The following is a 144179-nucleotide window of genomic DNA, read 5'->3' on the forward strand; positions in this document are numbered from 1 at the left end:
AAAAACTATTCCTGGCAATTTGAGTGTGATATTTCAATTCCTTTATTTCCATTTCTTTCATACTTCGTAATCCTCTTTGGAAACTCAGGAGGTTCGGCATGACCCCAACAACCCTCACCAACTTCTTCTGATGTGCCATAGAAAGCATTTTATCGGAATGCATCACAGCAACTGCTCCATCCAAGACCGCAAGAAATGATTCAATTGTACTTTATTGTCACATCTACCCAAGTACAGTGAAATTCTTTGCATGAAGCCCAGACCTTCACGCAAACCAACTTCTCTTCCATTGACTCCATCTATACTTCACACTGCCTCAGCAAGGCCACCAGCATAATCAAGGACCAGACCTCACCCCGGTCACTCCCTCTTCTTCCATCCCATCAGGCAAGAGAAACAGAAGTTTGAAATCACATACCTCCAGATTCAGGAACAGCTAAAGTGCGGTCCTGACCTCCCATCTACCTCATTGGAGATCTTTGAACTATCTTTAATTGGACTTCATCGGCATTCATCTTGCACTAAATGGTGCACCCTTTTATACTTTACCTGTACACTGTGGATGACTTGATTGTAATCATGTAGAGACTTTTCTCTGACTGAATATTACGCAAACAAAAGCTTTTCACTATACCTCGATACATGTGGCAATAATAAATGAAACTGAACTAATCTAAACTTTGTGTACACAGAGACACCGAAATTAGAATTTCCCAAATGCCATTTATACCAAGGGCCACATGAAAAAATGAGGGCCAAAATTAAAAAAAATAATTTATTATAATTTTTGTGTAATCATTAGCGTTTTAAAACTTTTTGAAACTTGCTACTTTCTTCTGTAAAAAATGGATTTAAAGTAGTGTTTTTGTACTCCAATGACTTGAACTGAATTACAGATATAGAAACTGATGAGTGGAGAATAACAATAAAAAAAGGGAAGAAAAACTGCAGAGTTTGAAAATTCAACTCCCTTTTAAAACAAGTAACCAAATTTATCAGCCGAAAATGTATCAATTTTGGTACCAATTGGATTACAGTATCAAGATCTTCTAGAATATCATGATAGATAGAATTGAGAGCTAACAGCATGACTACAAAATAAATAATAATAGTAATAATATTGCAGCTGTACATGTTCATAGTAAAAAAGTTCACAAAAATTGAGATTTCTCAATTTTCTGAAGTTTGCTCATGCTTAAGCCTATGAATACAATCTGATTCTCTTAATATTTTTAAAGCTGTCACCACATGATGATATTTAAGAGACATATTTGAAATAAATTATGTAATGTTGAGAGATGAGGAAATTACTGTTTTAACTTTTTGTAAATGTGCAGTAACTTTCCAATCGGCAGGAAGCAGCAGTATTTAAAACCAGTGTTTGATTAATGTTCCCGGAGAAGTGATAACTAGCTTCCAGCTGCCACTCTGTTAATATGCCCTTCATTTGTAGGAACAGAGACAGCAGAACATTCAAACTTGAAAGTTGCTGCTGGTTAAAATTAAAACATTGGTGAGGGGGACACGGCAAATGCTGGTTTACCAAGGAAAGACACAAGGTACTGGAGTAACTCAACATTTCAAGATGCCACATCGGGATGCAGTAGATGAGGTTGGAGGAGGTGTGCGTAAACCTGGAAGGATTGGATGGAGGTGAGGGAGGAGGTATAGGGACAGGTGTTGCATAGTCTATAGCTATGTTACAGAGCCCTGTTGTGCACGATATCCATGCCAACCATGATGATGATAATGATTAATGACAAGGGCACTTCTCAGTTGGGCACTGTCACTCCAATAAGGGTTTTAAAAATGCAACTTTCTCGGCAACATTATAATTTTAAGGGAAACTGGCCTGAGCTGGCTTTTAGTTTTTTGTTTCAATCTGATAAGGGTCCTGACCTGAAACGCATAGGTTCATTCCCTCCACAGATGCCGCCTAAGCTGCTGAGTTCTTCCAGCTCTTTATGTTTTTGCCCCTTTTAATTAATTTATTTACCTGCTCCCTATGGCTCTGAATCACCCAGTTACAACCTGTTCCTGCCCCTCCTTTCACCAATTATCCGCTTGATCCCATAGGACTCCATCTCACAATTTGTCCCTTGACAGATGTCCTCCCTCCCTCTCGCGACCACCAGCCTACATCCTACAAAATTCCCTCCCCACCTCTGATCTCCAGCTAACTCCACAATCCCAAAAGCTTGTCTCAGTGACCACCCACCCCTTGCCCAGCTCGCCAATTTTCCCCCATTTCCCAAATGGTGAATAACCCAACTTAATGAGTTCCATCTAGGGTTGATGATCATAAGTCTCACCACGGCATACTGCTGCCAGCCAGCCCTCACCCAGGTCCCAAACAATGTCCTTGTGATTAGATTTTGAAATCCTCTGTCTTTTAATTGGAGTAAAGGGAGAGTTGGCCCACCAGATGGTGCCGCTTGGAAGAAGTCATAGAATTATAAAATTGGGGTATTCTGACTTTGAAAGAGCCTTACAGTGGTTTATTTCTCTTTAATATGTTGAAACACAATATGCAGTTGCATTAACTCATGACAACAATGTCCTTGGAAATGTATAGTAACTTTTCCTCATGGCAAAGGTGTCTAAGACCAGAGGGCTGAGATTGAAGGTGCGGAATAATAGGGACCTAAGGAAAATAGTTTTCCACCCAAAAGAAGGCTGAAATCTGGAAATAGTGGATGCATTATGTTTCCTCTTTAAAATAATTATGGAACAGTTCTTGCAGATTGGAGGGTGGCAAATATAACTCACTATTTAAGAGGAGATAGAAAGAGGTAACATTGAACCATGGAACAGCTAGTTGACAGAAAGAAAGTGAGACCTAGATTTATGAAAGGAAAATTTTATATGTCTTACCTACTCTATTTTTTGAGGATGTAACTCATAGAATAGGGCGGTCACGCTGGCGCAGCTACAGAAAGCAAGTAGGTAGACACTCATCCTCCACCTTTATTGGCTGGCGATGAGGTACACTATTAATAATTTACAGGAAACTAGTGAGACCATACATGTGCAGCATTGGTCTCCTTACTTAATTACACTGGGTTTTAAATTTCCAAAATTCCTTTGATGTGGGGAAGATTCCATTACAGTGGAAGGTTGTAAATGGAGTTCACATATATGCAGAAAGGGAGTGACAGAAGGCAGGAAGTTATAGTCAGCTAACTTAATATTGGCATTGATAAATGTTGAAAGCTGTAATTTATCCTGTCGTAGCTAAACACTTTGAAAAGTTCGAAATAATCAAACAAAGTCGACATGCATTTATGAAAAGGTAATCACATTTGACCAATTTATTTTAGAGATCTTTGGAGAAGTAACACATGCTGTGGTTATGAGGAACTGGTGTATTTATGGAAGGAATTGAAAAAGGTGCTGTGTCAATAGTTATTGCAGAAAATAAAAGTGTGTTATGTCAGAGCTAGCGTAATGCTGTGGTTAGTAGATTAAATGGCTAACAAGAATCAGGGGTAGGCATAAATTGACCATTTTCTGGTTAGCAAGATGTAACGAGTGTTGTGCCATAGGTATCAATGTTGGGGCCTCAACATCTATAATGGAAAGGAAAATCTTGTTTGATTAATCTACTGAAGCTTTTTTTGAGGATTCGATGAGTAAAATAACTAACAGGAAACCAGTGGATATAGTCAACTTGGATCGTTGGATATCCTGCAAGAGGTTAGTCAACAAGGTTGAAGCACATGGAATTGGAGGTGATACTCCGGCTGAGATATAGGATTGGTTATGTCCATAACCGTTGAGTTTGTGGAGGTTATGGACAGGATGAGTGTTGATAGTAGATGGAATATAATGTGTAAAAATGTGAGTAATCCACTTTGGTGAACAAAACAGAAAAGTTAACGTCAAAATTGGATGTTCAAAGAGAACTGTGTGTGTTTTGACTAAGATGACTGTGTGTGTTTTGACTAAGTAAAATAGTTTTTCACTCAGGAAATAATGAACCTTCGGAATTCCTCACCTCAGAAAGCTGTGGAGACTCAGCTATTATGTCATTCAAAACTGAACTCAATGTTAGAGAAACCAGGGAATTGATGGAGTTGGTAAATGAAGCTGAGGCCATGATCTTGATGGATGATAGAGCAGACTTGAGGAGCTGGTTGGTTTAATCTTACTGTGATTTTTTGCTTGTGTTCTTGTGTTACTGAATTCTTAAAACAGTATTGCACAACAGTATAGATAGAAGGAATCAAGCATCATAGGTAAGACAGGTAGAGTAATGGTAGATGGAATGTACATGCGTGGTGTTACACTTTGATAAGGCTAATAATGATAGGACAGATACAATTAATTGTAGGTCCTGAGGCATATTGAGGAACAGAGAGATATATACAAGTATCCTTCATGGTGGGTGAACAGGTCGACAAAGTGGTGAGGAAGATATACAGGAAACTTACCATCAATACCTTGGACATAAAATATAAGAGTAGGAAAGTTATGGTACAATTTTGTAAAACATTGGTTAGGCTACAGGTGGAGTAGCTAAGTACAATTCTACTTGCCGTATTATATCAGAAGGTGCAAATCCAGAGCCAACAAGGTCATGGGGGACCCCTTCCACCCCAGCAACAGACTGTTCCAGCTGCTACGGTCAGGCAAACACCTCCTTTGCCATGCTGTGAAAACAGAGAGGATGAGAAGGAGTTTCTTCCCAGAGACCATTAGGACTGTAAACTCCTATCTCACCAGGGACTAACTTACTGTACCAATTTACTGTTGTGTGGTGTCTTTTTAATTTTCTCCCACAAATATTTAATTCTGATTATGTTCCATTCTGTTTTGTAGTTTTTTTGCACAATCTGCAAGCATTGCCACTTTTCATTTTACTGCACATCTCGTATGCGTATGTGATGAATAAACTTGACTTGACTTATCTATAGGAACAAGATCATTACATTGGAGAGGCTGCAGAGGAGATTCATCAGGATGTTGGCTAGAATGGAGATAGACTGGATAAGCGAGGTTGGTTTTCCTTAAAGTAGAAGAGGCTGATTGTAATTTGGTAGAGGTGTACAAAACCATCAGACATAAATAGATAGAGTAGACGGACAGCTATGAATATAGACGGTTGGCATGAACATGGATAGGCTGAGGCCTGTTTTTGTGCAGTATGGCTCTGGAGCCATAATTATGAACTCTATGAGTTATACAGCACAGAAACAGGCCCTTAGGCCCAACTCATGCCAAGTTGCCTAACCAAGCTAGTATTACTTGCCTGATCCATATCTCTCCAAACCTTTTTAACCCATGTACCTCGCTAAGTGTCTTTTAAATGTAGTAATTGTCCCCATCTCCATCACTTCTTATGGCAGCTCATTCCAGGTACATACCATTTACTGTATGAAAAAGTTACCTCTCATGTCCCTTTTAAATCTCTGTCCAATTGCTGTTTGTGGTGTTTTTGATGTTCTTTTTATTTCCCATGTCTTTTCCTACTTCTGATTGTTATTTGGGGAAAATACTGTGTGTGTACAGCACTTTGTTGCAGCTATGTTTGTTTTTAAAGTGCTCTATAAATAAAATTATTATTATTATTATTATTATTATTATTATCATTATTATTATTATTATGTGTGTGTGTATTATATAAATATATATATATATATACATATATAAAAATAAATATGGGACCCGTTATGTCCCATGTTCCCCTGGGCTGGTCCCCCAACGCAATATCCCACCTCTCCACCAATTCCAATATTGGTGGCCAGTGGGGGGGGAGGCTTTCTGGAGGGCTGGTATGGATGTTGTGGGCTGAAGGGACTGGTTTCCAGAGGGTTAGTATGGACATTGTGGGCCAACTGTATTCTTGCAGTAGCAGCTCAGTCACTCAAGCTTGATGTGCTGGCAGCTCACTCACGGCTGGTGGGCTGGCAGTTGACTCACGGCTATTCCTTGAAATTCCATTTCAAGCATGGTGCAAGGCCACCAAATTCAGGTGCAGTTTCCTACCACTTCATTTAAGGTGCAAGGCCACCGAATTCAAGTGCAGTTTCTGACCACTTCAAGCAGGGTGCAAGGCCATCAAATTCAAGTGCAGTTTCAAACCACTTCAAGCAGGGTGCAAGGCCACCAAATTAAAATGCAGTTTCATACCATTTCATGCAGGGTGCAAGGCCACCACATTCAAATGCAGTTTCATACCATTTCATGCAGGGTGCAAGGCCACCACATTAAAGGCAGTTTCATACAATTTCAAGCAGGGTGAAACCACCATAAAACCACACAAAACACCACACTCACAGTTCAGTAGACATTCAGTGTGTTCAGTTGATTCACAATTCAGACAGAGTCATGACCTCTCCCTCCTCCATCTTGCAGAGACTGCCACACCCACACTTCCGGGTTTTATAATCCCTCCCCCCTCCCACCGGAAAAGGTGTGGCCTTCATGGCATGATTGACTGGAGAGAGATTTTCAAAAATTTTTAAACACTAATAACACTTTTATTTTTCATTGATGGGAAGAATCCTTTGCACCTGATGAATGGAGGGGGACTGAGTAAGATGGCCAAAAATCACAGCCGTAAGTGGTAGCGTTTTATCTAAAACCAATATACAGTGCAAACAGGAAGTTGTCAAGTTTAGACCACCAACCATTTGCAGTGCTTTTACTTCAACCCAAACCTCCCACCAACCAATTGCAGTGCTTTTACTTCAACCCAAAACCCTCACCGACCATTTGCAGTGCTTTTACTTCAACCCACATTCCCTGCCAACCATTTGCAGTGCTTTTACTTCAACCCAAAACCCCCACCAACCATTTGCAGTGCTTTTACTTCAACCCAAAACCCCCACCAACCATTTGCAGTGCTTTTACTTCAACCCAAACCCCACCAACCATTTACTTTAAACCAACCACATTTTCATTTTCGAACCACATTAAGGGCACTCACAGTTTCGTAGACATTTGTTCAGTGTTATTCACAGCTCAGACTGAGAGACGTGACACTCACACTTCCCCCATCTTGCAGAGACTGACTGAGGCACAACACTTCCAGGTTTTATAGTCCCTCCCCCCTCCCACCAGCAGGGGCAGCAGAGAGAATGTCAACATTTTTAAAACATTAAGAACTCTTATGTTTCATCGATGGGAAAAATCCTCTTGTCCTGATTTTTTGAGGATATGACAAGTAAAAAGGATGAAGGTGAGCCGTTGGATGTAGTGTATCTGGACTTTCAGAAAGCCTTTGATAAGGTCCCACACAGGAGTTTAGTGGGCAAAATTGGAGCACATGGTATTGGGGGTAGTGTATTGACATGAATAGAGAATTGGTTGGCAGACAGGAAACTGAGTAGGAATAAACGGGTCCCTGTCAGAATGGCAGGCAGTGGCGAGTGGAGTGCTGCAAGGCTTGATACAGGGGCGCAAATATTTACAACATATATTAATGATTTAGATGATGGAATTAAAAGTAACACCAGCAAGTTTGCAGATGACACAAGCTGGGTGGCAGTGTGAACTGCGAAGAGGATGCTAGGAGGTTGCAGGGTGACTTGTACAGGTTGAGTGAGTGGGCAGATGCATGGCAGATGCAGTATAATGTAGATAAATGTGAGGTTATCCACTTTGACGTTACGAACAAGGAGGCAGATTATTATCTCAATGGTGTCAGATTAGGAAAAGGGGAAGTGCAACGAGACCTGGGTGTCCTTGTCACTATAAGTAAAAATGCAGGTACAGCAGGCAGTGGAGAAAGCTAATGGCATGTTGGCATTCATAACAAGAGGATTTGAGTATAGGAGTAAAGAGGTCCTTCTGCAGTTGTACAGGGCCCTGGTGACACCATATCTGGGTTTTGTGTGTAGCCAAAAGTGCTGGAGAAACTCAGCGGGTGCAGCAGCATCTATGGAGCGAAGGAAATAGGCAACGTTTCGGGCCAAAACCCTTCCTCAGATTGATTGTGTGTAGTTTTGGTCTCCTAATTTGAGGAAGAACATCCTTGCTATTGAGGCAATGCAGCGTAGGTTCACAAGGTTAATCATATGAGGAAAGATTGGAAAGACTTGGCTTGTATTCACTGGAATTTAGAAGGATGAGGGGGCATCTTATAGAAACATATAAAATGATTAAATAACTGAACAAGCTGGATGCAGGAAAAATGTTCCCAATATTGGGGGAGTCCAGAACCAGGGGCCACAGTCTAAGAAAAAAGGGGAGACCATTTAAAACTGAGATGCGAAGAAACTTCTTCACCCAGAGAGTTGTGAATTTGTGGAATTCTCTGCTACAGAAGGCAGTAGAGGCCAATTCACTGGATGAATTTAAAAGGGAGTTCGAGCTCTAGGTGCTAGCGGAATCAAGGGATGTGAGGGGAAGGCAGGAACGGGTTACTCAGGGCTCGAAATTAGCGGTTGCCCAGATGCCACTGAACACCCAAAGTGTCGCCGGGCAACCTAAACGGCGAGTAATTTTGCCCGGCATGGCACTGCAAATACTGGTTTATACTGAAGATGGACACAAAAAAACTGGAGTAACTCAGCGGGTCAGGCAGCATCTCTTGAGAAAAGGAACGTGATGTTTTGTGTCGGCGATGGCTGTAATGCGTGGGAAAGATGCTATGTTTGATGTGACGGAGGGTCGGTGCGAATGACGGGCCCCGCACAGCAGTGGCAGCGGCGGCGGTGGCTCCATCTTCTCCTCCTCCCACACCCCGCCCAGCCTGATAGCTGCCTCTGCCTGCCACTCCACCAATGGCGCTTTCAAAACAAACCCTCTCGCACGCCGAGGCCGGGAGGAGGGAGGGAGGGAGGGAGGCAGGGGGAGGCCCCCTTCCACCGTCTGAAGCATCTGCACCACTCGGCCCCGCACCTTCCTGTTGACCGGCGTAGGAGGGGAGGCGGTAGCGAGGAGATCCCAACTGCCTCCCCCTTTGGCAGCGACACTTGGCGATGGACAGGGACGGCCAAGGCAGTGATGATGCCGGTGTTGTCCGAGGAGCGCTGACCTTCATTCCCACCTCCTCTGCCCCTTCCTCTCTCTCTCTCTCTCTCTCCCTCTCTCTCTCTCTCTCTCTCTCTCTCTCTCTCTCTCTCTCTCTCTCTCTCTCTCTCTCTCTCTCTCTCTCTCTCTCTCTCTCTCTCTCTCTCTCTCTCTCTCTCTCTCTCTCTCTCTCTCTCTCTCTCTCTCTCTCTCTCGTACGCCCCCCTCCACCCCCCTTATCCAGAGACCCCTCCTCTCCATCCTGCGCTGATTCCCATTCCTACCTCTATTCAGTTCTTACTGACATCCCGTGTGCTCCCTTCCTCATCTACCCCCCCCCCCCATCTATTCATCCTACACTGATCTCCCTATCCACCTCGCATTAATTCTCCTGCCACTCCCCATCAATCCTACACTGGTTCCCCAATTCATCCTGTACTGACCCCCCTTCCCATCCACCCTGCACTGTTCCGCCCCTTCATCCCGCATGTTCCCCCATCCATCCTGCACAGATCCCCCCCATTCAACCCCACTGTCATCCCCTGCGCTCTCCCCTCACAATTTTACCTACTCCAACACGCACTAATTCCCCTGTCTCAATCCATCCATTCCGCACCGATTGCCTTCTCAACCCCCCCATAGCCATCTATCCATCCTGCACTGCTTCACACACAAGCACCCCTCCCGACCTTATTGTGCTGGAGATGTCTTCAGAGCAAACATTGACTATGTTTGATAACGGTATGCAATCAAATATGTTTTAAATCCCAATGTTATTATTTGTTTTAATCCAAAAGGATAGATTAATTAAATTGTGAACACGTGAAACATTAAAACCGCAGTGTTCGATTGTCACTGCTACCGATGACACGTTAATATAGAATTCATTTTAACGGCAAATCAATGCTCTTAATATGGAGTATCAGTACTGTTAATTTAATGAGCAACATTCACAACTACACGTTGGATTTATCCAGGTTTTACTTCTACGGTCAGTCATATACATCACAAATTTGGTCCGGAGATATTTCAGTTGAAATTTTAATGTTAATTCTGAAGTGGGAATGATGGAAAAAGCGTTTATCAACAATTATTTTTAAATTTGGTGCTTACAAACTGGGTATCTTCATTGCTGTTCACAACACATACATCTAATCTGAATGTCCGGTAATGTGGCGTTTTGACACCTTTAAACATATTACCAAAAGAACATTTGCTGGATTTATGTCCTTTGGCCGTCTCTTGTTAGTTAGTGTAATGTTTAACCTGTCAGATGGGTATAGTCAGTTTTAACAGCTATTATCATAAAATGCCTTTAGAAAATTCCTTGCAACCTGTATATTTTGTTGTGGATAAATTATGTGGGAAGCGAGAGTGTTTCTGTACCAATAGCAATAACGACCCATGCTAGGGCCATGTCATGATAATTTTCGGTCCTTCACAGAAAACATGCTTGCATCAATCTGTAGTGTGCATGGTTAAGCATATATGTTATCAAGGTCCAGGATTTATTGACACAAATTGATCATACGCTGAATAATCCAACCACATTTTAGTTTGGAAGTGGAAAGAAATAATAAAAATTACATTAATTGCAATGTGTAAAAAAGAGTTGTGATACTGTATTATAATTTTGCTGCATGTCATTGTGGTATATATCATCTTGATTGGTGAATATGTTTAGTTTGTGACTTTATTTCAAGCAGAAATAATATGTGAATGCTTCATTGAGTATAATTCCGACTGGTAATAACACACTTCGTTCGAGCACATTATCACACGTGTCATGCAAGCCATCTTAAATGATCATCTATACTGTCATTTGGCAACCTAAAAAGCTGCCAAGGTTGCCCGGCTGGCAACAGGGGAAAAAAAGTTAAGTGAGAGCCCTGTGATCAGCCCTTTGTGGATGATCAGCTATGATCACAATGAATGGCGGTGCTGGCTTGAAGGACCAAGTGGTCTCCTTCTGCACCTATTTTCTATGTTTCTAAGATCACCCCTCGACTTCCTACATTCCATGGAGATCAGATCCATACAATCTAGCCTCAGTAACTTAGTAACATCCTTGCAAATGTTTTTTGCATCCTATCCAATGACGTCTTTCCTGCAGGTGTCTAATTCCTGTTTTAGATAATAGACAATAGGTGCAGGAGTAGGCCATTTGGCCCTTTGAGTTCATCCTATCAAAATGTCACACCTCGCATTTATCTGACAAACTTTATTCCTTCACCTATTGGCCCAGTTAATCAAGATCCCATTGTAATCATAGATAACTTTCTTCACTGACCACCATACCACTAATATTAGTGTAATCTGCAAACTTACTAACCATGCCATGTTCATTCTTATCCAAATCATTAATGAAAATAACAAATAGATCCACAGAGGACGCTGTAGCCCCATCCCTCCATGCTGCACTGTCCCACCTGGAGCAGCGGGGGAGCTACGTGCGGATGCTCTTTGTGGACTACAGCTCTGCTTTTAACACCATCCTTCCCCACAAACTGGTGGACAAACTGGGGGACCTGGGACTTCCATACTCCACCTGCATGTGGATAAATAGCTTCCTGTCGGGTCGCAGCCAGAGAGTCAGAGTGGGCCATCACACATCCACGGCCCTCAGCCTCAGTACCGGCTCTCCACAGGGCTGCGTGCTGAGCCCCCTGCTCTACACCATCTACACACATGACTGCACCCCCGCCCACCACAGCAACACCATTGTCAAATTTGCGGATGACACCACGGTGGTGGCACTCATCTCTGGGGCGGATGAGTACGCCTACAGGGATGAGGTGGAACAGCTGACAGTGTGGTGTGGAGAGAATAACCGGCTCCTCAACACCTCAAAGACTAAGGAGCTCATAATAGACTACATGAAGAAGAAAATGGACATTACACCATTAATCATCAGAGGGGACTGTGTGGAGAGGGTGGCGGATTTCCGCTTCCTGGGAATCCATATTGAGGAGGACCTGACATGGAGCGTGAACACTTCTGCGCTGCTGAAAAAGGTCCAGCAGAGACTGCACTTCCTGAGGGTGCTCAGGAAGAACAACATCACCCAGAGACTGCTGCTGTCCTTTTATCGGTGCTCCATAGAGAGCATCCTAACATACTGTGTATGCGTGTGGTACACCAGCTGCTCAGTGGCTAAGAGGAAAGCGCTCCAGAGCGCTATTGACAACACCCAGAAGATTGTCGGCTGCCCTCTCCTCACCTTGGAGGACCTACACAGTTCCCACTGTCTCAAGAAATGCCAGAACATTATAAAGGACATTTCCCACCCCAGACACTCCCTGTTTGAACTGTTGCCATCAGGCAGACGGTACAGATCAATGAGGACAAGGACAAACAGACTCAAAAACAGTTTTTATCCCACAGCAATAACTACACTTAATATAGTCACCAAATGAGCGCAGGTGCGCTACATACCAAAGGGATTGTGAAATCGACAGAAGAATGGATGGTTGTGTGTTTATGCTTGGTTTTTTCATGTTATTTATTTTAGTTGTTTATTTCAGATATTTCTCTTTTACGTATCGTTAGCTTTTAGATAATGTGTGAATGGTGCACTGACTGGTTGGCATTTTTAATTTTGTTGTACATGTTTACATGTTATAATGACAATAAAGAACAATTTCAATTTCAATTTCAAATAACCGTATACACAACACTGATCCCTGTGGACCCAGCACCATTCCCCATCACCCACTGATCTCGGACAAATAAAAATAACAACATGGATCATTTTTATCTATTATAATTTGTGACGCATTTGGAAATTTCATAATTCATTTGCAAAATTCATTTAATATTTTGGCATGATTGCATTGTATTAGAAGGGTAACATTAAATATGATCTTAAGATGAGTGGCTGCATAGTTGAGCTTAAGAATGAATGTAGCACAAGACCTGAAGCGGATGTCATTGGAAAATGGAGTGGTTGGTTGAGATTAAAAGTTGTAGGTGATGTATTTTCATTTTTATGTATTCATATGAATAATGCATTACAAAATGTAAATCGTATTTCACTAGCACTTTTGTATTTTTATTTTACCCATAAACTTTTCTTCTCACTTTTGGTCTCTTTTAGATATCAATGTCTTAATGGTATACTGGTCCAATGATACCAATCAACATATGGTGCAATACTAACGTGACCATTCATCATGTGTAAACCAAGTAATTAAGATATTGAGATTTCAGACATATCTGGAGTGAATAAGCATAGAGAATTGTCATCAGAACCTGACCTTAGAATCCAAGGTCACTTCTGTGGGCAGAAAACATTTAACATTTTTAGCTTTTCACTAATTTGATCCTACACTTGGCAATAAGTACTTCATTTTGGCAGTTGCAGATATTCCAAGTAAGTATCAATCATTTTTCTTCCTGACTTTGGCTGCTGTCTTTGTGGCATTTACACATCTTTCTCATAAATGTATGGGTTTCCACCAGATGATCCTGTACCCTCCAACACTGCAAAAAAGTACTGGAAGGTTAATTGGCAATGTAAATCAGCGCATAGAGTAGTCGTGCCAAATGAATCAAAGGAGAAATGAACAATCACGATGCTTGTTCCCTCCAGATTTACCTGAAATTGACAGAAGATCATTGCATATTATCCCTTAATTCCCTTGGACATGTGAGAGAAAAAAAGTTACAGAGGTAAAGGGAAAGAAGAGGGGAATGTGATTTGTGTGTTCTTCCACTGGGACTGATGTCCAGCACACTGTGGATGTTCACGTCTGTATAATGCACTAATGTAACTGCACGATTATTTGAATATATGCAAAATAAAACTTGGAACATGCTGAAGGTATCAAAATCCAAAAAAAAAGTTTTCATAGGTAAGATTATTAACATAATGAGAGGATGAGCAATCCAGAGTGGTAAAGTTTAATACCTGATCCATGATGAATAATGTAATTACAACCAATATATTTAATATATTGTAGCAAGCAGGTAAATGATCTGTGTGCTAGAGATAATCCTAGTGAGAGTATTGGAAAATGTATTGCAATTAAGTGGACCTCAGAAAATGCATCAGGATGATGTTAAAGTTTGGCATATGTAAAGCCTACAATGCTAACATAACATCAGTTCACTCTCTTATGCTGTATCAAGTTATTTGGTCTTGTAAAAGTATTGTAGTTAAACTTGAACCTCTGTCAAGCTTCTCAAGCGGATGACACAACCCTGATTGGACTGATCCAGGATGGGGAGGAATCTGCCTAGAGACAGGAAGTGTCACAGCTGGCGTCCTGGTGCCATCACAACAACCTCGAGCTCAATGCTCTTAAGACAGTGGGATTTATTGTAGACTTTAGGAGAGCTCCCCCTTCTCTCACCCCACTCACCACCAACAACATCACAGTCACATCTGTGGAGTATTTTAAGTTAACCATATAACCATATACCATATAACAATTACAGCACGGAAACAGGCCATCTCGGCCCTACAAGTCCGTGCCGAACAACTTTTTCCCCTTAGTCCCACCTGCCTGCACTCATACCATAACCCTCCATTCCCTTCTCATCCATATGCCTATCCAAGTTCCTGGGAACCATCATCTCCAAGGACCTTAAGTGGGGGGGCTACCATCGACTCCACAGTCAAAAAGGTCAACAGAGGATGTACTTCCTGCGGCAGCTGAGGAGAAACAATCTGCCACAGGCAATGATGGTCCAATTCTACACGGCCATCGTAGAGTCTGTTCTCACCTTCTCCATCATGGTCTGGTTTGGCTCAGCCACCAAGCACGACACCTGGAGGCTGCAGCGAATCGTCCGATCAGCTGAGAAGGTTATTGGCTGCAACCTTCCCTCCATTGATGAACTGTACACTGCAAGGACCAGGAAGCGAGCGGGTAAGATCATCTCTGACCCCTCTCACCCTGGCCACAAACTCTTTGAATCACTTCCCTCTGGAAGACGACTCCAGACTGTCAAAGCTGCCACAGCCAGACATAAAAACAGTTTTTATCCATGAGTAGTTGCTCTACTCAACAGCCAAAAATCTGTAGCCTCCCTGTGATCTGGTATTTTGTTGGTTCACATGCTTGATCAATGGTGTTTTATCATTAATGTTTAATTATTATTAATGTTTAGTGTTTTCTGAGTCATTCGTAACTGTCATTGTATGTCATATTTTTACTTGTGGATGGAGCAACAAGGCAAATTCCTTGTATGTGAATACTTGGCCAATAAACTAACTTACTTACTTACTTACTTACTTACTTGATCTGGTCCTTATCTGCTGTTAACTTGTATGGATTTTTTAGAAAGGTCTGCTGATTAATGATTAGGAACACTGTGATGACTGGTTTTCCCTCACCTAATTTGAACATGTCTATCAATACATAGGTTGTAATCACCTTTTTCAGAATGGATCAAGTAGCAAACTTGATTTCCAAATTTTTGTCCTTCTTTCGTATATTTATTGACTCTCTCTCTGGGAATTGTTTTCAAACTTGGACAAGTCTTCTGAATGTGTGATCTTCTTCTGAATTGGGATAGCGGGAAGTACAGGGTTGACTCTCATAGAATCGCGTGATATCACTGGCAAAAATGAATAAAATGAACGGCTTTGACTAGTCCCCTCTCTTTGCATTCTAGATGGGAGTCTTGGTGGGCGATTTACTGGAGCAGTCCATAGAGAAGTCAGAGGCTGTGCTCTGGTTTTTGGCACTTCTGATCGAAGATTACCTACAATCAAAAGAAAGAATTGTCAACATTGATAAGAAACATATTTAAGTTCATTTTTCTAATTTAACAAAAGGCATTATTTGCCTAGCCAACACAATAATGCCCTCAGACCCAAGATATTGAGCCAGCTGCAGTAAGGTGTCTACATCCCACTTTAATATAGGGAGTAATAAGCTAATTTGCATGTATTTACCTTATTTGATACTTTTTCTGTAAGCAGATGACAATTACAATAATTGTATTGTTTTGTTGTGGTTACAATGAAGATGAGAAAGATGAATATTTAACAAACATATAATTCCCTGCAAAATGCTGATGCATTGTACATTGCTAGACTATCAAGCCATACAACGCAGAAACAAACCTTTCATCCTACCGTCCATGCTGCCATTTCTACCTATCCATATTATTTGATTTGCCCTCATAAGTTTCATAGTCTTCTCTGCCTTGCTGATTCAAGATCTGTCTTAAATAGTGAGATTATCTGCATTCACTATCTCTTCAGGCAACACATTCCAAACCAACAATCTCTGTATGGAAAAAAAATTCCTCTCCCATCCCCTTTAAGCCTCCTATATCTCACTTTAAACCTTGCTTTCTTGTCTGAGACACCCCATCATGAGAAATACATGTTTTACTATTCCCCTCATAATTATATATACCCTATCAGATCAGCCTTCAGCCTCCTCCACTCTAATGAAAACAAACCCAGTCTATCCAGTGACTTTTAACTGAAGTGCTTCAATCCAGGCAAGATCCTGGCTAATCTCTTCTGCGTGCTTTCCTGTGCTATCACCTCCTTTCGACAGTATGGTAATCGGAACTGCGCATAATATTCTATGTGTGATCTAACCAGTGTTTTATAAAGTTGTAACATGATGTCCCTTATATTCTATACCAGGGCCTGAACTGAATATCTACAAAATGAAAAAATATATGCCAAAGGTATTGGTTGGAAATACTGAATATGTAGATGTGAAAAAAACATTCAAGATTGATCAGACTTCGCTAAGATGGTTTGCATCGATATCTTAATAAATATTCACCTACATTTATGAACAGAGTCATCGACAATAGGCGCCAGGTAGGACCTTGCAGGTATTGAATCTTTTACTTTCATTTTCTCAAAGGGGGTTATATGTACATTTTCACCTGTAGACAAAAGATAAATTAAAATGAATAATAAGCAGAGTATATTTTCAACATTATGATTTCCATGAATATCTGTTTTTGAATCTGTTTCTGCTTTGATCTATATTCTATCATTAAAGATTATCTAATCAGCTTCATTATTGATTGTCTAATCTGGATGTGATCCAGTGAACAGTTTTGTAACTAACATGGCCAACCGTAGCTAAAGGTTCAAAGGTTGTGAATTCCAATTGTTGCGGTACTAAGTAACAACAATAGTATGTTTTGCAACATATGAGAAATTTAATTTGCCAAGTCATAGGTATGTTACAATACTTACCTTCAGCGGCGCTGCAATTCTGCCACTGGCCGTGTGTGCGATTTTGGCGCGTTTGAGGGGGGGGAGGGGGGGGGAGCGAGGTTAAAATTGGTTTTTTTCCCGACCTGGTCCTGAATTATATTTGTTCGAGTGCAAGATGTTGCTAAAGAATCGTTCCTACGGCCGTTCTGTGTGTTTTAAAAATAAATTCACCCGACAAGTTAATCGCTGGAGTCATTTTAAAACCAGATTCTGAAGCTGTCAATGCTGACAACTGGGATGGATTTTATGGAGGACCAGATTTTATTCCCCCCGAAGAACCGGCAGTGTATTTGCTGCCGATATGGGGGTATAAATTCACCACATTCTGAACGTTCCAAATGGTCCCGTTCCAGAAAATCCCACTCGCAAGCTGATTTAAATGGCAAGTAATTTACAGGTATTAAACATTAAATTCCTTCCATTCGGCCTATAAACCCATGACAATGAGATTTAAAAATTATGTTAAATTGTGAATTCTTGTGTGAATGTTATTTGGACACTTAGGCTATTTAAAAATGTTAATCTATTCTTAAGAAATGGATAGATGTTTAGATCTAGTAATTGAATTTTGTAATTAGCTGCAATTAGGTAACTAACTAATTTTATGCTTTAATTTCAAGTCATCTAAGTAAGATTGTTTCATATTTGTTTCAGAATGCTTCAATCTATAATAACTGAAAATTTCTTTCAGTTCTCTTAAATTTTAAGAAAGTTATCGGCTTTTAAATGTTCTCGATCACAGCTTTTGTGTTAAGTCAATGAAAAAGCAATAGGGAACAAGATGCCAATTTCCGAGTATGAAAATGGCCATAACTTTTTTAATACTGAAGATACTTGAGGTTTACACAAAAGGACACACAGTGGTGGAGTGACTTAGCAGGTAAGGCAGCATATCTAGAGAACAGAATTCCTATGGGGGAACCTGCAACTGGGTTTGGATTTGCATATGTCAGAGGGCTGGGGAAGTTTACAGAGTACAAATTAATGTGACCTCAGCTGTACAAGGATGGGATGATGATAATGATATCAGGCATGCATAGTCAGAGAGACAGAAGGAAATGCGAATGGTGGAATCTTGTGCTGGAGTAACTGAGGTATTCCATGAATGGTTAGATTCTGCTTTCAGGAGTTTGGGTAATACACATTGATAAAGCATTCATTACCCATTGGGAGAAAGATAATAATAAGCATACTAGGGCAGCAAAGTGGTCCAGCGGTAAAGTGGCTGGCTTACAGCGACAGAGACCCGGGTTAGATCCCGACTACGGGTGCTGTCTGTATGGAGTTTGTACATTCTCCCTGTGATCGCATGGGTTTCCCCCTGGTCTCGGTTACCTCTCACATTACAAAGACATGCAGATTAAGTGGCTTCTGTAAGGGTGATCGTTGGAAGGCACAGACTCAGTGGGCCTGTTTTAACTCTGTATCTCTGAACTAAACAAAATGTTCTTCAAATGGATCCGGAAGCCTGTTTGATAGAGATAATCTCAAAGTAACAGTTACAACTATTTACATAAACAGACTGTCTTTGAAAGATTTGTGAATACATATATCAAGAGGCTATCTGTCTCATGTAGGTAAAGTTGCTCTGTGAAAGCAGCATAATTTACAATAATTCGGAGGAACCAAAGAGATATGCTAAATGTATTATCAGTGGGCATAATTGGATCCTGGGAATAATCCTGGAGACAGTTCAGAATATATGTCTTCAGAATACAATATAATACAATAATAGTTAGACAATGTTTCTGCTTAAGTAGAAATAAAGTAATAGAAGGTAAATAACATATTTAGAGCAGACCTTTGTCAAGGAACATCTTTTAGAAAAAGCAATAGTCTAATAGTTTTGAAGGCAGCAGTATAAAATATAGGAAGCGTGCAACACAGGGTACAAGCTACAAATTCCTTTCTTCCAAATATATTTACTTAATATTCCGGGGTGGGAGTTTGCAACCTTCACGTGGTCCGTCCTGTTTCGACGAATGCAATCAACCAAATAGAACAAGTTGTCCTACAACTTTAGGCTGTGCACGCCATACGCAAGAAGAAGAAGAAGACTCAATATTCCAACTGACTCACCAAATCTAAATAGTTTAGAGGCCAGACAGATCCTGCAGATCCTCCAGACAGATTATTTCCTTTCCAAAGCAGATATCCTGACACTGACATTATTCAGCTAGATGGCATTACCCCTGACAAACTTGCCAGAAATATAAAATACAACAATGAAGAAGATTTACAAAATAAAGCCAAAGCAACTCACTTGTTTGGCAGCTTATCCATTACCCTACACATTCAAGTTATTCACCATTAACACATTGTGGTTGAAGTATGTATCGCCTGCAAAAGACCATGCAGTAAGCTATTCTGATAGGACCTTTCAATTGAATGATCTCTACCATCAAGAACAACAAGGGTAGCAGACACATGGAAATCTAGACTGGATGAAGGATTTCAACCCAAATGTCGACTGTCCATTTCCCTCCATTTGCTCCATGACTCACTTAGTTCCTCCAGTTGCTCTCCCGTTTTTGCCACAGATTCTCTTGTGCCTCTCTCCAATCTCACCTTTTGGTAATGGCCTCTATTCGAGGCAACATCCTGGTGAATCTCCCCTGCAATCTTTCTTACCCTAACACATCCTTTCTAGGGCGGGTGACAAACATACTAAAAAATATTATTACTGTGATGAGACAGTAAAATGTTGCAGAACAAAGGAAGTACTCCGAGTTCACATTGTGGTGGCACCTGGTGACAATCCAAGGTCACAACGAAACATCGGCTCTAGAGGGCGGCGTCTTGGTGTGTGAGGCACTAGTCACGGGGTCAGTACCTGATTTGGTATTTAAGGCCGGGCAACGCCCGTGTCCTTCGAAGAGTAGGGAACTGTATTAGAGAGATTAAACATGTCTAGTGCACACACTTGTGTCCGACTAGTTTTAGGCTGGACTCCTACGAGTCCCCGCTACAACATACAGATTCAGGAAGTAATCAGGAAGTTTAGTGAAACATTGGCCCTTATTGTAAGGAATATTAGACTAAGTGGGACGCATTGGGTCCCATGTTCACACGAGAGGTCTGGTCCCCTAACGCAATATTCCACCTCTCCACCAATTCCAATTTCTGGAGCGCTAGTATGGGTATTGTGGGCTGAAGGGACTGGTTTCGAGAGGGCTAGTATGGACATTGTGGGCCAAATGGATTCTTGGGGTGACAGCTCAGTTACTCAAGCCTGATGTGCTGGCAGCTCACTCACGGCTGGTGGGTGAGCAGTTGACTCACGGCTATTCCTTGAAATTCCATTTCAAGCCGGGTGCATGGCCACCAAATTCAGGTGCAGTTTCCTACCACTTCAAGCAGGGTGCAAGGCTACCAAATTCAAGTGCAGTTTCATACCACTTCAAGCAGGGTGCAGGGCCACCAAATTCAAGTGCTGTTTCATACCATTTCATGCAGGGTGCAAGGCCACCAAATTCAAATGCAGTTTCATACCATTTCATGCAGGGTGCAGGGCCACCAAACTCAAATGCAGTTTCGTGCCATTTCAAGCAGGGTGAAACCACCGTGAAACCACCATAAAACCACACAAAACACCACCTAAACACCACACTCACAGTTCAATAGACATTCAGTGTGTTGAGTTGATTCACAGCTCAGACAGAGTCGTGATCTCTCCCTCCCCCATCTTGCAGAGACTGAGCCACACCCACCCTTCTGGGTTTTATAATCCCTCCCCCTCCCACCGGAAAGGGTGTGGCTTTCATTGCGTGATTAACAGGAGAGAGATTCTCAACATTTTTTAAAACACTAATAACACTTTTATTTTTTTTATTAATGGGAAGAATCCTCTGCAGCTGATGAGTGGAGGGGGACTGAGTAAGGTGGCCAAAAATCACAGCCGTAAGTGGAACCATTTTATCTAAAATCAATATACAGTGCAAACAGGAAGTTGTCAAGTTACCACTATCACCAACAACTATTTGCAGTGCAACTTTTCAAAGCAGTTACCACCACTACTAACAACCATTTTCAGTGCAGCATTTCAAAGCAGTTACCGCCACCACCAACAACCACCACCAACAACCATTTGCAGTGCAGCATTTCAAAGCAGTTACCACCACCAACAACAACCATTTGCAGTGCAGCATTTCAAAGCAATTACCACCACCAACAACCATTTGCAGTGCAGCATTTCAAAGCAGTTACCGCCACCACCAACAACCATTTGAAGTGCAGCATTTCAAAGCAGTTACCGCCACCACCAACAACTGTTTGCAGTGCAGCTTTTCAAAGCAACCACATTTTCATTTTCAAACCACATTAAGGGCACTCATAGTTGAGTAGACATGTGTTCCGTGTTATTCAAAGCTCAGAGAGACGTGACCCTCTCGCTTCCTCCATCTTGCAGAGACTGAGTGAGGCACAACACTTCCGGGTTTTATAGCCCCTCCCCCCTCCCACCAGCAGGGGCAGCAGAGAGAATGTCAACATTTTTAAAACATTAATAACTCTTTTATTTTTCATCGATGGGAAAAATCCTCTTGTCCTACGCAGTGGAGGTGGACTCTGAGTAAGATGGCCAAAAATCACAGTCGTAAGTGGCAGTGTTATTTCAAAAATCATGAAACAGAAAAACAGGAAGTGGTCAAGATCTTACTTTTAGTAATATAGATGACTTTCTCTCAGGGGATCATTGATCTTTGGAATTCTTTATCCCAGGCAAATGTGGAATTGGGAATTAGTGAATATATTCAAGGCAGAGGTTTGAACCACCAGGAACAAAGTATTGAGGTTAAAATTAGAACAATCATGATTTTATTGAATGGCAGTCCGGACTGAAGGGTCTCATAGGTTTATTTGTGCTCCTGTTTTGTATGTTCTTATATTCTAAGTTTGGAAGGGAATCAACTATAGTACATTTTCCTTGGAGAAATGTATCCCTTGATTACCATGCGATGTAGTTAAGGCATAAAAATCGAGGAGGATGACAGTTACATCAAAGGAGTATTTACCATATGTTTATAACCACGTGTGTAATGCTAGATGAGGTTGTATAAAGCCATGTAGTGGCTTGTAGATATCAACAGCAAACATTTAAAATGTGTGGCAGGGTGGTTGTAAATAACAAATGTATACAGGACTGTAGATAGAGACAAAATGCTGGAGTGACTCAGTGGCTCAGGCAGCATCTCTGAAGAAAAGGAATAGGTGAGGTTTTGGGTCAAGTCCCTTCATCAGACTGAGAGTCAGGGAACCCTCTGTAACTCTCGGTCTGATGAAGGGTCTTGCTTTCAAACATCACCTGTTCCTTTTCTCCAGAGATGCTACCTGAACCCCTAGTTACTCCGGCAATTTGTATCTATCTTCGATGTAAACCAGCATCTGCAGTTCCTTTTTACACATATGTAGGGCTGTGCAATCTTGTAAGCTTTGCCTGATTCTTTTTAGCATGCTTTTCTTGTTATACCTATGAATTTGTTGAATAGTTGACTGTTTTGGTCATGCCTTTAAATATCCCCTTTGACAGCTTTTCTTGACCACCATAAACAGATCCTATCCCCTCTGAAATATCTGGGACAGTAGCATCTGTGCTGAAGACTGAGAAACGTTGGAACCATGTGCCATGCATCAGATCTCTCTTACATTGTGACAGCTGGCTTATTAAGCTGTAGCCCATGTTTCGAAAGCTGTTGCAGTACTATTACGACTACTTGTTACCAAACAAGTTGCAACCAAACTAAGACGATGATAATGCTGGAACCAGTTCCAGAATATCCAAATTACTCTGAATTTGGAAGTTTTGTCAGGTCCCTGCTACATGTGGGTGGAGATGTTACCCAAGCATGTTCCTTTATAACTCTTTACAATTTACAGTTCTTCAACAAATGAGGTAGGCCAGATGGGCTGATATATGTGGCAAGTAACATTGATGTTACAGAAATACAAGGCAATGAGCATCTCTGATAAGAGCGAGGTTATCTACCTATCATTGACATTCAATGATTTCACTATTGCCAAGTTCTCTAACCATCAATACCTTGTGGTCACCATTAAACCTCTCATCAGACAATGATGAGAAGGCCTACCGGGAGGAGGTGGCTGATCTAGCACTCTGGTGCCAGGAGAACAGCCTCCTCTTGAACATCAAAAAAACGAAGGAGCTGATCATGGACTTTAGGAGGGCACATCATCCGAGGACGTACACTCCATTGAGTATAAATGGGGATCCTGTGGATAGGGTGAACTGTTTTAAATATCTGGGGGTCAACATCTCTGAGGATATGACATGGTCATCACACGCCTCAGCACTGGTGAGTAAGGCAAGGCAGCGCCTTTACCACCTCAGGCAATTGAGGAAATTCAGAGTGTCTCCGAGGATCCTACAGTGCTTCTACGCAGCGGCGGTGGAAAGCATCTTGTCCGGGAACATTACCATCTGGTTCGGGAATTGCTCTGCCAAGGACAAGAAGGCTCTGCAGAGAGTAGTGCGTTCGGCCGAACGCACTATGGGAACTTCACTCACCCCTCTGCAGGAACTATGCAACAGGAGGTGCAACTCCAGAGCAAACAAAATCATGAGAGACCTCTTCCACCCCTGCAACGGACTGTTCCAGCCGCTACGGTCAGGCAAACGCCTCCGTTGCCATGCAGTGAGAATGGAGAGGTTGAGAAGGAGTTTCTTCCCAGAGGCAATTCGGACTGTAAACGCCTTTCTCACCAGGGACTAACTCTACAGAACGTTTTTCCTTCTATTATTTATTATGTAAAAGAATATGTGTGTTATGATTGTGTTTATAATTTGTTTGGTTGTTTTGTTGTTTGTCTTTTGCACAAAAGTCCGCGAGCATGGCCACTTTCATTTCACTGCACATCTCGTATGTGTATGTGACAAATAAACTTGACTTGACTTGACTAAACATAATCCCACCTGGACCAGTCACATAAATAACAAGGCTGCAATAACATTTCAGATGGTGGATATGCTATGGTAGGTGACTCATCTCTTGACACCCCAGGCTTTTTCACCATCTTTAAGACAAACAGGAGCATGACAGAAACAGAGCGTAACAGCGTAACTGAAAACTATTCACATGGAGGAATGCTGTGTCAACAACTTTCAGGACAAAGTAGCTTACTTGATTGATACTTTATAAATTTACCAACGCATTCATTCCATCAACCACCCGTGGCTGCAATGTGCACCATCTATAGGCACCCAATGCACTTTGGTGATTTAAATAGATGATTTTGTTTGCGAGTCAGGTACAGATGACCTTAGATGATTGCTCCAGCAGAATATGAATTCTAAACTAATGGTAAGTGCAGCATGACGTTTGTCGGTTAATATGTCTTTGTTGTGGATGCTCCAATGGTGGCTCCTCAGTGTGGCATAACCAGATGTAAAAGGAGAGAAACCCACCAGTAAGACAGACCTTGGTGAAGAACTCTGAAGCAGGAGGGAAAACGTGACAATATACTAAACTTAAACTGAACAAGAACAATTTCCCAGAAACCCAGGAAGAATGGCAAAGGAGGACTATGCCAGCCCTTCCCTACGTTGCTGTCAAAATACATCTCACAGACTGAAGATCCTCCTCAGCTCTACTCCCAGACCGTGGGAGTAGTTTAGGCAAATATACCACATGGCTTTAAGGATTCCACAGACAGTACATTATGGCAACACTCCAGTGTTAGGGTTAGGATGTTGCTTGCTTCAGCATCAGGTAGTGTTGATGTAATGTCCATTTGATTATCAAAGACATAACCAATGCCCAGACTTCACCTTTACTAGGCACTGACAGGTGGCAGGATACAGAACAATATTCTCTAATATTCTCTAACACCACTCTCTAATACTGCCAACCTGCCTTTCCATAAAAGATTATCATGTTTGAGATGCATTCCAAAAAATGAAGTATAATATCTGAAGTTTGCACCAACCACCAAGCATGCTGCTCACTCCAGTGAGAAAATTGATTGGAAATGCATTGCTAAGTGATACCCTCACCATGAAGAAGCTTAACATTAATACGCCTGCTTGAATGGATGCATTGTCATAAAGAAGACTGGCAAGTTTTTTCTGTACTTGTGTCTGTTACGGTGGTAGTGAGAGTTGAATATGTTGCATTCTGGAGTAGTTCCTGAGGATTGGAGGGTAGCTAATCTAACCCCACTTTTGAAAAAGGGAAGGAAAGAAAAAACGGGGAATTACAGACCAGTTAGTCTAACATCGGTAGTGGGGAAACTGCTAGAGTCAGTTATTGAAGATGGGATAGCAGCACATTTGGAAAGTGGTGAAATCATTGGACAAAGTCAGCATGGATTTACGAAAGGTAAATCATGTCTGACGAATCTTATAGAATTTTTAGAGGATGTAACTAGTAGAGTGGATAAGGGAGAACCAGTGGATGTGTTATATCTGGACTTTCAGAAGGCTTTCGACAAGGTCCCACATAAGAGATTAGTATACAAACTTAAAGCACACGGTATTGGGGGTTCAGTATTGATGTGGATAGAGAACTGGCTAGCAAACAGGAAGCAAAGAGTAGGAGTAAATGGGTCATTTTCAGAATGGCAGGGAGTGACTAGTGGGGTACCGCAAGGCTCAGTGCTGGGACCCCAGCTATTTATAATATATATTAATGATTTGGACGAGGGAATTGAATGCAACATCTCCAAGTTTGCGGATGACACGAAGCTGGGGGGCAGTGTTAGCTGTGAGGAGGATGCTAGGAGGCTGCAAGGTGACTTGGATAGGCTGGGTAAGTGGGCAAATGCATGGCAGATGCAGTAAAATGTGGATAAATATGAGGTTATCCACTTTGGTGGCAAAAACAGGAAAGTAGACTATTATCTAAATGGTGGCCGATTCGGAAAAGGGGAGATGCAATGAGACCTGGGTGTCATGGTATACCAGGCATTGAAAGTAGGCATGCAGGTGCAGCAGGCAGTGAAAAAAGTGAATGGTATGTTAGCATTCATAGCAAAAGGATTTGAGTATAGGAGGAGGAAGGTTCTACTGCAGTTGTACATGGTATTGGTGAGACCACACCTGGAATATTGAGTACAGTTTTGGTCTCCAAATCTGAGGAAAGACATTCTTGCCTTAGAGGGAGTACAGAGAAGGTTCACCAGACTGATTCCTGGGATGTCAGGACTTTCATATGAAGAAAGACTGGATAGACTCGGTTTGTACTCGCTAGAATTTAGAAGATTGAGGGGGGATCTTATAGAAACTTATAAAATTCTTAGGGGGTTGGACAGGCTAGATGCAGGAAGATTGTTCCCGATGTTGGGGAAGTCCAGGACAAGGGGTCATAGTTTAAGGATAAAGGGTAAATCCTTTAGGACCGAGATGAGAAAAACATTTTTCACACAGAGAGTGGTGAGTCTCTGGAACTCTCTGCCACAGAAGGTAGTTGAGGCCAGTTTATTGGCTATATTTAAGAGGGAGTTAGATGTGGCCCTTGTGGCTAAGGGGATCAGGGGGCATGGAGAGAAGGCAGGTACAGGAGACTGAGTTGGATGATCAGCCATGATCATATTGAATGGTGGTACAGGCTCGAAGGGCCAAATGGCCTACTCCTGCACCTATTTTCTATGTTTCTATGAGTTTTGTGATATATCTGAGGGTTAGGTCACTATCCTTGGCAATGAGTAAAAGCAAAGGCATTTTCTTTAGTATGGGGCCGTTCACAGTAAATCACTCCTGGCTCTAGAAATCTGTCAAATATTCTTGGTCACTCTTCAGCAATTGAAGATATCACACTGCAGTTCTTGGATGATTATCAGCATTGGTGCAAATGAGTAGTAAACATCCCTTTCAGAGCATTGATGTTAATTAGCATGGAATCAGTTTGTCAGATAGACTGGGAGATAAAGGTGTGGGCTCCTCGTGAAAAGTTGTGTTAGTGCACTTGTTGAAGTGCAGAGAGATTTTTCTAAACCTGTAGCGTTCATCTGTTAGTAACAGGTTTATCTACATTACATTGTACCATTTAAATGCATGAACAGTTTTGAGATATAGTGCTATTTGAAGTCAATAATTTTAATACAATATTTTAAGAATTACCTTTAGGATTGCTGTGTAAGTAGGGAAGGTGAGGATGCTGTGAGAGTTCCATATGTTTGGCCCTTTCTTGCAGAAAAACTTCCAACAACTTTGCTGAAGGAGGAGCAGTCCATGCTTTGTGAGGCAAAATATGATTGGTATCTTTAGCCCAAAGACCATCCAAAATTTGTTGAGCACTGGTTCGATTCACAAACAAGTCATGTTCACTGCGGCTCTTTTGAGATCTGTGCGCAAAATGATGTGTACTAGGTTTACTATCTGCGTCGTGAATCATACAAGGTGAATTTGAAAACAGAGGATAGTTACGCATTGGTGGTGGAAGGCTCTCTGTCTGTATAGGGGGAAGACTTTTATATATTTGGTTTTTGTTTGAAGGCCGGCATTTTCGAATTGTAAGCTCTGCAGTTGTTTTCCTCAGTCTATTCTCTTGTACCCGCTTTTCCAGGTCATCACAATTTTTGGGATCCAAAATGCAATCAAAAGTTGTTATGATCTCATCAACTTCAGAAGTTTCATCTCTCAGACATTTGTCCTTGTTTTTATCTTTCCGAGTGATTTTTTGCTCATCTTTTTTCTTCTTACAGGAGAATATCTGGTTCAAAACACTAAAACGTCCCTCCTTCTTCTTTGTGCTTTGAGCAGATTGCTGTCTTGTAGGGTCAGATCTGTGGTAAATAATAACATTTGCAAGAATTTTTAAATTGATTTTATTAAATTCTTAATTTGACTATTATTTAAAACATTAAGTAACCATTGATTTTATGGATTTTTTGTAATGTTTAGTTTCATACTATGTTATTGTTTGATCATTGGCGAGAGACATACATCATGTTTTTTATAGTTTTCTTCCCTGTATTTAGTTTGTTACTTTAAATGAATTATTTTTACATTTTTTATTACTATATATTTTGAAGCCTGTTCACAGTTACTGATTTGCTTATTTGATATAGTTACCGACCAAGTGCATTTTGTACCGGAAAATGCTCATGTGTGCTGATTTTATGTGAAGGGATTAATGTTACCATTAGTGTTCTGAGGGGCATGTTACTTTGTACATTTTATTCTTACTTGAGTTGTAAATTCAACTGGGCTAGCTTTCATTTGAGGACCAATTGTAGCTTTAGCCATTTAGTTCATTTTTCGGTGTTGGTTGCAAAAAACTTATCAGCCGGAATAATATGTTCTCCTATGTGAATAAAACCATATCATTCTCCAAAGATTCTCTATTTTTCACCAGGGATGATTTTAATTTGGACATTCAAAGGTGGTGGAAGAAACTTGTAACTTCTCAAGCTATTCAGCCATTACATTGGTGAGAACAAAGATAGATTAGACAATCGTTTTGCTGAACACTTGCATTCTGCTAACCATTTAAAATCTCCTTCCCTTTCCTATACCAATCTTTCTACCCATGGCTTCCTCCTTTGCCAGAGCGAGGCCCTGCGCTAACTGGAAGAACACACCTCATATTCCATTTGGGAAGCTTACAACCCAACGGTTTTAACATTGATTTCTCCAATTTCCCACTTGCTCTCTCTTTCCCTTAACCTTCATCCCAGGATACACAAATTGCACTTATTTCCACCACCCAAGTCATCCTGCTCCTTTCCCCTCGTCATCCTCCATCTCCAAGTCCCATAATTACCTTTTTATCTTCCCACTTTTCTCTCCCCACTTGTGCATGTCCACACATATTCCCCCCTTTGCATTCACATTTAACAATTTACTTATCTGTCGCTCTCTTGTTTCCTTTTCACATCTAGCCTTTGTTACATACTCCACCAATCTGCCATTCATCACTTGTATCTGCACCTGGAGTATCGTGTGTAATTTTGGTCTCCTAATTTGAGGAAGGACATTATTGCTATTGAGGGAGTGCAGCGTAGGTTCACCAGGTTAATTCTCGGGTTGGCGGGACTGACATATGATGTCAACTGGGCTTGTATTCGCTGGAATTTAGAAGGATGAGAGGATATCTTATAGAAACATATAAAATTCTTAGAGGATTGGACAGGGCAGATGCAGGAAAAATGTTCCCGATTGTGGGGGAGTCAAGAACCAGGGGTCACAGTTTAAGAATAAGGGGTAGGCCATTTAGGACTGAGATGAGGAAAATCCTTTTCACCCAGAGAGTTGTGAATCTGTGGAATTCTCTGCCACAGAAGGCAGTGGAGGCCAATTCACTCGATGTTTTCAAGAGGGAGATAGATTTAGCTCTTATGGCTAAGGGAATCAAGGGATATGGGGGAAAAAGCCAGAACGTGGTACAGATTTTGAATGATCAACAATGATCATATTGAATGGCGGTGCTGGCTTGAAGGGCCAAATGGCCCACTCCTGCACCTATTTTCTATGTTTCTATGTTATGTATCCATCTATCACTTGCCCCACCTCCACCCCACCTTATTCTCCCTTTCCTGCTTTCCGCCACCAGTTACATAGGGCTGATGAAGGATCCCAACCCAAAACGTCATCTGTCTATTCCCTCCACAGATGCTGCCTGACACGCTGAGTTCCTTCAGCCTTTTGTTGTTTGATGAAAGAATCATCCTATTCGCCTTGGAAGAGCATTGTTCACAATGTTTTGGCAGCTTTAGAGCACAGAATTCTTCCTGACATCCTGAATTTGACATTCTCTGCAAAATCAAACTGATTTGACCAATCAATTTAAATAATCCTTAGAGGTGGCAAAATAGGAAGTAAAAGAAGGAAATTTAAATTGTACTTAAACGTTATATAGAACGCAAGGTAATGATTGGGATATCTGCACGGGACTAATGCAGAAATTTAAACAGGAAGGCACTATTTTAACTTTAATTTTAAAAAATGGCAGAAATTAATTTTCTTGTTTTAAAATTAAATTTTCATTGTCTGTGAAGTGTTTCACTATGATTGTAACCTACTGTGATGCTATAAACTCAACTGAAAAATAAACTTAATTGTGTTTTATTTTTCTTGTTCAATTATGCAAGGCAATTAATTTATTTATGCCTTTATAGTGTTTTCATTCATGGTTACATTGTTGGAGACTTAAATAGTGCATCAATTGGAGGAGAAAGGAAACACAATACCATATACCATATCAACAATGCATGTTTGATCAGATGCTTCGACATGAGTATAGTGGGAAAGCTATGTGGTAAAAATTACAAAGAAGATTTAAGGGTAAGAATAGATTTCAAAGTGTAAATTTCTCACTGATTATACAGTGAAACCGCAACTCTGGGTTGAGAAGCAGAAAGAGATTCATGATGTTTGAACCTGGAGCTCTTTAAATTTGTTCAGTGGTTCAGGGTAGATAAGCAGAACTTATCTATAACCAGAACACTTCTGAGAACTTGCAAACTGTCAGATAAAATAATAGCAAGGATGTTTACTGCTATCTCACATGCACAGAATAGGAACGGTAGCAGTATAGTCATAGTCATAGAGCTATGTAGCACAGAAACAGACCCTTCAGCCCAGCCTATCAATGCTGGCCAAGTTGATAAACTAAATTAATCCTACTTTGTGCATTCCTTTGTATCCCTATCTAATTTCAGGTGCCAGAGGTTTTTAACCAGCAATAATGAGAAATATATCACAGCATGTTCTGGGCTATTATGAAATACATTTTGTTAAGCCTGAAGAAGGGTCTCAACCCGAAATGTCACCTATTCCTTTCCTCCAGAGATGCTGCCTGACCCGCTGAGTTACTCCAAGTTTTTTGTGTCTATCTTCGATAAGTTTCTTGGAGACATGTAAATTATGCTATTCTACCTGTTACTACTCAACTTGCCTAACTGTATTCTGGAAGAGGAAGGAGGAAGGGAAGTAGAAGGATAACCCATATTCAATAATATTTACAACTGACAAGTGAAGATGCTACTGACCAATCTACTTGTTGATTTATTTTAGGGTATTTTAATTATAGGGAGCATCCTGGTGTCCTAAAAATTCTATCTATGTATGCAATGATGTTTGTTTATGTTGTATCACTGCACAGGTTGTAGAACTTCTGCCTCACAGCGTCAGAGACCTGGGTTCAATCCTGACATTGGATGCTGTTGTTGTTGTGGAGTTTGCACGTTCTCCTGTGACCCCATGGGTTTTCTCCAGGTTTCGTTTTTTTTTTTAGTTTAGTGATACAGCTCGGAAACAGGCCCTTCGGCCCACCAGGACCACACCGACCGGCGATCCCCGCCCATTAACACTATCCTGCACACACTAGGGACAATTTTACACAAACACGAAGCCAATTAACCTACATACCTGTACATCTTTGGAGTGTGGGAATAAACTGAAGATCCCGGAGAAAACCCACGCAATCACAAGGATAACGTACAAACTCCGTACAGACAGCACCCATAGCTGGGTATCTGGCGCTGCAAGCGCTGTAAAGCACCAACTCTACCGCTGCGCCACCGAGGCCGGTTTCTTCCCACATCTCAAAGATGTGAGAGTTTGTAAGTTAATTTGTATCTATAAATTGACCCGAATGTGTAGGGAATGGATACAAAAGTGGGATAATATAGTGTGAATGGGTGATTGATTGTTGACATGGGTCACAGGGCCGGTTTCCATGCTGTATCTAGCAATCAATCAATTTAATTTAATTTAATTTATTTTTTAAGCTGGTATTATTACCACAGGATAACTAATTAACACATTTTCATAGTAACTTTATAATATAATTATTACTGGGAAAAAGTTAGCATTAGTCCTTGCAATTAGTGTCGCCTTTGTAGCATCATTTTTATTCTTCAGTTTATCTTGTATCCTGGTGGTTTGTCTTTTGAATAGAGTTATTTGCATGATGTTGAACATGACCTATCAGACTTTGTTTCCAACATTGCCCTAAAAGCTGTCCATAATTCTGCAATAATTAGCACAACACATGCAGTCTCATCTGAAAATAGTACGGCTTTTGAGAGAGATGAGCTAACCTGATCATTAGTTTGAATACTATCCTTTATTTAGCCTGATAGATTCACTTTTTGTGTTATACCGTAAGTTACTTAATTCAATTCACCAAAGCTAAAAAACGTTGAGTTGAAAAATACAGAAAAGCTGCAATCTTTCATTTGAACATATTTATACTGTAGCCAGGTGGTACTCTAGATCAGGGGCAATGTATTATTTATCCAACATGCTCTTCACACAAATAATTGATAGGTTTCTGTGCAACCCACCTATTCTCCTGTGAAAACAGCTTGACACATGCTGTGTGCCCACAGTACATTGCATATGTTAAAGGAGTGTTTTCATTGATATCTCTTGGACTGCTATCCACGCCTAGCTCTATCAAAGATCGCACACAGTCTGCCTTCCCAGCAGCAGCAGCCCAATGAAGTGGTGTCCTGGGGAAATGATAACACATATCAAAAAGGCAACATATTTTACCCCTTGTTAGTAAATACCATTGATTCTTAATACACATATCAACAATGCATGTTTGATCAGATGCTTCGACATGAGTATAGTGGGAAAGCTATGTGGTAAAAATTACAAAGAAGATTTAAGGGTAAGAATAGATTTCAAAGTGTAAATTTCTCACTGATTATACAGTGAAACTGCAACTCTGGGTTGAGAAGCAGAAAGAGATTCATGATGTTTGAACCTGGAGCTCTTTAAATTTGTTCAGAGGTTCAGGGTAGATAAGCAGAACTTATCTATAACCAGAACACTTCTGAGAACTTGCAAACTGTCAGATAAAATAATAGCAAGGATGTTTACTGCTATCTCACATGCACAGAATAGGAACGGTAGCAGTATAGTCATAGTCATAGAGTTATGTAGCACAGAAACAGACCCTTCAGCCCAGCCTATCAATGCTGGCCAAGTTGATAAACTAAATTAATCCTACTTGCCTGCACTTGGACCACCTTCTTTCAAATCTTTCTTATCGATCTACCACCCACTGTATGAAAAGGTTAACCCACGGGTCCTAATTAAAATTTCCCCCTCTCACTTTAAACCAATGTCCTTCAATTTTAGACTCTCCTACCCTGGGAACTGCATACATTTATTTAAAAAAGTAAGGTAATTTGGAATACATGTTCTAAGGTTACGAATGCACTATCACCAAATTTTCAATCTATAAATCATAATGTGCTTTAGTATAAAGCTGGCAAATGAAACTAAACGTTTTCAATGTTCCAAAAGAGCGATTATGCCTCTGCTATTTATGGAATCCTCTTCTGCACTAATTGATAGTAATGTCTAATGACATACAACAATAACCTAGAATGGAAATCATTAAATGCTAAAAGCTCTAGAATAGTCTGTAGACACGATAGAAAGCTATATTATTGCAACTTGTTTTTTTTGTTAAATTGTTATTTATTATTTTGCTGAAATGGGCAATAATGGTTATAATGCAGTCCAATTTGTTTGCTCATCATCTCTTTCTGTTTATGAAACAGAGATTATATGTTGCTTGACATCTGTATTTTGATCCCTTATGCTGATATAACCATTTACTAAGAAATGGGCAAAAACAGATTCCTTTGTCGTGTTTCATAACAGCCGATGTCTCAGGTTTTCTGCACAGCTGCCTGATGAATAAAAAGTATTCACAGTGAGGGTGATGCTTTTACTCTCATCCATAAACACTCTTCCTCTGATTTTTCCATTCTCACAGTATTACATAGAAAAATTAAGCTCTCTAACAAATGTATTTCAACATTAAGAAATGTTCCATCAGCCCATCACCATTAACGGCGAGACAGTGGAGGCTGTGCAGAATATCAGGTACCTCGGGGTCAACATCAGCCACGACCTGACCTGGACCGTCAACATTACGGCGAAGGCCAAGAAAGGACTTCAAAGGCTTCACTTCCTGAGGTGCTTGAAGAGGGCACGTCTCCCACAACAGCAGGGTGAGCTTCTCAGCCATCGAGTCAGTTCTCACATACTGCATCACAGTATGGTACTCTGGCTGCACCGCAGAGAACAGGAAAGCTCTCCAACGCGTCATTAAGACTGCTGAGAGGATCACTGGCACCCAGCTCCCCAGACTGGAGGACATCTACCGGACCCGCTACATCCGGAGGGTCAAGGCCATCATTAGAGACAGCACACACCCTGGACACTGCCTCTTCACCCCCCTGCCCTCAGGAAGACGATACAGGACACTGAGCGCCCGCATGACAAGACTAAAAAACAGCTTCTACCATAGAGCTGTGACACTACTGAAATCTATCCCCCTCCCACACTGATTCCCCCCCTCTCTCTCACACACCCGCCCATACTCCTATATGTTTATAGTCTAATTTTTTTAATAGTTCTTTTTTAAACGTATTTTATACTCATATTCCTGTGCAGCTGGAGGACTGCTCCAACAAAATTTCTGGGTTTTGTACAATGACAATAAAGATTATTATTATTAAGAGTATATATAATTAAAAAATTAAGCTGTTGTCCATCAAGTTAAAATACCAAATTTTATATACTACCTCGCAGGAAGTTCTGAAGTGCTTCTTAGTTAATGTCATTTCAAAAAAATATGGTCTCTGCTGAACTGTAAGATTTTCACTCTGTAATTCTTAATAGTAAACCTGATTTTGGAATGTTGGTTGTGAGATAACTATTAGATGGGACACAAAGAGAACTTCCCCAGCTCTTTATTCAATTAATGCAGTGGGATATTTTATGTTGGCATAAACGCATTGTAAGGACCACAGCAGAATCTTGCAAAGGAAGCCACCTCCAATGAGCAATGCTGAAAGTTGACTGGGTGTTTATGTCTTTGAGGTGAATCAAAGATGAAACTGTTATTACTAGGCAAAGCTTGACATTATGATCTCAGCTTTTATGAAGGAAAGGTGGATATGATGCATGCAAGCCTCAAACCAAAAGCCAACCTTAACTGGCAAAACTCTTTACACTAATTTGCACTGGAGTTTTAACTAAAGCTGGTCAACTCCATTACCTGGCTGGTGAGGAATTTGAGGAAGGACATTCTTGCTATTGAGGGAGTGCAGCGTAGGTTCACAAGGTTAATTCCTGGGATGGCGGGACTGGCATATGCTGAGAGAATGGAGCGGCTGGGCTTGTACACTCTGGAATTTAGAAGGATGAGAGGATATCTTATTGAAACATATAAGATTATTAAGGGTTTGGACATGCTAGAGGCAGGAAACATGTTCCCGAAGTTGGGGGAGTCCAGAACCAGGGTCCACAGTTTAAGAATAAGGGGTAAGCCATTTAGAACCGAGACGAGGAAACACTTTTTCACACGGAGAGTTGTGAATCTGTGGAATTCTCTGCCTCAGAGGGCGGTGGAGGCCGGTTCTCTGGATACTTTCAAGAGAGAGCTAGATAGGGCTCTTAAAGATAACGGAGTCAGGGGATATGGGGAGAAGGCAGGAACAGGGTACTGATTGTGGATGATTAGCCATGTTCACATTGAATGGCGGTGCTGGCTCGAAGAGCCGTATGGCCTACTCCTGCACCTATTGTCTATTGAGGGGAATAGAACATTACTGCAATTGCGGACCTGGGGTACTAGGTAAAGTTGACCAAGTGGTAAATGAAGGATGAATGGGAGCGAAGGTGATTTGGAGATGATTCAGCCAACCTTGAAATAAGAACCCCCAACCTTATTCCCTCAAAGACACTTCCTATAGGCATCCTATTCGCTCATTGATGCCTTCCTTTTTCACACAGAGAGTGGTGAATCTCTGGAACACTCTGCCACAGAAGGTTGTTGAGGCCAGTTCATTGGCTATATTTAAGAGGGAGTTAGATGTGGCCCTTGTGGCTAAAGGGATCAGGGGGTATGGAGAGAAGGCAGGTACGGGATATTGAGTTGGATGATCAGCCATGATCATATTGAATGGCGGTGCAGGCTCGAAGGGCCGAATGGCCTTCTCCTGCACCTATTTTCCATGTTTCTATGTTTCGTAAATGGACATACTAGGAAACCATCAACGATGAATTGTTTCTTTCATTTTCTCTCATATTATTTGTTCCCTTTTTAATTTCTGTAAGATTGGACATGTTGATATCAGGGCATCAACTTTAGTGATCAATTCTCTGATTTGCAAAAGTATGCCTTCGACTAAATAGCAACTGCATGACCCTATATTAGAAATTTTGCTCAAATAAAACCTTAAAGAAACTGAAAAAAGAGTACCTTCCATTCTGCTTTCTTTTTTGTTTAAATATAAATAACAAAATAAATGGATTTGTGCATGTGTGTTATTAATAAGGCATTTGGCAACACAATTTACTTTATACTGCCTAATAAAGGCAAAGGTGGTAGTAGTTCAGGAAATATTAGTATGTTTGATAGTCCTGGGATAGTTCTGGTTCATGTATCCTTAAATGCATAGTATGTAACTTTTGTGCTGATATAATTATATATGGATTTTCCTACAAATTACACAAACACAAGATATGACATCCCATGGAATAGTTATAGTTATAGTACCTGTCATCCACATCAAGTGATTGCAGATTGCACTCTGGTATTCTTGCAAGTTCATAGATGATATCACTGTACCCGGCTGCTGCTGCTATATGAACACTGGTCTTTCCATTTTCATCATCATAGTTTATTATAGATGGGGTCAGGTGATGATCCAAAATTATAGAAGTCATGATTCTATTCCCACTCTGGTGAAAAGGACAAAGGAAGAACATTGCAACATTCAACAGTGATGGTAGTCTTCCATTTTCTGATATTATGAGCTGGGGTAGAATCAACAAAGTAGAATTGATAAAAAATATATAGAAACATAGAAAATAGGTGCAGGAGTAGGCCTTCGAGCCTGCACCGCCATTCAATATGATCATGGCTGATCATCCAACTATATATCCCGTACCTGCCTTCTCTCCATATCCCCTGTTCCCTTTAACCACAAGGGCCACATCTAACTCCCTCTTAAATATAGCCAAGAACTGGCCTCAACTACCTTCTGTGGCAGAGAATTCGAGAGATTCACCACTCTCTCTGTGAAAAATGTTTTTCTCATCGCGGTCCTAAAATATTTCCCCCTTATCCTTAAACTGTGACCCCTTGTCCTGGACTTCCCCAACATCGAGAACAATCTTCCTGCATCTAGCCTGTCCAACCCCTTAAGAATTTTGTAAGTTTCTATAAGATCCCCCCAAATCCTCTAAATTCTAGTGAGTACAAACCGAGTCTATCCACTCTTGAGTGTATTGAGTGACATGTTAGACTGATATTATTCAGAAATGCTATTAGGTTATCTGCAAAGTCAATTATAATGCTTTCATTATTAAAAATACATTACAAATATTAACGTTTACACTCTCACCATGTCTTGTACCCAATAGTTGTTTGGCATAAAGCTTAGAGCTAAAAGAAAATCATAATATGCTACATTACAATTGCATCGCAACTTAGCACCAGAGGCTATTGGCTAATATTCAATTGGTTTTGAAGAGATTTTAGACAGTCTGAAAGTTATTCTTTTAAGACATAAAACAATTAATATGGATTATTGTGAATTATTAAGTTTGGCATGCAAAACAGAAAGGCAGAATATTACTTAAATGGTGATAAATTGAAAATAGTTGATGTCTTTGTACCCCTCTTACTGAAAGCAAACATGTAGAAACAAGGTACACAAAATTGCTGGTGAAACTCAGCGGGTGCAGCAGCATCTATGGAGCGAAGGAAATAGGCGACGTTTCGGGCCGAAACCCTTCTTCAGACCCCTGTAGAAACAAGGAATTGGTTTATAAAAAAAAGGACATAAAGTGCCGGATTAACTCAGCAGGTAAGACAGCATTTCTGGAATGCTGTTTTGGCTCGGAATTCTTCTTCTTAGAGCAAAAAGCAGGTGTAGAAAACAGTTAAGAAGCCAAATAACTATGTCGACCTTCATAATAACAGGATTTAAATACAGTGGCAAAGATTCTTCCAAAATTATGTGGGAACTTGGTGAGACCACATCAGGAGTATTATGTGTTCAACTTACTGAAGAAAGGATATGCATGTCCTGGAACGACTGCAATAACTGTTCACTAGATTAATTTCTGGGTTGACAGGGCTGGTACAAGAAGAGTGATTAGACCCATGTTCACTAGAATTTAGAATAATGAAAGTAGATAGAATGTAGCACAGGAGTAAGTCCTTTGCTGAGCAATGTCCATGTCAAACCTGATTCCATCCATTCCCTATATATCCATTTGCCTATGCAACAGTCAATCAATGAACTTAGGACCTGACCTTTTAGTTTCGTTCCAGATCATACCAGTTTATCCCTCCATATACTACTCGAGTGACCGGCTACTTAAGTAACTGAATATGATTTTAAAACATAATCTTACCTGCACTGCCCAGTGAAGGGCTGTTTTAAAGTCTTTATCAACCAAGGTTGGGTCAGCTCCTTTTTGTAATAAAGCCTGGACATGTTGTGGCCGGTTATGAAAAGCAGCCCAATGAAGTGGGGTCATACCCTGGAACATTAAGATATACGTGTTACAAACCAATAACAAGCTTTTTCATTGTCGTGTGTTGGGATTTTTTGGATGTGCCCCAAAATTATTATGATTGAGTTGTTATGAGTGTTTTTGCACAGTTTTAACATAATGAAGACTGCAATGTTATGAACTTGAAAATAAAGATCAAGTTTTCAAAGTTTTGCATGTTTATGTAACTTTTTTATAATTTTTTATTTTTCTCAAGCTAGTATATGCAGTTTAGGTTTTTCTGAAATGTAATCTTCAAGTGCTATTTTTCAGGCATCTATGATCATTCAGGCAGTAAGTCAAACAGTAAAGTATTGCACAAGACTTTGAGAGTCCATTGTTATTCGACTATGGACAGGCAAGGCCATCAGCAGAATCAAGGACCAGTTTCACCCGGGTCATTCCCTCTTCTCCCCTCTCCCATCAGGCAAGAGGTACAGAAGTTTGAAAACGCATACCTCCAGATTCAGGGATACTTTTATCAGGCAACTGAACCGTCTTCTCACCAGCTAGAGAGCAGTCCTGACCTCCCATCTACCTTATTGGGGACCTTCTAAGTATCTTTTATTGGACTTTATCTTGCACTAAATGTTAGACCCTTTATCCAGTATCTGCTCACTGTGGGAGGTTTACTTGTAATCATGCATAATCTTTTTGCTGACTGGATAGCTGACAACAAAAAGCTGTTCACTGTACCTTGGTGCATGTGGCAATAATAAACTAAACTAATCTTGTAGAATACTAACTGAATAAATTAAGCAAACTTCTTCCACATTTTAATTCCTTTGCTGCATAATTTTATATTATAGTATCTATATTACTAAATCTCTGATCTTGACCGCTTTTGGCCGACTGTGCTGCAATTTCCGACAGAACGCCGCCAACTACGGCCGTCATTTTTGTCCACCTCGCTCAGAGGTGGGCAAATCCTCCGCCGTATGAGTGCGGAGGATTTTTTCCGTCGATGAAAAATGAGAGATATATTAATGTTTTTACAAAATCCCCATTTCTCTCTGCCCCCCCCCCCCCCCCCCTGGTGGCAGGGGAGGGACTATAAAACCAGGAAGTGTCGTGCCTCACTCTGTCTCTGCCAGACCAGGAAGCGAGAAGGTCACGGCTCTCAGAGCAGCGAATAACACTGAACGCACGTCTACTCCGCGGTGAGTCCCCTTGATGCGGCTGTAAAGTGGCTGCAGCCCTTTTAAAAAAGTTTGTGTTCACAAAATGAATTTTTTTTGTCGGGTGTCTGCAGCCCAATTGTTTGCCTCGCCTTTTTGACAAGTTTGTGTTCAGAAGATGAATTTTGGTTGTCGGGTGTCTGCAGCCCAATTGTTTGTCTCGCCTTTTTTTTAACAAGTTTGTGTTCACAAAATGAATTTTGTTTGTCAGGTGTCTGCAGCCCAAGTGTTTGCCTCGCCTTTTTAACAAGTTTGTGTTCACAAAATGAATTTTGGTTGTCGGGTGTCTGCAGCCCAATTGTTTGCCTCGCCTTTTTTTTAACAAGTTTGTGTTCACAAAATGAATTTTGGTTGTCGGGTGGCTGCAGCCCAATTGTTTGCCTCGCCTTTTTTTTTAACAAGTTTGTGTTCACAAAATGAATTTTGGTTGTCGGATGGCTGCAGCCCAATTGTTTGCCTTGGCTTGGCTTTTAAAATCGTTGCAACAGTTGGATGCCTGCCCCAGCATCCATACGGCCCACAATGTCTATACTTGCCCTCTGGAAACCAGTACCTTCAGCCCGCAACACCCATACTAGCGCAATAGACAGCTCCCCCCCCCCCACTGGCGAGCAGTATTGGAATTGGTGGAGAGGTGGAATATTACGTTGGTGACCATCCCTCCCGTGTGATGCTGGGACCCAACGGGTCCCACTTAGTCTAGTTGAAAATACAAGTTGACATGGCAAAAAGCATTGGAGCTATAGGCTGAGTGGATCATTCAACTAGATTTGTTTTAGACGTTGGGTGAAGACGGGAGTGAATGCCCAGTTACCTGATTCAATTCCTGGCAATGTCATTTTAAGCCGACGAGGTATGTAGCAAATGAAGAAACAGGTGAGGTTTTTAACTGAAGTCGCAAATAATGTGCTTTTCAGTACCAGAATTTCTGAATGAATATAAATTGTTCTGTAAAACATGACTGTATGTCATGTTGTCACTTGTGGGCGGAGCACCAAGGCAAATTCCTTGTATGTGAATACTTGGCCAATAAACTCATTCATTCATTCATTCATGCATTCATTCATTTGCTAGTACAACTCGTCTGTTTTATATATTATTCAAAAAATGTAGCACATTTTCTGAATAGTGCCCCAATCTTTCTTTTGAATTTATATTGTTCCTTCTGGTCACCTGTCTGATTTTGGAGAACTACAGATGACAGGATTTTAACGTTGTTAACATGGTTCTTATACATTAATAATTCACAGGTATTTATTGGACCAATGTAAATAACGTTAAAAATAAATCACATTTACACTCACCTCATTGTCTTGGTGGTTTATTTCACACATAGTAGTTTGCTGCAACAGCAGACCTAAGAGTCTAGAGCAAATAAAATATAGTTTTTAAACAAATTATTACAACAGACAGTAATTTATGTGTTCATTTGTGGATTTCAAAGGCATCATTTCTTACAATTGGAAGAAGTAGAGTTAATGTGTAGGAAGGAACTGTAGCTGCTGGTTTATACCATAGATAGACACAAAATGCTGGAGTAAAGCAACGGGTCAGGCAACATATCTGGAGAAAAATAATTGGTGAAATTTCGGGTCTGAACCCTTTTCCAAGGATACTGCCTGACTGAGTTACTCCAGCAGTGTCTATTGTGTCTATCTTTGCAATTAGTGTATCTTATTTATAAAAAATGTTCCTACATATATATTTAAAACCTGGATACTAGTTACAATACTAGATTTTGCTGGAACAAGCATATTTGCCAGATATAAAACTGTTCTCCATTTTTTGTACAACATTGTTGAAGAAATTTGCACAAATATTGGATGTTCTGATTTAGTTGTGGGAAGAATCTTCTTGAGAGTGCTACACGGATGAAAGCTCAGATGTAGAAACAAGGAACTGCAGATGCTGCTTTACAAATAAAAACACAAAGTGCTGGAGTAGCTCAGCGGGTCAGGCAGCATAACAGGACACTAATTGCTGGAGTAACTCAGCGGGTAGGCAGCATCTGTGGAGAACATGGATAGCTGACATTTCGGGTTGGGACCTTTCTTCACACTGAAAGCTCCCTGCATATCGAATAAACCACAGTGACAATATGATCCCAGGGGAAAATCAAACCCTTTATGCTTATTTCAGACCAGATGTAGAAATAAAGATTCCACCCCATCTGTTGGATATTATAATTGAGGCAAGTTAATTGCAGCATTATTTTTGTCCATGGATCTTTCCTATATCCAAACATCAGAATCTACATTGGTTTTCTGGACTGTATAGACAATTGGATCTTGACAGCTAGGGTGCCTTTCCATGCCAAGATTATTCTGGAAATCGCATTCATTCATAGAATAGGAAAGCAGCAATGTATGCTGAAGATTTGCCAACAACTGTTCTGCATCTTTAGTTGCTGGGACATACGAGTTTCAAGCAGGCACAGTGTTTTCAATATCCAGAAGCACAGGGGAGCTCTCCATTGTGCCTTGAAACATGGCCACTGGGAGAGGATGCAAGTAGAAATTATGTGTGAGGGATTATGACCCTCCCTCTCCCTGGAATTTTCTTGACCAATGTACTATCCCTAGAAAATAGTGTTGGGTGACCTGAGGGCAAGACTGTTTTACCAAAGGGTCATGAGGGAATCTTGTACTCAGTTTTGCAGAAACGTGACTTACCCCCAGCTCTCCAGATTCGAGCCTTCAGCACAAATGTTTCTTGATCATTTGTATGGACTGGACGGCATAATCTACCGATTCTACTTCATGGTAAACTTTTCACGGTGCATGAACATGGTGGTCTTGTACAACTACTACTCTCGCCTCCAGGAACATCTAGAAGTGAAGCCATCCCTCTTCATTCCGTCTTCATGCCAACAGTCTACATCCTGCCACCGGCAGACGTTTGACAAGCACTAGAGGAGCTGCTCTACATGGTCAACAAACATCACATGATGCAACCCGATGCCTTCTCCATCATAGCCAACAAGTGGCTGAAAGAGGGTTGAGTTGGGAGCACAACATCCAAGGATACACATGCTATTGCAAAGACAGGCGGGCGAGCTGTTGTATTCGAGGGCTAAATAACTCACAAACTACACTTGGTGTACAGAACCCAAAGTGCATTTATTACAAGCCAAACATGACTACTGCTAAAACCCTGCAGATCTCCCAGGGACACTCCCTGAGGAAACCTTCATTACGAGACAGAGCCCTCTAGTGGTGACTCCAGGACACAACATGGGCAGAGGGGGTGGGGTGGTCCTGCTGGTAAGGAATGAACCTGGTTGCAATTGGCATGTAAGAAAGCCAATGTTACAGTGGTCATGGGGGAATTCAATATGCAAGTAGACTGGGAAAATCAGGTTGGTACTGGATCCCAAGAGAAAGAATTTGTAGAAATCATTCAATTTGTCTGCATTCTCCTTCTTCTTGCACATAGGCAGCAGTTGAAGAATGCATTAGAATTGGTCTTCATCAAACTAGGAATCTTTATTTTGTTATTTTGCATCATTGTGATAGAAATGGGGGAAGCTTCTGGACTTTTTTGTCACTGCACATCAACATGGTCCTAGGCATATATGTCTGTCTATCAATAATGGGGTATCTGTGTATTCAAGAAAGTCAGCCCTGACAACTGTTCCGTGTCAACTCCTGTATATCAGTGAGACCAAGCGCAGGCTCGGTGATTGTTTCGCTGAACACCTCCACTCAGTCTGCCTAAACCTACCTGATCTCCCGATAGGCTCAGCACCTTAACTCCTCCTCCCATTCCCAATCTTTCTGTCCTGGGCCTCCTCCAATGTCTCATATTTCGCTTGGGTAGTTTACACACTAGTGGTATGAACATTGACTTATCTAACTTCAAGTAGCCAAAAAAATACTTTCAACCCAAAACGTCACCCATTCCTTCTCCAGAGATGCTGCCTGTCCCGCTGTGTTACTCCAGCATTTTTAGGGTGCCTGGGCTCAATGTTAGACCATCGGAGTGTTCCCTAACTGGAAACCTTGGATGATAATAATAATAATAATAATAATAATAAGAAGAATAATATCTTTTATTGTAATTGCACATATGTGCAACGAGATTTGGTATGCAGCTTCCATCCAATGTCATAACTTAAACAACTAATTTTGGATTTAGATACCCCTAGAAACATGATTTATAAAAAGAACAGTAAAACAGTCAAACAGTCAAACCAGTCTAAAGTGCAAATGTGTCTGTGCCGGGTCGATGTGCTACGTGACCATCCGAGGGAGACAGTTCATGGGGGTGGGGGGCACTCAGCAGGGCCGGTTCATTGCAGCTATAGCTCTGGGGATGAAGCTGTTCCTGAGAGTGCAGGCGTAGAAGGCCTTGTAACATCTGAACCAGAATCCAGAATGTCCAGAATCTACTGAGGACCAGATAGACACAAAATGCCGGAGTAACAGCGGGACAGGCGACATCTCTGGATAGAACCAGACTACCGAGGACCAGATCTGCAGTATTCAAGTCAGGCGATACAGGGACATATAAGTCCAGGTGGGATCCCCAAAAGGCCATCAAGAACATGGAGACACGTTTGGTCTAAAGTGTAGGATCAGATGATGCTTGGCAACTGTGGTAGGGATTTCACATCATCACTTCTATTAACGAGAAACCAAGTAGTTCAAGTGACAGTGACAGTGACACATTTACCTATTTCATTCTATGGTTGCTTCAAAAAAGAGAATGAGGATGTACCTTCAAGAATCCTCAACAACACTGTGATAGACAATAGACAATATGCAATAGACAATAGTTGCAGGAGTAGGCCATTCGGCCCTTCGAGCCAGCACCGCCATTCAATGTGATCATGGCTGATCATCCCCAATCAGTACCCCGTTCCTGCCTTTGCCCCATATCCCCTGACTCCGCTATTTTTAAGAGCCCTATCAAGCTCTCTCTTGAAAGCATCCAGAGAACCTGCCTCCACTGCCCTCTGAGGCAGAGAATTCTAGAGACTCACCACTCTCTGTGAGAAAAAGTGTTTCCTCGTCACCGTTCTAAATGGCTTACTCCTTATTCTTAAACTGTGGCCCATGGTTCTGGACTCCGTCAACATCGGGAACATGTTTCCTGCCTCTTGCATGTCCAAGCCCTTAACAATCTTATATGTTTCAATGAGATTTCCTTTCATCCTTCTAAACTCCAGAGTTTACAAGCCTAGGTGCTCCATTCTCACAGCCTATGACAGTCCAGCCATCCCAGGAATTAACCTTGTAAACCGATGCTGCACTCCCTCAATAGCAAGAATGTCCTTCCTCAAATTAGGGGACCAAAACTGCACACAATACTCCAGGTGTGGTCTCACTAGGGCTTTGTACAACTGCAGAAGGACCTCTTTGGTCCTATATTCAACTCCTCTTGTTACGAAGGCCAACATGCCATTAGCTTTCTTCACTGCCTGCTGTACCTGCATGCTTACTTTCATTGACTTATGAACAAGGACCCCCAGATCCCACTGTACTTTCCCCTTTTCCCAACTTGACACCATTTAGATCAGGGATCGGCAACTTTGTTCTGCATATGGGCCGGGACGCATGTCTGTGAGCGGATGGCGGGCCACATTTATCACGTGTACACATGGATCCCACCCCGGATGACAGGCATCAAATCACGTGTTCACAGAAGGTAGATAAAAATGCTGGAGAAACTCAGCGGGTGAGGCAGCCTCATGCAATCCTTGCATGTCTCACCCGCTGAGTTTCTCCAGCATTTTTGTCTACCATTGATTTTTCCAGCATCTGCAGTTCTTTCTTAAACATGTTCACAGAAGGTGTGCGGCCGTGCCGGCGGCTTCGCGCTGGATGCGGTGCAGCCAGAGCTTGGCGCTCGTTTTTTCAACCGCGCTCGGTGGGCCGGATGATTACGGGAAAAAAAGTCCGCCTATGGGCTGGATGATTTCGGGGGCCTTAGGTTGCCGACCCCTGATTTAGATAACAATCTGCCTTCCTGTTTTTGCTACCAAAGTGGATAACCTCACATTTATCCACATTAAACTGCATTGCCATGCATCTGCCCACTCACCCAACCTGTCCAAGTCACCCTGCATCCTCATAGCATCCTCCTCACAGTTCACACTGTGTCATCTGCAAATTTGCTAATGTTACGTAATCCCTCCTTCTAAATCATTAATATATATTGTAAATAGCTGCGGTCCCAGCTCTGACCCTTGCGGTACCCCTCTAGTCACTGCCTGCCATTCTGAAAGGGACCCGTTAATCCCTACTCTTTGTTTCCTGTCTGCCAACCAATTTTCTCTCCATGTCAGCACTCTACCCCCAATACCATGTGCTCTCATTTTGCCCACTATTCTCCTATGTGGGACCTTATCAAATGCTTTCTGAAAATCCAGGTACACTACATCCACTGGCTCTTCCTTGTCCATTTTCCTAGTTACATCCTCAAAAAATTCCACAAGATTAGTCAAGCATGATTTCCCCTTCGTAAATCCATGCTGACTCGGACTGATCCTGTTACTGCTATCCTGTTACTGATCTCAGTCTCTGAGATTGAAGCTCTTTCATGAGTCGACCCCTCAGATCCCTGATGGTGTACCTGGCTACATTCTTAAAACCTTTGCAGACCAAATGGCTGGAGTTTTCATAACATCCACTCACTATGGTTCAAGATCCCCACCTGCTTTAAAAGGATAGTGCCCAAGATCTCAATAACTATGATCTAGTTGTACTCATTCATGTCCATGGTGATGAATGGCTTCGAGAGGTTGGTTATGACGTATATCAACTTTTGCATATATCAGATCCTAAAGGGCCTGTCCCACGAGCATATGACCTGCATTCGGCAAGCGCGACCAAACCGGGAGCGGGGGCTGCGCGGAGGTCGAGTGAGTGACGTGAAGTTCGTTCGAAGTCCGCGGGAAGTTCACGCGTGACGTACGGCATCAAGACACTGCGTACACCGTCGAGACGCTGCGCATGCCCGTCAAGGCGGTGCGTAGGCTGTTGAGGTGGCTGCGGGCCGGCAGGCTGTTGCCGCGCGGAATTTTTGAACACGGTCAGTTTTTCGGATCCCTATGCGATGTCGGGATCAGCTCCGCACAACTCCATACGGTTCCGGCGATCGAAGTGGGACCGGCCCCGCGAGGCCGTACGGTTCAAGCGACCACGTTAGGTCGCGCTTGCTGCATGCATGCTCGTGAGACAGGCCCTTAAGGATCTGGATGCAGTTCAATCCTAGTGTTTATCTCTCTTCCCACCACCTTCCTATGTGAGATAATGGCCTTTTGAACCCTGGCTTGAAAAGACTTCCCCGGAGGTATTAACCTCTTCCACATACTTATTCAGAGCAGCATCTTTGAAGATAAAATTCTGCTTTAGTCTCCAAATCAGATTCTGTTCAACTTTTAATTAACAATAAAGTAGTTGAATTGCAGCAGAAAGAGATGAGCAGACATGATTTACCTATTAATAGTGGAGGCTGAGGTGCTTTTCAGGATATGGGCTGTGGTCAATGATTCCAGCATTCTTGCTGTGAACGTTTATGACCAGGCAGTGTGGTGTTGTGGGGCAATTTGGCAGATGACCTTTGCCTTGCTGATATTGAGGTCAAGGCCCATTTTCTTCTATACTTCACTAAACAAGATGTTAAAGGCTTTGAGTTAGCCTCTAAGCACAGGTTTGCTATAACTCAACTGAGGCTCGGTAATCTGGGTTTTTGAAGATTCAAGGCAGTGCTCGATAACCTCTTGAGAAAAATGCAATGTCTCCAGCTACTCCTAGAAAAATCTGAGGGGATTTCATGCAAAGATGGGAAACGTTTATACAAATAAGATATGTAGGAGTTGTATTTGATGGCCAACATGGACTTGGTGGCTGAAGGCCTTTTTTGTTCTGCTGAAGGACTCTTGGATATTTGTGTCGTAGCTTTTGACAACTGGTTAGTAATATGGAAGCATAAGTACAAAAATTAGTTATGTTTCAGGCTGAGGCTGCCTGATACGGTTGGCTGCTAAAACGTTGCTCCCATTATGAACGCAAGCTGTTCTTCAGGGGATTTCATGCAAACATTAACCCAAGTTCCTGGAGCTGTCAATGGATATCCTTCGATTTCCGAGAAAATGTTGTGCAAGATAAATATTTGGATTGAGGAACATTTTAATTGTGTGTTGACTGTAGAGATCCTACCATATAATGTCCAATAGTAGCCCCTTCAAAATAGAAGACTAAAATAAGTAATTAATGAAGCAATTATTTTTCGGAAATTGTTGTCGACAGTTCATTGAAATGCTCAATTGTGTAATTTGCATCCAAAATTGAACTGGCTGGCAGGATCCATTTGCTTATTTGTACATTTAACTAAATGGAAAAATAATTTATGAAAAATAATTTATGAAATTCAGTTTGTAAAATCCAAAGTAAATCTAAAGCAAATGTGCTTTGAAGATCACAGTAAACCCTTGCAATTACAGACCTCAAAATAACAGAGTTTGGTTATCGTGGATGCGGTTGGCAGCCGGTGCACAGCACATTGGTATGGTGACGGTGGGAAGTGAGCAGTAACATACTCATGAAGAGCTTTGCATTGGTAACAGGTTTGCAGCGGCCGCCAAAACATGAGGTCCTACACCTGCGTCGCCCTGGCAACAGATGCCTCTGTCACCTGGTTTTGTCACCAGACTCCCGTTGCACCGCCTCCCACTTCCACCAGGTTACTCCATGAGCTGGTGCCACGTGCCATGTCTACGGTTGTGGGAGCCGAGAGAGCGAGCAGCATGAAGATGGCATGAGTGTGAAGCCCATCCCGATGCACTGCATGTGGGACTAGGGGCTCTGTGGCTTCCCGACCTGTGAATACCTGTTGGTTTAATCAACCCCCACCCTGTCTGCTCCCACTACGATGCCACATTTCTTTCCACCCGGCCTTGGGTTAAAAAATAATATTTACCCTTCATACCCGGATCTAGCGGTCAATGGCAATAACGGGCACCATGACCCCCCCCCCCCCCCCCCCCCCCCCCCCCCCCCCCCCCCCTCCCCCCGTGGTTCATTATTGTGAGTGTTCACTGTATATGGTTTGTTTTGACATTGCTGAGTTCCTGGAAATGGCATTAGCAATACACATGATCTGGCAGTGCTGCTGCTGCTGGAGGCTGTGCCAAGTGCTAATCTCTATTTGTTGCAAGCCTTTGGATACATTCCTGGTATAAATCCGATAGGAACCCAATCAAATCTGGTAATCAGAATGTGCTGCATCAGATCACTGGCTTACATAAAATATATTGTTGTGTCTTGTAAGGAAAAGAAAGAATAAGACTGGACTGAATAGGATGAGCGACATGGGAGTGTGTGGAGCCAGGTATGGATTTCCCAGCAGCCAAATCGTATAGTTCCAGAAAATTGATCGCAAGGGAGGCAACATGCTTATTCCATGCTGAAGCTTATTATCGGAATTTAGTTTTCAGACAAAGGTAAAACTACTCCTAATTGGCGAAGAGCCCAATATTATAATCTACCAGTCCCTGCTACATCTGGTTAGACTGCTTAAAATAATCTTGTAGCTCTTAAAAAGGAAGGGAATTTTGTCTGGAATGGGAACTGGCGATCATGTAAGAAGTGAATTTAATCTGGGTAAGAGTGTGGAATGTCACTGCAGGAGAGAGGACAGACTTCAAACTTGAGTAATTACTGCAGGACTTGTTAAAAGAGGTGGGAAAAAAACCCAATGATAACCATTATTCCTCATGTTTAGACAGAAGCTCTGAATGTGATGGGAACAGGTAGCCTGGAGATCGAGACAACGATTCAACCCCATGGATCTGGATGCAGAGCTGCAAGAAGTTTAATGGTCTCATGCATGGTCAAGGTTATGCAAAGGTCATATACTATCACCTGCACTATTAGCCGCAGACACTGCACAATTCACGACATCCCCATCACTCACCAACCAACCTATCAAGTAGTATTCAGACAGAATATTCATGTGATTCCTTTCACCCCACACACTAAGCCTCAAATTCCTGGGCGCGCACATCTCTGAAGATCTTTCCTGCAATTATCAAGAAAGCACATCAGCGCCTCTACTTCCTGAGAAGATTACAGAGAGTCGGTTTGTCAAGGAGGGCTCTCTCTAACTTCTACAGGTGCACAGTAGAGAGCATGCTGACCGGTTGCATCGTGGCTTGGTTCGGCAACTTGAGCACCCTGGAGAGGAAAAGATTACAAAAAGTAGTAAACACTGCCCAGTCCATCATCGGCTCTGACCTTTCTTCCATCGAGGGAATTTATCGCAGTCGCTGCCTCAGAAAGGCTGGCAGCATCATCAAAGACCCACACCATCCTGGTCACACACTCATCTCCCTGCTACCTTCAGGTAGAAGGTACAGGAGCCTGAAGACTGTAACAACCAGGTTCAGGAATAGCTGCTTCCCCACAGACATCAGGCTATTAAACCTGGCTCGGACAAAACTATGATCATTAATAACCCATTATCTGTTATTTGCACAATCAGTTTATTTATTCAGGTGTGTATAAATTTATATAATGGTGTATGGACACACTGATCTGTTTTGTAGTAAATGCCTACTATGCTCTATTGTACATTGTCCTATCTGGGACACATGACAATAAACTCACTTGAACTTGAACATGAACTTAGTGCAAGTGTCACATTCACTTCTCACACCCTGTATGCACTGTCAACTAAAGTATTTAGCCTGAGCAGATGCATCATCTAAATAGTACATTGTTCACTGAAACACTTGCCTTTCTCATGCAAGACAAGATGGTACACAAATGGAGATAGCAGCCGCTAAGTAATGGAGTACTGGCTTAGCTGCGTGATCTTATCCCAGAGAACAAATGGTGCTCACCATCATTATTGAGGCTTTTGCAAGGCTATAGTAGGGCTAAAATTATTTAATATTATGGTATTCACAGTTTAGTGGGACAAAGGTGAGCTCATACTCATACTCATCTAAACACACATTTTTCTCTCCTGTCTGCACCTTAAGATCCACAAGGCAGTGAAGAAAGCTAATGGCATGTTGGCCTTCATAACAAGGGGAGTTGAGAATAAGAGCTAAGAGGTCCTTCTGCAGTTGTACAGGGCCCTGGTGAGGCCACATCTGGAGTATTGTGCGCAGTTTTGGTCTCCAAATTTGAGGAAGAACATTCTTGCTATTGAGGGAGTGCAGCAGAGGTTCACAAGGTTAATTCCTGAGATGGCTGGACTGTTATATGTTGAAAGAATGGAGCAACCGGACTTGTATACACTGGAATTTAGGATGAGAGGGTATCTTATGGAAACATGTAAGATTACTAAGGGATTGGACATGTTAGAGGCAGAAAACATGTTCCCGATGTTGGGGGAGTGCAGAAGCAGGGGCCACAGTTTAAGAATAAGGGGTAGGCCATTTAGAACAGAGATGAGGAAAATCTTTTTCACCCAGAGAATCTGTGGAATTCTCTGCCTCGGAAGGCAGTGGAAGCTGATTCACAATAGACAATAGACAATAGGTGCAGGTACTGCGCAGTAGGCTATCGGCCCTTCGAGCCAGCACCGCCATTCAATGTGATCATGGCTGATCATCCCCAATCAGTACCCCGTCCCTGCCTTCTCCCCAAATCCCCTGACTCCGCTATCTTTAAGAGCCCTATTTAGCTCTCTCTTGAAAGTATCCAGAGAACCGGCCTCCACCACCGTCTGAGGTAGAGAATTCCAAAGACTCACAAGTCTCTGTGAGAAAAAGTGTTTCCTCGTCTCTGTTCTAAATTACTTACTCCTTATTCTTAAACTGTGGCCCCTGGTTCTGGACTCCCCCAACATCGGGAACATGTTTCCGGCCTCTAGCGTGTCCAAACCCTTAACAATGTTATATGTTTCAATAAGATCCCCTCTCATCCATCTAAACTCTAGAGAGTACAAGCCCAGCCGCTCCATTCTGTCAACATATGACAGTCCCGCCATCCCTGGAATTAACCTTTTAAACCTACGCTGCACTCCAGGTGTGGTCTGACTAGGGCTCTGTCCAACTGGTAACTCAAATTTAATTGTACCTTAATTGGTACATGTGAAAGAAACCTTGAAACTGCTAAATCAAAGTGCAGTTGTGGAAATCCACATGTATCCAGGTCGGGCTGTCCATTTGTAGATACATGGAGAAATCCTTGTTTTAATTACACTGTCCATTTTCTGATTTCGATTTCCTAATCATTGATGATGTATTGATGCTGCCTGTACAAGTTTCAAGAATTTCATTCTCTTTGATGCTGACTTTCACCCTGTTCTTACTTCCATATGGTCCATCTTTAATATGTTTCCCTATCTTTTTTTGACATCTGGCTCACTATCCTAAAGAACAGGTTAGCAGCTAGTATCTACGAAAAGTCCCCACAGAATCCCATTGCTATCTTGACTATGTTTATTCTCACTGCCTCCTCTGCCTCCCACTGCGTCCTCCAAGTTGACTGTTCCTGAACCCCTCAGTCGGTGGATCACCAGCTTCCTGACAGTTTCCAGGCTGGGAAAGCACATCTCAGACCCGCAGACCCTCAGGCAAGGCTGCGTACTCTCCCCTCTCATCTACTCTCCCTAGACCAATGACTGCACCTCCACTAACTCCTCTGTCAAGCTTCTCAAGTTTGCAGACAACACAACCCTGATATGACTGATACAAGATAGGGAGGAAGAGTGGCGGCGCTGCCTGTTAGCTGCGGCTCGCCTGCAGTCCGTCTGTCTTTTCTTTTTTTGTTGTTTTCTTATGTCCTGTTTTAGTTACATTTTAGTTTATTAGGTTGTGTATGTGGGGGGGGGGGAGGGAGGTGAAACATGGTTTTGGTCTCTTCCTTCGGGGGAATGCAACTTTTTCTTGTTGTATCCCCCTTCCCTGTCTCCGTCTGCGCTGAGGCCTAATGGTGGAGCTGGCGGCCTCCAACTGCGACTGACCTTGAGGCTCCAGGGGCAGAGTCAGCCAGGACTTACCAGCGCGAGGCTGGCAGATTTTGGGCTGTGGCGGCATTCCGGTGGTGGTGACCTGAATTCAGGGCTCGGCCGCGGGCCCAGTGTACAACATCGGCGGGAGCTCGCAGGTCACAGGTTGGTGACCTGTTTTTCCGGTGCTCCCGCAACAACAGCTTCGTCTGCTGGACTGGAGGGCGGCAGCTTTGACCACCCCGGGCCGCGGAGCTTGAACCGGCCCATTCGTGGAGCACAGTTGTGCCATGGGACGGACTTATTTACCATCACAACATCGGAGGCCTGGATCGCCTCAGTGCAGAGGGAGAACAAGGACTTTAAGACTTTTGCCTTCCATCACAGTGAGGAGGTGTCTGGTGAACTCACTGTGGTAGATGTTAATTTGTGTTTATTGTGTGTTTTTGTTATTTTATTATATGTATGACTGCAGGCACGAAATTCCGTTCAGACCGAAAGGTCTGAATGACAATAAAGGATATTCAATTCAATCTGCCTACAGGCAGGAAGTGACCTGGTGCCTTCGTAACAACCTGGAGCTCAATGCTCTTATGATAGTCAAATTGATTGTACACTTTAGGAGAGCTCCCCCTCCCCTTACCCCCCTCACCATCAACAACACCACAGTCGCACCTGTGGGGGCTTTTAAGTTCCTGGGAACCATCATCTCCAAGGACCTTAAATGGGGGGCCACCATCCATTCCCCAGTCAAAAAGGCACAACAGAGAATGTACGTCCTGCGGCAGCTGAGGAAGCACAATCTGCCACAGGCAATGATGGTCCCACTTGGTCAATGGACGATTACAAAAGTTATGAAGGTTTAAAAAATCGTGAGATCAGCAGATTGGTCTTCTCGCCTGTCAGTCACCATGAAGGTAACGTTGGAGAATAAAACCCTAGAGGCGGGGCTGAGTCCGTGAGCAGGTCCAGAAGCCGCCCATCTAGAAGCGCCCGTCCAGAAACCGCCCGTCCTGAAGCCCGCCGAGAATAAAGCTGAAGCCGCGGAGTGTGGGCTGTGTTTCTTGGGCGGGGGCGGGCTGTGTTCATGGGTGGGGCTGTGAGAGCGACAGGCGCTGGGGACGGGAGCTGCTGAGTGAGTCAGGAGCCAGGAGTGCGGTTGGAGCCGGGGTCGGGAACCGGTGAGTCCACATACCCCCCCCCCCACAACACCCCTCTCCCCTACACCCCCCTCAACTACACACACCACCTCCACCTCAACCCCCTCCTGCACACACACACCCCCCCTTACCCCCCTACCCCCCCAACATCCTCCTCCCCACACCCACAGCCCCCTCCCTCATACCCGCACCCACTTCCTCCACACCCTCCCCCCCCCACACTCCCCCCTAACGCCCACACCCCTCTCCCCCCCCACATACACCCCGTCCCCTACCCCCACAACTCCACAAATCCCCTCCCCACACTTACCCCCTCCCCCCCACACAATCCCCTCCCCCACCCACACGCCCTCACCCACACTCTCCCCTCCCCACACACGTCCTCTCCCCCACATCCCATAAGCCGTCCCCGTCCCCCCGCTATAGAATGCTCCTGCCGTTGCGTTGGGGGAACAGGCCAGTGGTGAAATATTGTATTGGGGAATGGGTTGTGTTGGTGGACGAGGCCTCCCGTGTGACAGGGATCCAACTGGTCCCACTTAGTCTAGTATATAACTAAAACACTCCATCTTATTATCTTCCGGTTTGCATTGTTTTCCTATTTGCGCAAAAACGGTACATGATAGCGCTACGATTTTTGTGCTGCAAGTGCAACAAGTTTTGGCCTGATCGATGTATATTTTAAAAGTTATTAAGGTTTAAAAATCTTTAAAACTGTGCATGCGCAGATTGATCTCCTCTTGGGTCAGTCACCGCCACGTAGATGGTCTTCTCTCCTGTCAGTCACCGCCACAGCTGTGACGGCGACGCCCTTTCCTGCACCATCGGCGCACTGATTGGAGGCATCCACTGTCAGTCACCGGCAGGGCCCACCTCACCGGTGTTGCCCAGCACCTCAGTCGGTCAGCAGCGGCCAGAGGGGATGGTCACAGTTGCCGGAGGGCACGACCACCACCACAGTCGCTGGAGGACGCAGCCTGCAGCGAGGAAAATATTCCAATGTAAAAGGGAAAGCTGAAGGAGCGGAGTGAATTAGTGTGGGTCAGCGTACTGGTTCATGATGTCTGATGATTTGGTTCATGATATACATGTGTAAGGGAGCATATTTAAAAGCACCACTGCTTGAGGTGGATAATTTGCGGGGGAATTTGTTAGCGTGGGTCAATGTGGCGGTACCGATGAGGTGGGCAATGGGCATGGATTTCCTGTCGCTTGCCGGGCAGCTTGGGCGGCTGCGTGTGATATTCGTGTGTGATCGGGAGACCGGGGCAGTGCAAGGGACATGATTAGATGTTGCCAGCGGGGCGCAATGGGCTTTCTGCCGGCCAGCTGCGGGTAATTAAACCGGGAGTCCGGGGGAGCGGTTGTTTGCAATGGGATGGATTTGCCGGTATCGACGGGGAATCAGGAGCATTCTGCCGGGTGACTGCGAGCGGTCTACCCGTGCGACCAAGAGACCGAGGGAGTGCAAGTGGATGAATATGCCCGTGTCCGTGGGGCGGCTGGGGCCTTCCTCCGTGCAGTCCGTGTGCCTGCCTTTCTCCGCTGATTAGTGATCCGTGTTGTATCGGGGAGGGGAGGTGCTGCATGCGCGGGCTTGGGCCCAGACCAATTGGGACCCATTGGGTCCCTGTCACACGGGATGCCTGGTCCCCCAAAGCAATATTGCACCAGTCACTCATAGCGCCCAACTGCGCTGACGTGGCAAAAACGTGTTAAATAATAAGATCAATGTGAACGCATCTCACTCTCCCACTTCAGTCCCCTATTCACCTTCTCCATTATCCTCACTCTCCCCACCCTCCACCACCCTCCTCTGCTTCCTCCCATCACCCCTTCCATCTCTTCCCCCTTACCTCCTCCATTACCTAGGCCGGTGGGGTGAGATGGCTCTGCTGGTAAGGAATAAAATTCAATCCTTGGCAAGGAATGATATAGGATCAGAAGGTATAGAATCAATGTCGGTAGTTAGGATAAAAATGACACAATGGGAGTTATATAGAGGCATATGAAGTAGCCATGATGTAGGGTAAGTGGGGGAGGTGAGGAGGGAGAGTGGGTGAAAAGGGGGGATAGAGGGAGAGGAGGGGGTAGGGTGGGGACAGGGGTTATGGAGGGAGGGAGGGAGTGATTGAGGGTAGGGGAAGGGAGAGGAAGGGAGAGGTGAGGGACGGAGTGGGGGAGGGGAGGAGGACAGAGGAAAGACGAGGAGGAGGAGGGATTGCTGAGGGATGAGGGGGAATGGAGGAGGATAGGAGTAGGAAGAGGGATGTTGAGGAAATGAAAATATTAAATGCAAAGTTATTAACTTTAACGTAACTTCTGCCGTTAGTGCGGGCCCACTAGTCGATAATGCACAGTTGGGGACTTTGGCTCAGTGGTGGAATATTGTGTTGGGGGACCAGGCCTTCCGTGTGACAGGGACCCAATGGGTCCCACTTAGTCTAGTTCCTGCTAATATTCCCATGTCTAGGCGGAATTAATTTGTACAGAATCCTTCAAGGCAGAAAACAGTCCTTCAACATTCCCTGTAGACTGTAGACTTTTACCACTATAGAAAATAACACTGTACACTTGCAAAATCTTATCAACATTCAGAAAATTAAATCAAACACCAACTAACCTCTGAGCAGTTGATATAATAAAAAGAGAAAATGCTGGAAACACTCAGCAGGTCAGGCAGCATCTGTGGACAGAAAAAGAAAGTGCTGACAAGGGCCTTCAATCGGAAATACTAAGTCTGTTTCTTTCCACAGATTCTTGTCTGAAGTGTTGAGTGTTTCCAACATTTTCTGTTTTTATTTCAGATTTCCATCATCTGGAATTGTTTAGATTTCTGAACAGCCGATGATCTGTGTAAATAGTGCTCGTTGGTTTGCTCTCTGCTGCTCAACAAATGTTCAGCTGTGCAATGCTGGGCAAATGCTGAAGTTATAGAGACATGCAGCATAGAAACAGATCCCTTGACCTAATGTCCATGCTAACCAAGATGCCCCATCTAAACTAGTTCCATTTGCCTGTGCTTGTCCCATATCTCTCTAAACTTTTCCTATCCAAACATCTGTAAATGTGTCTTTTCTATGTTCATATTGGACTTGCATCAAATAGTTACCCAAGCTGTTAGTTCTATATATATATATATATATATATATATATATATATATATACCACCCTCTGTGTTTAAAATTTGCCTCTTGGGTTCCTATTAATTCTTTCCCCTTCCACCTTAAATCTATACCCTCTAGATCTTCATTACCCTACTTCCAAAAAAATACTTTGTCCATTCCACACTATTTATTCCCCTCATGATTTTATACACCTTTATAAATCACCCCTCAGTCTTGTGCTCACCAAGGAACAAAGTCCTATCCTGCAGAATCTCTGTAGACCAGGCCCTCAGGTTCTAACACCATCCTCGTAGATCTACCCTGCACCCTATTCCGCTTAATGACATCTTTCCTATAGCAGGAATACCATACCTGGGCATGGTGTTGAGGTACAAAGAAGACCATTGGTCCTAAATCAGGATACCATTAGAATTACATCATGATCTGCCTGGAAAACAACAATTGTGCTTGTTATGATGTCCAACTTGATCTTTGACTAAAGTATGTGTCCACAACCAAACAGCATAGCAAGTTCCAAACACGGGTCAAGTTTAACTCCATCGTTAGGCCGCACATGAGTATACCTTGTATCCTCCATTTTGTAGAGCATCAATGAATTATCATTGACAATAATGCCAGTAATTGGCTTCATAAGTAGTGCATGACATCAAAGAACATCAAAGAGGAGGATGACTGAACTTTGGTGCCTTCCCCCACAGTGGGAAACTTTGAATCCGCTGTGTGGGGATGTTTATGTTAAAGACTATCGTGTTCTGTATTCTTTTTTATTCGTATGACTGTATGGTGACCCCAAATTTCACTGTACCAAACGGTGCATGTGACAGTAAATATCTCTTGTCTTGACATCACTATTAGTCTTCTGAAACAAACTGTTTTATGTGATTCCGATATACACCAATCTCATTTCAAGTCTTAATCAATAAATTGAAACACATGTTTCTGAGGAATCTGAGAAAGGACATTATTACCATAGAGGGAGTGCAGAGAAGGTTCACCAGACTGATTCCTGGGATGTCAGGACTGTCTTATGAAGAAAGACTGGATAGACTTGGTTTGTACTCTCTAGAATTTAGGAGATTGAGAGGGGATCTTATAGAAACTTACAAAATTCTTAAGGGGTTGGACAGGCTAGATGCAGGAAGATTGCTCCCGATGTTGGGGAAGTCCAGGACAAGGGGTCACAGCTTAAGGATAAAGGGGGAAATCCTTTAAAACCGAGATGAGAAGAACTTTTTTCACACAGAGAGTGGTGAATCTCTGGAACTCTCTGCTGCAGAGGGTAGTCGAGGCCAGTTCATTGGCTATATTTAAGAGGGAGTTAGATGTGGCCCTTGTGGCTAAGGGGATCAGAGGGTATGGAGAGGGCAGGTACGGGATACTGAGTTGGATGATCAGCCATGATCATATTGAATGGCGGTGCAGGCTCGAAGGGCCGAATGGCCTACTCCTGCACCTAATTTCTATGTTTCTATGTTTCTATGTGAAATTGAGTCTCCTTAGGCTGTCACAGAACAACATTATATGTAGACTCTAAAATAAATATTCATATAATTAGGAAAATATCCCCATCCTATTTCTTTCTATAAATAGGTGAAGATAACATAACAATGGCATTTCATTAGATAGGCATACCTTTTGTTTTATTTTAAATATATAAATAAATAGCTTTACCTGACATTATTTTCAGCAGTGCCTGCATGAAGGGGAAGTCTTCCATTTTTATCTGGGATATTTTGCTTGGCACCATTTCGGAGTAGTGTTACACAACCATCTAGCCAGCCCTGTAAATGAAAATTTTCGATGATTAATTTAAATTTTTTGTCGACTTAATTTTTAAATAATTAGTGAATGTTTAAAAAGGAATGATTGTAAAAGAGACAAACATTTTATTTGTATAAACATAATGTAATTCTGTCTGGATTTTCATTTACTGAGATTGGTAGGAGCCAAAAATGATTCAACACATAAAAACTATAAAATTGAGCAAGTGTGGGCCTCTGGTCACTGAAGCTTGCTTTGCCAGTGATTGATATCATGGCTGAATGTATACAGCAGCTGTACTATGCTGCTGTCTTTCCATGTCCCATTGACTCTATTAGTACTCCAAAATCTGTCAATCTCAGCTTTAAATATGCTCAATGACTGGGAACCCATGATTCCCTGAGCAAGTGAATTGAAAAGATTTGCAATCCACTTAATGAAAAATGTTCAAATGCCAGTCCTAATTTTCAACGTCTTAACCTGATAGTAGGGTTCCTGATTCTAGGACATATCCAATGGGGAAATTAGCATTTATCCTCTCAAGTCCTATAATAATTGCAGTCACAAAAAGCTCAAGTAACTCATTGGGTCAGGCAGCATCTTTGGAGAAAAGGAATAGGTGATCTTTCAGGTCAAGACCCTTCTTCAGACTTCCGATTATCTTTTAATACCTCTAGTTTCCCTTTCCCCTGAACCTCAGTCTGAAGAAGGGTAACGACCTGAAAGATCACCTATTTCGTTTATAGACAATAGACAATAGGTGCAGGAGTAGGCCATTCAGCCCTTCGAGCCAACACCGCCATTCAATGTGATCATGGCTGATCATCCCCAATCAGTACCCCGTTCCTGCCTTCTCCCCATATCCCCTGACTCCGCTATTTTTAAGAGCCCTATCTAGCTCTCTCTAGAAAGCATCCAGAGAATCTGCCTCCACCGCCCTCTGAGGCAGAGAATTCCACAGACTCAACACTCTCTGGGAGAAAAAGTGCTTCCTCATCTCTGTTCTAAATGGCTTACTCCTTATTCTTAAACTGTGGCCCCTGGTTCTGGACTTCCCCAACATCGGGAACATGTTTCCTGCCTCTAGCGTGTCCAAGCCCTTAACAATCTTATATGTTTCAATGAGATACCCTCTCATCCTTCTAAACTCCAGAGTGTACAAGCCCAGCTGCTCCATTCTCTCAGCATTTGACAGTCCCCCCATCCCGGGAATTAACCTTGTGAACCTACGCTGCACTCCCTCAATAGCAAGAATGTCCTTCCTCAAATTAGGGGACCAAAACTGCAAACAATACTCCAGCTGTGGTCTCACTAGGGCTCTGTACAACTGCAGAAGGACCTATTTGCTCCTATATTCGATTCTTTTCTGCCAAACCCAGATTGAGTTACTCCAGCTTTTTGTGTCTTTTGTCGGTGTAAACCAGCATCTGCAGTTCCTTCCGACAACCTTTAAGAATTTCAACCATCGATTTTTCCAGCATATGCAGTTCTTTCTTAAACATTGATTCAAATGAGATCTCTTCTAAGAAGGTCCAGGAAATGTAACTGTTTTCGGACAGCTGGGTCACTGCAGGAAGTTATTTACTTGAACCCTCAAGACGTCAATTATTACTTAAAACTTGGTAAAAACTTTGTAAAACTTGGTAAATACAATTCTCTGCTTGGAGTTAGGGCTGGTGAAAATTTCTTACATGAGCAATGCTGTGAAAATTGTGGATCTGCCCTGGAAATAGAATAAAATCTCATTCACTGGATTTCTCATACTCCACTTATTGTGCTTTGAGCAGGCTGGATCCTGGCAAGATTTTGAAATCAGTTAACATGAGTTGTGAATCTGAAGACCAAGTGCTGTTCCAGGCTTAAGTTATGATAAATTGATGCCATTTAAAATGAGCACTTTAGGAACAATTAGAAAATGACTGTTTTAGAATAATCTAATTTTACACATGTACTGCTTTGAAATGCTGCATTTGAAGGTTTTCTCAACAGATGCTCAACCTATGTCATACGATGCCAATAAGAGCAGTAAGCCTGAGGACTGAGTAAGAGTCAGAATTCAACAAAGGAAGACCAAGAAATTGATTAAAAAAGGAAAGTAGAATACAAAGGTAATCTAGTACAAACATAAAACTAGTAATGACAAGGTTGCACATTTGTTCCTCTTACAGACCACCATAGTTCCTGGAAAGTGGCATCACAGGTAGATAGTGTGGTCAAGAAGGCTTTCGGCACATTGGCCTTGATTAGTCAGGGTGTTGAGCATGGAAGTTGGAATGTTATGTTTCAGCTGTACAAGTTGTTGGTGAGGCCACATTTGGAGTATTATGTTCTGCTTTGATCTTTCTTTTGAAATTTCTTTTTCAACCCAGTCTGGAATGGCTGATTCCTTATTTTGAGACTGTCATCCTCTAATGTAGATCTTCTCCTCTCAATTCAAAGCACCATCCAGCTTTATACCAAGGTTCCCAATCAAAATCACTAAATTGGTTGTAGACAACGGGAAACCAGATGTTACATGTAATAAACATGTGCCAAAAGCCCTATCTACCTGTGACACCACTTTCATGGGACTATTTACTGCAACTTCTGGGTCCCTCTGGTCCATAACACTCCCCGTGTAATTTAAGATGATTCACAAAATATATATCAAATAGGTGAAAATAAAATACTTTGACTTTTCTTCCTTTCTAATCGGGACTGAACCACCATGAACATTTTCTGTCATTATTCACTTGATGCAACATAAGTTGCATCTTATTGGCATGTTCACCATCTGAATTCACTGTAGTGAAGTCAGGCGGTTCACTGTGGAGGTCCTGGCCTGGCTTGACTTCCTAAAATGCAACATCTACACTTATTTGAAGTAAACTTGATTCCTAATTCATTCCATTCCATTCACACAGACGTGCCCCAGAGTCTACCACTCTTCCAACTCTCTTTCCTCTCCTACAATCAGTCTAAAGAAGAATCCCAATCCGAAACATCACATATCTATGTTCTCCAGAGATGCTGCTTCACCCATTGAGTTACTCCAGCTCATTGTGCCCCTTTTAAAAAAAATAAACCAGCACTGCGCTTCTTGTTTCAATATCATTATATTGTATAATGAAACAGATGTTAAATGGGCTATTCCTGTTCGTATCTCTAATATTGTGTTCTGATTGTGTTTTTGGTCAACTATTTTATACCAATGTCTGTATTTTAAGAATAAGGGTTAGGCCATTTAGAAAGGAGATGAGGAAAAACTTTTTCACCCAGAGTTGTGAATCTGTGGAATTCTCTGTCTCAGATGGCAGTGGAGGCCAATTCTCTGGATGCTTTCGAGAGAGTTAGATAGAGCTCTTAAAGGCAGCCGAGTCAAGGAATATGGGGAGAAGGCAGGAACGGGGTACTGATTGTGGATTCTCTCAGCATATGACAATCCCGCCATCCCAGGAATTAACCTATGCTGCAATCCCTCAATAGCAAGAATGTCCTTCCTCAAATTTGGAGATCAAAATTGCACACAATACTCCAAGTGTGGTCTCACTAGGGCCCTTGACAATTGCAGAATGACCTCTTTGCTCCTATACTCACTCCACTTGTTATGAAGGCCAACATGCCATTCATTTTCTTCACTGCCTGCTGTACCTGCATGCTTACTTTCATTGACTGATGACAAGGACTCCCAGATCCCATTGCACTTCCCCTTTTCCCAACTTGACACCATTTAGATAATAATCTGCCTTCCTGTTTTTGCTACCAAAGTGGATAACCTCACATTTATCCACATTAAACTGCATCTGCCATGCATCTGCCCATTCACCCAACCTGTCCAAGTCACCCTGTATTCTCATAGCATCCTCCTCACAGTTCACACTGCCACCAAGCTTTGTGTCATCTGCAAATTTGCTAATGTTACTTGTAATCCCTTCAACTAAATCATTGATATATATATAGTAAACAGCTGCGTTCCCAGCACCGAGCCGTGCGGTCCCCCACTAGTCACTGCCTGCCATTGTGAAAGGGACTTGGTAACCCCTACTCTTTGTTTCCTGTCTGGAAAACCAATTTTCTAAACCAACTGCCACCCCAACTGCGCATGCGTGGAGACCGGGCCCACTGCGCACGCATGGGGAGACGGCGTCATTTTGCATCGCTACCGCGACCATTTCCAATTGTGGCACGGCTGACGGCCTCTCCCAACTGTGGTCTCCCTACAACTATGGTCGTAAATATATATTTTTTCACCAAATCGTCCCGCGGGCCGGATTGGACCCCTTCGCTGGCCGGATGCGGAAATTTCCCGAAATTATTTTATTTCCCTAAAATTACCCGAAGACAACCAGAATTTCCCGAATTTTAGCTAATGCCCTTCAAAGTGGAAACACAGTTCTCAGCCACTATTGGAATAGAAGACAGTCAAAGTACTTTATTTTCACCTCTTTGATATACATTTTGTGAGTCATCGTAAATTGCTGGATGATTTCACTGCTTCAGTTTTACATAAACACGTTTCACACTTAGCAAGTCATTTTGTTCATGAATTTGCTGCATTCAAACCCTAATTACCCAACAAACGTAAGTATAGTGATTAATAAAGAGCCTTCTCGACAATTTGCCTTCTGAAAATTGAGGTGTACTGGTTGTAAATATATATATTTTAGACTTTAATTTTTTATTTCATTTTCTTTCTTTTCTTTCTGCCTGTTTTGATGTCTTTCATTCCTTTTTATTGACGTTTTGTGTACCTGATTTGACATCACGCACTCTAATTCACTTTCATTTTCAGTCCTTTCTCATTATGCTTCTCAATCTTTAAATTGTATTGCTTAAGGAGATTTACAATTTGTTCATTTGTTGCCCTGTAACAGGTCCCTTACTGTTCACAGCTGGCACTCATTTTTAAAACAAAATCTTGAACTTGCTGCATACAAGGGAACAACATGATGCATTGATCTGTTGACTTCACAGACAATTATAGAGTCATACAGCATTGAAGCAGGCCCACCGGCCAACTTGCACATGCTGGCCAATAAACCCCATCTACACTAGTATCAACCACCTACATTTGGCCCAAATCCCTCTAAACCTATCCTATCCATGTTCCTGTTCAAATGTTTTTTAAACATTGTGAAAGTACCTGCCTCAACTACCTCCACTAGTAGCTTATTACATATATCTAACATGCTTTTTGTAAAAGGGTTGCCCCTCAGGTTCCTATTAAATATTTCTGCTTCACCTTAAACCTATGTCCTCAGGTTCTTGATTCCCCTACTCTGGGTAAAAATGTGCATTTACTCTGTCTATTAGAGAGTCATAGTCATAGTTGTGTGGAAACAGGTCTTTCGGCCTAACTTGCCCACACCGACCACCATGTCCCATCTACATTAGTTCCACCTGCCTGCATTTGGCCCATATCCCTCTAAACCTGTCCTGTCCATATATCTGTCCAAATGTTTCTTAAACGTTGCGATACTACCTGCCTCAACTACCACCTCCAGCAACTCATAGCTTGTTCCATATACCCACCACACTGGGTGAAAATGTTACCCTCAGATTCCTATTAAATCTTTCCCCCTTCACCTTAAACCAATGTCCTCCGGTTCTCGATTCCCTTACTCTGGGCAAGAGAGTCTGTGCGTCTACCCGATCTATTCTTCTCATGATTCGGTAGACATCAAAAAGATCACCCCCTTATCCTCCTGAGCTCCAAGAGATAGAGTCTTAGCCTAAACCTCTTCCTATAGATCAGGCCCTCCAGTCCTGGCAACACCCTTGCAAATCTTCTTTGCACCCTATCCAATTTGACAACATCTTTCCTATAACATGGTGCCCAGAACTGAATACAATACTCGAAATGTGGCCTCGCCAACGTCTTAGAAAACAGCAACATGACCTTCCAACTTCGATACTCAATACGCTGACTGACGAAGGCCAATGTGAACAGAGAACAGAGGGATCTGGGAATAACCTTGCATTGTTCCTTGAGGGTGGAATCTCATATAGATAGGGTGGTAAAGAAAGCTTTTGGTATGCTAGCCTTTATAAATCGGAGCTTTGAGTATAGAAGCTGGGATGTAATGTTAAAATTGTACAAGGCATTGGTGAGACCAAATCTGGAGTATGGTGTACAATTTTGGTCGCCAAATTATAGGAAGGATGTCAACAAAATAGAGAGAGTACAAAGGAGATTTACTAGAATGTTGCCTGGGTTTCAACAAGTAAGTTACAGAGATAGGTTGAATAAGTTAGGTCTTTATTCTCTGGAACGCAGAAGGTTAAGGGGGGACCTGATAGAGGTCTTTAAAATGATGAGAGGGATAGACAGAGTTGATGTGGACAAGCTTTTCCCTTTGAGAATAGGGAAGATTCAAACAAGAGGACATGACTTCAGAATTAAGGGACAGAAGTTTAGGGGTAATATGAGGGGGAACCTCTTTACGCAGAGAGTGGTGGCGGTGTGGAATGAGCTCCCAGTGGAAGTGGTGGAGGCAGGTTCATTGGTATCATTTAAAAATAAATTGGATAGGCATATGGATGAGAAGGGAATGGAGGGTTATGGTACGAGTGCAGGCAGGTGGGACTAAGGGGAACAAAATTTGTTCGGCATGGACTTGTAGGGCCGAGATGGCCTGTTTCCGTGCTGTAATTGTTATATGGTTATATGGTTATGTGCTGTAAATCTTTTTGACCACCTTATCTACCTGTGGTGCCACTTTTAACAAACTATTTACCTGCACTCCTAGATCCCTCTGCTCCCCAGAGCCCTACCATTCACTGTGTAGGTCCCGTCCAGGTTAGTCTTCCCAAAATGCAACACCTCACATTTCTCTGTATATTCCATCAAACATTCCTCAGCCTACCTGGCCAACCGATCAAAATCCTGCTGCAATTTTTGACAACCATCTTCACTAACTACAATACCACATTGTCCAGTACATTCTCATCCAAATCATTGATATAGATGACAAGATGATATAGATGGCACCGGTCTACACAGACATTTTCAACCAGTCCCTGCAAACATGTACTGTCCCTGCCTGCTTCAAAGTCTCCACTATTGTCCCTGTACCCAAAAAGGCAAGGATTACTAGTCTTAAAGACTACAGGCCTGTCACACTGACCTCTGTAGTCATGAACACCCTTGAAAGGCTTGTGCTGGCCAAGCTGAAAAATATTACAAACCCCCTGCTGGACCCTCTGCAGTTTGCATATTGGGCCAATAGATCTGTGGATGACGCAATCAACCTGGGCCTGCACTTTATCCTCCAACACCTAGACTGCCAGCGGATCTATGCAAGGATTTTGTTTGTTGATTTTAGCTTTGCATTTGACACCATTGTGCCAGAGCTACCACACTCCAAACTTTCCAAGTGACTGTGCCTGAACCCCTCTGTCGGTGGAACACCAACTTCCTGACAGACAGGAAGCAGCATCTGAGGCTGTGAAAGCACATCTCGGACCCGCAGACACTCAGCATAGGAGCATCGCAAGGCTGCGTACTCTCCCCTCTCCTCTACTCTCTCTACACCAATGACTGCACCTCCACTGACTCCTCTGTCAAACTTCTCAAGTTTGCGGACAACACAACCCTGATTGGACTGATCCAGGGTGGGGAGGAATCTGCCTACAGACAGTAAGAGTCACAGCTTGCGTCCTGGTGCCATCGCAACAACCTGGAGCTCAATGCTCTTAACACAGTAGAATTGATTGTAGACTTTAGGAGAGCTCCCCCTCCCCTCACCCCACTCATTCAACAACACCACAGTCACATCTGTGGAGTCTTTTACGTTCCTGGGAACCATCATCTCCAAGGACCTTAAGTGGGGGGCTACCATCGACTCCACAGTCAAAAAGGCACAACAGAGGATGTACTTCCTGCGGCAGCTGAGGAAGCACAATCTGCCACAGGTAATGATGGTCCAATTCTACACGGCCATCGTAGAGTCGGTCCTCACCTTCTCCATCATGGTCTGGTTTGGCTCAGCCACCAAGCACGACACCTGGAGGCTGCAGCAAATCGTCCGATCAGCAGAGAAGGTTATTGGCTGCAACCTTCCCTCCATTGATGAACTGTACACTGCAAGGGCCAGGAAGCGAGCGGGTAAGATCATCTCTGACCCCTCTCACCCTGGCCACAAATTCTTTGAATCATTTCCCTCTGGAAGGCGACTCCGGACTGTCAAAGCTGCCACAGCGAGACATAAAAACAGCTTTTTTTCCACGAGTAGTAGCTCTACTCAATAACCAATAATCTGTAGCCTCCTTTTGCTCTGGTATTTTGTTTAATTCACATGTTTAATCAATGATGTTTTATTGTTAATGTTTAATGCTTTATGTATCATTCTTAACTGTCACTGTATGTCATGTTGTCACTTGCGGGCATAGCACCAAGGCAAATTCCTTGTATGTGAATACTTGGCCAATAAAAGTATTCAATTCAATTCAATTCAATTCAAATTCCATCATGGAAACTTTCCAATCAAGTTTCAGGGCCCACCACAACACAGAATCTGCCGTTGAAGTTACACAACGACCTCCTTCTCGCCATCGACTCCGGCGACTGTGCTATCCTGCTCCTTCTCGACCTCAGCGCAGTGTTTGATACAGTGAACCACACCATCCTATTTGACCATCTCCGGTACGGGGTTGTTGTTGATAGCATTGCTCTGAGCTGGTTCATTTCCAACCTAAAAACTAGAAGTTTCTCTACCAACATAGGCAACTCTTTCTCTTCCCCAGCTAGCTTTTTCTGCGGGGTTCCACAAGGCTCCATCCTAGGCCCCATTCTCTTCTCTCTTTATATGCTCCCCCTCGGCCAAGTCATCCAAAGGCATGGCATTTCTTTCCACTGTTATGCAGATGATACACAGCTCTATCTCCCTCTGAAACCCAAAAAACGGCCTAATTTAAACAGAAAATAATTTAATCATGCACTGCCTCGATGACTTAAAATGTTGGAAGGCTCAGAACTTCCTCCAACTTAACGAGAGCAAGTCTGAGGTCATGCTCCTTGGCCCCTCTGACTCCATCAAAACGATAACAAAAAGACTAACCTCCTTAGTCAAACCGTGCGTCAAAAACCTTGGCATGATATTTGACTCCGCATTAAAGTTTGACAAGCAAGTCAACTCTGTGGTAAAAGCTGGTTTCTTCCAGCTTCGTACAATTGCTAAAATCAAATTATTCCTCAAATTCGACGACCTTGAAAAAATCATCCACGCATTCATCTTCTCCCGCCTTGACTACTGCAACTCCCTATACACTGGCATCAGCCAATCATCACTGTCCCACCTGCAATTGGTCCAAAACGCGCTGCAAGACTTCTGACGGGTACCCGTAAAAGGGACCACATCACCCTGATCCTGGCCTCTCTCCACTGGCTCCCAGTATGGTACAGAATCAACTTCAACTATACGTATAAGCTCCTCTTATACGTATACAAAGCCCTTAATGGGTTTGCCCCCCACCTATATCAAAAATCTTCTAACCCACCATTCTACCTCCAGATCCCTCAGGTCAGCCGACATGGGGCTACTGACCATCCCGTGGTCTATTTTTAAGCTCAGGGGTAACTGCGCTTTTGCGGTTCCAGCACCTAGACTGTGGAATAGCATCCCGCTCCTCATCAGAACTGCCCCCTCCATCGACTCCTTTAAGTCACAACTCAAAACTAGCCAGCTTGGCAGTAGGCAGAAGTAGTGCAAGAGTCCCCTGTGGTCATCTCCCTCCTAAACATGTATACCATTTTGGATACTGTTGGGGGAGATGGCTCATCAGGGGAAGGCAGCAGCAGCCAAGTTCATGGCACCATGGGTGGCTCTGCGGCACATGAGGGGGGGAGAAAAAAGAGTGGAAGGGCAATAGTAATAGGGGATTCAATTGTAAGGGGAATAGATAGGTGTTTCTGCAACCACAAACAAGACTCTAGGATGGTATGTTGCCTCCCTGGTGCAAGGGTCAGGGATGTCACTGAACGGCTGCAGAACATTCTGGAGGGGGAGGGTGAACAGCCAGTTGTCGTGGTGCATATTGGCACCAACGATTCAGGTAAAAAAAGGGATGAGGTCCTACAAGGTGAATTTAGGGAGCTAGGAGATAAACTTAAAAGTAGGACCTCAAAGGTAATAATCTCTGGATTACTACCAGTACCACGGGCCAGTCAGAGCAGAAATAGGAGGATATTGCAGATGAATACGTGGCTTGAAAAATGGTGCAAGGGGGAGGGATTCAAATTTTTAGGGCATTGGAACCAGTTCTGGGGGAGGTGGGACCAATACAAACAGGATGGTCTGCACCTGGGCTGGAATTGAACCAATGTCCTTGGGGGAGTGTTTGCTAGTGCTGTCGGGGAGGATTTAAACTAATGTGGCGGAGGGATGGGTGCAAGAGCAGAGAGACAGAGAGGTGTAAAGTGAGGGTAAAAGCAATAGGTAGCAAGGCGAAAAGTAAAAGTGGCAGGCAGACAAAACCAGAGCAAAAATCAAAAAGGGCCACTTTTCAACATAATTGTATAAGGGGTAAGAGTGTTGTAAAAACAAGCCTGTAGGCTTTGCATCTTAATTCAAGGAGCATTTGTAATAAGGTGGATGAGTTGAATGTGTAGATAGTTATTAATGAATATGATATAGTTGGGATCACGGAGACATGGCTCCAGGGTGACCAAGGCTGGGAGCTGAACATCCAGGGATATTCAATATTCAGGAGGGATAGACAGAAAGGAAAAGGAGGCGGGGTAGCGTTGCTGGGTAGAGAGGAGATTAACGCAATAGAAAGCAAGGACATTAGCTTGGAGGATGTGGAATTGATATGGGTACAGCTGCGAAACACTAAGAGGCAGAAAACGCGAGTGGGAGTTGTGTACAGGCCACCTAACAGTAGTAGTGGAGTTGGGGATGGCATCAAACAGGAAATTAGAAATGCGTGCAACAAAGGTAAAACAGTTATAATTGGTTAATTCAAAAACAAGCGTCCTGAACTTAAAGAAAGGTGACTTTGAGGGTATGAGACGTGAATTGGCCAAGATAGACTGGCAATTGATTCTTAAAGGGTTGACGGTGGATATGCAATGGAAGGCATTTAAAAAACTACATGGATGAACTACAACAATTGTTCATCCCAGTTTGGCAAAAGAATAAATCAGGGAAGGTAGTGTATCCGTTGATAACAAGGGAAATCAGGGATAGTATCAAAAACAAATGCGTACAAATTAGCCTGAAAAAGCAGCCTACCAGAGGACTGGGAGAAATTCAGAGTCCAGCAGAGGAGGACAAAAGGCTTAATTAGGAAAGGGAAAATAGATTATGAAAGAAAACTGGCAGGGAACATAAAAACTGACTGCAAAAGTTTTTATAGATATGTGAAAACCATATAACAATTACAGCACGGAAACAGGCCATCTCGGCCCTACAAGTCCGTGCCGAACAACTTTTTTTCCCTTAGTGCCACCTGCCTGCACTCATACCATAACCCTCCATTCCCTTCTCATCCATATGCCTATCCAATTTATTTTTAAATGATACCAACGAACCTGCCTCCACCACTTCCACTGGAAGCTCATTCCACACCGCTACCACTCTCTGAGTAAAGAAGTTCCCCCTCATGTTACGCCTAAACGTCTGTCCCTTAATTCTGAAGTCATGTCCTCTTGTTTGAATCTTCCCTATTCTCAAAGGGAAAAGCTTGTCCACATCAACTCTGTCTATCCCTCTCATCATTTTAAAGACCTCTATCAAGTCCCTCCTTAACCTTCTGCGCTCCAGAGAATAAAGACCTAACTTATTCAACCTATCTCTGTAACGTAGTTGTTGAAACCCAGGCAACATTCTAGTAAATCTCCTCTGTACTCTCTCTATTTTGTTGACATCCTTCCTATAATTGGGCGACCAAAATTGTACCCCATACTCCAGATTTGGTCTCACCAATGCCTTGTACAATTTTAACATTACATCCCAGCTTCTATACTCAAAGCTCCGATTTATAAAGGCTAGCATACCAAAAGCTTTCTTTACCACCCTATCTATATGAGATTCCACCCTCAAGGAACAATGCAAGGTTATTCCCAGATCCCTCTGTTCAACTGTATTCTTAAATTCCCTACCATTTACCATGTACGTCCTATTTTGATTTGTCCTGCCAAGGTGTAGCACCTCACATTTATCAGCATTAAACTCCATCTGCCATCTTTCAGCCCATTCTTCCAAATGGCCTAAATCACTCTGTAGACTTTGGAAATCCTCTTCATTATCCACAACACCCCCTATCTTGGTATCATCTGCATACTTACTAATCCAATTTACCACACCTTCATCCAGATCATTGATGTACATGACAAACAACAAAGGACCCAACACAGATCCCTGAGGCACCCCACTAGTCACCTGCCTCCAACCCGATAAACAGCCATCCACCATTACCCTCTGGCTTCTCCCATTCAGCCATTGTTGAATCCATCTTGCTATTCCTGCATTTATACCCAACAGTTGAACCTTCTTAACCAACCTTCCATGAGGAACCTTGTCAAAGGCCTTACTAAAGTCCATATAGACAACATCCACTGCTTTACCTTCGTCAATTTCCCTAGTAACCTCTTCAAAAAATTCAAGAAGATTAGTCAAATATGACCTTCCAGGCACAAATCCATGTTGACTGTCCCTAATCAGACCCTGTTTATCCAGATGCTTATATATATTATCTCTAAGTATCTTATCCATTAATTTGCCCACCACTGAAGTCAAACTAACAGGTCTATAATTGCTAGGTTTACTCTTAGAACCCTTTTTAAACAATGGAACAACATGCGCAGTACGCCAATCCTCGAGGACTATTCCCGTTTCTAATGACATTTGAAATATTTCTGTCATAGCCCCAGCTATTTCTACACTAACTTCCCTCAATGTCCTAGGGAATATCCTGTCAGGACCTGGAGACTTATCCACTTTTATATTTTTCAAAAGTGTCAGTACTTCTTTTACTTTGAACCTCATAGTATCCATAGCTACTCTACTAGTTTCCCTTACCTCACATAATTCAATATCCTTCTCCTTGGTGAATACCGAAGAAAAATAATTGTTCAATATCTCCCCCATCTCTTTTGGCTCTGCAGATAGCTGTCCACTCTGTCTCTCCAATGGACCAATTTTATCCCTCGTTATCCTTTTGCTATTAATATAGCTGTAGAAACCCTTTGGATTTACAAAACCCTTTGGATTTACTTTCACCTTACTTGCCAAAGCAACCTCATATCTTCTTTTAGCTTTTCTAATTTCTTTCTTAAGATTCTTTTTACATTCCTTATACTTCTCAAGCACCTCATTTACTTCATGCTGCCTATAATTATTGTAGATCTCCCTCTTTTTCCGAACAAGATGTCCAAATTCCCTTGAAAACCAGGGCTCTTTCCAATTTTTACTGTTTCCTTTCAACCGAACAGGAACATAAAGATTCTGTACTCTTAAAATTTCCCCTTTAAATGTCCTCCATTTCTCTTCTACATCTTTCCCATAAAACAAAATGTCCCAGTTCACTCCTTTTAAATCATAATTATATTGAAACTAATGGTATTGTGATCACTGGACCCGAAGTGCTCCCCAACGCATACCTCCACCACCTGTCCCGTCTCATTTCCTAACAGGAGGTCCAGCACTGCCCCTCCTCTAGTAGGTACCTCTATGTATTGCTGCAAAAAACTATCCTGCACACATTTTACAAACTCCAAACCATCCAGCCCATTTACAGAATGTGTTTCCCAGTCTACATGTGGAAAGTTGAAATCTCCCACAATCACTACTAATATCTGCTATCTCCTAACATATTTGCTCTTCCAATTCTCGTTCCCCATTTGGCGCTCTATAATACACCCCTATAAGTGTTGCTACACCTTTCCCGCTTCTCAGTTCCATCCAAATAGCCTCCCTAGACGAGCCCTCCAATCTATCCTGCCAAAGCACTGCTGTAATATCTTCCCTGACTAGTAATGCAACACTTCCACCTCTTGCCCCTCCAATTCTATCACACCTGAAGCAACGAAATCCTGGAATATTTAGTTTCCAATCACAGCCCTCCTGCAACCATGTTTCACTGATCGCCACAACATTATACTTCCAGGTGTCTGTCCAGACTCTAAGCTCATCCACCTTTCTTACAATGCTCCTAGCATTAAAATATGCACATTTAAGAAACCCCCCGTCTCTTCTTCTCTTTTTATTTCCTTTTTTTTCTTTCTCCTCTTGTGTCCGAGTGCTTCCTGTTTCTGCTTCCTGCCTCCCATTCTGTCTACTAGCTTTCTCTATTTGAGTCCCTCGCCCCAAACCATTGTAGTTTAAAGTCTCCCCAGTTGCCTTTGCAAATTTCCCCGCCAGGATATTGGTCCCCCTCGGGTTCAAGTACAACCCATCCTTTCTGTACAGGTCCCACCTTCCCCAAAAGAAGTCCCAATGAACCAGAAACTTGAATCCCTGCCCTCTGCACCAGTCTTTCAGCCACGCATTTATCCTTCATCTCGCTCCATTCCTACTCTCACTGTCGCGTGGCACAGGCAGTAATCCTGAGATTGTTACCTTTTTGGTCCTTTTTCTTAACTCTCCTCCCAACTCCCTAAATCCTCCCTTCAGGACCACTTCCATTTTTTTACCTATGTCATTTGTACCTATATGTACCACGACCTCAGGCTCCTCTCCCTCTGATTTCAGGATATCTTGGATGCGTTGAGACACGTCCGAGACCTTGGCACCAGGGAGGCAGACCATCATCCTGGTCTCCCGACTGCGTCCATAGAAACGCCTATCCGACCCCCTAACAATAGAGTCCCCAATTACTATTGCCCTCTTTTTTTTCCCTACCTTTCGGAGCAACAGGGCCAGTCTCTGTGCTGGAGGCCCGTCCGCTGTCGCTACCCCCGGGTAGGCTGTCACCCCCATCCGTACTCAAACAGGAGTACTTATTTGCAAGGTATACCGACATTGGAGTACTCACTCGTTCTTGCCTCTGCCCCTTGCCCTTCCTTAGCGTGACCCACATGTGTCCCTCCCGTGGTTTTGGAGTGACCACCTCCCTGTAACTCCCCTCTATGACCTCCTCACTCTCCCTGACCAGACAGAGGCCATCAAGCTGCTGCTCCAGGATCCTAATACGGTCTTAGGAGCCCCATCTCTCTGCACCTGGTGCAGATGTGGACGTCTGGAGGGCCATCCGACACCATGACCTCCCACATCTGACATCCAGAACAGTACACTGCTCTGACTGTCATTCTCCCGCCTTACCCTGGATCTGATACCAATATAATACAATAGAATCTGCTGGGAGAAATCAGCAGGTATCTGACTCACAACAGCTGCTCCCTCTTGCCCTTTAAACTGCACCTTTATTATATAAACAAAAAGCACTGTACCTTTAGCCCACTGTACCCTTAGCTCACTGTACCTTTACTAAAGCACTGTACCTTTACTAAAGCACAGTACCTTTAACCAGAAAGCAGAAATGCTAACCTGATGTTGCACCCAATCAGCAGCTTCCTCTATATATGTGTTACAACGGTCTGTCTACCGTTGTATGTATCAAATTTGTACCTGCACTGATGTGAAGCACTTTGGTCAACGTGAGTTGTTTTTAAATGTGCTATACAAATAAATGTATTATTATTATTAAATAGCAGTGGGTTCAACACTCAACTTTGAGGCACACCAGTAGTCACAAGCCTCCAGTCCAAAAATCCACCCTTTGTTTCCTTCCATGAAGCCAATTTTCTATCTATTTAACTATCTCTTCTTGGATTGCATGTGATCTAACCTTCTAGAGCAGCCTACCATGCGGAACTTGTCGAATGTATGATATTCTTCTCATGATCTTATACGCCTCATTCTTTATCCTCCTGTAATAAAGTCGTAGTCGCTCAACCGCTCCCTATCACTTAGGCCCTCAATTCCTGGCAACATCCTTGTAAATCTTCTCTGCGCCCTTTCCAGCTTAACAACATCTTTCTTATTACAAGGTGATCAAAACTGAATCCTATACTGTAAACGTGGCCTCACCAATGTCTTGTACAACTGTTAGATGATCTCCCAATGTCTACACTCATACTCTGACTGCAATGAGTTTTGGTGGCATATCACAATGAGCTGGGATAACTATCCAATAGGGATCTCAATTTTTTCCCCGCTTCTTGTTTAGAAGATGGAGGTCGAGGGACTCAAATGTCTACTAATCTTGATAAATTAACATAAAACAAGATATGGCAAAAACAATGCTGACTAATCCTAATCAGTACATACTGTAAGTATATGTGATGTAAACATTTATTGCAAACTGGCACTAAGATAAAGAAAATGACAAGAAATCAGTACCAAGTATGTAGCTAGAGATAGTGCAGTTCGTCCACAGGCATCTTCAGTATTGATAGAAGCCCCCATCTTGAGCAGCAGCTTCACTGTATCAAGTTGCCGACCTGATATTGCATGCATCAATGGAGTTGACCCTGAAATATTTAAAAACAATTGATCCAGCAAGGTTCTCACAACTGCAATACTTAAGATTTTCTCAAAATTTCACTAGCTAGTATATAATATAATTATACCTCTAAAATTCATAGCTGCTCCCTTGCAGTTAGTTGTATGGTAATTTTGTTGGGTGCAGGAGAATTTCATTTCACTGCTGTTGCTTCAGACATAAATTAAGTGTGCTGGGATTAAAATGTATTTTTAACACTGTTATTACTGACTGAAATGTCATATCGGTAAGGTAAGGAATAATTTTCTGGGCGGTCCCTCAAAAGAGTTTAACAGCAAATTATAATAGTAATATCTGGTTTTATAATTGCTTGGTCTTGACACCAGTTAATTATCTGTTAGAGGGTTTTATTCATTGTCAAATGAATTTTATATCAATATGTTCTTCTCGTTCTATTTAAAAACAGGTGTAGACTGAATTAAGTGAATTAAGGGAATACCATCTGTATCTATCTAAATACTATTAAACCTGTGTGTATGTGTGGGTGTATGTCATTTTGATTTTGCCTTTGATTCGTTACTCCGCGAAAACCAAACAAAAACGCCAAGATTTTTACCATTTTGTTAGCGATTTCACTTTTACATTCGCAAATCCACTCCTCATTAAATTTAGTCATTTTTTTCTACACATCTATATTACTAAATCTTTGTTCTTGACCGCTTTTGGCCTTCTGTGCTGCGATTTCCGAGAGAACGCCGCCACCTACGGTCGTCATTTTTGGCCACCTCGCTCAGAGCCCCCCTCCGCCGCATGTGTGCCGAGGATTTTTCCCGTCAATGAAAAATGACAGAGATATTAATGTTTTTACAAAATTCCCCCTTCTCTCTGCTGCCCCTGCTGGAGGGAGGGGGAGGGACTATAGAACCAAGAAGTGGTGTGCCTTAATCAGTCTCTGCAAGTGGTGTGCCGCAATCAGTCTCTGCAAGTGGTGTGCCTCAATCAGAGCTCTGAATAACACTGAACAAATGTCTCCACAGCTGTGAGTACCCATAATGTGGTTTGAAAATGAAAATATAGTTAGTGTGTATGACGCAGCATGCCGCCTCCCCGCCCCCCACAACCGCACGTTGGGGGAACAGTTTTGCACTTGGTCTAGTTTTTAATAAAATCCTTCACCCCCCCCCCCCCCCCCTTCCTCTCCCCCCTCGTGTTTTCGCCTGCTGCTGGCCACCTTCTCATCGCGTGCCCTGTGCGACCATAACGGCTGCTGCCGTCCGGCTCTCCTCCCCCACTCCACTCCCCCCCCCCCCCCCCCCCCCCCCGGGACCGGCTCTGTCACACTGGCCAAAGCCACAGATCGGCTGGTCCCCCCCGCTGCTTTTCACCGTCCTCTCTAGCGGCAGGCAGGCTCACTCAGGATCACGCCCGCCCGCCACTCCACCCTCCCCCCTCTCAGTACTCGGGGTCTGAAGCGCCGAGGATGCGAGGCCATGGAGCTGAGGCTCACTCTGAAGCCGACGGCTGCTGGGCGGCCCTACCCCTCTCCTCCTTCCCTTCTTAATATAATATCAATGGGGGTGGTTAATGTGTGTGTGTGTGTGAGAGGTTGGTTAGTGTGTGTGTAACACCTCAGGCCGCCCCCTCCCCTCGCAACCGCGCGTTGCGGGAACAGACCCAACTGGTCTGCACTTGGTCTAGTATACTTTTAAAACTCTGTGTGTGTGTGGGTGTGTAGGTGTATGGCATTTTGCCTTTGAAACATATCTCCTCAAAAACCAGACGCAAAAACGCAGAGATTTTTACAATTTCGGTAGGGATTTAACATGAGTTCAGAAATTCGCTCCTTGGTCAATTATTTCCCGAGATTTAAAAAAAAATTGTTCATAAAACTCAATTTGTTAAATATAAACACCGCTCATCAGCTGCTGTCGTCACAATGCCCACATGCCCCCCCCCCCCCCCCCCCCCCTGCCGCTGTGGATTAAAGGCGCAGAAATATCGAGGAAAGTTCTGCAGAACTAAGATTCTACAGCTGCGTTCCGCTATAGCTTCATTGTTCTACAGATCTCAGGGCAGCGACTCCTCACGCGCTGAAACCTCTCCTCACAGCCGACACAGCTCGCGAAGCCCCGCCCACCTGCGTGCCCCTCCGCCCCCGTAACCCGCTCCTCCTCCCTCCACACTCTTCCCCCTCTGTGTCCCCTACCCCATCTCCCTCCTGCCCTCCCTCCTCCCCTCCACCCCTCCCCTACCCCCTTCCCTCCACCCATCCCCTTCCCACCATCCTCCCCCCCCTCCCTCCCCCCCCCCAACCTCTCCCCCTCCCTTCCCCCCTTCACTTCGCCCCCTCTCAGCCCCCCTCTCTCCCTCTCTCTCCCCCCCCCTCCCCCACTCCCCCATCCCATCTCTCTCACCCCTCCTCCCCCAATTCCCTCCCTGACCCACCCTCCCTCTCCTCCTCCCCCCCCACCCCCCTCTCCCTCTCTCTTGCCCTTCTGTATCTGCCCCTTTCTCTCTGTCTCTCCCCATTCTCTCTCTGCTCTCACTCTCTACCCCCACTCCCTCTCTAGACGTGTCTGCGAGTTGGGGGCTATGTGTCAGTGGATAGGGCGGTTATTGGGTAAAAGGAGCAAATTAATAATATTAATATAATATCAAGGGGGGTAGTTAGCACGTGTGCTGGGGGGTAGTTAGTGTGTGTATAAAATTTGGTCTAATGTTAAGGAAAGAGTATTAATAACATACTTGCCTTCATTGTCACAACATTCCAAAATGGAAGGGTCCTCACGAATCACTGCTGTCAGGGTGTTGATATCTCCATTGGATGCTGCCTGATAAACCTCAGTGAGGTCGATTTCCTCTGCAGAGTCTATGAGTTCACAAATGAAAAAACAGCTATTAAGTGAACACATTTATGTTTTCCACCCTAATGCCAGATCTGATGTCGTTTCCACTGGAGGCAAGGGGGTCGTATTCCACCCCTAATTGTTGTCTAATGAATTTGATTGAGTGTTTTGAAGAGGTAACCAAAAATGTTGATAAGGGCAAGGCCGTGGACTGTATGGACATGCCTGTATGGACTTTAGCAAGGCCTTTGATAAGGTTACACAGGGTGGACTGTTTTGGAAGGTTAGATCGCATGGGATCCATGGAGAGCGGCACAGTGGCACAGCGGTAGAGTTGCTGCCTTATTATGCCCGTCCCACTTAGGAAACCTGAACGGAAACCTCTGGAGACTTTGTGCCCCACCCAAGGTTTCCGTGCGGTTCCCGGAGGTTGCAGGTGGTTGCCGGATGTTGCAGGTAGTGGAATCAGGTAGGGAGACTGACAAAAACCTCCGGGAACTGTACGGAAACCTTGGGTGGGGCACAAAGTCTCCAGAGGTTTCCATTCAGGTTTCCTAAGTGGGACAGGGGCATTACAGTGCAAGTGACCTGGGTTCTATACTGACTATGGGTTGACGTCTGTACGGAGTTTGTATGTTCTCCCTGTGACCACATAGGTTTTCTCTGGGAGCTCTGGTTATTTCCCATACTCTAAAAACGTATAGATTTTCAGGATAATTGCCTTCTGTAAGTTGAAAATTATCCCTCGTGTGTAGGATAGTGCTATGAGGTGATTGCTGGTCAGCAAGGTCTCTGTGTGCCGACGGGCCTGTTTCCACACTATGTCCCGAAAGTCTAAAGCTAGGAAACTGGATACAGAATTGGCTTCATGGCAGGAAGCAGAGGCTGGTGGTGGAAGGATGTTTTTCGCCTGGAGGCCTGTGGTGAGTGGTGTGCCTCAGCGATCAGTGCTGGGCCCATTTTAGTGGCTTATATTAACAAATTAGATGAGAATACACGGCACGATTAGTAGGTTTGCAGATGATAATATAGTAGGTGGCATCGTAGATCGTGAAGATGGTTACCACAAATTACAGCAGGTTCTTGATCAGCTGGGCAAGTGGGCTGAGGAAAGGGTAATAGAGTCTCATGCAAATAAGTGTGAGGTGTTCCATGATGGGAAGTCAAACCAGGTCAGGACCTTCACATTGAATGATAGGCCCTGGAGAGTGTTGTGGAGCAGAAGGAGGTAGGAGTACAGATACATGGTTTCCTGAAAGTGGCATCACAGATTGATAGGGTGGTCAAGAAAGTTTTTAGTGCATTGGCCTCATCAGTTAGTTTTATATATAACCATATAACCATATAACCATATAACCATATAACATATAACCATATAACAATTACAGCACGGAAACAGGCCATCTCGGCCCTACAAGTCCATGCCGAACAAATTTTTTTCCCCTTAGCCCCACCTGCCTGCACTCATACCATAACCCTCCATTCCCTTCTCATCTATATGCCTATCCAATTTATTTTTAAATGATACCAATGAACCTGCCTCCACCACTTCCACTGGGAGCTCATTCCACACCGCTACCACACCGCTACCACTCTCTGCGTAAAGAAGTTCCCCCTCATATTACCCCTAAACTTCTGTCCCTTAATTATGTCTTTGATGAGGCTGATTACAACATTCCACGCAGTTCTTGTTGCCCCAAAACAGGAAGGATGTGGAGGCTTTGAAAAGGTTTATCAGAATGAAATTAGTTTTTCTACATGCAAACGGGATTAGTTCATCTTGCTATCATGGTCGGCACAGACATTGTGGGCCGAAAGGCCTGTTCCTGTGCTGTACTGTTCTATGTTCTACTTTCCAGCAGGGCACCATAAATCCATTTATTGCCGTCACGGGTATTATTTGAGTAAAGACCTCATGCTTGTCAGCCATGATCATATTGAATGGCGGTGCAGGCTCAAAGGGCCGAATGGCCTACTCCTGCACCTATTTTCTATGTTTCTATGTTGTTCTAAAAATTAAACCATTCGATTGTTGAGCAGCATCTTGTACCAAAATATTCTTCAACCTAGATAGTTTTCAGAACTTAATTGATAAAATCAGACATGAGAATTAATGATAAGACATAATGCAGGCTATTCATGCTGAAAATACGGGCATCAGTGAGGTTAAAAGTTTCCACAAAAAGATAGAATCAGGGAAGGAAAGAGAATTAAGTGGATGTTTGTTGGATCAGAGGGTATTAGATATGGTGACAAAGAGAATTTAAAATTCAGGACTAGGAGCTTCAGACCATTGTGGACAGATTGATTACTGAAACAGGAGTAAGATATGGGCAGCAGTGCTTTGGATGAATTGAAGCTGATAGAAACATAGAAAATAGGTGCAGGAGTAGGCCATTCGGCCCTTCGACCCAGCACCGCCATTCAATATGATCATGGCTGATCATCCAAAATCAGTACCCCTTTCCGGCTTTTTCCCCCATATCCCTTGATTCCCTTAACCCTCAGAGCTAAATCTAACTCTCTCTTGGATGGAATCTGAAAGCTGGCCAGAGCAGAATTCAAATATTCAGAGATGGTGAAGGCAAGCTTGGGGTTGAGCCCACTGCACCTGGCCAATGTTATAATCGTGGACGAAGATTCACTTTTAATGCTAACCAAAGTATTTGCAGATTATTGATTGCCCAAATGCTGGGCGGTTCCCTTTTTCTATATCTGACTGTTTCAGTTTTGAAGTATCTATCTTGCAATGAAACATTCTCTGCATTCATTTTTACTTTAACAAAGAATGGATATACACATTTTCCATGAACAATTCTAGCGATAAATTTAAATTTAAATAAAAAAGCTCAACTATATCAATTTGAAAAGCCGGTTTCTGAGATAAGTCAGATGTTGAGTGTTCATTTCTGCTATATGGTTTTTAATTCAGTAAGGGCTTTTGGCCCTATATCACTCTCCCTAAGGCAGTATTAATGTGCATTTTAAAGGAAGAAAGATGGGTGAACATTTTAAGAAATTTCACATTAGGGTTAGAGTAACGCTCTAAAAAAATACCCTTCTGAAATTATAAAACTTATCACAACAGTGTATCAACAGAATGACTTGAAAGTTTTTCATTGTGTTGGCCCTAAATTTTCCAGTACTAGCAGCTCTTATAGAAGAATCCTACTCTGGAGGTACACAAAATTACTTGTTAAAAAGTGAACATCGTTGCTATTCAATAATATTGTGGTTCATCTGACCTGGACCTCAACTCCATTATCTTGTCTGGTTCCCATAATCAAAACCAGTGGTTCACAACCTTTTTTTTGGCCATGTTCCACCTAATCACCTCTAAAATCCTGATGCCCCCCCCCCCCCATGTGGTGATATATAATCCTTATCATTTAAAAAGTGAACTCCATTTCAGCTGAAGAAGCTTAAAACGCCAATACCTTGGTTTAAACAAGCTTCAAAAGAACATGGCATCCATGAAAAAGAAAAATGAAATAAACAAAAGACAGTTCAAGTTCTGAGCAAGAAATTACTAAAAAATTGTAAAAAAAAAAGAAAAAAACATTAGGTGGAAATTGCCCCCCTTAAAAATCAAATTTCCCCCCCTGTGGGGCGTACGCCCCACGTTGGGAACCACTGATATAAACCAAAATTCAAATTTGGCCTTGGATATAGGATACAGTTTTGACATGTCTCTGGGGATTCCTTTTTATTTCCACCATAAATGAATTATCTTCTATTCTGGAACTATGCCTCCTGGTTTTAGACTCTCTCATTAGTGGAAACGTCTCCTCAAGATTTGCCTTCTGGTCCCCTATGAATATTATCAGTTACCATATGATAACCTCTAATTTTTCTAAATTCAAAGAATTTAAAATTCAAAGATAGAGCTCAAGCTGCCCTATCTCTTGTAACAGAATTCCCTCATTCAAATAATCAATTCAGTGAACCCTCTATGAATGACAATTGTAAACCTCTCAAAATAACTGTTAGCCGTCCTCAAGGTGTTGCCTCGCCGACAGCTGAATAAGTCTTCCCTGCTATACACCATTCTATGCAGTCACTTATATTTGCTTTCCCAACTAATTTTTTTTCAACTTGTCAAAATTATAAAACAAAATGAATATATTTCCTGCTTGCAAAAGATATTGCCAGATAACACAACTATTAAATAGCATAAATTGCAATTCCACCCCACCAGAATACTAGTCTGGTTTGTACAATGAAAATTCAGTTTATTAGATTTGTGCTAAAATGCTAATACGTTGTGAATTTGAATAGTAGACCTTCATAAAAAATTGTCCTTGATTTATCTGTCTGAACGGCCTCTTCTATAATATCCCGACCATTGCTGGAATAGCCACTACATAAAGCTCTAAGTTTAACATGTAAAACACATATAAATGCGATAAAAATTGGTATTTCTACTTCAAATGAATATGTAGCATTTTTGATACACAGCTTATCAGTCCATTTACTTTTATTTGAAGAACACGGGTAGTTCTGAACCATATGCATTTCAATCTAAATTCATGCAGGCATGCAGGATCCTGTTACACTAATTCAGAACAAAAATAAGCATACCTTTGTGCTGATCAAAAACAGATGAAGAACTAAAATCCATTTCTATATCATCACTTAAAATAGGATCAAGAGAACAGCATCTCCAGTATTTCAAGCGGAAAATCAGGGATTACAATAAATAGAATAGCATCTGTCGTCAAGCAATATTTTGGGGAATAAATCACTTTACGGCCTCTGGTTGTCGGGGAGAATAATTGTGGTGGCCTGTACCTATCACTGAAACAAATTGTCTTTCACAGGCACCTTCTGGAAGGCTACATCTGATGTAAACAAATGAGCTCATTGAATATATCCACACGAGTGAAGAACATCCAGGATTTCCTGCTAGAGTTACGGGTAAGAGTGCTCAACATTCAATTCATGAAGCCAAGAAGCAGGCACCAGTGATCTCCCACTCGAAGAAGGTGCAGGTGAAAGGAGCAAAGGAACACTTCCTGAAATAAAACAGCAGCATCTTATCATGAACAAGGGTTTTCATATCCAAACTGAGCATGAGCAAACTGGCAATGCACTTTGGGTATACAGAATATTTAGTAATATATCAAGCATGTTTATTTTAAAGACATTTTCTATTTTTCTTGAAAAGCTGGTGAAAAATAACTACTAGTAGTAAAATATATTAATGTAAAGGTGCTGTTCACATTTTTTTGAAGAATAAGTGAGGCATTAATAAAATTGCAAGACCAGTGGACCATTGCTGTGCCACTGAACTGGAATATTTCAGAATTCTGAATAACCTGTTTATTTTCAGGGCACATACCCGTTGCAGTTTGGAAAATTACTTTGTAAATTTCTAAAAACTATTAAAGCAGGGAAAAGAAGGGTTTCAACCCGAAACGTCATCCATTCCTCTCCAGAGATGCTGCCTGCCCTGCTGAATAAAGGGCCTGTCCCACTTTCACAACCTAATTCATGACCTTTTTTACTTGTGGACATTTTTCATCAGGCTAGAAAAACGCCCCGACCTACTTGATTCCACGAGTACCTACGACTAGCATTACGACCTACCCACGACCTACCTATGACCCCCTACGACCTTGTGACGACCATGCTGCGTGTATGAGTCAAGGGCAAACTCGGCAGACGTCGTGAATTATGTCGTGAAAGTGGGACAGGCCCTTTACTCCAGCATTTTGTGTCTATCTTCAGGGAAAAGAAAATATACATAGTTCTCCGAATACAGACAAAAATAGTATTTGACTAGAAATATGAATAAGCAAATTAAAAAAAGCAAAAAAAACCTAAAGATACTGGAAATAGCATTTAAAAGACTTTGGACAGGCATGTGGATGTGGAGTGACTTGGGTTATTTACAGATAGATAAATGATAGCCTTGGCATAATGTTCGACACAGACATTGTGAGTTGAAAGGGCTGTCGTCCATAAAATGCTGGAAATAGCAGTTCAAGGAGTCTATGTGGAAAGGGAAATGTTTCAGATTTGTCATCATAACTGGCCACCTATGACCAAACTGAAAAGGTCGATTATCTTAAATTGTGTGTAATTCAGTGTTGAGTCCTGAGGGTTTTACATACCTAGTGAGATGCTCACTCCTCAATCTTATGTTGGGCTTCATTAGAACAATGTAAGGGGCTGAAGTCAGAGTAGAGTGGAGAGGGAATTAATGTATAGGTTTACTTTCGTAATTGTCAGATGTATCAAGGACCAGAGAAAATAATTTTTTTGTTGCATGCTATCCAGTCAGCGGAAAGACTATACATGTTTACAATCAAACTGTCCACATTGTACAGATATAGGGAATATAGACAAAGGGAATAATGTTTAATGTAATATAAAGTCATCACCAATGAGGTAGATGGTAACTCAGGGCTGCTCTCTAGTTGGTGATAGGATGGTTCAGTTGCCTGATAGCTGGGAAGAAACTGTCCCTGAATCTAGAGTTATGCGTTTTCACATGGGAGACTTGTATGGGACACTTCTCCTTGATTATGTTGGTGGCCTTGCCGAGGCAGCGTCAAGTGAAGATGGAGTTAATGGAAGGGAGGCTGGTTTGCGTGATGGTCTGGGCTGAGTCTCATTCCCCGGTTATGAATGCCTGAAGCATGTACAGCCTGTAAATGCAATAGAGCATTTGGGAGTCCAACGGGAAGGATTTTCTGCTGTGTGGAACTCGGTTCGCAGTAATAGCTGAATGGTTGAGTTAAACACTCTAATTTAATTATGTTGCCCTTAGTTGGCTTGTGTTTCTGTTTAAATCTATTGTCACATGGCCACTTCATGAAGTCGATCACTGTCTTCTTTGCCTTGCTGACATTGAGAGAAAGGTTGTTGTCTCGACACTAGCTCACGACGTTCTCAATATATACAGTTGTACATATCGACATTCTCAATATACATAATTAATACAATGAATAAAAAGAATACAATTAATAATAAAATATACAATTAATGGCGGGATCCTTAGGGCATTGATGTACCGAGGGATCTTAGGATCCAATTCCGTAACCCTGAAAGTGGCAAAATAAGTAACATAGAAACAGAAAATAGGTGCAGGAGTAGGCCATTCGGCCCTTCAAGCCAGCACTGCCATTCAATATGATCATGACTAGACTAAGTGGGACCCGTTGGGTCCCAGTCACATCGGAGGCCTGGTCCCCCCAACGCAACCCATTCCCCAGCGCAATACTCCACCACTCCCAACGCAACCCGTTCCCCCAAAGCAAACTACTCGCCCATAGCCCCTAACTGTGCAGGCACTGCTCATTTCCCCTTACCCCCCAGCACCCCCCCCCCCCCCCCCTTCCTCTTCATGTGTGGGAGGGGAAGAGGGGGGTGGAGGGGGGTGTGGGCAACAGGGTGGAGGTGGGTGGGAGAGCGTGGTGTGGGGAGAGGGGGGTGGGGGGGGGTGGGAAAGGGAGGAGGTGCGGATTTGGGGATGGGGGTGTGGGGTAGGGGGGTGTGGGGGGGTGTGTGTGGTGGAGGAGGGGGGTGTGGGGGAGGGGGGTGGGGGGGGCTTGTGGCGGAGAGGGGTACAGGGGAGGGGGTGTGGGGCATGGTGGTGGGGGGAGGGGGGTGTGGGGGAGGTTGGGAAGGGGGTGGGGGGGGGTGTGGGGGAGAGGGTGGTATGAGGGAGGGGAGGTGTGTGGGAGGGAGGGTGGGGAGGTGTGGGGAAGGGAGGTGTGTGGGGGAGGGGGGTGTGGGGTGGGGGGGGGTGTGTGGGGGAGGGGTGTGTGAGGTTGGGGAGGTGGAGAAGAGTGGGGGGAGTGTGTGGGGGGGGCTGTTGGGGAGAGGAAGAGGGGGGGGGGATGTGGGAAGGGGGGGGTGGTGGTCACAGCAGACGCAGCTCGCACTCTGCTCACCCCACACTTTCAGCTTTCTGCCTCACGCACAAGTCCCGGACCCACCCACTCCCGGACTTCACTCAGAGGCTTCCGGTTCAACTTAACAGCTCCCGGCTCGCCGTGCTGGTCGGCACAGAAGCAGCCCGCACGCTGCTGTCTGCCTGCAAGCTGCTCACGGACTCAGCCCCGCCTCCGGGACTTTATTCTCTGTGGGTGCCGGAAGGGGCGTTGCCTTCATGGTGACTGACAGGCGAGAAGACCAATCTGCTGATCTCACGATTATTTAAACCTTCATAACCTTTCTAATATTTCACCGATCGGAACAAAACTTGGTGCGCTTGGAGCAGAGGAGAATGGCGAGTAAGATGGCGAAAATTCCTTGCAATATAGGTACCGTTTTTGTGCAAAATTAAAAAAAAACACAAACCGAAGGTGGTTAAGATGAGAGTGTTAGTAATAGTATAGATAGATAGTTTCACGATGGCCAGTACAGCATGGTCAGCTACAGGGCATGTTTATGAAGCTATAACATCCTCTTCCCCCCCGTTTTCAGTGCCTCCATACACCACTGGCTTCTCTTAGGAAAGCTTCTGGATCAGAGTTAGCAATATGACTTGCAGACGGAGCATCCATGTGAAGTCATGAAGGTGAAAGGTTCCAGCATCATTATCAACCAGGGGTTCTCAATGACGAGCAATTCTTAACACTCACATGATCCCTGAAAGTAAGGATTTTTTTTCGTCTCCCCCCTTTCACAACTTCAGTTTCTTCACTTTGCCTACTCACAGAACACTGTGCGTCAGTTTCTTCACTTTGAACAAACTTCAGTTTCTTCACTTTGCCCACTGTTGAAACTTGTTGCCCAACAGCAACTGATGCAAAACAATAGAACATTCAGAATCAGAATATAACATGGATCATTTATTTTATATGTGTATTTAGCACTATAAATGCCTAAGCAGCACACCATATTATTCCCCCCCCCCCCCCCCCCCCCCCCCCCCCCCCCCCCCCCCCACCCCCTCGCCAGTGTTCATCTATTAACTGCCACACGTTGTCCTGCTTCTCCTCTCTATCAGCTTTCTCCCCTCCTCCCCTGACCCACAATCTGGTTGCAGATCTGAAACATTACCTATCCAGGTCCTCCAGAAATGCTGCCAGACCTGCAGCGTTACTCCGGCACCTTCTGTCCTTTTGTTTGTAAACCAGCGTCTGCAGTTCCTTGTTTCTACATCGCTAAAGTTTTGCTTTGGTTACAAGATAAGGCATAGCCATCTGCATAGACTTTCTCATCATGCATATTTCAAACAGCCTTCAGACTGTGATGTTTTTATCATTTTTATTTTATCTTGCCTCTTTGTGTTTGAGTTCACAATTTGTTTAGCAAATGATACAAAGTCAAACCTCAAATCTATATCACATTGTTTTGTGAGCTTGGTCGTGAGTCAGCCAGATACAATGCTGTATCTGTGTTTGGGAAAATGTTAGTGATATTACAGTAAGTGGCTCAGTGGGAGCTGCAGTTCTGAGATGCACACAGGCTGAAAAGTGCATTAAAATTATTATCTTTGATAAGTACTGGCAAGTATGACAATGGAAGCAGTGGATCGGTGCTAATATTAGAAAGTTGTAGGTGGATTTGGAAGAGGCACAGTTATTTAAATGTGGAACAATAAGTTATGCACTTCAAGTAAATGTGCAGATGATTTTTTGCCACCGATAATGTGTAGTTGAATTTTCAATTGGAGCTGTAATGTATTAATAAGTGCCATGTAATCATTATAGAAGAGACAAGATTATCCCATTTAAAGGAAAATAAATGCTAACAAAAATCTGTGGAAGGTGGATTTAATTTAAGGTAAATGCAGTATTTATCATGTGTTGGGAGCCTGCACTCATATCAAGTAGTGGTAGGAAACACAAAAACTCAGACTTGTTACCATCATTGTAGCAAATAATCATACCTATGAGAGACATAGATAGGGTAGAGAGTCAGAACCTTTTTCCCAGGGTGGAACCGTCAATAATTTGAGGGCATAACTTTAAAGTTAAAGGGACAAAGTTTAAAGGAGATATGTTTTTTACTCAGCGGGTGGTAGTGCCTGGAACATATTCCCGGGGACGGTGGTGGAGTCAAATATGATAATCTATCTATCTATATCTATCTATCTATCTATTAATATATAAAACTCAAATCCATCCGTCCACCTGCAGTACGGATCCCTTCCTGCCTTTTGATTCGTTGACGGTTGCTCCTTCCTATCAGCTGCCAACACACTTCGAAACAAAGTTGCAAGACAGGAACACTGAACTTTTCACTGCTGCAGCAGGCAGGGGAGGTGCAATTGAGGGAGGCAGGGGAGTGCTGGAAACTTACATTTGGCAACGGCTTCAGTTCCATTGGAGGAGACGGGTGCATGGTGGAATATTGGGTTGGGGGAATCACACCATTGGGGGAGCAGACCCAACGGGTCTGCACTTGGTCTAGTATATCTATAAAACTCTGGGGCCATCCGACCGACTGCCGTCCGGCGCCCTTCCTGCCTTTCAATTCGCGCCCGATACTCGCAGATGTCCAATCGGAATGGCCGATGCTCGCAGATGTCCAATCGGAATGGATCCATTTGCATGTACGGCTACCGGCTGCATTTCTTCCTTTGATTCATTGCCACGCCCAATCCAGACGCTCAATCTCCGAGATCTTTTCCATTTCGGTAGAGATTTCGCTTTTCTTTCTAAGTATCCGCTCCTCATTACATTTCGTCGTGTTGAAGTACACGTTTTTAATCAAATCCTTCTCCCCCCCCCCCCCCCCCCCTCCACACCCAAGTATTTCAAAATTAACTGGCTTCTCCATTTACATGTCAGCTTCCAACACACTTCGAAACAAAGTTGCAAGACAGGAATACTCTGAACTTTTCACTGCTGCAGCAGGCAGGGAAGGTGCCATTGGATTTTTTTTTAATCCACTGCTGAGGGAGGCAAGGCAGTGCTGGAATCTTACTTTTGGGAATGGCTTCAGTTCCATTGGAGGAGACGGGTGCATGGTGGAATATTGGCTTGGGGGATCACACCATTGGGGGAGCAGACCCAACGGGTCTGCACTTGGTCTAGTGACATTTAAAAGGCTGTTAGACGTGCACAAGGATGTGTATGGAAAGGACAGACAGAGCCATCATAGTTCCACTGACACAGTAAAAAGTTGCCGAATCTAAGATCTCCACATAACAAGCCCATCTCTCATATAAAAACGGAAATTATGGTATTTTACTTTTTAAAAATGTTATAGCAAACAACCGGCTGCAATAATGGACACTATTCCGACCCAACTCAATACCAATGGAGTATGTGAATTGGGTGTAATAGTTGGGAAATAATGTAATGGTTCCAACCGGAAAATAATGTCTATTTAACATTTTGATGCATTTTTATTACAATTATTTAGAATAGGATATATTAATATAAATGCAACAAAACACACAGGAAATAAATTCCAAATTAATACATTCACAAATCTGTCAGAGCATTGCAAATTTGTGCTATATTTTCGAACTTTATAATGATTGCCGTAAAGAAGCATGTTTGCATCAGAATTGCACATAATGGGATTACTTTTGCAAAATAGTAAAATAGCAAAATAGCAAAATGAGGCTGCAGGGTGACTTGGATAGGTTGAGTGAGTGGGCAGATACATGGCAGATGCAGTATAATGTGGATAAGTGTGAGGTTATCCACTTTGGTGGCAAGAATAGGAAGGTGTCAGATGAGGAAAAGAGGTAGTGCAAGGAGACCTGGGTGTCCTTGTACATTAGTCACTGAAAGTAAACGTGCAGGTACAGCAGGCAGTGAAGAAAGCTAATGGTGTGGTGTCCTTCATTGCGAGAGGATTTGTGTTTAGGAGTGAGGATGTCCTACTGCAGTTGTACAGGGCCCTGGTGAGACCGCAGCTGGAACATTGTTTGCAAATTTGGTCCCCTAATTTGAGGAAGGACATTATTGCTATTGAGGGAGTGCAGCGTAGGTTCACCAGGTTAATTCCCAGGATGGTGGAACTGACATATGATGAAATAATGGGTCGACTGGGCTTGTATTCACTGGAGTTTAGAAGGATGAGAGTGGATCTTATAGAAACATGTGCAATTCTTAAAGGATTGGACAGGCTACGCAGGAAAAAAATTCCCAATGTTGGGGGAGTCCAGAACCAGAGGTCACACTTTAAGAATAAGGGGTAGGCCATTTAGGACTGAGATGAAGAAAAACGTTTTCACCCAGAGAGTTGTGAATCTGTGTTATCTGCCACAGAAGGCAGTGGAGGCCAATTCATTGTATGTTTTCAAGAGTGAGTTAGATATAACTCTTAGGCCTAAAGGAATCAAGGGATATGGGGAGAAGGCAGGAGCGGGGTACTGATTTTGTGTGTGAATAATTTTTGTTTCATTAGCAAGAAATTTCAAAAATAGTCTGTGCTTAATACCTGGATTTAGCATATGTTAAAATACTACTGTTGGCAAGAAGTGTCTAATTGGTATTTAGTATTAAGTTTTATTAGTGCACCTGATGAACTTTGCTCTGTTTTCCAATGTGGTTATTTGCATGTTAAGATAGTTGATTAATGATTGTTGCTTTATCAGCTGATGTAAACAACTTTAGTCAGAGCTAATCAATTAGATTGAAAATTAACTATTTGTCTCCGTTGAAAGCTTTACTTTTGACTGTAAAGATACAGTGTGGAAACAGGCTCTTCAGCCCATCGAGTCCGCACCGACCAGCGATCACGCCAGATACTAGCATTATCCTACACACTAGGGACAATTTACAATTTAATTAAAGCCAATTAACCTGCAAATCCACACAGGGAGAACATACATAGTTACGCAGACGACACACAAATCTACATAACAATATCACCAGGAGACTACAGACTAATACAAGCATTGAGTAGATGCATTGAGTAAATCAACGATTGGATGAACCAGAATTTTCTCCAATTAAACAAAGAAAAAACTGAAATAATTGTTTTAGGAGCCAAGGAAGAACGATTAAAAGTTAGCACCCAGCTTCAAATGGTAATGCTAAAAACAACAAACCTAGCCAGAAACTTAGGAGTAGTCATGGACTCAGACCTGAACTTCAACAGCCACATAAAAACAGTCACAAAGTCAGCCTACTATCACCTAAAGAATATATCAAGGATTAAATGTCTCAGCAGGATTTGGAAAAATTTGTCCATGCATTTATCTTCAGCAGGCTCGACTACTGTAACAGTGTCTTTACAGGTCTCCCTAAAAAGTCGATCAGACAGCTGCAGTTAATTCAGAACACTGCTGCTCGAGTCCTCACTAAGACCAAAAAAGTAGATCACATGACTCCAGTTCTGAGGTCTTTACACTGGCTTCCTGTCTGTCAAAGAATTGATTTCAAAATACTACTGTTGGTTTACAAAGCACTGAATAGTTTAGGCCCACAATACATTTCTGATCTTCTGCTTAGCTACGAACCACCCAGACCTCTCAGATCGTCCGGGCCAGGTCTGCTGTGTGTCCCCAGAGTCAGAACTAAACATGGAGAGGCAGCATTTAGTTTTTATGCACCACATATCTGGAACAAACTCCCAGAAAACTGCAGGTCTGCTGCAACTCTCAGCTCTTTTAAATCTAGATGAAGACTTTTCTGTTTGCAGCTGCCTTTCAGTAAACAATACAATTTATTAATTACCTATACTGCTCTGTAACTTCTATTCCTGGTTTTATTCTATTTTAAACATTTTATTTGATTGCTTTTAATTTTGTAATTATTTTATCTGAATAATCTAATAATCGTTTTACATCTAAATGTCATTTTATATGTGTTTCTTTCCAATGCTTTTAATGTTTTATGTAAAGCACTTTGAATTACCTTGTTGTTGAAAGGTGCTATACAAATAAACTTGCCTTCCCTTGCCTTCCCTTGCCTTGCCTTGCCTTGCCTTGCCTTGCCTTGCCTTGCCTTACAAGCTCATTACAGACAGCATCTGCAGACAGGATCGAACCTGGGTCTCCGGCTCTGTAAGGCAGCAACTCTACTGCTGCATTACTGTGTCATCCCTAAGCTATGGGAAAGCTAAGGGAATTGGATTTAGTGTATCACTTCACTTAGCTGAAGAGGACTAGTAAGAACACTAGACTAAGTGGGACCCATTGGGTCCCAGCTTCATACGGGAGAGCTAGTATGGACATTGGGGACTGAATGGATTCTGGGGCTGGCAGCTCAGTCACTCAAGCCTGGTGTGCTGGCAGCTCATTCATTCATGGCTGGTGGGCTGGCAGTTGACTCACGGCTATTCCTTGAAATTCCATTTCAAGCAGGGTGAAGGCCACCAAATTCATGTGCAGTTTCATACCACTTCAAGCAGGGTGAAGGCCACCAAATTCATGTGCAGTTTCATGCCATTTCAAGCAGGGTGCAAGGTAACTAAATTCAAGTTCTCCCTCCCCATCTTGCGGAGACTGAGCCACGCCCACACTTTCGGGTTTTATAGTCCCTGCCCCCTCAATAAGGCAAAAGCTACTTTTCCATTTTCCACTAGGAAAAAGCCACTTTAGCATTTTTAAAGCAGGCAACATGTTAGCATTTCAAAGCAGGCAACAATAGACAATAGACAGACAATAGTTGCAGGAGTAGGCCTTCAGCCCTTCGAACCAGCACCGCCATTCAATATGATCATGGCTGATCAACCCAATCAGTACCCCGTTCTTTCTCCCCATATCCCCTGACTCCGCTATTTTTAAGAGCCCTAGCTCTCTCTTGAAAGCATCCAGAGAACCTGCCTCTGAGGCAGAGAATTCCACAGACTCACCACTCTCTGTGAAAAAAAGTGTTTCCTCGTTTCCGTTTTAAATGGCTTACTCCTTATTCTTAAACTGTGACCCCTGGTTCTGGACTCCCCCAACATCGGGAACATGTTCCCTGCCTCTAGCGTGTCCAAACCCTTATCAATCTTATATGTTTCAATGAGATCACCTCTCATCCTTCTAAACTCCAGAGTGTACAAGCCCAGCTGCTCCATTCTCTCAGCATATGACAGTCCCGCCATCCCAGGAATTAATCTTGTAAACCTACGCTGCACTCCCACAATAGCAAGAATGTCCTTCCTCAAATTGGGGGACCAGAACTGCACACAATACTCCAGGTGTGGTCTCACTAGGTCTCTGTACAACTGCAGAAGGACCTATTTGCTCATATATTCGATTCCTCTTGTTATAAAGGCCATGACATTCGCTTTCTTCACTGCCTGCTGAATCTGCATGCTTACTTTCATAGACTGATGAGCAACAGTATGGTATGGCAACTGCTCTGTCTCCGACCGGAAGGCATTGCAGAGGGTGGTGAAAATTGCCCAACGCATCACCGGTTCCACGCTCCCCTCCATTGAGTCTGTCCAAAGCAAGCGCTGTCTGCGGAGGGCGCTCAGCATCGCCAAGGACTGCTCTCACCCCAACCATGGACTGTTTACCCTTCTACCATCCGGGAGGCGCTACAGGTCTCTCCGTTGCCGAACCAGCAGGTCGAGGAACAGCTTCTTTCCGGCGGCTGTCACTCTACTAAACAACGTACCTCGGTGACTGAAAATCACCCCCTCCCCCCGGACACCCCCCCCGGACACTTATTATTTTTTTTTTAATTCAAATCGTTTGCTATGTCGCTCTTCAAGGGAGATGCTAAATGCATTTCGTTGTCTCTGTACTGTACACTGACAATGACAATTAAAATTGAATCTGAATCTGAATCTGAACAAGGACCCCCAGATCCCGTTGTACTTTCTCTTTTCCCAATTGACGCCATTTAGATAGTAATCTGCCTTCCTGTTTTTGTTACCAAAGTGGATAACCTCACATTTATCCGCATTAAACTTCATCTGCCATGCATCTGCCCACTCCCCCAACCTGTCCAAGTCACCCTGCATTCTCATAGCATCCTCCTCAAAGTTCACACTGCCACCCAACTTTGTGTCATGTACAAATTTGCTAATGTTACTTTGAATCCCTTCATCCAAATCATTGATGTATATTGTAAATAGCTGTGGTCCCAGCACCGAGCCTTGCGGTACCCTACTAGTCACTGCCTGCCATTTTGAAAGGGACCTGATAATCCCTACATGGGATGTGTTAGATATAGGGATTGTACCTGGCAAAGTTACCTTGGAATGACTGAAGTGCAGTGGCTGTAGAACTTTATAATAAGACGGGAGGCTGAATGACAACACTGCCATCTATTGAATAGAGATTTTCAAACACTCTACTATCAGTGCAGCTCTTGCAGTAGCAGTAAAAGTCACCACAGCGTTGATCCTCTATGCATTGGTATAATTCCAAATAAGTACATGTTACATATGCAGTGTCAAGTCCCAATTTGCATTTCACAGGTCCCACCATGATGTACAGTAACTGATACTTTATTTAGCTGGGCTGACAATTTCATTTATTTTCCAATGGTTCAGCAGCAATAGCAACAAAGGTAACGATGAAGAACCACTTGAAGTATCAGCAATCCAACAAGGAAGGCAGGTTTAGCAAGCACTCATACGATGCCTTTTGAATAAGTATAGCAGTGAGCCTAACATCAACCATTCCTTGTAAATGTTTCTTTGGTGCATGCTATCATCTTCTCTACTTTTATGCTGTTTCCATAATATCAATTCCTTATCGTATAATGCTGTTGTATCTGAGTGCTGAAAATTTAATATTTTGCACAAAGAAAATTCAAGTGAAGTGTTTCCCGTTAATTCCAGAATGATTTACCAGTGCTGCCTGTATGAATACAGTGAAAGATACATCACTTCATGCGAGTGCTCATGAAGGTTGTTGGTGTACTGTCTGGCACCTGGATTTTATTCCGCGCCTCCTCAATTTTATTGGTCTAAGACCTTTGTATACTGTGCATCCAGAGAGTTGTGAATCTGTGTGACTCGTCCTTGATTATGCTGCTGGCCTTGCCGAGGCTGCTTGAGGTATTAAGTTTCCAATAACTTTAAAATGCAAGCATTTATTACACTTATTCTAACTGATGAATAAGTCTTGAAGAATTATAAATACTTCATCTATTCTTGAGAATATTAGGCTTTCATATAACTTACATCTGGCATGCCATGTATAGCTTCAATATGGGTGGTCCAGGACAATTGTTGGTGATATTGACTGAGGAATTTGAAGTTTTCGACCATCTATACTTCGGCACCATCAATGCAAACTGAGGAGATTGTTTTTTAATCTTCAAAAATCAAAGAGAGAATTGGTGAACATCCATTTTGAAGGGAATGAAAGAATTTTTGAAAAATTGGCAGGAGAATTGAAAGAGCTGCTTCTCATTGGAAAGAAACTTTTTTTCAAGTGAAGGAGGGACATTTAAAAAGCAGGCATTTGATCGGCTCAGGAACAGGCATAGCAGCCAATAACAGGAAGGAAAGGTTTAGCGGAGTGCCCTATTGGGATCGGCTATGTAAGCAGAGTGCTGTGTTTTGAGTGTAAGTGCAGGACTCAGGCTTTGAATTAAGAGGCTTCAGCAAAAGGGCTGAAAAATAGGAGATGGGAGTTTAAGTACAATATGCTTTTTTTCTGTGTAATTCTTCCCAGGTTTTGTTGTCATAGAGATTGCAGGTGGGATAGTGGAGTGCTGTCAGTGGGATTTCCAGTGCCCCTGAGCACTACACCCTGCAACAAGTGTGTTCAGCAGCATCTCTGGTGAAAATGGATAGGTGACATTTTGGGTCAGGACCCTTCTTCAGACTGATTGTAATAGGGAGCGCAAATAAAATTGGAAGCAAAAAGAAAAGGGCAAATCAGGGCTGACCTCAGGCAAGGAGATCAATAGATGATTTTTGGATAGAGCCAGATATTACCAAAGATAGACACAAAATGCTGAAGTAACAATGGATCAAGTACTAAAGATAGACACAAAATGCTTCCTCCACCTCCCCCATCCTCCACTAAAAGTCTGTTAACCAGCTCCACAGTCACAATAACGTTCCCTCCTGGGCTCATCACCATCTCTATCCAAACAGTGGCCTGTCAGAGAACCTCCTTGCCTGGGGTCATCTGTTTCCAGCCCTGATTTGTACTTTTGTTTTGCTTCCAATTTTATTTTCCTCACACTCCCTACTACGATCAGTTTGAAGAAGGGTCCTGACGTGAATTATCACATATCCATTCTCTCTAGAGGTGTTGCCTGACCCGTTGACTTACTCCAGCATTGTGTGTATATCTTTAGTACTCTAAAGAGATGCTCAGCCAAATTATTACTAGAAATTCATAGCATAATTGTTCCTATGTAGGCCATCTTTAATTTAACAAAATATTTAAACTTAACCAATTACTTTGGATTGCCAATTATGTTACATTTTGAAGTCCCAGTTTATATTAAGAATTTGTCTTTATAAGAGGACCATTTTACCATTGTTCAATTATATAGCATTTCTCTGAATAACCAATTCAATTTTTCTAATGGTTGTGTACGAACTTATTTAACCACATTCATCTTATCAATAAATTCCATAATTTCATAGTATATCCTAAGTATTACGTAGTGAACACCCCAATTACTAACTTTACTAAATCCCATTACTGACAGTTAAAACTTCATAAAATAATTTCAGGAAATGGAATATTAACCAAATGTATTCATCATGTATAACCTTATGTATTTAGGGTCTACATTGCCAGAATGTTATTTTAAGTACATGATTACTGGCACCTCTGTGTTGCTTATTTCTCTCTGTTTTATTTTTTCTGAGATGTTTTCCTGTGCATGATGATTTATGTAAGTTTTCTGTGCTTACTGCAGCATTTATTTTGCTGCTTTACTAACATTGAACAAATGAGAGTCTGTAAACTTCTTGGTCAATGTCAACAAATTGACAAATTTGTACCGTAAACTTGAATGGTTACTGCAGTAGAACACATTAATCAATTATTTCATGGTATAATAAACTCATAAAAGATGTTATGCGCGCTTAGAAATGGGCAAGGGAAAGAGAACTATTGAAAATGAAATCCTACTGCTGGTAGTAAATTGTTTCTAAAACATTTTTCAAAATTACTTTTCATTCTTGTGGTTTTTTTCTCACAATTAATCTTATTGTCCCTCCTTTCTGACATATAAATTGACTCTAACTCACTCCATATCTTTATTTCCATTATTTACTCAGTAATTTGCCTTGATTAATGCAATATATCACATGACCCATTATGAGCTTGCTCCCTGGATAAAATTGCCATGGTTTTCTGTATCAGCAGCAGATTCCACCTAAAAACACAATACATCCATAAGCTGGGGAAACTAATAACTAATCTGAAATATCTATTGCTAGATGCACAATTCTTAACAGTTTCTGGCCTCAAAAATCCAACTAACTCATCAACATAAAACACAGAAAGAGAGCAAACGTCTGAAGAAGGGTCTCGGCCTGAAACATTGCCTATTTCCTTCGCTCCAGCACTTTTGTCTGCTGCAAATAATACATAGTCCACTAGATGGCACTCTTAAACACTAATTTGTATTTAAGAACCTACAATTTTAATTGTGTGGATGCGAGAACTTTTACAACTTGTCCGTTTTCTCGGCTGTACTTTTTGGCTATTTGGGTATCATGCTAAATTTTACATAAATACAGTAAAGCTGCAATAATCTATTATTTGATCATTCAGAGATTGTGATGGTACAGCATGTGGCTCAATTACTAGCCTGGAGTGTGCGCTGGGAGTGTAAGTGGGGCTAGTGTGTGGACAGGGTCCAAACTTTGTACCAGGTGTGTAACTGCAGCAAGAGTTGGGGATCTAGAACCCAGAGTATATTAACATCTGGGACCAGGATCCTGAGTGCTTGTAGAATCTAAGAACTGCAGATGTAGATTAATTTAGTTTAGTTTAGTTTTGTTTAGTTTAGTTCAGTTTATTTTATTTTAGTGATACAGCATGGAAACAGTCCTTTCACCCTCCAAGCCCACGCTGACCAACAATTACCCGTGCACTAGGTCTATCCTACACCCGAGGGACAATTTAGGATAGAACTAGTGTACGGGTGATCGTTGGTTCTCGTGGACTTGGTGGGCTGAAGGGCATGTTTCCATGTTATATCTCTAGTCTAAACTAAACTAAACTAAACTATTTGTGTCCTTTTGTGTACAACCAACATTTGCAATGCTGGAGTAACTCAGCAGGTCAGGCAGCATCTCTGGAGAACATGGAGAGGTGACCTGCAACATCACCTACCCATGTTCTACTGATATGCTGCCTGACCTGCTGAGTTACTCCAGCACTTTGTGTCCTACAGAGTGATTGTATGTTTTCTGCTCCCTTTAATGTCACTGGTTTACTGAAAAATTATTGTACTACAATGATGTATTATGTGAGAAAAAAATAACCAAATGTTTGTTTAACAAGAGTAGCATTGAAGTCAGCATGGCACAAACAAATCCCAAAGCTGCCAAATTGTCAGAGTTTGATTGGATAAAATAGTTGATATCTTGCTGCTGTTTGGGCTGTAGTTTGTTTACCTGTTTTTTTTCTTGTTTCATTTCTTTGCTTTCCCAACTGGGTTTGGATAACTCCACAATTGTATGGTGTAATACTAACCAAGTAAACCAGGGTATTCCAGAACTGATTTGAAGTCTTAATTTAACCCAGATTGGAAGAACCTTTGGCAAGAATTCACAGCTAAATCAAATGTGCTGCGCATACAAATGATGCAAATGAATAGTTGTGATCCTGAAAAACAAGAAGACTTTATCTTGTTAACCCCCTGACCTCTGAATAATGCAGTTTGGTTCAAAGATCTTTGGTTTGGTTCCTGGCCTATATGTGAGACTAGTGACACAAAAATCACTTAGGAAGGTGAAAAACTAGATAATGGGATTACCAAAGCTGTCAAATTGACTAGATCATTTGGGGACTTTGGGACTGGCTTTAATTGCCTTAAAATAAAATCATGCAATTTGTTTACTTAATTGAATTTAACTTATCCTTGTCACTCAGGGGATTACTTGCATTCTGGTAGAAAGCATCATGTTTGGGCCAGGCTAGATGAAACACAATTGCACTTGGAAATTAGCTGGATAATGCCATTGGATGAGGGACGTGTGCCAGATTGTTTGTGTGCAGCTTGTATGCAAAATTCACGCATGCGCTAAATTACCATGCTTCCAGCTAGTGTAATTTCTGGAACTGCGCATAACAGATGAACAAAACATGAGGCAATTGAAGACATGCCTGCATCTATAAAGGGATGAAGCTCAACTGATGAATGACAACTGATCATAACAGCTGATGAATGGACAGTATTTTTTTAAAACCTTAACCCAATCATGGAGCATGGATTCTGTGATTTCCAGACTCGCTGTTTCATTTGGAGAGGAGGGGATAGATCCTCCATGTCTGGGGCCCAGAATAACACCTGGGGAGGGGAGGTAGTGAAGAAGGGTCCCCACCCGAAACGTCACCTATACTGTACATGTTCTCTAGGATTGCTACCTAACCTGTAGAGTTACTCTAGCACTTTGTGCCTCTTTTTGGCTGGACTCTTGCCAGCATCATATGAAAATGATAGCCACTGGATATGTTGCAGCAATGGAGCGTCAAACAAAGTGTTTATTGGCCTGCAGCACGCTACCCCGGCACGGTAGAACAGCGCTACAGTCGATGTCTTACAATGCCAGAGACCCGGGTTCGATCGTGACTATGGGTGCTTATCTGTACGGAGTTTGTATGTTCCCCCCATGACCTGCGTGGGTTTTAGAAACATAGAAACATAGAAAATAGGTGCAGGAGTAGGCCATTCGGCCCTTCGAGCCTGCACCGCCATTCAATATGATCATGGCTGATCATCCAACTCAGTATCCCGTACCTGCCTTCTCTCCATACCCTCTGATCCCCTTAGCCACAAGGGCCACATCTAACTCCCTCTTAAATATAGCCAATGAACTGGCCTCGACTACCCTCTGTGGCAGATAGTTCCAGAGATTCACCACTCTCTGTGTGAAAAAAGTTCTTCTCAGCTCGGTTTTAAAGGATTTCCCCCTTATCCTTAAGCTGTGACCCCTTGTCCTGGACTTCCCCAACATCGGGAGCAATCTTCCTGCATCTAGCCTGTCCAACCCCTTAAGAATTTTGTAAGTTTCTATAAGATCCCCTCTCAGTCTCCTAAATTCTAGAGAGTATAAACCAAGTCTATCCAGTCTTTCTTCATAAGACAGTCCTGACATCCCAGGAATCAGTCTGGTCAACCTTCTCTGCACTCCCTCTATGGCAATAATGTCCTTCCTCAGATTTGGAGACCAAAACTGTACGCAATACTTCAGGTGTGGTCTCACCAAGACCCTGTACAACTGCAGTAGAACCTCCCTGCTCCTATACTCAAATCCTTTTGCTATGAAAGCTAACATACCATTCGCTTTCTTCACTGCCTGCTGCACCTGCATGCCTACTTTCAATGACTGGTGTACTATGACACCCAGGTCTCGCTGCATCTCCCCTTTTCCTAGTCGGCCACCATTTAGATAATAGTCTGCTTTTCTGTTTTTTGCCACCAAAATGGATAACCTCACATTTATCCACATTATACTGCATCTGCCAAACATTTGCCCACTCACCCAGCCTATCCAAGTCACCTTGCAGTCTCCTAGCATCCTCCTCACAGCTAACACTGCCCCCCAGCTTAGTGTCATCCGCAAACTTGGAGATATTGCCTTCAATTCCCTCATCCAGGTCATTAATATATATTGTAAATAGCTGGGGTCCCAGTACTGAGCCTTGGGGTACCCCACTAGTCACTGCCTGCCATTGTGAAAAGGACCCGTTTACTCCTACTCTTTGCTTCCTGTTTGCCAGACAGTTCTCTATCCACATCAATACTGAACCCCCAATGCCTTGTGCTTTAAGTTTGTATACTAATCTCTTATGTGGGACCTTGTCGAAAGCCTTCTGGAAGTCCAGATACACCACATCCACTGGTTCTCCCCTATCCACGCTACTAGTTACATCCTCGAAAAATTCTATAAGATTCGTCAGACATGATTTACCTTTCGTAAATCCATGCTGACTTTGTCCAATGATTTCACCACTTTCCAAATGCGCTGCTATCCCATCTTTAATAACTGACTCTAGCAGTTTCCCCACTACCGATGTTAGACTAACTGGTCTGTAATTCCCCGTTTTCTCTCTCCCTCCCTTCTTAAAAAGTGGGGTTACGTTTGCTACCCGACAATCCTCAGGAACTACTCCAGAATCTAAAGAGTTTTGAAAGATTATTACTAATGCATCCACTATTTCTGGAGCTACTTCCTTAAGTACTCTTGGATGCAACCTATCTGGCCATGGGGATTTATCGGCCTTTAATCCATTCAATTTACCCAACACCACTTCCCGGTTAACCTGGATTTCACTCAATTCCTCCAACTCCTTTCCGGCAGATTATTATGTCTTCCTTAGTGAAGACGGAACCAAAGTAGTTATTCAATTGGTCCGCCATATCCTTGCTCCCCATGATCAACTCACCTGTTTCTGACTGCAAGGGACCTACATTTGTTTTAACTAATCTCTTTCTTTTCACATATCTATAAAAACATTTGCAGTCAGTTTTTATGTTCCCTGCCAGTTTTCTTTCATAATCTATTGTTCCTTTCCTAATTAAGGCCTTTGTCCTCCTCTGCTGGTCTCTGAATTTCTCCCAGTCCTCTGGTATGCTGCTTTTTCTGGCTAATTTGTACGCATCATCCTTCGCTTTGATACTATCCCTGATTTCCCTTGTTATCCACGGATGCACTACCTTCCTTGATTTATTCTTTTGCCAAACTGGGATGAACAATTTTTGTAGTTCATCCATGCAGTCTTTAAATGTCTTCCATTGCACATCCACCGTCAACCCTTTTAGAATTAATTGCCAGTCAATCTTGGCCAATTCAAATCTCATACCCTCAAAGTTACCTTTCTTTAAGTTCAGAACCATTGTTTCTGAATTAACAATGACACTCTCCATCCTAATGAAGAACTCAACCATATTATGGTCACTCTTGCCCAAGGGGCCACGCACAACAAGACTACTAACTAACCCTTCCTCATTACTCAATACCCAATCTAGAATAGCCTGCTCTCTCGTTGGTTCCTCTACATGTTGATTTAGATAACTATCCCGCATACATTCTAAGAAATCCTTATCCTCAGCAGCTCTGCCAATTTGATTCACCCAATCTATATGTAGATTGAAGTCACCCATTATAACTGTTTTGCCTTTGTTGCACGCATTTCTAATTTCCTGTTTGATACCATCTCCAACTTCACTACTACTGTTAGGTGGCCTGTACACAACACCCACCAGCGTTTTCTGCCCCTTAGTGTTTCGCAGCTCTACCCATACCGATTCCACATCCTCCAAACTAATGTCCTTCCTTTCCATTGCATTAATCTCCTCTCTAACCAGCAACGCTACCCCACCTCCTTTTCCTTTCTCTCTATCCCTCCTGAATATTGAATATCCCTGGATGTTCAGCTCCCAGCCTTGGTCACCCTGGAGCCATGTCTCCGTGCTCCCAACTATATCATAATCATTAATGGCTATCTGCACGTTCAACTCATCCACCTTATTACGAATACTCCTTGCATTGAGACACAAAGCCTTCAGGCTTGTTTTCACAACACTCTTCCCCCTTATACAATTATGTTGAAAAGTGGCCCTTTTTGATTTTTGCCCTGGTTTTATCTGCCTGCCACTTTTACTTTTCACCTTGCTACCTATTGCTTCTACCTTCATTTTACACCCCCCTGCCTCTCTGCTCTTGTACCCATCACCCTGCCACATTAGTTTAAGATTTTCTCTGAGATCTTCGGTTTCTACCCAAACTTTAAAGACGTACAAGTTTGTAGATTAATTGGCTTGGTATAAATGTAAATTGTCCCTAGTGTGTGTAGGATAGTGTTAATGTGCGGTAATCGCTGGTCAGTGCCGACATCATGGGCCTGTTTTCTGCGATGTTTCTCCGAAGTAAACAAAACTAAGACGCCCAAACAAGAGCTTTGTATTTTCAGCTTTGTATGTGCTGTAATGAAAATTAATTATTGAAGTGTGAAATTATATATTTTATTACCGCTTATATTTTATCATTTACTTTCATGTATAAATTTGTAAACTCCATTAGAGGTTGTGATACAAACGCTCTGCATAATGTAGACTAAGAATATTGTTTTGATTTTTTTTTTCTGATTTGTTTCCTTGTTTATAATTAAAAATAACCCCCCCCCCCTAAAATATACCCATGAGAGAACTAGGAGGTTTTTTTTGATACAGTGAAGTGGTGGCTGGTTAGTATTTTTAAATTATTTTCCATTTTAGTGTCTTCTTTTTGAAGTTCAGTCCACCAAAAACAAAAAAAACAGCCAACCCACTCTCTGACACAATGAGACCAACTTGCATTCACATTCCACTAGCAGTGTGGAAAATTGTCCAAGGACCGTTACGCTCAGAAGCCGTGGATCTCATGATCTCAAGAAACTTGCCCTCTCATGACCAAATGGGGCTGTATTTTCCGTTTATTAAGCTGTAAAATCGTTTTGCCGTTATTTTGAAATGGGGAAGTGGATTTTCAAAGCATCGTTAGGAAGTGTAGCAATATTCATGAAAATTATGTCATTTTTCCAAATGTTTAATCGGAAGAAGCTTGGGTTTCTTCAGAACTGAGCAGGGGCCATATGGTTTGGTAAAATGATTAGTGGGAGGGGCGAAAGGTGTAATGGATAAGATGAACCTGATTTTGTCATATGGAACCTAATTAGACTGTCAAATATATTTCAGATTCAGATTCAGATTCAGATTCAACTTTAATTGTCATTGTCAGTGTACAGTACAGAGACAACGAAATGCATTTAGCATCTCCCTGGAAGAGCGACATAGCATATGATTTGAATAAATATTTACATTAGCATATATACAGACATAGTGTTTTTCCTGTGGGAGGAGTGTCCGGGGGAGGGTGGTGATTGGCAGTCACCGAGGTACGTTGTTGAGTAGAGTGACTGCCGCCGGGAAGAAGCTGTTCCTGGACCTGCTGGTCCGGCAACGGAGAGACCTGTAGCGCCTCCCGGATGGTAGGAGGGTAAACAGTCCATGGTTGGGGTGAGAGCAGTCCTTGGCGATGCTGAGCGCCCTCCGCAGACAACGCTTGCTTTGGACAGACTCAATGGAGGGGAGCGAGGAACCGGTGATGCGTTGGGCAATTTTCACCACCCTCTGCAAGGCCTTCCGGTTGGAGACAGAGCAGTTGCCATACCATACTGTGATACAGTTAGTAAGGATGCTCTCGATGGTGCAGCGGTAGAAGTTCACCAGGATCTGAGGAGACAGATGGACCTTCTTCAGTCTCCTCAGGAAGAAGAGACGCTGATGAGCCTTCTTGATCAGAGTTCAGGTATTGTGGGTCCAAAAGAGGTCATCGGAGATGTTGACTCCCAGGAACCTGAAGCTAGAAACACGTTCCACCTCCGTCATGTTAATGTGGATGGGGGTGTGCGTGCCGCCCCTGGACTTCCTGAAGTCTACAATGAGCTCCTTGGTCTTCTTGGAGTTAAGGGCCAGGTTGTTGTCAGCGCACCATGCTGCTAAGTGCTGGACCTCCTCCCTGTAGGCCGACTCATCGTTGTTGCTGATGAGGCCAATCACCATTGTATCATCTGCATACTTGATGATGGTGTTAGTACCATGTACAGGTGTGCAGTCATAGGTGAATAGGGAGTAGAGAGGAGGGGGCTCAGCACACAGCCCTGTGGAACGCCGGTGTTCAGGGTGAGGGTTGAAGAGGTATGCTTGTCTAACCTCACAGACTGTGGTCTGTTGGTTAGAAAGTCCAGTATCCAGTTGCAGAGGGAGGGGTCGATGCCCAGGTTACCGAGTTTGGTGATCAGTTTTGATGGTATAATGGTGTTGAATGCTGAGCTGTAATTGATGAACAGCATTCTTACGTAAGTGTCTCTGTTGTCGAGGTGGGAGAGGGCGGAGTGAAGTGCCGTTGAGATGGCATCCTCCGTACTCCTGTTCTTGCGGTAGGCAAACTGATAGGGATCCAGTGTGGGGGGTAGGCAGCTTTTGAGGTGTGCCAGGACCAGCCTCTCGAAGCACTTGGTGATGATGGGGGTAAATGCAACTGGGCGGAAGTCGTTGAGGCTTGCCGCAGTGGAGTGTTTTGGCACTGGCACGATGGAGGTGGTTTTAAGGCACGTGGGGACAACTGCTTGGGCAAGTGACAGGTTGAAGATGTCAGTCCAGACGTCTGTCAGCTGCGCAGCACAGGCACTGAGCACGCGCCCGGGGTTGCCGTCAGGGCCAGCAGCCTTACGTGCATTAGTCCTACTCAGTGCCACGTACACGTCGTAGGGGGTGAGTGTGAGGGATTGGTGATCGGCAGGTAGCACAGCCTTGATGGCTGTCTCTAGATTGTCCCTGTCGAAGCGGCCATAGAAGTGATTAAGCTCCTCAAAGAAGGAGGCGTCGCTGGATGTGGGGGTGATGTTGGAGGGTCTGTAGTCCGTGATGGCCTGGATGCCTTGCCACATGCGTCGGGGGTTGGAGTTGTTATTGAAGTGCTCCTCAATCCTGAGCTTGGCCTTCTTGATGCCCCTCTTCAGGTTAGCCCTGGATGAGCTGTAGGCTCGAGCATCGCCTGACCTGAAAGCGGTGTCCCGTGCCTTATTTCCTCACATTCGAATACTGCATTGTATACACTAATCTACCAGTCATTTAATTAGGGCCATCTCAGTTGATAATTATTTTGTTTTTATATGTTAATTTGCACAGATCCGCAACTGATTTGTCCTTGTCTAGTGCCTGGACCTTTAGATGTAATAGCCATATCATTGCCTAAGATTTCAGCTAATTCTGCAGAGGTGAAGAATTCACTTTTCCTATTATGAATGTCTAAAATGTTATATTTATATTAATTTTTATTTACATGTAACTGGTGTTTCAATGGAAGAGAATTTTTGGAACAGTGATCAGAACTCAATAATTTTTAAGACAATTATAGAATGAACGGCGGTGCAGCACTAAAGTTGTTACCTTACAGCCCTTGCAGCGCCAGAGACCCGGGTTCGATCCTGACTATGGGTGCTGTCTGTATGGAGTTTATGCGTTCTCTCCGTGACCTACGTGGGTTTTCTCCGAGCTCTTTGGTTTCCTCCCACACTCCAACGATGTACAGGTTTGTCGGTTAATTGGCTCAGTAAATGTAAAACATTTCCCTCGTGTGTTCAGGATAGTGTTAATGTGCAGGAATCTCTGGTCGGTACGGACTCAGTGGGCCGAAGGGCCTGTTTCCGCGCTGTATCTTGAAAACTAAACTGAACTAAAAAAATAAAATAAACAATGCAGCATGAAACTGGCCCATTTGGCCCAACTTACCCACTACGACCAACATGCCCATCTACACTAGTCCCACCTGCCTCCATTTGGCCCATATCTCTCTAAACCTATCCTAGCCATGCACCTGTCTAAATGTTTCTTAAACCTACCTCCTCCGGCAGCTTTTTCCATACCCACACCGCACTTTGTGTAAAAAAAAGTTACTCCTTAGCTCCCATTAAATCTTTCCACCCATATCTTTAATCTTTGTCCACTGGTTGTTGATTCCCCTACTCTGGGCAAAAGATTCTGTGCATTTACCCGATCTATTTCTCTCATGATTTTGTACACCTCTATAATATCACCCCTCATCCTCCTGCGCTCCAAGGAATATAGTCACAGCCTACAACCTCTCCCTGTAGCTCAGACCCTCTAGTCCTGGCAACTCCTCATTGACCATCAGCATGGGTCTACACCTCAGGATCACATGCCCAGTCCCTGGCACAGCTAACATGCCACATGATGTAGTCACCAACCCTAATGCATGACACAGGTCTAATGCCGTCTTTAAATTCACCGACGATATACGGGTAATGATGAGTCAGGAGGGAGATCAATAATTTTGATAGAAAAACAATCTTGCTCTCAACGATAGCAAAACCAAAGTGAGGAGTTTGGACAACTTATTTTAATCACAGACATCATCTCTAGAAGGAAGTGGACAGACAATGTTTTGTCAGATTGACCTGTAATGGGCCTGTTTCACTTAGACTATTATTTAGGCGGTCACCTGTAAAACCGGCAACTGGAACGGCAACAGGCAGAGTGGAACACACACACGCAAACACATCGCTTCCTTTACCAGCCCGTTATGGAGGCGGGGGACAGGGCAAGCGGGGGGAGCGCTGTCTGAGTGAAATTCACACGGTGCAAAGCCAACGTGATACAGACACACACCGCGATGAACAGGCAGGTTGGCGCTGTAATTAAGACGGCTAGTGTAAGGTAAGTCCTTTAAAAGAGGGGGGAGAAGGAGTGGAGACAACTTTTAAGAAGCTAGAGAAACACGGCTGTGATGCTCGGCGGACATTTAACATTACCGGTCGGTTATCCTTGGTTCTGAAAACTACTGCTTACATTTTTTTTCCCAATGAGCCAATGAAATTCACCGGTCAGCACCGGCTACAACCTATGAGAACCTACGAGAACCTTCAACGTCCTGGCAACCCACTAGGACTTCCTGGCGACCCACCTACGGCACAAGAATTCTCACTACTCTCCATGGCGGCTTCATTCTGGTCACTGCTAATTTTTCAACAAATGCGGGAACTCCTCACGACCACGAAGGCGACTACCCGGCAACCATCCACAAACATGTGGTGACCATGTGGCAACCGCATAGTCTCCTGCAGTCGCCTAACAGGACAAGACCTAAACACAAAGTGCTGAAGTAACTGAGTGGGTTGGGAAGCATCTGTGGGGGGAATGAATAGGTGATGTTTTGGGCCAGGATCCTTCTTCAGGCTGACCGATTCAAAATTCTGCCCATTCATTCCCTCTAGAGATGCTGTTGGACCCGTTGAGTTACTCCAGCATTTTGCATATTGCTCAAGATACAAGTATCTGCAGTTCCTTGTGTCTGTACAAGGGCTGCATTATTGCATGCTGGAGAATATTCTATGTGTGTCAAATAACCCGTGAATTATGTTTTGTATTGCATGATGTATTACATTTCATTTTCTGGACGTGTCTTTGAAATTAGATGGAAAAGCATCATGTGATGTGCATGTGCGTCATTGTAAAAGGTCAGCTAATATGTTGCCAGAAACAGACAGAACTAATATTCTCAAAATGCATGGAACCTTTCATCAGAAAGTAGTTTCACTGGAAAGTCATAAGTTTGCCTATTTAGAGAGTTGGATGTGTTTCAAGAAGTCCATAAACAAAGGGTTGAAGCAAAGTAAACCAGACTTAACTTAATCTAAGGTAATTAGCAAAGGTATGCATGGTCAAATAAATGGCATTATAACCATTTACTGAAAGAACCCTTTCTCTTATGAAAAATTATTTAGCTTAGAGATAGATGTATTATGTTCCAAATATGAATAGAATATACTTTCAGGGGCATAGAACAGTGTTTCTGTTGTGCAAATAGTTTAGCAGTTTAGTTTAATTTAGAGATACAGCACAGAATCAGGCCATTCGGCCCACCGAGTCCGCACCGACCAGCGATCCCCGCACACTAACACTATCCTACACACACTAGGGACGATTTACGTTTATACCAAGCCAATTAACCTACAAACCTGTACGTCTTTGGAGTGTGGGAGGAACCCAAAGATCTCGGAGAAAACTCACGTGGGTTTAGGGGGAAAACGTGCAAACTCCGTACAGACAGGCACCTGTAGTCAGGATCAAACCCAGGTCTCTGGATCTATAAAGCGGCATTCCTACCACGACACCTCTGTGCCCCCGTACTTTCAATTTCTTTCATATGTTGGTTTACCAAGTTACAGTAAGCCATATCAACACAATTGCTGTGCTGGACTAAACAAGTTGGCTTACCTTAAATGTTTGTATTTTTAGCAATAACATAAGCAAAGGTTATGATTTAAGTACCAAGTAGAAGTCTTCCCCTGGGTGCTCTGATTATCATTGGTGTACCTGGTCAGGAGGAGGAACTTGGTTAGGGTTCCCACACCTGAATATTTTAAAGCCGTTCCAAATGAAAAGTAAAGACATCCCAAAGGCCAAAGTCATGTAAGAATACAGTCAGGACCAGCTGTGATTGTCCTCCAGGGTCAATTGGCCTGTTGATAGCCATGAATGTTCATTGTATATTATAAAGCTATGATGTTTGAATGGCAGGAGCTCTGTCACCCATGGAAAAGTATGTCTGTGACTCAAGCCTCCAAGAGAATAGAAATCTAGACAAAAATATGGTTGTGTTTTGATACGTGCCTTGGAATGAAGGAAAGAGATTAAATGTCTCATTACATTAATCAGTGAGCTGTTGGTCGCTTATCCTGTCCTTTGTATGTAACTGAAATAAACCAGAAGCATAATTGCGCATTGTGGCTTGAGTACACAGCTGCCAAAAAGGTAAAAGAGTAGGCGATGAATGATTGTATTAGTTATTCTTATGTACCTAAATTAATTTAGTTTAGTTTAGTTTAGTTTAGAGATATAGCGCGGAAGCAGGTCCTTCGGCCCACTGAGGCAGCACCGGCCTGTGATTCCCGCACATTAACTTGACCCTACACACACTAGGGACAATTTACACATACACCAAGCCAATTAACCGACAAACTTGTACGTCTTTGGAGTGTGGGAGGAAACCGAAGATCTCGGAGAAAACCCATGAGGTTACGAGGGGAATGTACAAACTCTGTACAGACGGCACCCATAGTCGGGTTCGAACCCGGGTCTCTGGCGCTGCAAGTGCTGCATAGCATCAACTCTACCACTGTGCCATCATGCTGCCTTATTGTACTTCTGATGCTACCAAGAGGCAAGGATAGAGAATATATAGGGCGGCAAGATGGCGCAACGGTAGAGTTCCTGCCATTCAGCCCCAGAGACCAGAGTCAGGGTATGTACTTTCTCCCCGTGACCTGCGTGGGTTTTCTCCGGGATCTTCGGTTTCCTCCGACACTCCAAATTTGTGCAGGTTTGTCGGTCAATTGACTAGTGTGTGTAGGATAGTGTTAGTGTGCTGGATCGCTGGTCGGTGCGGACTCGATGGGCCGAAGGGCCTGTTTTCACGTATCTCTACCTAAACTAAACTAAATATGAGCACAAAACGAGGTCAAAACATATGAAATAGAAGCAGCAGTAGGCCATTTAACCTTTTGTGCCCAATTCCTTTGGGCCCAAAGCAGAGACTCTGATCGTGGAGGAGGAGAATGACCAGCGAAGCAACCAGCAAAGCGGCCAGTGACCAGCGCCTGCCGTGAGTCCCCATCACACCGCCAACCCCTTCCCAACCCCTCTGGTTCGCTTGCTGGCTCCTACCCCTCTCGCTCGTGATACCGTACTCTCCCCCATGGCTCTTCCCCCTGTCTTTTCTCCAAGCTCTCCCCCCCCCCCCCCCCCCCACCCCTCCCCCCACCCACATACCAGTCTCCCCCACAACACCCCCCCCCCCCCACACCCTTGCCCCCCCCCCCACACACCTCCTCTCCCGCACCCCTCCACCCCACACACCCCTCCCTCACATAGGTATGTTACAAAACCTACCTGAATCGCCATTGGGAATCTGCCCTCAGCCAGGCCCGCGATTTTGGCGCTGTTTGGAGGGGGCGGGTTTAAAACGCGATTTTTACTAGGCTGTACTAATCGCACATGTTCAGCCTAGTAAATCATTAACGAAAAATCGCTGCAAGACCCGGTCGCAAAAGGTATTATTAGTTTTATAGGCCTCGATAATATAGTTATGATAATTTTAAAATTACTGTTTAATTCCGCAATCTCTCGCAGCCCCAGGGTTTTATAAAGCAAACAATTAAAGGTATGTACCTTATTTTTACATTAAATGGGGCATGTATATAACCCTATATATCAAATTATCTATAACGAATAGCTCATTTTGGGCTTTTTATATCCCGCAGTATTTTTCTCGGCATTTGAGGGCACTAATCCAGCGCTATGTCAACATTCTAAACCAGCGCGCGTTCACATGAACCCACTAGAAAGCCGATTTAAATGGGCATTTATTTACAGCAATTGAACACTAAATTCCTTCCATTTGGCCTATAAATTAATGTAAATTAGATATAAAAATCATGTTATATTGTGAATTATTTGTGAATAATCTTTGGACACATAGGCTATTTAAAAATGTTAATCTTTCCTTAAGAAATGGGCTTGATTATCCAAGATCACAGCTTTTTTGTAATATCCATTGAAAATCAATAGGGAACAAGATGCTAATTTCCGAGTATGAAAATGGTCATAACTTTTTTAATACTTGAGATATGAAAGTGAATTTGGTGTCAAATTAAACTTATTGTTATGCTTTATCTGATGGGATAAATTGCAGACTTGATTTTTTAAATCTCAAAATTTTGTAACATTGCTACCTCACACCCACCCCTCACAAGCCTCCCCCTGCCCACACACACCCCTCTCCCACCCACCCCTGCGTCCCCCACAACCCCCCCGCCCACACACCCCTCACCCCCACAACATTACCCCACCCCACACACCCCCCCATTGCTCCCTTCCACAATGCCCCCCCCACAACCCACACCCCCCAACCACAACCCTCCTCAACAAACCCCCCCCCCCCCCCCACCCACACCCCTACCCCCACAACCATCCGCCCACACACCCCCACATTGCTCTCTCCACAATGCCACACACCCCCGACCACAACCCTCCCCCCACAACCCCCCCCCCCCACCCACACACCCCCCCCCCCACACACCCCCACCCCCACAACCCCCCCCCCACCCACACACCCCCTCCCCCACACCACCCCCCCCCCACCACGCCCCACCCCCACCCACAACCCCCACCCCCACAAACCCTCCCCCCCCCCCCCCCCCCCCCCCCCCCACACACACCCCTCTCCCCCCCACACACCCCCCCTCCCCACAACTCCCCCTCTCCCCACAACTCCACCACTGCGCTACTGTGTTGCTCGTTACAATGAAGTATCAAGAGAACCCTTGAGGAAATTCACCTGCTTGATACATAATAACTTTTCCGTGTAATCACTGGCTGCACAAGCAGACAGAGAATGTTTATTTGAATTAAAAAGAGAGCTACTTACTTAACCATGAAGTTATATCTCAGCTAAAGTCACTGCACTCAGGAGGAGGAGGAGGAGGAGGAAAGCTTGGATGGTATTCATTGGGCAGAATATCCTTTGGCAATGGGTCTGAACTATGGTAGAAATAAATAATTTGCACATTTTTCAGTAAGTGAATTCATAATCACAGCCATAAGCTATCCCAAACAGAAAAATGTAAAGGCACTCAGTGAATAAACATGTAGTTTTTCATTCACTTCCAAGTTGACAGCTCAAGAAAAGCATGCATACGCCCCTGGGAATAAATTCCAGGCTTGACCTCTAACTGCGGTGCAGTGTATGTTGTGGGTTAGAAGGAACGGAGGTCATGGGAGAAAATAGCTAATGTTTTTGTTAACTAGTAATAAGATTCCAATCATACAGCTTTGCACTGAATAGTTAACTTTATGACCTGTAACTTTCTGTGATCTAACAACAAAAATAGAGAGATTTCTTTTGTTATCCACATGTAAAAAAACAAGGAAATATACAGACTACTAGATGCAGTTATGGATAATTAAATAGAAATTCCAACAGTTTCAAACAAATGGTAAGCCAGTACACATGACATTTCTTCATGCAGAATGTGGGATGAAAATGATCACATTTGTTCACATCAGTCCTCAGCTGGACATTGCTCCGTTCTTCTATTTTGTTTGATCTGCAAACTAAATCCTTGTGGTACTTTTTAATGATTAGGAAAAAAATCTAATTATCAAATATGTATTGTGCTGGTTGTATTTCATAAAATAGTAAAAGAGAAAGTCTGTTTAATTTGACAACTTAGTTTAAGCCTACAAATGATGCCAGACTCTGTAATAAACATACAATTCCATATAACACGCTGACATTTTTTTATGTGAACAAGTAGAATTATCATTGTTATTATTTTTTCAGATTTTAGTAGCATTGCAACAGATAATGTGGAGGTTTAGTTTAGTTTAGTTTGAGTTTAGAGATACAGTGCGGAAACAGGCCATTCGGCCTAACGAGTCCACACCAACCAGCGATTCCTGCAAATTAACACTATCCTACACACACTAGGGACAACTTACATTTATACAAAGTCAATCAATCTATAAACCTGTACGTTTTTGGAGTGTGGGAAGAAACCGAAGATCTCAGATAAAACCCACACAGTCCTGGGGAGAACGTACAAACTCCATATAAACAGCACCTGTATTCGGGATCAAACCCTGGTTTCTGGCGCTGAAAGCGCTGTAAGGCAGCAACGCTATCGCTTCGCTACCATGCTGCCTCCAGGGTGCTCAGATGATAATGATTGTGTGGCAAGTGTACATTTAGTTCACCTGAGTAGAGATCAGAATGTAGTCTGAGGAAGGGTCTTGACCTGAAACATCACTTCTCTGTCCCGCTGTCACTCCAGCTTTTTGCATCTATCTTCAGAATGCATAATGTCCACTTAAACTAATTAAGACAGAAAAACTACACTTGTATAGGTATTAATTTATTATTGTCACATGCACCTTGTTATTGTTTGCATGCACTCCAGTCAAATTACTGCAACTATATCATCTACACATAAGTACAATCAAGCCATATACAAGTATAACAGGTAGTGAAAAATGCCAGAGAAAAATACCAGAATATAGTGTTGCTGAATTAAAGCATGGCAGTTCCAGAGAAAGTGTAGATAAAAATAAGTGCAAGGCCTGCAATGAGGTCTGCAGAAGTGTTCCGACCTGAAACGTCACCCATTCTTTTTCTCTAGAGATGCTGCCTGAATCGGTTAGTTACTTCAGCACTTTGTGTCTAGCTTCGAGAAAAGGGAAAGGGGTGAAAATGGTCCTTGATTATTTTGGCTGTTTTGCTGATGCGGCATAAGTGCAGAAACACCAAATATCTGTATGAGTGTTGCTTGTGTTTTGTAATTAAAATGACTGTTGCATAATTATTTTTCTCTGGCGTACCTGATAGAAGGAGAGATTTAAATTGCACTTTGACTTCCTGTGATCATGGCAAATCTGACAAAAAAAGTTTTGAAGAGGGTGGTGAATCATTCGCCCAAATAAACAATAGATGGGTTGAGGTTTTATTTAGTTGATTTGGTAATTTAACGATTGTACAACGAATCTTCATGTATTTTAGGTGGCATGGTGACGCAGCAGTAGAGTTGCTACCTTACTGTGTCAGAGACCGGGTTGGATCCTGACTATGGGTGCTGTCTGTACGGACTTTGTATGTTCTCCCCGTGACTGCATGGATTTTCCCCGGGTGCTCCGGTTTCCTTCCACATTCCAAAGATGAACAGGTTTGTAGTTTAATTAGCGTTGGTGAAGATTGTAAATTGTCCCTATTGTGTAGTATATTGTACATTATGGGGATCGCTGATCGGCGTGGACCCGTGGGCCGAAGGGCCAGTTTCCGCGCTGCATCTCTAAACTATTTTGCTTAAGCATCTTTCTTTGCGCAGATTTTGCCTCGGAGATCATTAGTTATATTGCAAATAAATTAATTTAGATTTCACTGTTATTTTCAGTACGTTCAAAAATGTCAAAATGGTTTGTAAAAATCTGGCTTAGTGAATGATTAGTGAAACAGCTCCATCCACCCAGACATGTTATCTCATTTATTTCAGCACTGTTGGATCGAAAATGATATCTGCTGGCGTGAAACGCAATAATTGGATCACAGTGTCTAGGCAATTACTTCTAAGTTTCTAGACATTATCTTAATTCTGGGAAAATAGAAATTGCTGGTGCACTTAATGAAGGTGGAGCTAGGTTAATTGCTGTGCGATTGTTTTCTATGATTACATAATTCATAGGGAAAACATTGGCTTCTTTTTTAATGTAATTGACTTAGATAATAGGAATGGAAAATAATGAAAATAATAGTACATAGAAACATAAAATAACATGTAAAAAATAAATAAAAAATCAATGTTGAAGAAGGATGCTGGAAAATCAAAGGTAGACAAAATGCTGGAGAAACTCAACGGGTGAGGCAGCTTTTATGGAGAGAAGGAAATAAGAAGGAACTGCAGATGCTGGAAAATCGAAGGTAGACAAAAATGCTGAAGAAGGGTTTCAGCCCGAAACGTTGCCTATTTCCTTCGCTCCATAGATGATGCCTCACCCCCTGAGTTATTCCAGCATTTTTGTCTACATTAAAAAATCAATGGTGTTTTGATTAGTTTGTGGCAAACTTAATAGAAATCTAAGATGAGACTCATTGGAATGGTTTAACATATTCAGATATCGGATAATATTCTGAACTGTAATGTTCCGTATGATTAAAATCCTTGATATAACTGGAGCTTCGAAGGTCAAATGTTTAGCAGCAATAACTACCAGCCCTTTATTTATGTTCTTCAGCAGCTTCAGGCTTATCCCCAATCATAACAGAAGCTTTTCCTGCCTTTGTTCTTCCTTGGAAGATGATGCACTAGAAGCAGTGAGCCTTCCAGCATAACAGATGTTGTCCAAAAGATAAGATTCTGGAACAGACAGACAATTTCAATAGCTGTTGATAAAAGGAAAAAATGAACTAGCACTGGAAATGTGCAGTAAGAGCTGGAAATCTATATCAGGGTATTCTGAAACAGAGAGATAAGATATTATTTAGGTGTGGCTTCTTGGGGCATTTCAAATGTCTGACGCAAACTCAATCAGCAAACGTTGCCGTGTGCCAGACCGTGGTGCCACGTCTTTCATCCAGGAGCAGGCCTGGCTTGCCCGGCATGTGGGTGGGAAACTCGTCCCTAAGGGGTAGGCCCTGAGCCCTGCCCTGCTCGTCCCCAAAGGCTAGAGAGGAGGATGAAAAGATTCAAGATGGCGGCGGACGCAGGGAAACAAGGGGCCAGTAAGTGAAACGGGCTTTAACCACCCAAGCCCTCTGTTTGCCTACGAGGTCAGCTGCAAGAGGAGCCCCTGGGGCACAAAGACTAGATGGTGGCCGGGAGAGGCAAGGGATGACAGTTCACTGGGTGATGTGCGGATCCATATCAGGGTGATGGTAGGGTGGGCCACTGGATGCCTTGCAGTAGTCACGCCAAGAGACCAGATGTGACCTGCAGTGGCACGTAACGGTGAAGCATCAGTGGAGGATAGCAAAGGCTTCGCTTGGCCAGGCCGACCCTTCAAAGCCGCCAAGAAAATGGGCGGTATAGTGGAACAGCGATATTGTTGCTGCCTTACAATGCGAGAGACTGAGGTTTGTTCCTGAATATGGGTGCTGTCTGTACGGTGTTTGCACGTTCTCCCTGTGACCGTGTGGAAATTTCCCCGGGTGCTCCGGTTTCCTCCCAATTTGCAAAGATGTACAGGTTTGTAGGTTAATTGGCTTCTGCAAAAATTGTCCCTAATGTGTTGGATAGAACTAGCAGGAAAGAACTGCAGATGCTGATTTAAATCGAAGATAGACACAAAAGCTGGAGTAACTCAGGCAGCATCTCTGGAGAGAAGGTCTGAAGAAGGGTCTTGACCCAAAACATCACCCATTCCTTCTCTCCAGAGATGCTGCCTGTCCCGCTGAGTTACTCCAGCTTTTTGTTTCTACCTTGGATGAATCACCCATATCGCTGGTCGGTGCGGACCTGGTGTAGCGGCAGATTTTCATATCTTTCGGGAAATTAACTCCCTAGTCGCTAAAAGGATGCGCATGGATAAGGGGGATATATTCGATACGCATACGAGCTGGCTCACAGAGACCTTCAGAGCTTCTTCACAGATATGGCTTAAAAACAGTCTTTTGATGAATAAATGCTTTATTGTTGATAGAAAACAGTAAGATACATCCAAATTTCTGCCGACTCGTTACTACAATCTTCATCGAACTCCAGCTTATTACTTTAAACATTAGAAAACTCCTCGTGTCTCCGTAACACTGGCATGATCTCCTTTAAAACTCACATGATCTCGCATGGCTCGCACGTGACCCGCATGATCCCACATGCTCCCGCGTGGTCGAAGGGTTAACCTACTTCCTGCGCTCTCCAAACTAAACTGAAAACTAAACTTCTGTGCAAGCATCTTACCTTCGAACACATCCAAAAACACGTGATAAATCCCACCCACAATATACCGGACAGTCTAAAATTTAAAGGCACATGCCATCTTCAATGACATACAAAACAGGCCAAATGGCCACTACACCTGGATCTGCCGAAAGGCCTGTTTCCACGCTGCATCTCTAAACTAAACTAAACTAAGCCAAGTTAAAAACTCTACACTCGGACGAAAATAGAACTAAAACTTGGCAACTCTTGTATACCATCTCAGTACACTATTTTGATGCACTTGTACTTAATCTAAGCTTGTGGTTATCTATAATATACTTTTATTGATCTGTATGCAAAAAAGGGATTTCATCGTACCATGTTACATGTGACAATAAGGTAGCTTTGAACAATTCCTTGATTTAGTTTATTCTCACGCGTAAACGAGGTCCAGTGAAAAACTTTTGTTGCGTGCTATCCAGCCAGCAGAAATACAATACATGATTACAATTGAGCCATTTACAGGGTATAGATACAAGATAAGGGAATCACGTTTAGTGCAAGGTAAAGCCAGCAAAGTCTGATCAAGGGTAGTTCGCGGGTCACCAATGAGGAAGATAGTAGTACAGCACTGCTCTCTGGTTGTGGTAGGATGATTCAGTTGACCGATAACCCCTGGGAAGAAACTGTCTCTGAATCTGGAGGTGTGTGATTTGATTACTTTTGCCTTCTGGGAGAGGGGAGGAGAGAGTGGCCAGGGTGCGACTCATCCTTGATTATGCAGCTGGCTTTGCCAAGGCAGCATGAGTTATACGAGTTGCTGGCAGTCGCCTGAAAAACTGGCAACCGGAATGGCGACTGTCAGAGTGGAACACACACACACAAACACATCGCTTCCTTCACTAGCCCGTTATGCAGGCGGGGGACAGGGCAAGCCGGGGGAGCGCTGTCTGAGTGAAATTCACGGTGTAAAGCCAAGGTGATACCGCGATGAACAGGAAGGTTGACGCTGTAATAAAGACGGCTAAAGCACAGTGGACAGTAAGTCCTTTGAAAGAGGGGGGGGGGGGGAGAAGGGGGGAAGGGGGAGGGGAGGAGTGGAGACATGTTTTAGAAGCCAGAGATGCACGGCTGTGAAGCTCAGCGGACGCTGACATTACCAGTCGGTTATCCTTGGTTCTGAAAACTACTGCTTACTTTTTTTTCCCAATGAGCCAATGAAATTCACCGGTCAGCACCGGCTACAACCTACGAGAACCTCCGACCTCCTGGCGACCCACTAGGACCTCTTGGCGACCCACCGGCACGAGAATTCTCGCTACCCTCCATGGCGGCTTCATTCCAGTCTCTGCTAATTTTTCAACACGTTGAAAAATTCATGGTGACCATAATGAGGCCGCGACTAGTTCCAAGAATGATGGAGCTCCTCATGGCCATGAAGGTGACTCCCCGGCAACCACCCGCGAACATGTGGCAACCATGTGGCGACAGCATAGTCTCCTGCAGTCGCCTAGAAAGTCGGCTAAGTGGGGCAGGCCCATTACTCTAACCGATAAATAAGTCTTTAAGAATTATGAAGGCTTCATCTAATTTCGAGAATATTGAACTTTTATACAACTTACATTTGGCATGCCTTGTGTAGTTCAGACCTAAGGAAGAATATTTTAGAAACTGGATAAATCAGCATGCTCTCTGCTGATTTTTACATGCATTTTCTAAGAATAAATGTATCCAGAGATTGTACTAATGTTCATTTCTGGTTAAATCATTCTCAAAGTGACATTGGCCAGCCAGTTAGTTCCACTAGGAATTCACTTTAATGGATCTGGTGTGTTCCAAGCTTCAGTCAATCCAACATAATTTGGAGTTCTTGGGTAAAGCCAGGGAGCTTGCTTAAATGCATCCCAAAATCTGGCAACACATCAGTCTGAAATTACGATAGAACAATCAATTTTAATCATCTCTGTGATGGAGAAAGTTATGGAAAAAATGGTTAGGAACACTATTAGCAATGATATGGACAAGAATAGATTAATTATAGGAATGAATTTGTTGTACTGCTGAAAAGGGTATTGAACTTCTATAGGTGTACAATCGGGGGTATACTGGCTGGTTGCATCTGGCCTGGTTCGGTAACTCGAATACTCAAGAACGAAGGAGACTGGAGAAAAAGTTTGGACAGTGAACGACTATGGATTGTGCAATGCTAAGGTTACATTATGTGCTTTGGCTGCATGTGAGCTTATGATTCAAATAAGTCAAACAAATACATGCTCACATCCGCGGAGGACTGCCATGTTTCCTCACACCCCACCGTTTCCTTCAGCGTTTGATGCAACGGAAATGGGGTGGAGTATGGTGGAAATCTTAATTATACCAGGATAATCTTGCCCACTTCCATTGTTCTAATGCTTTTATTTATTTAGATGTTCATAGAAATATGTATTCTTATTTCAAAGATTTCTTCTCAACATTGATTCTTGTTTGAAAATTCCTCATTTCCTTTTCCTATCTGATTATGCTGCATGAATTATTTGTCCTATGGTAAGAACAGAGTGTTCATCCAATTTTGTTAACTTTGACAAAAAGATCATCTCAATAATTCTTATTTCCTAAAACTACTGACAATGGATTTAAGATTGTGTAGGTGGTCCTTTTATTTAATTCTAAGCATTAGCATTAAAAGCATTTTAGTTTAGACATTTAGTTTAAAAAGTGAGTCACAGAGAATTGGGGATAATATAACAATCTGTAACAGTTCAAAACATAGAACAGTATAGCATGAGAACAAAGACTTCAGTCCATCATTTTTTAATCAACCATGATACCAAACTAAACTAATCCCACCTGCCTGCACCTAATCCATATCTTTTGATTCCCTGTCCATTCAATAGCCATGCTAAATGTTTCTTACATATTGTTATCATATCTATGTACATCACCACAATTCCTGGCAGTGCATTCCAAGCACCTACCACTCTCTGTGTAAATATTTTGCCCTGTGCACATCTTTTTAAACTCTCCCCCTCTCACCTTAAACCTATGCCCTCCAGTGCTTGACATTTCCACTTTGCGAAAAAGACTGCCTAGCTAATCTATCTATGCCTCTTATAATTGTATTTCTTTCTATCAGCTTGCCCCTCAGCCTCTGATGCTCTTGATAAAACAGTCCAAGTTTGTCCGACCTCTCCTTATTGCCATTACACTCCAATCTAGGCCTCTCTATGTGAAGGTCCCAGATGTGCACCTGCAATCATTCACCACAATCACTCGTTCTTTTAAACTGTTACTCTAACAGCAACATTTCTTACTATTCCCTTCATCCAGTATCTCTACACTGTGAACAGCTTGATTGTAATCATGTGTAATCTTTCCGCTGACTGGATAGCACACAACAAAAAAGCTTTTCACTGTACCGTGATACACGTGACAATAAACTAAACTGAACTAAACCAGTTAACAATCTGGTGAACCTCTTCTTAGGCAGGCTAGGACTTTGTTTTTTGGAGCATAGGAGGATAAAGGGGTGATCTTATAGGGGTGTACAAGATAATGAGGGGAATAGATGGGGTAAATGCATGGAGTCTTTTACACTGAATAGCGAAATTAAAGAACATAGATTTGAGGTAAGATTTAATAGGAACATGAGGAGCAACTTTTTCACACATATGGTGGTGGGAATATAGAACAAGCTGCCGGAAGAGGTAGTTGAGGCAGTTACTATAACAACATTTAAATTACATTTGGACAAGTACACATGGATAAGAACAGTTAAGAGGGATATGGGCCAAATGTAGGCAGGTGGGACTAGTGTAGATGGGACCTCTCGGTCGGCATGAGCAAGTTGGGCCGATGGGCCTGTTTCCATGCAGTAGGACTGTGACTGTAAAAGTATATATAGTACCTCAGTGTTAGAGGAACAAAGGGTTGCAGGGTTGAAATGATTTACAGAGATGGGATGGTCATGCTATAAAGAGAGTTAAAGGCTAGAATTGTAAATTGCTTCAATGTATGGAAAGTCAGTATATGCCAGCTGGGCTAGATTCCTCTCACAGAGCATAAAGAGTAAGGCCATCTTGAACTTTAGAGGCAATTGAAACTGAATGCACTAAATCTTTTTTTTAATAAAAAAAAAATATATTGTTATTTATTAGAAGTACAGTAAGTTACAGCCATATATATCTTATTACATTTATTGTACCCCTTCATTTTTTAAGCTTTAAGGAAAGATAGAAATAAAGAAAGTAAAGAAAGGGAGATAGTCGTGTTAGTGTGAAAGAGTGATCAAGGATGCACTAAATCTTAAAGATGGGTGTCAGCAAGTATGGAGAGCCAAGAAAACCAAGGTTAGAGAGTTGGAAAAATTCCATCATTGAAGAATGACTTGGAAATCTACCTCACAGTCAAATAGTAAAGAATGGGCTTCTGCAGAAGGTATCAAGCTTGTCAAAAAATTAAAGGAACAAGAGAAATATTAATCAATATTTCAAGAAATTGTTGGGCTTGATTGCCGATGTAAATGAAAGCATTTAGACATTTTAAAATTAGAATCCTTAAAAGAGATATAAGAAAGTCAATGATATGACATATTTTGGGAGTGGAGGGTTAGTATCGTATTTCTATAGGTAAGAATGTTTTCAGGAGTGATGGGCAAAGGAAAATTGGAATGAGATGGTATTTGTGATTAAATAATCAATCAGATTATTAAGCCAAATGCAATAGATGTTATTTGTATATCTCTTCAAAAGGCATTCAGCAGCACATTTACATTCAGGAATACTGTATAAGGTGAACTGTGGCAGCATAAATGGCAGACTACAAAACAAAGCAGTGGCAAAGATTACTCTGGTAAAAGTTTGGAACTGGTATATTCTAAGCTTTTATTTATTCTTGGTGCATTGATGAATAGGATTTTAGTTTTGTTTATTATTGTTACGTGTACTGAAGTACAGTGAAAAGCTTATTTTTGTTGCATATTCTCCAGTTAGCGAAAAGACTGTATGATTACAATCAAGCCGTCCGCAGTGAACAGATATAGGTTAAAAGGAATAACATTTAGTGTAAGATTATGCAAGTCCAGTAAAGTTCATTAAAAGATAGTCCAAGGGTCTTCAATGAGGTAGATTGTAGGTCAGGACTGCTCTCCAGTTGGTGATAGGATGGTTCAGTTGCCCGGTAGCAGCTAGGAAGAAACTGTCCCTGAATCCTGAGGCATGTGGTTTCACACTTCTATACCTCTTGCCTGATGGGAGAGGAGAGAAGAAATAGTGTCCGGGTGAGACTCATCCTTGATTATGTTGCTGGCCTTGCCGAGGCAACATGAAGTGTAGATGGAGTCAATGGAAGAGAGGTTGGTTTGCGTGATGGTCTGGGCTGCGTCCACAACTCTGCAATTTCTTGTGGTCTTAGATGGAGTGTTCCAAAACCATGCTGTGATGTATCCCGATAAAGTGCTTTCTTTGGCACATCTGCAGGTTAGTGAAAGTTGTTGGAAACATGCTGAACTTCCTCAGCCTTCTAAGGAAGTAGAGGCATTGGGGTGTTTCTTGGCCATTGGTTCAATATGGCTGGTACAGGATACGTTGCTGGTGATATTTACTGTTGGAACCATTAAGCTTAAGTAAGTTTATTATATTCATCTCTAGTTAACTTTAATTATTATCTGCCTGTGTTAATGTAGGTGGGATTTTATACGTAGCCAGTGGCGTGTTTTTGGCTAGAGGGTCTGGCGCAGATGTTGAGCTAACTCTGCTGCAAGAAAGATAATAAAAAATTGTGTTGTGTGTAGACGACAGCGTGGAAACGTTGGAGAACAGAAGATGGAGAGGATTCAACCTAATAATGCTGCAATTACAGATGTAGGAATGGATTATTTTGGTTCAACGGAGGTTAAGAGAGGACGAAGTATGATAAAAAGGTATGGTGTAATCTTCACTTGCATGGCAAGCTGAACAGTACATCTTGAAGTTGCATCTACACTTGATACAGAATCCTGTATTCATGCATTACGGAGATGTATCCGTCGACGAGGTCAAGTTTCATCATTAAGATCAGATAATGGTACGAATTTTGTTGGAGCGGAAAGGGAATTGAGACAAGCGCTTAGAAGCTTAAAAGAAAATCCAGAGTTTTATGCATCAGGATGGGATAGAATGGAATTTTAATCCCGCAGCAGGATCCCATCACGGCGATGTTTGGGTACGATTGATCTGCATGGTTCGAAATGTGCTGCGCAACAAGTTCTGGACAATGAAAATTGCAAACTTTATTTGGTGAAGTTGAAGCAACTTTAAATGATCAACCTATTACCAAGAGTTCCGATGATCCGAATGACCTGGAAGCGCTTACACCAAATCATATTCTTCTGTTGAAGACCAATCCAATATTACCACCTGGGCTCTTTGTGAAAGAAGATTTGTATATGACTCGCAGATGGAGACAAGTACAATATATGGCAGATCTTTTTTTGGAAAAGGTGGACACAAGAATATTTGCCTCGAATCCAAGAACGCAATGATGGTCGAGGGTTAGAAGAAATTTTGTTCCAAGTGATATCGTTTTGGTGCCTGATTCTATGGCACTACGAGGATCTTGTTTGATGGGAATGATACTGGAGGTCATGCCAGACGTTAAGGGTTTGGTGCGTACAGTATGACTTCAGACTAAGAACAATGTCTTGGTAAGACCAATGACCCAGGTATGTCTGCTACTAGAAGGTGAAAATGAAGATGTGAAGAATCGCTAAAGAAGTCTGGATGCTGTTACATGTTTTGATATATGTTAAGCTATTATAGCTTCTTTTTAAATGTCTATTAGTAATTGCCTCGTTATATATTCAGAACAAATAGGGGCTGGTATGTTGGAGCCATTAAGGTTATTATAGTCATGTCTAGTTACTTTTAATTATTATCTGCCTGTGTTAATGTGATTGAGATTTTATATGCAATCTGGGGCTAGAGGATTCTTGCGCAGGCACTCAGATGGTACGTTTCAGTTTGATGTCAGGCATGGATTGATACAGCTTTTTACCATGACCACGGGCATGATCGGAACATATATATGTTGGCAGACATAGAAGATGAAGACGTTTTTATGATTTATATGACATGAATGGAACGACGATTAAGAACGGAAGTTATGAGTTATTTCATTGTTTTGTATTACTTCAATAAAAAACAATTAATCAAGACAGGAAGACTTATTCTTACTATCGGCGGAGCCCGTGCAGTGGGCGAGACTACTTTTCTAATCATACCCAACAAATTAGTGGCTATCGAAATTGGATTTTAAGAAGTTGTAAAAACCGCCGCTGTATTTACTGTAAGATTGGATAGGCAGTGACGACTTGTAAAAAAACTTCAAGATGACATAGATTGGGCCAGTGGAAAACGAAGCAGATATTAATGTGGATACGTGAGTATCATTAATGAAAGAAATGAATGAATGGAGAAAACTAACAGTTAAAATGCCTAATTCTATGAAAACGAGAGTGCAGGAAAAACAAGATTAAACACATTGACAGTATTAATAAAGGGCAACATAGTGTACAGAATGAAGAGTTAATGGAGACATTGTACAAACCAAAATGGTGAGATTGCAATTAAGTATTGTTAGCAGAGTTGGCCACTCCTTCACAGAAATGACATCAAACATTTCACTGCAGATTCAGCCCAGTCTACTGGAAAATGTTTTTACGTGAACAGTGCATTGAATGTTAAACCACAAACCAAGGTCCCTGAATCAGCAGACAGCAAACCATGATTGTAGCCTCAGGCTCTGATGCCACTAACGTCTCCATCCTTCCCCAGTGCCAGACTCTGCATCTCCAGCCTGGCAATGACGACAACACCTTGGATACGCACTTGTCATCTGGAGAATAGCAGGATTTGCAATCTGGAGGGTTTTCGGCCAGTTACACGATAAACGTCCCGTTTCATCGGAAACGCCTGTTTAATTTGAATATTAATACAATTTGTCTACTTATGCACTGACCCTGAGGTATTTAGAAGAGAACACAGTGTTGTTGTTACTCTACAGTCCAAGATTATTGACTTCATAAAGTAGAAGCTAAATAGTCAGTGATTAAAGCAAAGTAATGTCCCAGAACAGCTGAACACATGTTGTTTGTCTGAAATAGCTGTCTGTTGTCAAAGGAATCTTTTTAACTGAGCAAACATTATAGAGTAAGTTGTGTTTTTTGTTTTATATAGAATCATAGAGGCATATAGCATGAAAATAGGCCCTTCGACTCAACCCTTCTATGCAACCTTTCCTGTTTAGTGACATCCATTGAATCGCAGGGTGACCTGAATGGTGCATGGTGTTCCAAATGTGGCTTTGCCAACATCTTGTACAATGATTTGATTAGATAGCACACACACAAAGTTTATCATTCTATCTTAGTAAACTTGACAATAAAAATTAACCAACCAAACCACCCTTTTTAGTGTCATCCAAACTTTCTGACCATGTCACTTACATTGATACCCAAATTGTTCACAACAGCGGAACCAGCACCAATCCCTATGGTACACCACAAGTCTCCATCCTGGAAAACAACCGTTGATCACCCCCCTCTGTTTTCTACCTTCTACCTTCAATCTTGTATCCAATTAACTAACTCAACTCGATCTATCACTCTGTTCTCATCAATCTTCTTGGTCACCTCTTCCAAAAACTTGCCACAATATAGAAACATAGAAAATGGGTGCAGGAGTAGGCCATTCGGCCCTTCGAGCCTGCACCGTCATTCAATATGATCATTGCTGGTCATCCAACTCAGTATCCTGCACCTGCCTTCTCTCCATACCCCCTGATCCCTTTAGCCACAAGGGATCAGGAGATGAAAGATATAATGATTATACAAGGGAGACCCTAGCGATGGCTTATTTGAATTAGCATTCAGACCCATTGTCAGTATGTGCAATAGATTGAGAGCAATGTAGCTCAGCTTGTGAACGTAATTAATCGGAAGCTTGAGAAGTTAATATTCTGTACTTGGCCCATCTCTTGTTTTCGTTGATTACTTATAACTTTCCATTTGTTGCTGGGGTATCCGACTGGTTATTATCAAGTCAGATAACTAGTATGCTCTGCAGTAAGACTTGTTACAAGTCACATTGTGTGGAGCAAGGCAAGAAGGGGGAGAAAAGAAGCTTTGATTCTAAATTCTACTGCTGGTCTAAGGGACATTTTAATATTCTGTAGACTGAATCATGTTGAATTTTTATAATGCTATTTTGAGGCTAAGATTCCAGCAGAGAGCCTCACCTGCTGAGAATGAACATCAGTAAGAGGTCCATCCATCGATTACTTTTAGAAAAGAGCATGTCTGAATTTACAGTTTTTCCATCATGTCTTGCATCTTTTTGATAAAATCACTTCTATATTTCTTTAGGTTTCTATCGAGGTAATTGCATTAGTCAGAGTTATTCTGCATGGAAACAGTCCCTTCGTCCTAACTCATCCAAACTGAACAAGTTGCCAAGCTGAGCTGGTGCCAATTCCCTGGATGTGAAAAACTTGCTCCTCTGGTCCCATTTACATCTTTCCCCCCTCACCTTAAACCTATGCCCTCTAGCTTTGGACTCCCCTAACATGGGAAAAGGACAATAATCTGGCCTGTCGTTCCTTGGCAAGTCATTGCATCCCTTCTTATATAAAGGCACGACATTAGTCAATTTCCAGTCTTCTGATACCTCACGTCAGACACAAGTCTCTGCCAGTGCCTGACAATTTCTCTCCTGACTTTCCATAATTTCCTCGTATACACTTGATCAGGTCATGAGGATTTATCCACCTTCAAAATTATTAAAAGCTCCTCTTACATAATGTCGATATGTTTCAAGACATTACTGTTCTCTTCCATCAACTCATTAGCTTCACTAATCTTCTCCATGGTTAATACAGGCAAGAAGTATTCATTTTAAACCCCACCTCCAATGGCTCCACACATAGATGACCAAACTGATCCTCAGAACATATTCTCTCTGTAGTTACCCTTTAATATAAAATCTCTTAAGATTCACTTTTATCTTATCTCCCAAATCATTACTTTATAAATGTCTTGGAAAGTATTTTCCCGTATAACAAAGCCATATCCCCTGGTACTAATACCAACATTTCATACTTGCTGAGGCTATTATACTATCAAATTGTTGAGTTATAAAGAGCTAAATAATAGATAAACAAATGGATCTCAAACTATCTATAGAGGTGGGTCCTATTGTTTCACATCAGATTATACCCAATCATAAAATCAAGTCCTGCTATGAAAGGCCTGGATAGAGTGAATGTGGAAAGGATGTATCCACTAGTGGGTGAGTCTAGGACCAGAGATCATAGGCTCAGAGTAAAAGGACGTACCTCTAGAAAGGAGATGAGGGGGAATTTCTTCAGTCAGAGGCTGGTGAATCTGTGAAATTCATTGCCACAGATGGCTGTGGAGGCGGTCAGTGGATATTTTTAAGGTGGAGATTGACAGAATCTTGATTAATGGGGGTGTCAGGAATTATGGGGTGAGGGCAGGAGAATGGGATTGAGAGGGAAAGATAGATCAGCCATGATTGAATGGTGCAGTAGTCTTGATTGGCTGAATGGCCTAATTCTGCTCCTCAATTTGAAATTATGATTCCTTTAAAGCCTGGACTTGTTAAGCTGACTAATTTTCCTGTCGTATCTGTATTATTTCTGATGACAATAGTTTTCCCTTGCTTAACATTTGCAACACGGTAGGTCATTTTATGCAACCTTGCAGCCCCAGAGATACTGGCTCTCAGAACTTTAATCACAATGCTCAGCCAGGACATTCCACTGAGCTTGCCAATGGCTGTAAAACATTTAGAGAAAGAAAATAATTTTAAACAGATGGAAGAAATGCAGACATCTAGTGCCCACTTGGAATTGGCCTTGAAACCAAAGCTTCAGACCAGACAGGTTGGCTTTGTATTGAGGGCACCTGCTCTCCTTGGCTTGATTTTGCAACTTATTCCGTTTTGAAATACAGCCTGTGGGCAATCAAACACAGAAACAATTGAACTTAATAAACTTATGTAAGCAATCCTTTACAGAGGTAAACATTTCCTCATTATTCAGATTCTAGTTCTCCTGACAAATTGTTTGGGCTGGCACTAAGCCAATTCTTTTAAATGGACCTTTTAATTTCCTGAGGCCAGATATGAAACCATCATGTGAAGTGCATACTAGATCTTAACAACACCATTCTCAGTCACACCTGCCCCATGAGGATTAGATGTCTGCCTGTTGATCCTGCAAATTCCAATGGGATCAACACTCAAGGGCATCAGTGCCTGTGTTTATTGCCTGGTATTTAGTCTTTAAATGTTCGCCCCTCGTTATAATGCTGTGTTCACCTAAATTATCAGTCGATGGTTATGACAATTTCAGTAGGCTGCATCTGGTGTATAATTTTACATAAAATATGTAAAAGAACAAATTGCAAAATCTGAGATATTTTTGGATACTCACTATAATTGGTCCAAACCATTTACCACAGAATAATGGACCACATTTCCAGTCTTTCTTCTATAAAGCTTCTATGGAGGTACCAAATGAAATGAAAGAAGATAAGTCTAAACGCACACCGTCCTAGAAAATGGCAACAAAGCCAAATGTGGTCCCATGCCCGTGATACAAAAAGACCTGCCCATCACCAATGACTGGACACTGACAAAAGTGTTGTCCAAAAGAACCTTTCCACGAGCCACAGATGGTGCGACAATGTCCAACTGACTGGCACATTGTGTGGCATCTGCGCCAGGCCCATCCTTTGCAACACCGGGGATAGGTAGAACCTCAGTAGGTAGTGACACTTGGTGCCCATGCACCTTGGCTCTACCCTCCGCCTGATGCAGCCACACACAAAGGGGGCCATCAGGGTGAGGGCGACGTTGGGCACGATTTTACCCCCGTTGTCTGCCGACATCCACTCCAGATGTTTTGACCTGTAACCAAGCTGTTCCCGTATACTGTAATTACAACACTGCCATTTACCTGACAATTGTCCAGTATATGTTGCTCAAAAAAAGCAGGATATTTCCAACCCAACTAATTCTCACCCAGTCAGTCTACTCTGTCACTAACAGCTTGATGGAAGGTGACATCAACACAGCTAACAAATGAGACATTCTCACCAATAACTTGTGTATCATTATCCAGCCTGGGTTCAGCCAGATCACAAGCTCCAGACCTTACAACAGCACCGTCAGTATCTTCACTATGTGGAGGTTGAAGGAGGCAGCTCTCATCTCCTTCTCAAGGACAATTTGGAATGGACAGCAAGTGCTAACCTTGCGTAGATTCCAGAAAATTATTAAATTGTAAAAATCCCTCAAGGATCTGCACCACTGTACAGATGAAACAGTAAAAAATGATTGGGGGTGTGGCAATATATTGCCATATTTTGCTACAGAGATCAGCAATTGTTGTGGAACCATATCGCTGCATAGATTTTATTCAGGGGACTAAAGCCATCACTTGTACTGAAGATATTTTTTTCTCAGGAAAATCAATATATTCAATGAATTCTGACTGTTCAGTTACTTGGCCTTTTAACCATAGTATAATAATTGTGTCTTTATTGGCAACATAGCTTTAGTAGAATCAGGTATCTAATGTGTTCACATATTAGATTATGTGAATAACTGTATTATGAAATGAAATGATGTACATCTACCAGATTGTAATTGTGCACACTAACATAAAAAAGGCAGTAAAAGACTGGGGTGTTTCTGGCTACCAATGAAATCAGTGATTCTAAAGGATTCTTGCCAGAATTACAGCAGGACTTCACTGAAACAATGAAGAAATTTCAACCCTGTGCTTTCAAAGGACACAGCTGCATATTAGCATGCAAATCCTGCATATTCCATACAGTCCCTGTACTTACTTACTTCTGCCTTACTCTAGGCTACATGATGACAGCAAATATGCCAATCACTAAAACACCCCATAATGACCTGAACATACAATAAATGATAGACACAAAAAGCTGGAGTAACTCTGCGGGCCAGGCAGCATCTCTGGAGAGAAGGAATGGGCGACGTTTTGGGTCGGGACCCTTCTTCAGACTGGTTAGGGATAAGGGAAACGAGAGATATAGGCGGTGATGTGGAGAGATAAAGAACAATGAATGAAAGATATGAAAAAAAGGAACGGTGATAATGGAAGCAGGCAACTGTTAGCTGTTTGTAGGGTGAAAATTAGAAGCTAGTGCGACGGGTGGGGGAGGAGTAGAGAGAGAGGGAATGCCAGGGCTATATGAAGTGAGAGAAATCAATATTCATACCACTGGGCTGTAAAATCCCAGACAATACCCTCACTGGTCACAGGGAGAATGTACAAACTCCATACAGACAATGGTGGACAAATTGGACAGATTTAGAGGTACAATGTTGAGAATATTTGCCCAGGAGTTGGACGTTACTCTAAATGTTCATCAAAAACTATCAAGGAGTGTTAATGATGTGCAATGTTAAGTTCAAAGTAGCAATGTTGCACATAGAACCTTACACTAACATAGGATCTGTGTAGTTCCTAACAGGAGCAGCACGCTGAGCTCACAGTCATTGCACCATTACCACACTGACAGCTTAAAGAGTTCGAACCGTGGTGGCCTCTGTGCAGCTGCACAAAAGGCTGCTGTGGAGGTGGGGCAAGACATGATGAAGGGGAGAAGTAGTTCTCTGCTGTTTGTCTTGGCAACCCCCACGCCAAGCCCCGAACTGGCCTAAACAGCCCCTTCCCCCAAGCAACAGTAGCCACAGGGCACTGTCAGATTGCCCTCAGCAAGGGGCCAGTGATTCTACTGACAGCTCAGAATTGATTTGCACAAAGAGGCTGTGAACAGTTAAGGAAGCTCTGATGGTGCACATTCCATAACGCTGGCCCTCAGATACTGAGGCTGGGAGGTGCTGTGTTGAAAACATGGCAGTCGTGGTGCAGAGTCCTTTAATTGCCGTTTCTTTTATAAACCTCTGGCAATGTGCTCCTTCTTGTTCTGTGAACGAACAACAAAGTTTGTAGTCTGCCCATTTCCACCAGCAATGGACAAAGTGTGTGCTTTTTGACCCATGACATCATTAGGCACACAATTCAGGTCAGGCAAATGTCAGACTCACTGAGGGGAATGAACATGGAATTGCCCAGGCCAATTCCCCCACTGGGAAAAATTCATCCAGAAATAATCATCAGCACCGTCCAGCGCAGGTAAAACTACTTATATGTATGCGCACAAAGCACACACGGAAACCGGTCCAAAACCGGGCCTGACAAAATAAACGTGCACCAAAGAACATTTTAGACATAAGGAATAAAATAACTTCCACAAAACCTGCAAAAGAATTAGGAGGAGATGAATTGGGAGGAGATGAATAAGTAAATAAAGTTCCACTCATATCAATTAGAGTGCAGTCAATTGTAAAAGAAAATGAAAATATGTAAATAGAATCAAAAGCAATAAACAGCACAAATTGATGACAAGTAAAAAAAAATTACTTATGCAGCAAAAAGCAGAAAATGCTGGAAATATTCAGATGATTAAGTAACAATAGACAATAGACAATAGGTGCAAGAGTAGGAGTAGGCCTTTCAGCCCTTCAAGCCAGCACCGACCGCCATTCAATGTGATCATGGCTGATCATCATCAATCAGTACCCCATTCCTGCCTTCTACCCATATCCCTTGACCACTATCTTTAAGAGCCCTATCTAGCTCTCCCTTGAAAGCATCCAGAGAACTGGCCTCCACCACTCTCCGAGGCAGAGAATTCCACAGACTCGCAACTCTCTGTGAACTCTCTCTTTGATTCGGAAAGCTTGGCAACGGCAGCGAGCCGCACGTCACTTCTAGTCATGTGATCGCAATGTATTAAATGCGTTATCGACTTGCGATATTTTTAGTTTACGATGGGTTTATCTGAACATAGCCCCATCGTATGTCGAGGAGCAGCTGTATTCCATTCCATGTACATACATTTGGAAAGGCAGGGATTTATTCGGGATGGTTAGCATGGCTTTGTGTGTGGGAGATTGTGTCTCATCAATTTGATGTAGTTTTTTGAAGAGGTGGCCAAGACGATTGATGAGCGTCATGCTGTAGATGTCCACACAGAATTTAGCGAGGCCTTCAACAAGGTATCGCATATAAGCTGGTCGGAAGGTTAGATCGCATGGGATCCAGGGTGAACTAGTCAATTGGATACAAGATTGGCTTGACAGTGAGAAACAGAGGGTGGCGGTAGAGGGTTGTTTATCAGAGTGGAGGCCCAAAACAAGTGGTGTACCACAGTAATCAGTGCTAGGTCCACTGTTTGTTATTTATATTAATGATTTGGTTAAGAATAAGATGCATAGTAAGTTGTGGATGAGACTAATATGGTGGTATAGTGGACAGTGAAGAAGGTTATCTTCGATCAACTGGGCCAATGGGCCAATGACTGGCGGATTAAGTTGAGCGATGCAACACGGAAACAGGCCTTTCGGCCCACCGAGTTCGCACTGATCAGTGATGCCCGTCCATTAACACTATCAATAGACATAGGAGCAGGAGTAGGCCATTCAGCCCTTTGAGCCAGCACTGCCATTCACTGTGATCATGGCTGATCATCCACAATCAGTACCCCGTTCCTGCCTTCTCCCCATATCCCTTGACTTCGCTATCTTCAAGTGATCTATCTAACTTTCTCTTGAAAGCATCCAGAGAATCGGCCTCCACTGCTTCTGAGGCAGAGAATTCCACAGATTCACAACACTCTGGGTGAAAACATTGTTCATCATCTCCGTTCTAAATGGCCTGCCCCTTATTCTTAAACTGTGACCTCTGGTTCTGCAATCCCCCAACATCAGGAACATGTTTCCTGCATCTAGCGTGTCCAATCCCTTAATAATCTTATATCTTTCAATAAGATTCCCTCTCATCCTTCTAAATTCCAGCGTATACTAGCCCAGTCGCTCCATTCTTTCAACATATGACAGTCCAGCTGAAGGACCTCTTTGCTCCTATACTCAACTCCTCTTGTTATGAAGGCCAACATGCCATTAGCTTTCTTCACTGCCCGCTGTACCTGCATCTAAATAATGAATGTATATTGTAAATAGCTGCGGTCCCAGCACCGAGCCTTGCAGTACCACACTGCCATTCTGAAAAGGACCCGTTAATCCCTACTTTTTGTTTCCTGTCTGCCAACCAATTTTCTATCCATGTCAGTCAGTATCCTACTCCCTATACCATGTGCTCTCATTTTGCCCACTAATCTCCTATGTGGGACCTTGTCAAAAATCAGTGATTCCTAAGGATTCTTGCCAGAATTACAGCAGGACTTCACTGAAACAATGAAGAAATGTCAACCCTGTGCTTTCAAAGGACACAGCTGCATATTAGCATGCAAATCCTGCATATTAAATCCTGCATCCTGTACTTATTCTTGGCTACATGATGACAGCAAATATGCCAATCACTAAAACACCCCATAATGATCTGAACATGCGATAAATGATAGACACAAAAAGCTGGATTAACTCAGTGGGCCAGGCAGCATCTCTGGAGAGAAAGAATGGGTGACGCTTCGGGTTGAGACCCTTATTCAGACTGGTTATGGGTAAGGGAAACAAGAGATATAGATGATGATGTGGAGATAAAGAACAACGAATGAAAGATATGCAAAAAAGTAACAATGACAATGGAAACAGGCCATTGATAGCTGTTTGTAGGGCGAAAATGAGAAGCTATTGCGACTTGGGTGGGGAAGGCTTTCTGAAAGTCCAGGTACACTACATCCACTGGCTCTTCCTTGTCCATTTTCTTGGTTACATCCTCAAAAAATTACAGAGGATTAGTCAAGCATGATTTCCCCTTCGTAAATCCATGTTGACTCAAACTGATCCTGTTACTGCTATCCAAATGTGCCGCAATTTCATCTTTTATAATTGACTCCACCATCTTCCCCACCACTGATGTCAGGCTAACTGGTCTATAATTCCCTGTTAGGGTCTATTTCCAGTCAACTTTGGCCAGCTCCTCCATCATGCCTCCATAGTCTCCTTTGCTCAACTGTAATACTGACAGTTCCGATTTTCCATTCTGCCTCTCAAATTGCAGACTAAAACATATCATATTATGGTCACTACCTCCTAATGGATCCTTTACCTTGAGTTCCCTTATCAAATCCGGTTCATTACACAACACTAAATCCAGAATTGCCTTCTCCCTGGTAGGCTCCAGTACAAGCTGCTCTAAGAATCCATCGCGGAGGCACTCCACAAACTCCCTTTCTTGGGGTCCAGTGGCAACCTGATTTTCCCAGTCTACCTGAATGCTGAAATCTCCCATAACCACCATAGCATTACCTTTATTACATGCCAATTTTAACTGTTGATTTAACTTGCACCCTATATCCAGGCTACTGTTTGGGGGCCTGTAGATAACTCCCATTTGGGTCTTTTTACCCTTACAATTCATCAGTTCTATCCATACTCCACATCTCCTGATTCTATGTCACCTCTCCCAAGGGAATGAATCACATTCCTCACCAACAGAGCTACCCCACCCCCTCTGCTCACCTGTCTGTCTTTTTGATAGGACATATACCCCTGAATAATCAGTCCCCAGCCCCGGCCCTCTTGCAGCCATGTCTCTGTATTTCCCACAACATCATACTTGCCAATTTCTAACTGAGCCTTAAGCTCATCCACTTTATTTCTTACACTTCGCGCATTCATATACAACACTTTGACTTTGGTATTCACCTCCCCTGTCACACCATGACTATTACCCCTGACCTTACTCTCTTATCCTTTCTCGAACTTTCCTTCGCAATAATTCGGGAGTCTTTTTTAATTTTTCCTGTAGGCACTTCCCCTTCAACTCCATCTTTGTACTCCCAATTTGTCAACCCCTCACCCCCACTATTTAGTTTAAACCCGCATGTGTAGCCCCAGCAAACCTGCCTGCTAGAACGTCGGTCCCCCTCCAGTTAAGGTGTAACCTGTCCCTGTTGTATAGTCACCCCTACCCCAGAAGAGATCCCAGTGGTCTATAAATCTAAATCCCTGCTCCAGCCCCTCAGCCACACATTCAGATCCGCCCTCACTAGCACGAGGTACCGGAAGCAATCCAGAGATAACCACCCTAGAAGTCCTGCTTTTCAGTCTTCTTCCCCACTCTCACCCGCGTTCATTCCTCTTCTTTCCGATGTTGTTTGTGCCTACTCACTAGCCACGAGGTTCTGAAGTCGGAATCTTGGACCCTGGCACCAGAGATAACACACCATCTAGAAGTCTGCCACCACAGAATCTTTTTCAGTCCTCGGAATGCAGTCCCCCACTCTCTGAACTCACTCAGGATTGGAGCCACTTGGAGTGGAAGCATTGACTGCCCCCGACAGCTCCCAAGAGGGTGTGCCTGATTTCATTAGCTACAACCACTGGGGTGCCCTGCACTACACGTTACTCCCCTTTCTCACAGTCACCCACCTTCGTTTTTTCTGTATCCTTGGCGAGCCAACCTCACTGAAGGTCTTGTCCAGGAAACTCTCATTTTCCCAGATGGCCCTGAGGTTATCCAGCTGCTTCTCCAGTTCCCCAACACCTTTATTCAGGAGCTGCACCTGGACACAATTTCTGCAGGTGTAGTTGTCAGAAGCACCAGCAGTTTCCCTGACTTCCTACATCCTTCAGGAAACACACAGTACCAACTTGTCTACACACACCACAGACAATATCATTTATACTAATTAACCTACAAACCTGCACATCTTTGGAGTGTGGGAGGAAACCGAAGATCCCGGAGAAACCCATGCGCTAACGAGAAGATTGTAAAATCTCTGTAGAGACAGCGCCCATCGTCAGGGTCGAGCCCGGGTCTCTGGTGCTGTAGACAATAGACAATAGACAATAGGTGCAGGAGTAGGCCGTTTGGCCCTTCGAATCAGCACCTCCATTCAGTGTGATCATGGCTGATCATCAGGGCCGGATTTAGATGAAGAGAGGCTATTTCACTTGTGAGCCCCCCCCCCCTCCCAATCCCCCACCCCCACAACTAGAGGACCATGACTACCTGGCAGTGACAGTGTGACACTTTTAGATCGTACTGTATGTTGTCATTAAACAGTTGGTTTTAAAATACATATTGGATTCACCGCAGAGCGGGTGATGCCTTACCTGGATCGCCGCTTGAAGCGCTGGAGTATTGGGCCTGCAGCAGGGATGGGGGTTGGGGCCGGAGGAAGGCAGGTGAGTGGACTGAGGCTGAGGCGATGTCTGGTGGAGGGGTGGTGGGTGGTCAGGGGATAGGGGGGTACGAGGACTGTAGTATGGGTGGGGAAGAGCTGGGGTCCCATGGTATGAAGGGAATGGGGAAGACCCAGTGGAACAGCCACTGAGGTTACCAGGGTTGGGGGGACAGGCACTTGGACCCAGCGCAGTCAAACCCAGGGGAGTGGGAATCTGCAGCGTGGAAACTTCAGGCCCGGTGCTGAGTCCATGCTGCAGGTAAGGCAACGACTGCGGGCTGCTGGAGGGCGGTGGAGTGGCCAGGGTCAGCGGGTAAAGAGTAGGAGGTCCCGGTGGGCGGATGGTCGGTGAGGCAGCGAGGTGAGTAGGCCCCCCTAGATCTCAAAGCTTAAGCTTGTCTAGTTTATACGTAAATCCGGCCCTGCTGATCATCTACAATCAGTACCCTGTTCCTGCCTTCTCCCCATATCCCTCGACTCCGCTATCTATGAGCTCAATCTAACTCTCTCTTGAAAGCATCCAGAGAATTGGCCTCCACTGTCTTCTGAGACAGAGAATTCCACATAACTCTGGGTGCAAACGGTTTTTCATCATCTCAGTTCTAAATGGCTTACCCCTTATTTTTAAACAGTGGCCCCTGATTCTGGACTCCCCCGCCATGTTTCCTGCCTCTAGCATGTCCAATCCCTTAATAATCTTATATGTTTCAATATGATACCCTCACATCCTTCTAAATTCCAATGTATACAAGCCCAGTCTGTAAGTGCTGTAAGGCAGCAACTTTACCGCTGCGCCACCGTGTCGTCGGATTGAGTTTAATTGAAATAAATGTGAGGTGATGCATTTTGGTCAGGCACCCAGGGCAGAACTTGCACTGTAAGTGATAAGGTTCTGTAGGTGTTGTGCAACAGAGAGACTTAGGGGTGCAAGTATATAGGTCCATGAAGCTAGCGACACAGGTGGGCAAGGTTATGAAGAAGGCTGGAAGAACGTTTGCCTTAATCAGTCAGGGTATTGAGTCCATGCGTTGAGATGGCATGTAACAGTTGTACCGGTAGTAAGTACACATTTAGAGTACTGGGCACAGTTCTAGCCATGCTGCTACAGGAAGGATGTCATTAAACTGTAAAAAGGGTGCAAAAAAGATTTCCGAGGATGTTATTTTCCATAGATCTGGAACATTTGCGTTATCAGGAGGATCTGGATAGGCAGAATCTTTTTCCCCTGGCGTGTTGGAGGCTAAGGTGTATCCTTATAAAGGAATATAAAATCATAAGGAGCATAGATAAGGTGAATAACTCCTGGGTAGACAAAATTGCTGGAGAAACTCAGCGGGTATGGCAGTATCTATGGAGCAAAGGAAATAGGCAACTTCGGGCCAAAACCCTTCTTCAGACACAAGAAGAAGGGTTTCGGCCTGAAACGTTGCCTATTTCCTTCGCTCCATAGATGCTGCCGTACCCGCTGAGTTTCTCTAGCAATTTTGTCTGCCTTCGATTTTGCAGCATCTGCTGTTCCTTCTTGAACGTGAATAACTCCTGTCTTTTCGCTACGGTAGTGTAGTCTAAAACCAGAGGGTATAGATTAAGATAAGAGGGAAAAATTTTAAAAGGAAACTGCGAGGCAACTTTTTCACACAGAGGAAGGAAATCCACATTAGGCAGGAAATGGTGTTGGATAGACTGATGGGACTGAAGGCTGATAAATCCCCAGGGCCTGATGGTCTGCATCCCAGGGTACTTAAGGAAGTGGCTCTAGAAATCGTGGATGCATTGGTGATAATTTTCCAATGTTCTATAGACTCAGAATCAGTCCCTGTGGATTGGAGGGTAGCTAATGTTATCCCACTTTTTAAGAAAGGCGGGAGAGAGAAAACAGGGAATTATAGACCAGTTAGCCTGACATCGGTGGCGGGGAAGATGCTGGAGTTAATTATAAAAGATGAGATAGCCGCACATTTGGATAGCAGTAACAGGATCGGTCCGAGTCAGCATGGATTTACAAAGGGGAAATCATGCTTGACTAATCTTCTGGAATTTTTTGAAGATGTAACTAGGAAAATGGACAAGGGAGAGCCAGTGGGTGTCATGTACCTGGACTTTCAGAAAGCATTTGAAAAGGTCCCACCTAGGAGATTAGTGCACAAAATTAGGGCACATGGTATTGGGGGTAGAGTGCTGACATGGATAGAGAAGTGGTTGGCAGACAGGAAACAAAGAGTAGGGATTAAGGGTCCCTTTCAGAATGGCAGGCAGTGACTAGTGGGGTACCGCAAGGCTCGGTGCTGGGACCGCAGCTATTTACAATATACATCAATGATTTGGATGCAGGGATTCAAAGTAACATTAGCAAAGTTGCAGATGATACAAAGCTGGGTGGCAGTGTGAACTGTGAGGAGGATGCTATGAGAATGCAGGGTGACTTGGACAGGTTGGGGGAGTGGGCAGATGCATGGCAGCTGAGGTTTAATGCGGATAAATGTGAGGTTATCCATTTTGGTAGCAAAAGCTTTAAGGCAGATTACTATCTAAATGGCGTCAAGTTGGGAAAAGGGGAAGTACAATGGGATCTGGGGATCCTTGTACATCAGTCTGTGGGAGTAAGCATGCAGGTACAGCAGGCAGTGAAGAAAGTGAATGGCATGTTGGCCTTTATAACAAGAGGAATTGAATATATGAGCAAAGAGGTCCTTCTGCACTTGTACAGAGCCCTAGTGAGACCACACCTGGAATATTGTGTGCAGTTTTGATCCCCTAATTTGAAGAAGGACATTCTTGCGATTGAGGGACTGCAGCGTAGGTTTACAAGGTTAATTCCCGGGATGGCGGGACTGTCATATGCTGAGGGAATAGAGCAGCTGGGCTTGTACACTCTGGAGTTTAGAAGTATGAGAGGGCATCTCATTGAAACATATAAGATTGTTAAGGGCTTGGATATGCTAGAGGCAGGAAACATGTTCCCGATGTTGGGGGAGTCCAGAACCATGGGCCACAGTTTAAGAAAAAGGAGAAAGCCATTTAGAACGGAGACGAGGAAACGCTTTTTCTCACAGAGAGTGGTGAGTCTGTGGAATTCTCTGCCTCAGGTTCTCAGGATGCTTTCAAGAGAGAGCTAGATAGGGCTCTAAAAAATAGCGGAGTCAGGGGATATGGGGAGAAGGCAGGAACGGGGTACTGATTGGGGATGATCAGCCATGTTCACATTGAATGGCGGTGCTGGCTCGAAGGGCCAAATGGCCTACTCCTGCACCTATTGTCTATTGTGTTTATATGGAACGTGCGTTTAGATGGTGTCGAAGAGGCAGACACAATTGCAGCATTTAAAAAACACTTAGATGGGTCCATGGATGGAAAGGTTTTTGGAGTAATATGCGTCAGGTACAGGCAAGTGATACTAGTTTGGTAAAGCAACCAGGTTGCCATGGCCAGTTTCCGTGCTGTATAGCTCTATGTCTCTATGATTCCATGTGGACAATAAAATAGTTCCTAAGGATGAAGATCCTTTAGCGAGTCAGAGAAAAAGAGGACATTAAACAACCACTTCACTCAGAGTCCACACCACATGGTCCACACTGACCATGAATCAATCATTGACTCAAATCCCATTTTAATCTTTCCATATTCCTTTCAATTATTCAGATTCTAGAGCTGGTTGTCTGAAGAAGGTTTTGGCACAAAACGTCAACTGTCGATTCCCTCCACAGATGCTGCCTGACCCTCTATGTTGCTCCAGCACTTTGTGTTTTGATGTAAAATCATGAGTGCTTGCCAAGAAGTTTATATTGAAGTCGAACAGGGTGATTCAAGGTACAATTTCTACTTCATATGAAAGGTACCAAACACTGCAATTTGCTAATGTTATCAAAATGGGCAGGCAGTGAAGCTAAATGTAACAATTCCAGATAGATCGTATTACAGCAATGGTGGGTTGCACATTCAAAACAAGTAACGTATATGCTTCTCGAATGCTGCTGAAGTAGCTAGGGGAAGGTGGAAAGAGGCTGCAAAAGGCTTGAAGGTCCATGGATTTTATGGTTCCGATAAAAGAGATTTGTTGAGCTTTTTCAAGGTTTGTAGGGAAAGGGAGTTTCGATGTGAAAGGGAGAAAATAGAAAAGGAAATGAAAGATGTGGAACAAGGGCACAGTACGTACAACCAAAGATTTTGAATGAAAGGCACCTTTTCACATGAAGGGTTTGAACTGCAACACAAAAGTGAATGTCTGAAATAGAGCAGAGGTGAATGTAAACTGGTACAGATTAATACAGCAAGGTTCGTAGAAAATGGTTGAAACATTGAGCTAATGAATAAAATAGTCCTTATAATATATTTAAGTTACTTTCACCACTGAACAAATGATATAATTAATACAGGGTTCTCTCAACCACAATAATGTCTGTTAGATTTGCCCCCGCTACGATCAAATATTACTTTTCCTTTAAAAGGTGTTATCGTATAAGGTCATAAGTGGCAGAAGCAGAATTAAGCTATTCAGCCCATCAAGCCTACTCTGCCATTCCATCATTGCTGATGTATCTGCCTCAAGGACTAGGCGTGGCAGAGCAGATTATCAAGTGATGGGAAGGGAGGCAGGAGGAGCTGCGATATGCAATCAGATTTTTATTAGAGGAGATGTTGCTCTATGCCAGCTCATTCCATGCTCAACCAGCTCCCTGCACGGTTACCAAAGTCACAGGCAGTCAGATGCTGTCCTTTCAGCCCAGGGATGTGTGGAGGACCGTCGGAGATGAGGAAAATATTTCTTACACTAATGTACAAACAAGGAATTGCAGATCTTGGTTTACCAAGGAAAGACACAAAGCGCTGGAGTAACTCAATTCTGCCATGCGGTATTACTGGAGAACATGGATAGGTGATGTTTCAGGTCGGGACCCTTCTTCAGATTGATTGTGGTGGTGGGTGAAAAAACGTTGGAAGAAAAGAGGGGCAGGACAAAGCCTGGCAAGTGATAGATAGAGATATGCAAGAGGAGGTTTTGATGGGGGGTTCTTCAATCCAGCCCCGAAACTTCACCTATCTTCAGAGATGCTGCCTGACCCTCAGAGTTACTGCAACATTTAGTGTAATTTCTTACACTAAGATAGAAGTGCCAAGCTGAGATAAATATTAACACGACACATTAGCTTGAAGCACGGTTGACTCTGTGGGCATTGGCAAATGTTATACAACACACAGAACAACAACGTACTGTGTGTAGTCAGAGGTCCAATAATTGATAGTGTTTGTCGGTCGTGCAGGAAATGAAAGTCAATATTACACTTGCTGACAGTGGGTTTTCTATTTTGTTGTACGCAAACGGAAGCCAAAAAAAGGAACTAAAACTGAAACTGTAGATAGCAGAAAATGTGGCTGTCCTTGCTGTCAGTAAAATCTAGCCCTATATCCTGCAGGAGGCAAAGGGTAAGAATAGAAATAGAAGCAAAAAAGGGAAGAGAGAGGGAAAAGAGGGAAGTAGTGTAGGGGGATTTGTTAGGTTATCCTGGAGAATTCAATTTTAGGTTCTAAGCTGCCTAAGTTCTAAGTGGAAGATGAGGTGCTGTTCCTTTGGTCTGCATGTGGCCTCACTCCGGCAACGGAGGAGGCCAAGGTCAGTATGGGAATGGGAGGAGGAGTTAAAACAGTTAACAAGAGGGAGATCCAATATGCCTTGGCAGACTGAGCTCAAGCGCCTGGTGAAAGAGTTGCTTGGCCTCGCCAATCTTAATGGAGAGCACTGCATGCAGTCGATGAGGTTAGAGGAGGTGCATAAAAACCAGCATTAAGAAAGGAAAGAAGATTGACAGCATCAACTAGCAAGGATAAGCCATAAACAGGGGGCCGGCAATCAATGACAGAGACTTGACCATGAACAAATATTCTGGGATTGTTTTTGACAATCATATCTCTGCTACTTATTTTACTCCCTCAAGATTTTTTGATTTGAATCAGGTCCCTGATCTTCTATAATAATCTTCTATTGGCTTGATTAAAAATGTTCCCAGATGATTTCCAGCATTTTATTTTTATTAATTGTTTTAAGAGTTTTCAGATGTTCCATCAAAAGACAGCTGCAGATAATAGAAACATAGAAATTAGGTGCAGGAGTAGGCCATTCGGCCCTTCGAGCCTGCACCGCCATTCGATATGATCATGGCTGATCATCCAACTCAGTATCCGTACCTGCCTTCTCTGGGACCCTGATTTAGCCACAGGGCCATCATCTAACTCCTGCTTAATATATGAACTTACTACCCTCTGTGGCAGAGAGTTCCAGAGATTTTTTGATTTCTCATCTCAGTTTTCATTTCCCCCTTATCCTTGATCTTGTCTATAAATCGGGAACAATCTTCCTGCATCTAGCCTTGGCTTGATTAAAAAATGTTCCCAGATGATTCCCCTAAATTTTAGAGAGTATAAACCAAGTCTTCCAGTCTTTCTTCATTGTCCTTTAAGACCGTCTCTTCCCTCTAGATGTCCTTCCTCCATTTCAAAAAAGCAATACAGTCTCACCAGACCCTGTACAACTGCAGTAGACCTCCCTGATACTCAAATCCTGGTGCTAACATACCATGCCTGTGCAGCAAATGACTGGTGTACCATAAAAATGAACCTGATTACTGGTGAACACCATTCTGAGAATGGACAATAAACAGAGCTTTAGGCCATTCATCACACTTGCCCACATTGGACTTTCCAGTTCCGATGTTGACTACTGCATTTATCACGTGACTGAAGCACTCTGGGATCCCTTAAAGACATGTTCTTACATGATACAAATTCAGGTTATAGAAACATAGAAAAATAGGTGCAGGAGTAGGCCATTTGGCCTTTCGAGCCAGCACTGCCATTCAATATGATCATGGCCGATCATCTAAAATCAGTATTTAAGAAGGAACTGCAGATGCTGGAAAATCGAAGGTACACAAAAATGCTGGAGAAACTCAGCGGGTGTAGCAGCATCTATGGAGCGAAGGAAATAGGCAACGTTTCTGGCCAAAACCCTTCTTCAGTCTGCTGCACCCCTCTGAGTTTCTCCAGCATTTTTGTGTACCATCTAACATCAGTACCTCGTTCCTGCTTTTTTTCCCCATATCGCTTGATTCCTGTTGCCCTAAGATCTAAATCTAACTTCCTCTTCCAAACATTCAGTGAATTGGCCTCCACTGCCCTCTGTTATCTATTATTATTATTTTATTTCAACCTGGATCAAACATTATAATCTTTACATTCCATTTCCTTCCATTGAGTCCAGTTACCTCATGCTGCCTCGGCCACCAGCATAAGCAAGGATGAGTTGCACCAACCACTCCCTCTTCTCCCCTCTCCCATCAGGAAGAAGGTATAGAAGTGCGAAAATGCACACCTCCAGATTCATGGACAGTTACTTCCCAGCTGTTATCAGGCAACTGAACCATCCGACCAACTAGAGAACAGTACTGAGCTCCCATCTATCTCATTGGACACCCTTGGACTATCTTTGATCGGTCTTTAATGAACTTTATCTTGCAGTGAACTTTATTCACTTTATTCCCTTTATCAATGTCTCAATCATAAGGATGTATTGTCTTTCCACTGACTGGTTAGCACGCAACAAATGCTTTTCATTGTACCTCGGTGCACGTGGCAATAAACTAAACTCAATCTCAAACTCAGATGACATCCTGGGGAATGACTACCTTGCGTCAATGAACTGGTCCAATTTCAGGGATTCTGCACCAACCAGAATGAGTATGCCACTGCCATAACAGACTTCATCAGTAAATGCCTAGAATGTGTGCTGAAGCTAACAATCTGAGTGTTTCCGTGAGGTCCATTCCCAGGTGAAGGCAAGGACTGCTGTATACGTCAAATGATTCCGAGTACAAGAAATCTCGCTACGATCT

The 144179-nt window shown here is 42.9% G+C and overlaps 1 protein-coding gene across 1 annotated transcript; it reads right to left on the bottom strand.

The window, feature by feature from the left end:
• Positions 1-12633: 12633 nt before the first annotated feature.
• Positions 12634-82747, bottom strand: ankrd55 (ankyrin repeat domain 55). Its single transcript, XM_055634538.1, has 11 exons — positions 82646-82747; positions 77968-78087; positions 75116-75246; positions 58704-58813; positions 41140-41200; positions 38517-38645; positions 36649-36833; positions 32405-32572; positions 27234-27898; positions 16720-16821; positions 12634-15669 (listed from the first exon to the last, which is right to left on the bottom strand). Exons 1-11 carry the CDS (start codon positions 82683-82685, stop codon positions 15401-15403), a joined length of 1980 nt encoding a protein of 659 aa, XP_055490513.1. The 5' UTR covers positions 82686-82747; the 3' UTR covers positions 12634-15400.
• Between the last annotated feature and the right edge of the window lie 61432 nt (positions 82748-144179).

Source organism: Leucoraja erinacea, chromosome 1 (assembly GCF_028641065.1).
Source record: "Leucoraja erinacea ecotype New England chromosome 1, Leri_hhj_1, whole genome shotgun sequence".
NCBI classification, from domain to species: domain Eukaryota; kingdom Metazoa; phylum Chordata; class Chondrichthyes; order Rajiformes; family Rajidae; genus Leucoraja; species Leucoraja erinaceus.

Coding starts and splice junctions, on each gene's coding strand:
- ankrd55 (XM_055634538.1), bottom strand. CDS start 82,685: ATGGATTTTAGTTCTTCATCTGTTTTTGATCAGCACAAAG. Junction 78,088..82,645: donor TGTTTTTGATCAGCACAAAG/GTATGCTTATTT, acceptor GTGAACTCATAG/ACTCTGCAGAGGAAATCGAC. Junction 38,646..41,139: donor TAAACCACCAAGACAATGAG/GTGAGTGTAAAT, acceptor TTAATGTTCCAG/GGTATGACCCCACTTCATTG.